The sequence below is a fragment of the Camelus bactrianus genome, chromosome 9, assembly GCF_048773025.1.
Source record: "Camelus bactrianus isolate YW-2024 breed Bactrian camel chromosome 9, ASM4877302v1, whole genome shotgun sequence".
In the NCBI taxonomy this organism is placed as follows: Eukaryota; Metazoa; Chordata; class Mammalia; order Artiodactyla; family Camelidae; genus Camelus; species Camelus bactrianus.
In genome coordinates, this window is record NC_133547.1 from 76,879,580 (window position 1) to 77,023,758 (window position 144,179).

At 45.9% G+C, this 144,179-nt stretch overlaps 1 protein-coding gene across 3 annotated transcripts; it reads left to right on the plus strand.

Annotated features, from left to right (window-relative positions):
• The first annotated feature begins 15,444 nt into the window (after positions 1–15,444).
• ABCC12 (ATP binding cassette subfamily C member 12) lies at positions 15,445–72,588 on the plus strand. Of its 3 annotated transcripts, none has more exons than XM_045512987.2 (29): positions 15,445–15,563; positions 16,061–16,216; positions 18,419–18,566; positions 18,857–19,090; positions 21,414–21,587; positions 22,023–22,170; positions 26,290–26,438; positions 28,850–28,957; positions 31,855–32,130; positions 36,000–36,071; positions 38,466–38,590; positions 41,607–41,679; positions 43,350–43,553; positions 46,894–47,028; positions 47,134–47,209; positions 47,293–47,364; positions 50,096–50,185; positions 50,874–50,992; positions 52,775–52,966; positions 53,594–53,820; positions 55,444–55,581; positions 58,720–58,906; positions 64,063–64,152; positions 65,875–66,064; positions 66,463–66,622; positions 67,604–67,682; positions 68,689–68,802; positions 70,920–71,084; positions 71,188–72,588. In XM_045512987.2, the coding sequence occupies exons 1-29, from the start codon at positions 15,445–15,447 to the stop codon at positions 71,278–71,280; spliced, it is 4,113 nt and encodes a 1,370-aa protein (XP_045368943.2). In that variant the 3' UTR covers positions 71,281–72,588. The 3 variants fall into 3 exon arrangements, with proteins under 3 accessions (XP_045368943.2, XP_010948502.2, XP_074226902.1); XM_010950200.3 differs by having other exon boundaries at positions 50,874–50,977; XM_074370801.1 differs by lacking the exon at positions 18,857–19,090.
• The last annotated feature ends 71,591 nt before the right edge of the window (positions 72,589–144,179 follow it).

Genomic DNA, 144,179 nt, shown 5'->3' on the forward strand with positions numbered 1-144,179 from the left:
AATGTCAAGGATATTATTAGCTGTGATTTGCATTTATGAAGGAAGGAATGGAGGCAAATAAAACGGCCCCTTAGACTCGCAGAAAGAAAGACTCTGCTGGACCAGCCCACCCCCGAGGACAGGGAAGCTTCCTTGAAGGAAGGTATTCCTACAGGCAGCTGTCTACAGACCGCCCCCACCCCCTTCCCCACCTCCCTTTTGGGCTGGAAGAGTGAGGGCAGCCTCCTCTGTGAATTACATCCAGGAGGAGCCAGGAACAGCCAGCAGGGGGAGGAATTGACCAGCAGAAGAGGAGGAAGTCTTGGCAAGCTTGAAATACTACAGTGAAATTTGTCATAAAATCCATGTAAATCAGGAGGAGAAGGTGTTCTAAAGTGTGTAAGGAGTTCATAAAAATGAATCCGGATTTGCTATTTCTGAGTTCAGCGATGCTCCTCCCTCCCAGCCATTCACTGGCCGCTGTGGAATCCTTCAGCTGCCTCTGAGCTTGGCCCGCGCTCTGAGCAAGACACGGAGGCCAGGCGCCTACAGGGACTCAAGACAACGGAAAAGACCCATGTTCCAGTGTTTGAAGTGAAATAAACAGGAAACTTTGATATGTAAAAGTTAGCTGTTTGCGTCGGTTTCATTTAATTCAAGGGGGGAAGAAAAGCTCAAATTGACTTTTACTTTTGATTCAGTGAATGGGGAATAAGTGGATAAGATTTTCTCTGTTTTGAAAATTGGATGTTCCTCCATCCCCTGACCTCAGAGTTGCCTCACCTTTGCAGGAATGTAGAGGGGGACATGCGAGCTGTCTGGGAGGCAGGTCCCTGGGCTGGTCTGAGCCTTGCCTGGAGCCAGTCGTGGAAAGCCCTCTGACCCTCAGCCTTGTCTGTAAAATGGGGTTTAGGGGGGAGTTTCCCCTCTTACATGAGGCAGTGATGTGACAGGTTGGGGAGGGGGTGGCTGTGCAAAGCACATGATGTGAGCTGTCACTGATGGAGGGGGACCATGCCCAGGCCCAACTGGGAGGGGGCAGTGCCCTTTAATGGGGGCAGAGGGAATGTTGGTCCGCCAGGGTTCCCTCTGCAGGCGCGGTGGGAGCGGCAGTTGAATGGGGCAGTTGGAGAGGCGGGCTCCAGGCAGGAGGGACAGGGCAGTGAATCTGGGTCCCTGGAGAGAAGGAGACCCAAGCAACCACAGGCAACCCTCTCTGAGCCCCATGACTTCTGGCCCCTCCTCCTCTCCCTCCCGCCCTAAGGACGAGAGCATTTCCTGCGCAGGTAAACTCCTCTCTGTAGCGATCATTCCCTGGTTTGTCCCAGGACAGGCTGTGATGGGCAACACCACATCAAGTGTGGCTGCCCGTGAGGGAGGAAGCAGAGACCTGGGGCCCCAGAGCCCAGGGGAGGCTGGGCATGGCCATTTTGGGAGCCCCCTGCTCCATGTTGTTAAAAACTGTAATGTCAAGACAGGATTTCCAAATCTGATATACAAAAGCCTAAGTAAATGAATGAATGCCCTGTCAGACACACACACACACAGAGTACTGTTCACGATTTAATCACACGATTAATTTTTTTAAAGAGCTTGAATTCATGGTGCACTCCTGTGTGGTACACACAGGTGTAAAATGGGAGTTCTCATCTTTCTTCAATCTCGTCGGAGAATCCCTGTAACTGAGCAGGCGCCCTCTCTTGGAGACTCCATCACAGATCACTGTTTGGGGCCCCCTCCCCTTTCTGCACCCCAGGTCACGTGTGCTCTCACCTGCACCTGCTTACTTCTGCCCTCTCTCCCCTCCCTTCTCCCTCTCCCACACCAGCTCTATATCACTCATGGGACCATCGCCCTGGTCTGGCTGCCCACCGGGGTGTGGGGACAGCTGGACTGGACAGACAGGAGAGGTGAGGGGCAGGGGCTGAGAAATGCTTCCCATAGCTTCTCCTCCAAGCAGAGGCCAGACAGAGCCTGGAGGAAGGGGCCGTGGGAGGGCGGGGGAGGGCATGAGTCCTGCAGATATTGGGTGGCCTTAAATTAAGAATGGATTTGTTAAGAGAGGAACAGTGGCCATAATCTCTTATCCTAGAAGGATTTCATGCTTAGGAGTGCAACTGCATTTGGTTGATGCAGGGGAGTCCTAGGGACGGATTTCCATTGTGGGCACCAAGGGAAATGGAGAATCTGATTCTCAAACAAGATATGGTTAATAGGTACTTTTCTGGGTTAGAGAAGCAGGCATGGATCAGAGTTGAGTGAAGTGGGTAGATATGGAAAATGTTTCTTCTTGAAATGCCCTCAAGGTAGCTTTCGTCCTCCCTTTTTGGAGACAGAAAAGATAGAGAAAAATGAAACTACCGTAAGGAAAACAGCAGTGCAGGTGTGATGATAAACACTAAGTCACCCAGAGCCCAGAGTCAGGGAGACAGTAAGGATTGGTGGGGATTGTGGCAAACGAAACCACGCTGTGCCCTGCCAAAGAAGCCTTGACGCACTCTGTGTGAGCTGATTGTAGCTCGTGGGCCTACAGAGCTCCCGATTTTTGACAAAAGCCAGAGGATTTTTTTTCTTTTAACGTGATTATCTTCTAATTTTTAAATGTTTTCCACAAATTCAAAAAATTAAAAAAAAAAACAAACTGAGCAGGCCAAATACAATGGACCTGCAAGGTATGTATAGTCCATGATCTATCAGTTCGTATCCTCTGCTCTAAAATGAGAGCTTCCCGCTTCTGCCTTTTCTGGTCTATTGAGGTCAGGTGAGGACCACCCTGCCCGCCAGCAGAGGGATGCGTCAGAGGCTTGCTTCCACCTCCTGCCAACCCTCAGCTGCTCTCAGTGGAACCAGGCAGGCCAGGAGCAGAGTCAGGACTCTGACCTGTCAGGTCCTCACATTTTTCCAGCTCTCATCAGCGGTCCCCCACCTCCAGCCCGTGACTGCCAGCAACCAGATTTCTCACTCCAGGCAGCTCCTCACTCCTGGCAGAGGATGGCATGACAGACGGGATAGAGATGTTAGCCAAAGCAGACTTCCTGATTTAAAAATTCTCGTTCTCCCCCTCGGGGGCTGCCAAATTTAGCAAAGTGCCATTCCAGCTGCAGCGTTTCCAAGTGGTCTTAGGTAATCAAAATTCTGCGTTCCCTGTGGCGTGCCCCAGGAAATCACCCTTCTGCACTCTGATTACCCGAACCTGGCCAGGGAGGCCTGGTGTCCTGTGCTTGGCATTTTGGAGTCCATACCCCTTAAGACAAGCTGATGACAGCTCGCCACCAGGACTCTTTGCCATTAGAGGAGTGAGGAAAATTCTAGAAGTCATAGGAGGATTCTCTAGGGACGGGAGGCCTGTCCTCTCAGAAGGAGGCAGCACTCGGGACGTTTAGCCTGAACAAGAGAGGCATCGCAAACAGGTGGCTGGGGATGAGCAGAGGGACATGGCAGTTGTCTGCACGTGAAGAGAGCATGCATGCTGTCTGCCTGGCCCCGGATACCAGAGCGACTGTGGCCAGCACATGGCTCTCAGTTTCACAGTAGAACAATTCATCCCCTTTAGGGCTGTTTCTTTTTAAAAAAAAGTTTTAACTTTTTATTTTGAAATGATTTCAAGCCTCTGGAAAAGGAACCAGAATGACACTCAGAAATCCTAACTACCCTTCATTCTGATTTATAAATTGGCATTTTTTGCCACGCTTGCTTTAACATTCTCTCTCTAAGCAAACTTATTTTTCTGGCAAATCTGGGAGTGAATGGCAGACATTTTCCTCCATTACCTCTAAATACTGCAGTATGTATCTCCTAAAGATAAGTATGTTCTCTTATATAATCATAATAATCAAAATTATAAAGGCTCAAATTGTACAAGGATCAAAATCAGGAAATTTTACTTTGATACAATGCTCTTCCATAACCTACAGTCCACATTCAGATTTCCTCACTCATCCCAGTAACACCCTTATTTTACCCCTCGCCCAGGATTCAATGCAGGCTGTATATTGCTTTCAGCTGTCAGTCTCTTTAGTTGCCTTTAACCTAGAATGTCTCTTTGCCTTTCTGTGTCTTTCATGATGCTAACATTTTTGAAAAGCACAGCTAGTGGTTTTGTAGGATGTTCCTCTGGCTTTGTCTGATATTTCCTCGTGACACGGTTCAGGTTGTCCATTGGCTGCAGAAATACTGCATGAGGGCTGTCTTGACGAGAAGGACTGGGGTCTGTGGCCAAACTTGTTGAACCACAGTCTGTTTGGCCAGAAGGAAATTCTCACCCAAGACACTGAGTTTGCCACTTCTGGTGTCTTCTTGGATTCTCTGGTTCTGTCTCCCCAAAATAGTTTCGGTTGAGTTTCAGAATCGTAGTGAGCTCTTTCATAATAGTCTTTCCAATAATCTGCCCTCCCCGCTCTGCTTTACTCAGACTAATCTCCTGTGCAGCCCTCAGGGCACTGCAGGCAGGGAAGTGGCCCCGAGGCTGCGGAAGCCGAGGGCAGCTGTGTGGGGATCAGAGCGTGGCTGTCGGCCCATGCTGTGGCAGTACCAGGGAGGATGGGGACAGGCTCTGCGTCCAAGGCTGTGCTTGCGTCTAGGTTTCCCTCCTCCTGCCTCTCTGGCCAGAGCTGGATTGCATATATTCAGGGAGCTAACGACCCATCCAAGGGTGAGAGGCCAATTTCTTTAATTTTCTCGGTCCAAGCATCCCTGCAGCGGCTATCGGCCCACCACTGCCCTCTTGCAGCAAATCCCAAGAAGTCAGGAGGGCATGGTGCTTTGGGGAGAGGAAGCCGCGAAGGGCATTCTGGTAAACGGACATTGGAGGTCTTGTGGGGAAGGCTCTCTGGGGCTCTTTTGCCCAGGGTTGGGCCTGTGTGGGGGCCAGCAGGCTGCTGTCTACATCAGCAGGAGCAGATCTAAAGCCCTTCACCACCTTTCCCATGCTTGTGGCTCTTGACTCTCCTGCCCAAGCCTCATGCGCATGGTTCCCTTAAGAGCCTCACTATGCAGGTATCACCACACCCAGCCTCAGCTGAGCATCCCCCCTGGGCTTTCAAATTCTCCTCCTCTCCTCTTCCAACCATATAGCTCTGACCTCACTTCTCATAACAAGTCCTCCCTAACCCCATCCTCTTCCCAGACCGCCCTGATCTGTCCCTCCTTAGAACTTGGGTAGCACAGGAGATCTGCAGTACGCTGACATGCTGAGCACACACAGCCCGGGCCCAGGGTTTACATTCTCAAATACATGATTCCATGTCATAATGGCCGGGGGCGATCCCCGGGTAACTTCCAGATTCCATTCCTCCACCCGCCAGAGGTAACCATCATCTTGAAATTGGCCTATATCTTTCCAATTCATTTTTTAAAAATAAACTTTACTTTTAAAAAGTTTTAGATTTACAGGAAAGGTGTGGAAAGAGTACAGAGGGGTTCCTCTGTTATTAACATATCAGTGTGGTGTAGGTGTCACAATTAATGAGTAAATTATGATACGTCATTATTACCTAACATCCGTATTTTATCCAGCTTTCCTTAGTTTTCACCTAATGTCCCCTTTTCTGTTGCAGGTTCCCATCCGAGATACCACATTACATTTAGTCGTCAAAGTCTCCTAGGGCTTCTCTTGGCTGTGACACTCTCTCAGACTTTCCTTGTTTTTGTTTGTATTGTTTGTTTGCTGAGGGGGAGGTAATTAGGTTTCTTCATTGATTTCCGCTTGGAGCAGTTACCGGGGATTGAACCCGGGACCTCTCGGATGCTGAGCATGCACTCTGCCACTTGAGCTATACACTTCCCCCTTGACTTTCCTTGTTTTTGATGACCTTGACAGTTTTGGGGAGGACTGGTCAAGTGGTTTGTAGAATGTAGCTCCGCTGGGATTTGTCTGATGTTTTTCTCATGATCAGACTGGGGTTAATGAGTTTTGGGGAGGGAGGACCACAGAGGTGAAGTGCCCATCTCATCCCATCACCTCAAGGGTACATCCTATCAACAAGACTCACTGCTGATGCTGACCTTGGTCCCCTGGCCGAGGTAACGTCCGTCAGGCCTCTCCACTGTAGTTGTTCCTTTCCCCGCTTCCATCTTGTGCTGTGCTCCTGGAAGCACTGTGTTCTGGCTGATGGTGTTATTTCCCACAGGGCTACGTGTCAGTTTGATGCTGTGATGTACATATATTGGGATCAAATTAAGTAACTGGCTGGTGGATGCTGAAAACTAGGTTTCTCACTTTCGGGGTGGGAGTTTACAGATAAGCAAGGGGAGGAGGCCAGAATTATGATAATCACAGCAGTGGATTACAGTTGGAGAATCAGTGGGAACTCATGTTTAGTTCAAAATAGATTCAGATGCCTCCATAAAGAAAAACATGTAGGTATGTCTCTGTATACTAGCTGCTCTGTCAGCTGAGAGGGCTGGAAGCCACAACATCCCCATAACAGAACACACCCAGTGTCCAGAGCTTGGTTTCTAATATCATTCCCCAATCAAAGGAATCAGGGCTACTTGGAGAAATGAGACGTTACTACAAATATATTGATCGACAAATGAATATATTACTGTTTTGCAAGATGTGAACTTTATACATATGGTTATCAGAGTGAATACAATTTCCTACAACTTTTTTTTGTCTCAATTTACAATGTTCACATAGGTTGATGTGTGGATTTAATTCGTTCTTTTTAACTGTTGAATAGTAATATGCTGTATTCAGATTATACAATTGGTCCATTTTCCTATTGATGGATGTTTAAGATGTTGCAAACAGAGCTGCTACACATATTCCTGTGGAGGGGGCTGAATGATATTTTGTGCATGAGAGTCTATCCTCTGTGGATTGGTTGCTTGAGTTTTTCTATATGGTATTTTTATTGAAGTATAGTCAGTTTACAATGTGTCAATTTCTGGTTACAGTGTAATTTTTCAGTTATACATGTACATACATGTGTATATTTCTTTTCATATTCTTCTTCATTATAGGTTACCACAAGATACTGAATACAGTTCTCTGTGCTACACAGAAGAAACTTGTACTATAACTCAATAAACAAATGTTAAAAAGAAAATGAGATGATAAAAAGCATGACCCATGAATGAAATGTTAGTAAGTAGGAATTAACATTAAAGTTTTGTGCTGTCAAGAGGATGGAGATAAAGCCATAGTTTGAACTAAAAAAAAAAAGAAGAAGAAGAAACTTGTTGTTTATCTATTTTATATACAGTGTTAGTATCTGCAAATCTCGAACTCCCAACTTATCCCTTCCGACCTCGTTTCCCCAACTCTGGTAACGATAAGTTTGTTTTCCATGTCTGTGAGTCTGTTTCTGTTTTGTAAATAAGTCTTTTTTTTTTAGATTCCACATAGGAGTGATATTATATGGTATTTTTTCTTTCTCTTTCTGGCTTACTTCACTTAGTATGACAATCTCCAGGTCCATCCATGTTGCTGCAAATGGCATTATTTTATTCTGAGTAGTATTCCATTGTATAAATAAACCACAACTTCTTTATCCTGTCATCTGTTGATGGACATTTAGGTTGTTTCCATGTCTTGGCTGTTGTAAATAGTGCTGCTATGAACATTGGGGTTTGTGTATCTTTTCGAATAGAGTTCCCTCCCAACATACACCCAGGAGTGGGATTGCTGGATTGTATGGTAAGTCTATTTTCAGTCTTTTGAGGAATCTCCTTACTGTGCTTGAGTTTTTCTAGATCTAGATCTAGAACTTCAGCGTTGCCATGAGTGAGTATGGGAGAGGAGAGGCTAGGAGATGTAGGGGAGAGTTTGTGAGGACAATGAGAGGAAGCATGCAAAATTAGGGGGTGTGTGTGACTCTGTGTGTGACTCCTTGAACAGGTGGAATTTGTTCAGAGCGTGTATATACCTTAGGGAGAGAATGACTGACCGTGGCAGTAAGATAATCTTCAACTTAATCACAGAACAGCAAATTGTTTATAAAGTAGTTGTCTAAATTACACTTCTGCCAACAGGGTTTAAATCTACTGTGCTCCATGTATATGCCAAGACTTACAATTTCCAGGCTTTTTAATATTGCCAATCTGAAGAATGAGAAATAGCTCTTTTTGTGATCGTGGTTTTAATTCACACGTCCTTGATACTCAAAGGTTGAGCATGTTTGTGAGTTCATTTGGCTCATCTGTGAATTATATCTTTTGTCCACTTTTCTAATTGATTGTCTATACTTTTGTTATTGGTGTATTGAACATTCTTTGTAAATTTTGTATACTAATTCTTTATAGTTAAATGACTCACATTTATACCAGCATGTTGCTTCTCTTCTTAATGTAAAAAATTTTTTTTTTGAGTTTCCACAACTTATTGATAAGTGAGAAAAGTAAGATGCATGTGATATCATCCAATTTTATAAGAAGTGATAAGTCAAAATACGCATGAAAAAAAATTCAAAACAAGATAAGCAAAGAAATTAAAGTATCCGATATCTAACAGCTTCTAACCACCTCCAGTCCCTCCACTGTGGCATGGAGCTCTCCATGTCTTCCCTTGGTTCTTTTTCAGGGGAAGGTAATTAGGTTTATTTCTTTACTTATTTATTGGAGGTACTGGGGCTTGAACCCAGGACCTCTTGCATGCTAAGTACACGCTCTGCCACTAAGCTATACCCTCCCCCTTCCCTTGGTTTCGATAATGGCCTCCTGACTGATGTCACATTCCTTCCCTCCTCTCCCGGGCCCTCACCTTACTCCAAGTCTGATCTTTTATTTTTTCTTTATTTTTAATGACATTTATCGTTTTCTTTCTAACTTTACATGCACTACATATTCATTGACGACGACTAGAAATGCACCAAAACGAAGTAAAAAATAACAATCACCCATAATCCCCACCAGTCTGATGCATTTCCTCCCAGTGTTTACATTTTTTTTTAATTGAAGCACAATTGACCTTCAGAGATAAAGAGGAATATTGCCAAGGACAGTGTCAGAGGGCATGCTCTGCCTTTGTGCATATGCAGTTGACCCTTGAACAAAGCAGGGGTTAGTGGCACTGACCTCCCCCCACAGTCTAAATTCACATCCAGTTGTCCCTTGGTGTCTAAGGGGGATTTGTTCCATGACTTGTGAGATGGTTCTGCATCAGTGGATTCAACCAACCCTGGATCATGTAGAATTTTAGTATTGAAAAAAATCTCTGTATAAGTGGACCCACACAGTTCAAACTGGTGTTGTTCAAGGGCAAACTGTATATACACCATATCTTCTTTCTCCATTCATCCATAGACAGACACTTCGGTTGTTTCCATATTTTGGTTATTGTAAATAAAGCCGCCTCGAACATGAGGGTGCAGATATTTCTTTGAAATTCTGATTTCACTTCCCTTGGATATATACCCAGAAGCAGGATTGCTGAATTATATCGTAGTTCTATTTTTAATTTATTGAGGAAACTCCATATTGTTTCTATAGTAGCTGTACCAATTTACATTCCACTAACAGTGTACAAGGGTTTTCTTTTCTCAATATCCTTGCCAACACTTGTTATGTCTTGTCTTTTTGATGATAGCCATTCTCACAGGTGTGAGGTGATATGAATTCCCCTGATGATTAGCAATATTAGCACCTTTTCATGTACCTTTTAGCCGTTTGTGTATCTTCTTTGGAAAAATATCTATTCAGGTCCTCTGCTCATTTTTTAATTGGATTGTTTTTTATTTCTATTGAGTTGTATGAGTTCCTTATATATTTTGCCTATTAACCACTTATCAAATACACGATTTTCAAATATTTTCTCCTATTCCTCAGGTTACCTTTTAATTTTATTGATTGTTTATTTTGCTGTGCAGAAGATTTTTAGTTTGATGTAGTTCCACTTAATTATTTTCACTTCTTATTTGCTTTTTGATGTCATGTTTAAAAAATAGGTGCTAAGATCAATGTTGAGGAGTTTTTCCTTATGTTTTCTTCTAGGAGTTTTACGGTTTCCGTTCTTAGGATTTAAGTCTTTAATCCATTTTGAGTTAATTTTGTGAGTGGTATAAGATAGGAGTCCAATTTTATTCTTCTGCATGTGATTATCCAGTTCTTCCAACACCATTTTTGAAGAGACTATCCTTTCCCCATTGAGTATTCTTGACTCCTTTGTCAAATATTAGTTGACTGTGTAAGTGAGGATTTATATCTTGGTTCTCAATTATGTTTTTGGTCTATGTTTTAATTACTATAGCTTTGTAGTATACTTTGAAATCAGGAAGTGCCTCCAGTTTTGTTCCTCTTTCTCAGAATTGCTCTGTCTATTCAGGGTCTTTTGTGGTTTCATATAAATTTTAGGATTTTTTTCTATTTCTGTGAAAAATTCCACTGGAATTCTGAAAGGGATTGCACTGAATCTATAGACGGCTTTGGGTAGTATGGACATTTTTAACAATATTAATTTTTCTGATTAATGAACACAGGATATCTTTTCATTTGTTTGCATCTTCTTAAGTTTCTTTCCTCCAAGACTTATAGTTTTCAGTGTACAGAACTTTTACCTCCTTTGTTAAATTTTTCATAAGTATTTTTATTGTTTTTGATGCTACCATGAATAGATTGTTTTCTTTCTTTTTCAAATATCTTGTTTTAGTGTATGGAAACACAGCTGATTTCTATATGTTGATTTTTTATTTTACAGCATTACTAAATTCATTGATTAGTGCTAATAGTTCTTTTGGCAGAGCCTTCAGGATTTTCTATATGTAAGGTCATATCATCTACAGAGACAATTTTACTTATTCCTTTCTAATTTGGGTGCCTTTATTTCCTTTTCTTGCCTAATTGCTATGGCTAAGACTTCCAGTACCATGTTGAACAAAAGTGGTGAGAGTGAGCATCCTTGTCTTCCTGATGTTAGATGAGACTCTTTCAATCTTTCATCACTGAGTGTGAATTTTACGTGTGGGTTTGTCATGTATGGCCTTTATTATGTTGAGGTATATTCCTTCTATACTTAATTTGTTGAGCTTATTTATTTTTTTAACATGAATGGGTGTTGTATTTGGTTAAATTTTTTTGCTACATCTATCAAGATGATCGTATGACTTTATTTCTCATTCTGTTAATGTGATGTATTAATTTATTGATTTGTGTATGTCAAACCATCCTTGCATCCCAGGGATAAATCCTTCTTGATCATGGCATATGATCCTTTTAATGTGCTGTTGAATTCAGCTTGCTAGTATTTTCTTGATATTATTTGCACCTATATTTATTAAGGATCCTGATCTGTAGTTTTCTTTTCTTGAAGCATCTTTGTCTGGCTTTGATATCAGGGTAATGCTGGCCTCATAAAATGAGTTTGGGAGGTGTTCCTCCTCTTTAATTTTTTGGAAGGGTCTGAGAAAAACTGTCACTAACTCTCCTTTAAATATTTGGTAGAATTCACTAAGGAAACCATCTGGTTTGGGGATTTTCTTTCTTGAGAAACTTTTGATTACTGATTTAATCTCCTTACTCATAATTGGTTTCTTCAGATTTCCTATTTCTTTATGATTCAGTCCTAGTAAGTTGTATGTTTCTCTGAATTTATCCATTTCTTCTTTGTTATCCAATTTTTTGGTGTACAGTTGTTCCCAGTAGACTGTTATGATCCTTTGTATTTCTGCAGTGTCAGTTGTAATGCCTACCCTTTCTTTTCTCATTTTATTTATTGGAGTATTCTTTCTTGTTTTCTTAGATTAAATAAAGATTTGTCAACTTTGTTTATCTTTTAAAAAAACAGCTCTTACTTTCATTGTCCCTTTCTATCATTTTTCAATATTGTATTTCATTTATTTCTGGTCTGATATTTGTTAGTCCTTTCCTTCTGCTAACTTTATTAGGCTTAGTTTGTTTTTCTTTCTTTCTTTCTTTCTTTTTTTTTTTTTTAGTTATTTGATGTGTGAAGTTAGGTTGTTTATTTGAGCTCTTTTTTTTTCCCCTAATATAGGCACTTATCACTATAAACTTTTATCTTGGAACTATTTTTGCTGCATCCCATAGGTTTTGGTATGTTTTGTTTCCATTTTTATTTCTTTAAAGATTTTTTAAAATTTCTCTTTAGATTTCTTCCTTGACCCATTGGTTGTTCAGAAGTGTGTTGTTTAATTTCCACATATTTGTGATTTTTTCATCTTTCCTCTTGCTATTTATTTCCAGTTTCATTCCATTGTGGTCAGAGATACTTGAGATGATGTTAATCTTAAATTTGTTAAGACTTGTTTTGTGGCCTATCATGATACATCCTGGGGAATGTTCCATGTGCATTTGAGGAGAATGTGTATTCTACTGCTGTTAGATGCAATGTTCTGTATATGTTTGTTAGGTCCATTTGGCCTAAAGTAGGACAAATATTTCCTTATTGATGTTTTTGTCTGTATGATCTATCTCATGTTGAAAGTGGGGTATTGAAGTCCTCTACTAGTATTGTATTATCTTTTTCTTCATATCTGTTAGTATTTGCTTAATATATTTTGGTGCTCCAATATTGGGAATATAATCATTATATCTTCTTGAAAAATTGACACCTTTATTGTTATGTAATAACCTTTATCTCCTCTTATAGTTTTGACTTAAGTCTGTTTTCTCTGATATAACAACCCATGCTCTTTTGGTTTCCATTTGCATGGAATATCTTTACATTCCTGCACTTTGAGCCTATATATGTTCACAAGGGTGAAATGAATCTCTTGTAAGTGGCATATAATTGAGTCTTATTTTCAAATCCATCCAGCCACTCTATGCTTTTTGATTGGAGAATTTAATCCATTTACATCTAGGCTAGTTATTGATACAAAAGGACTTACTAATGCCATCTTACTGTCTTCTGACTGTTTTGTAGTTCCTTTATTCCTTTCTTCCTCTCTCGCTGCCTTCTTTCGTGAATTGATTTTCTGTAGTTGTATGCTTTGATTTCCTTCTCTTTATCTTTTGTGAATCTACTGTAGTTTTTGCTCTGTGGTTACCATAAGTTTACATAAAACATCTTATAATAGTCTGCTTTATGCTGATAACAACCTAACTTTTTACATACAAAACCATACCATTTTACTCCTTCCTTTTGTATTTTGATATAATAATTTACCTCCTTTATATTGTGTATTCATTAACAAATTATTTTAGCTATAGTTATTTTTAGTAATCTTGTCCTTTGCCTTTATACTAGAATTGAATGGTTAACATACTATCATATTATAGAATTAGCATATTCTGAATTTGACTATATACTTACCTTTAACAGTACTTTGTGTATTTTCATATGTTTTCAGATTACTAATTAGTATCTTTTACTTTCAGCCTGAAGAACTGCTTTTAGCATTTGTAAGGCAGGTCTAGTGGTGATAAAGTTCCTCAGCTTTTGTCAGGAAACTCTTTATCTCTTCTGCATTTCTGATTAGTATCTTTGCCAGATAGTGTATTCTTGGTTGGCAGTTTTTCCTTAATACTTTGAATATATCATCCCACTCTCCCCTGGCCTGTAAGATTTCTGCTGATAAATCTGCTCTTAGTCTAACAGGGATGCCCTCATAAATATCTAGCTTCTTTTCTCTTGTTGTTTTTAAGATTCTCTCTTTATTTGATTTTTGACAGTTTTATTCAAATATATTTTGGAGAGGCTCTCTTTAAGTTCCATTTGTTTGGTGACCTATGAACTTCATAAATTGGGATATCCAAATCTCTACTCAGATTTGGGAATTCCTCAGTCATTATTTCTTTAAATAAGTTTTCTACCCCATTCTCTCTCTCTTCTCCTTCTGGAACTCCAGTAATTTCAAAATTGTTTCTTTTGATGGTATTCCATAGATTACATAAGCTTTCTTCACTCCTTTTCATTCTTTTTCCTTTGTTCTCCTCTGTCTGGATAATTTCAAAGTTTTTGTTTTCCAACTCACAAATTCTTTCTCCTGTTGATACTCTCTATTACATCTTTCATTTCATTTGTTGTGTTCTTTAGATCCAGCATGTTTGTTTGGGCCTATTTAATGATTTCTGTCTCTTTGTTGAACTTCTCATTTTGTTTATGTATTGTTTTTCCTGATTTAATTGACTCTTCTTCCTGTTTTTTCTTGTAGCTCATTGAGTTTCCTCAAAACAGCTATTTTGAATTCTTTATCTTTTGTCTTTACCTTTTGCAGATCTCTATGTCTTTGGAAATGGTTACTGGAAAATTACTGTTGTCTTCAGTGGTTTCATGGTGTCATGTTTCCTTGATTTCTCATATTCTTTGAAGTTTTGTGTTGCTATCTTCACATTTGAAGTAGGAGTCACCTCCTCCAGTCTTTACTAACTGCCATTGGGAGAGAAATATCTTCTGTCAGCCTTGCTAGGGGTTCTGAGGTTTTCTCAGATCTTCTATGGATTCACCTGCAAAATTGTTATTGTTGGACAGGAGGTAGGTAGGCAAAAATGAGGGATGCATTAGCCATGAAGTTGATGTCACTACTACATATATTCTTGAGTAAGTCTCTTCCCCTCTCTGGGCCTCTCTTCTGTACAATGAGGAGTTTGTAAAAGGTTACATCTGAGGATACTTCCAACCCTGCCATGCCATAGGTTTATTGGCCATTAAAACCTCAATGGGAATTGGTTTATTTTTTGTTTCTAGCTGTAAAAAAATCCAGAGAGAAACCATAGGATGGGAACTCATGTAATTATAATAGTGAGACTTCTCATTGCAAGTGACAGAAACCAACCCAGGATAGTTTAGTTTAAAAAGGAGAATTTATTTACAGGATATAGCAAGCAGAATGTCTTGGAACCCTAGGGCATAAAGCTATGTCTCAGGGAAGAACTGGAACTAGAATAGAAAATCTTTAGGAATTGTTCTCTATTTTTTGGGTTTAGTTTGAATGTAATGGTTGGTTTGTGGACTAGACAGGCACTTCAAAGAGTGTCCTCTCCACCTGGATTATTGGTTTCCCTTTGGGGCAGTGGTCACAGAAGTGGGTGTGGGTTTGTTCAGATGTGTATGGTCCTGAGAGGTGGCCTCATTGAAGTCCTCTGATCCTTGGGTGTGAAGATAGGGGAATGTGGATACACAAACTCCTGGGTATCTGAAAGGATCAAGGAGGAAAAGGGGATATATATGTGTGACAAACTTCATGCTGGGTCACACTAAGACAGATAATTGACCTTCTTGAGGTTCTTTTGCTAGGGCTAGGACTCAGATGTGGCCACGGGCTAGCTCCTGATAGAAAACCTGCAATAGGCTTTTCTGCTCCCAGTAAACCCAAAATGGGAAAGAAAAGGAACAGAATGTCCTTGCTAGTAAGAAAGGCTCATGGTGGAGTTGACAGATGCATAGGGCTTCTGGCCATACTCCCCTATAAATGTGGAAGGTAATTGGTGAAACCAGGTCTGAGTGGTTGGAGAAAGGGAGCTGGGTGAAGTAGGGGCTGCTTGATCCCATTCCAGAGTATCCTCATCTTTCTGCTGCAGAGTGAAGGTCCTTAAGCCAAGAGCCCAGGGTTCTAAACTGCCATCAAGATGGTGGGCGATGTCCCCTACCTTATCTCAGATCTGGATCGGCGAGGCCAGCGGAGATCCTTTGTAGAGAGATATGACCCCAGCCTGAAGACCATGATCCCAGTGAGACCCTATGCAAGGTAAACCATGAAAAGGATTGGAGGGAAGGAGGTAAATTCTTCTATCATGGCTGACTTCAAACTACCAGTGTGATGTCACTGAATGCAAAGTCAGGAAGAGATGCACAATAACAGAGTCTTACTCTATGTGGTATTTCTACCACATAGACTTACAGAATCTACAGATCATAGAAATTAGTAAAATCTAACAAAATAATCTAGCAAGCTATGAGTTTTGAGTGTTTAATGCTTTTATGTTTAACATAATTTATTTACATGTAATTTAATTTTTAATATTGGCTGTGTTCAAGAACTGACCTACAGAATTCCTAAAAATCTAACAGTCAGCTTTCTCAAGCTGGTAGGAGCTGGCCCAGCACACCACTGCTCATGGGACTGATGGATGTGAGTCACGGTCTGGAGGTGGCTGTGGTTGTTGCTGTATTCAAGAATTCCAGTCAGAGACTCGAGGCCATGACCCCAGCATCCTGGGACACTGAGCATCTCATTTGTCTCAGGTTGGCAACCAACCCCGTGGATGATGCAGGGCTGCTCTCCTTTGCCACATTCTCCTGGCTCACGCCAGTGATGGTGAGAGGCTACAAGCACACGCTGACTGTGGACAGCCTGCCCCCATTGTCACCGTATGACTCATCTGACGTCAACACCAAAAGGTACCAGTGTTTGTATGGGTCATGTCTAGAGAGGAGCCTACCTTGGGAAGGGTCCTGCGATCCCTTTCGTGTGCTTCCATTTCCCCGTGCGAAAATGGATGCCCCCGGGTCCTGGTGGCTCTTCTCAGTGGTTTATATCTCAGATGTGGGCTGGGCTGAACTTCCTGGCCCAATGTCTGTGGAGGTGAGGACTGGGGAGAGTTGGTGGGGAGAAAGAGCTGCTTGAGGGCTATGACTGGCGGCTTCAGGACCATTCTGGGCAGGGCTTTGTTTGTAGGAGCACTCCATCAGGACAGGAGTGGCCAGGATCTTACTCTGCTCTGTGCTGGTTGGACCCCACGGGGGCTGCTGCATGCAGTTCCAAGCATTGTGTTTTGTGTCACTTTAAACATTGTCCTTGGGCTTTCATATTAACAAGATGTTTAGGTTGAACTGAATGACAACTGCCGATATTTGACAATTTTGACTTGCAAAAACATAAATTTCATTGGTTCAACCTAATTCATATTCATGATAAAAAGGGAAAAGTGACAGAAGTGGAAGCAGTGGAAATATCCCTACCCTACTGCATCTCGACGCCCCAGAGATCAGCACTGTGACATGTTGGTGTGCATCTGGCCAGAATTTCCTCTTCTCTGATTAAACCCTCTGCTACCATCTTCTGCACATCAATGTTTCTTCCTCCTCCTCCCTACTGACAGGTCATGTTTTTTTCTCTGAAGAAAAAAATAAAGCACACTAACTATTGATTACCATTTTGCTATTTTCAGTTTACAAAGATTTTTCCCACAGCACAAACCCAGCAACTTCATTCTTTCTAACAGCTGCATTGAACTTTGAGGTTCTTGTCCTCAACAACAGGGAAGTGCTCCAAGCCCCTCTCTGTTTGTTCCTTCTGGAGCTCTCCTTCTCTTTGGCCTCATAAGCTTTAAGGGCTGGAAGTGCTAATCATGGCCTTGCAATTGCTTCTGCAATTGTGCGTCCCTTCATCTATGCCCTGCAGAAATCTCAGGCAGTGGGGTTTTCCAAAATCTACAGTCTGGAGACAGTTTCCAGGAAGCACAGGGAGCTCAGGGCTGGACCAGTTCTTGTGGAGTGCTGAGTTTTCCTTCTACCTCTGTCTGTTTTTAATGTTTCCTCCATCTACCCCACATCATCTTAGATCCCCGTTCCTTTCACACTACGTTCTTCTCCCAGGTGATCGTATCCACTCCGAAGGCTTACACACCAAACACACACTGACAACCTTAATAACACGCTACCTTCAGCCCATGCCTCTGAGTTCATACACCAAACATCCAACTGGACAGCTGAACTGGGATGAGTCACAAGCATCTTATATCTAAAGCTGCACTTGATCCTCAGCCCACAGGGTGACGTTTCCTCTTCCTCTTCTCCCATCTCTGCAAACTCCATTCCCACAGTTGGCCAAGCCAGAAAACTCGGATCCTTAATCCCCCTTCTCCTTTTCTCCCACAGCTAATTCATTAGTAAGTCCTGTGGTCTCCCCCTGTCCACCTTTCCTTAAACCCAGTGTCAAGTCACTGACACTTCCCACCTGGATGGTGACCATCTCCTGCTGTGTCCTCCTTGCTTTGTCTTGCTCCCCACCCCCAGAATCCACTGCTCTCATAGCAGCCAGATGTCCTTTTAGATGTATACAATGATCTTGCTACATCGGCTGAAAAACCTGCAGTGGCTTCCTTTGCACTCGGAATGAAATCTCAACTCCTTCCCGAGGACTGTGAGGTCCCATGGGGTCTGACCCTGCCTCGCCTTCTGGTGTCAGGCCAGCCCCTCTCTTGGGTTACCACATTCTTGTCGCACTGGCCTCCTTTCAGACCTCTGAAATTGACAAACTCCTCCCTGCCTTGGGGAAGATTTTTCTCTTGGTTCTTCTGTTGCCTCCATCTTTTTATCACAACTGGTATTCTGGGCAGGAGGAGGAGGAAATGAGGGCCTGGAACGTGCCTGGTGCCAGATACCAGCTGGTGCTGTGTCCAGGCTTTGCCTGCTGCTTCTCCCATGTCCCATCCACCCTGCAGAAGAAGAAGCGAGAACCCATGCTGTTCATCTGAAGCCACCACTCCTAGGCATGGGGGCTGTGCTAAGCATTCTTGCAAAGGTTTGTCCATCAGAGTAGATTCAAATAGCACGTAGAAATGTTAAGTCCCTTTCCTTCTTCCTGTTCTTCCATCACAGACTTCAAATCCTTTGGGATGAAGAGGTAGAAAAGGTGGGTCCTGAGAAAGCCTCTCTGGGCCGTGTGGTCTGGAAATTCCAGAGGACGCGTGTTTTGATGGATATCGTGGCCAACATCCTCTGCATTATCATGGCGGCCATAGGGCCGGTGAGTGGGGCGGCCCTTCCTCTGCCTTGTCTCCTGGGTCCCCAGACTGGCAAAGAATGTCATTAGTTACTTTCTCTACGAGCTGGTGGGTTTAGTACATTGTCATTATCCTTGAGTTCCTTAGGGGCGAATTTTCATAAAGCTAATCTTTGCCAAGCACAGCGGCAGCCCCTGAAATTAATTAAAAAGTTTGCCTCATAAAGTCAGCTTGCTGACATTATCCGAGACCACCTACACCAACCTCAGCCCCCAGTGGCCCTCTCCTCTCTCTCCATGACGCTGTTTTACAGACGGTTCTCATTCACCAAATCCTCCAGCAGACTGAGAGCATCTCCAGGAAGGTCTGGGTTGGCGTCGGCCTGTGCATGGCCCTTTTCACCACTGAGTTTACCAAAGTCCTCTTTTGGGCCCTTGCCTGGGCCATCAATTATCGCACGGCGATCCGGTTGAAGGTGGCTGTCTCCACCCTGGTTTTCGAAAACCTGGTGTCCTTCAAGACGCTGACGCACGTGTCTGTTGGTGAGGTAAGCTGGGCCAGAAGGAGCCCAATTTTAGAAAACTAAGCCCCAGGTTTCCTGAATATGCATGAGATGTGCTTCCTGAATGGAGCACCTGCCTCCCTTTTGTCTGTCAATGTCCTGCCCATCACGCCCCACCTCACTGCTAAAGGAGGTGGCGGGAGACTCAAAGCACCAGAAGAATTCAGAGAAAGGAGGGCTCCATTTAAGCTGGAGCAGTACGGAGCACACGCAGGCATTTAAGATTGATTGACTAATGGGTCTGATCACTCCAATTGTGTAGTGTTTGGGATGCCAAGGTCATAATAAAGACCACGCCATTTGGACTTCAGAGCTGACATTTTCTTAAGCCCTTAACCTTTAGCAGTAAATTCTTCACCCTTTACATGAGAACACTTCCCTGGCCAAGGGAACCCTAGGTGGTGTGAGATAAGGAAGAAGGCTTGCTTTTTTCTCACAGCTGGTCCTCCAGTTTGTTCAAAGCATCTGTATCAATTACGGTTAGGTTCAGTTGCATGCAGCAGAAAACCCCAAATAACAGTGGGTTAAACCAGATGCAGTTATTTCACTCTATAAAAGGAGTCTGGAAGAGGGAGATCCAGGGCTGAAGTGCGTGTTGCCGAAAGATCGGCCCCGTCCCTGATGAGCCATGTAACTCAGAGACCGGGTCTTGGAGCTTAGAAGAAAAGAGGCAGCTTTATTACTTTGCCAGGCAAAGGGGACTCATAGCAGGCTAGTGCCTTCAAAACTGGGAACTCACCTTGGGATTGGGGTGGGGTGGTTATGCAGCCATAGCCCAAACAATAAAGCTTCAGTAACAATCAACAGGATCATTTTCTCATCAGAAGACTTAGAATGGCATCACGATCCCTCCAGGCCACCAATTGTGTAGAGGCTAGCGGTTAGATCTCTTTACCTTGTAAGCACTCAAGGCGTGGTCTTGTCAGTAATTCAGGCTATTTTGTAAGGTTACAGTCCTGTGACCTCCTTGGAGAACTGACTCAGAGACCGAGCATGATTATTACTTTCAATTACTGGAATAAAGTAGAAACAGTTAGATCAATAGCTTTAGTTTTAGCATTAGGCTTGGAGCTGTAAGTAGCAACTGGTGGGTCAGGTTTGTTGACCGTTCTAAAGGCAAGCATAAGAATAAGCAATCTGTTAGCCTAAATGTGGCCATTTTATTATTCCTCCTACATGAGGACTTCCAGAACTTTCTCTCTTTCTTCTTCACTACCCTAGCACACGCTCCCATAATGGTTCAGGATGGAGGCTGGGGGTCTAGTGTTCCCACCCATGTTTCAGATAGCTGGGAGGAGGAAGGAGAGAAGAACAAAAAAAAGGGCTATGTCTTCCTCATTGAGTGGGTTCCCTTTAAGAATTCATCCCCAAAGTTCCAGTCAACACCTTGGCTTCTATCTCATTGCCCTTCACGTAGTCACGTGGCCACAGTCCTTCCACAAAGGAGGCTGGGAAATGTGGTCTTTTTTTAGCAGGGCACACAGCTGCCCTGATTAAGCAGAGTTGAGCTAATAAGGAGAAAGGAGAGAGAGATACAGGGTGAGCTGCTGTCAACCTCGCCAGCATGGTCCTAAGGTGGTAATATTGCTCTTTAAGCCTTCCCTCATCTGGATTCTCAGTTCTAAAAGACCGGCCTCTCCAAAGTCATCCCAGAATGAGGCCCCGCAAAACTCACCATGTTGGTTCTTAGATGACCCCTGTGAATGAAAAATACCGCTAGCCACGTCAGTAGACAAAAAATGCTGAAGGCATCAAGTTATCAGCTGCTGCCGCCAGCCCCCAGTGAGGACAAGCCTGCAGCCCAGCCCAGCTTCTGCAGCCACTCACAATGGTGCCCTCTGACGGGACTCAGAACAAGAAAGGACAGGATACTGGCCCTAGATAGTAGGTGCTTGTCAAAGGAATGAATTCAATGAGCCCAATTATTTGCTCCCTCCTACACACAGAAGAGTGCTAAATTCTTTAACTAGAGATGTCTGGTTATCTTCAGTTAACAAGTAATCTTTTAATGTTCCAACTACTTGGTCTTTGTTGTAAAGCTCCTATATATCCCAGCTCCTCCCCTACCTCTTGGGAGCAGTTTCTCAGAGTGATCTGAGAGGCTGTCATCCCTGCTCGAGTCCTCCCACCAAATAAGACATAACTCTCAACTTTCAGGCTGTGCATTTATTTCACTTGACACCCCCGTCCCCCTTGAAGGCAGTTTTTCTCTTCCTTCCTCAGACCCCTCAGCCACTCTGAAAGCCTTCAGTTGAGGAAATGCTTGGGTGGCCCTTCCAAAGCCTGAACCCATGTGCTTTCTTTCCAGGTGCTCAATGTGCTATCAAGTGACAGTTATTCCTTGTTTGAAGCTGCCTTGTTCTGTCCCCTGCCAGCCACCATCCCTATCCTAATGGCAGTCTGCGCCGTCTATGCCTTCTTCATCCTGGGGCCCACAGCTCTCATTGGGATAGCCGTGTATGTGATATTCATCCCCATCCAGGTAATGGCCCGCCTTTGCAATTGACGCCTGTGTGTCACACACGCTCTCACCAAAGCGGACAGAAGGCTTCGTTCCCGGGGCTAGCCCGGAAGCCTTTGTGCTCACAGACTTGCTTTCTTTGTTGGCCCAGCATAGATTTTTTTTAAAAAACTTGAATTGGAATGCCCTGGGGGAGGGGGGCCATGCTTCTTCAATTTGTCAAAGTCCCCAGCACTTCCTTGCCTCCTGGTGATACATGCATTTGTATCACCTGCCCAGTCCCCAGGGGGTGTCCCCCAGAGCACCCTGGCCATGACTCAGGGGAAAGATTTGGCTAAGAATCTCGGGCCAACTCCCTTTAGAACTTTTCCTGGCACTTGTACACCAATCCCTGGATTTTTAGGCCAAATGCAACTCAGCAGTTCTCTCTGAACAGTGTTTGTACCTTGATTTCAGATGTTTATGGCTAAGCTCAATTCAGCTTTCCGAAGATCAGCAATTTTGGTGACAGACAAGCGAGTTCAGACAATGAATGAGTTTCTGACCTGCATCAAACTGATTAAAATGTACGCCTGGGAGAAATCTTTTACCAACACCATTCGAGGTAGGCTGAGCAGGTGCTTAAAGAACCACTTACCTCGTAGAATGTGCTTTCTAAGCGGTTCTTAAGGTTCCTGGGACCAGGCATTCTAGAAGTGGGCTGAAGGGACCCCAGAACTGGTCTGCAGGATTTTCAAAGGATTACAGAGATTTTATAATAGACCCAGACATCTGCTCTGGTGAACCCAGCAGGTGAGTGACATATGATTTCGCCTTACTGAAGCTGATGAATGCTTGTACTGTCCAGTTACCATCACAAAAATAACCCACTGAAGCATTATGAGCAGGAAAAGAGCCGTCTCAAGCTATTTCCTTGACTAGGCAGATGTCTGTGTGGACACGCGCATACGCTCACACTCACACATAAATCCCCTTCTGGCCTGCAGCAGCCTCGTCATGATGGGATGTCCCACTGACTTGACATGCTTTGGGCAGATAGAGAATGCGTATATAGCTGTTTTTTTTCTTTTTTTAAAGATGATATTAAAGCTATTTCAATCAAATAAAAATGCAAATCTAATTGCAGGAGCATTTACATAATTGCTGACATAGACTCAGGTGGTTGGCCGGTTAATGATCTGAACCACTGTTACAACTCACTCTCTGGATCTACAATTACACTTTCAGACCAGCATGTAATTGGGTCCGAAGCTGTGCACCCACGTTGGAGGAAATGGCTTTAGAGCTTCTCCTTCTGAGCTTGCCAAAGGAAGTGGCCTAGGTTGGGACACTGGCAGCCCTCTTTGGAGACCCAGAAATACTTCCTCACGGAGTGAAGTCACCTCAGTACAATTGATTTGATGGGATTACATTTGATTATATTTGACTTAATTCAATTTAACTCAACTCAGTTGAATTCAAGCCAGTTTAATTCAATAAGTGTGTACCGAGTTCCTACTATGCGCAAGAGATGCAGGAAAAACAGATGTGGGGCGTGAGGAGGGCCGTGTCTCAGGCTTTGTTTGAGCCCCTGGGACAGGTCCCACCAAGTGTGGGTCCTTGGCTTCGCACAGGAAAGAATTCAAGAGTGAGCCACAGTTGAGTAAAGGTAGATTTATTTAGAGAGATACATCAAAAGGCAAGAGAAAGGGCATGAAGTGAGGGGGCTGGGTGCTCAGATTAGAGTAAAAGTAGGTACACACTCCACAGACAAAGTGTGGGACTTCTCTGAAGAAGTGGGAGAGAGAGAGGTGTTGCCAGTTTTTATGGGCTTGGGGGCTTCATATGCTAATAAGTGGAAGGACCAGTCTAACTAGCCTGGGGAAGGGGCTGGGATTCCCAGGAAGTTGGCCATTTCCCACTTTGACCTCTTGTGGCTAGCCTTGGGACTGCCGTGGGCATGTTATTTACCATGTTAATATATTACAATGGGCATATAAGGAAGCTCAAGCTCTGCTAAAGTCAAATCTTGAGACTCAAGGTCTACTGGGGGTTGAATCTTCCACCATTTTGATGTTGATTGCTTTATCATTCCTTGAATGGCTGTGCCCTGCCCACTTCCTGTCTCACAAGGAAATGGGAACCACACAAAATAATGAGTAAAAGGGTCCCAATTTTTAAAAGTAAGGGACGCTGAGTTAACTAAGCTCAAAAATAGCTATAAGTTTGTTGGCGCTCCTTCTAAAATACATCTGAAATCTGTCTGCTTCCCTTCATTCCACCGCCACCCAGTCCAAGCCAGTATTGTCTCCCTGCTGGACCACGGCGAGAACTTCTACGTGCAACCCATGCTTTCCCACTTCCCCCTAAAATCCACCATGCACTCAGCAGCCAGAATGACTTTTTAAAAACGTCCATCAGATCCTTTCCCTCCCCCTGGCTTCTTGTCACACTTACATTATTCAAATTTAGGACTTGTGAATGAAATCCAGATTCCTCCCTATGGCCTCTTAGATCTACGCAGTGTGACCCCTGCTGTCCTTGCCGACCCCGTCACCTCCTGTCCTCACCCCTGAGCCCTACAGACCTGCTTTTTGAACAGCATCCATGCTCATTCACGCCCTGGGATCTGTGCACTGGCTGGTCCCTCTGGCCGGAATGTCTTCTGCTAGATGCTCATGGTGACTTTGTCTTCACTTCAGGTCTCCTAAAGCCAATGTCACTGACTCAGGAGGCCTTCTTGACCACAGTCCCAGGCAGGTCCACGCCCCACTCCTAATCACTTCACCCTGTTCATTTCTGTCCTATCACCCAGCACAACTTGTAATGATCTTATTTACTGGTTTGTCCATTTCTTTATTGTCTAGCTCCCCTACTGGACGAGCTGAGACCCTGTTTATACTTGTATTCCCCGGCCCCAAGCAGAGCACCTGAAGTACACTAGGCATCAGATTAAGATGGAGTGAGTGAGTGAACACATGAACTAATTATAGGATAAAGTGGAGAAACTGACCCAGGAGAAACTGAGAGGCACTCCTCAGGGGTGAGAAATCAGGAACAGCCTCCTGGCAGAGGTGGCATTTTAGACAGGCCCTGGAGGATAGCAGGGACGTGGACCCAGAGCTGGGGAAGCCCCCAAGGGGCAGGAGCCAAGGCCTAGAGGTGAAGATGTGGGCTGTGCTGGGGGAGTAGGGGGTGACCAATGTTCTCGAGGGGAAGGGCATCTGGAGAGCAAGCTCTGGATCCCAGTAGAACCGGGTTCTAATTCTGCCTCAACCACCTAAGAGGCAAGTCACTTAACCCGGTAAGACCTTCCTCCGCTGTCAAAAGGGCATAGTGATAGCTTCTCCCTTGTCATGCAGTGGTGAGAGCAGTCTGATGAGAGAGTGCAGTTCTCAGCGGGACACCTGGGCGAAGTCAGCACTCAGTGAGAATGGCTATGGTGCCGTTTTGCTAATGTGGCAGGGTTTTTGTGGAGGAGGCTGGAATTGCCGTTGAGCACTTTAAACACCAGGGGAGGGAAGCCTGAATTTTATTTGTGAACGGTGCAGAGTCAGGGGCCTCATATGGACTTACGGGTTTTTGTCTCTGTTCCTGAGATGCAGGACAGGGGCCTCAATCTGGCAGCATTCAGGCTGCCATATGTGTTTTGTTTGACCCCTACAGTACTTTAACTTTTCCAATTAGTTCCCAATGTTTAAAAGTAGGGAGATGGCTCACAAAATTCCAGATCTCAGACTTGAGAACCGTTGAGGCCCTAGGACATCCTCACTCTGGTCTTGCTCTCTGCCCCGTCCCTTCATTTACATGACTTGTTTGACCCCTGTGGGCATCTGAGAGTATGACTCTGGACACAGAGAATCAGATCAGAAGGCACCTTGGAAACCACCCAGCCACGGCAGTTGATGTGCCCTGAGCCCCCAGTACATGCTGACATACTGCTCGGGGCTGTCTGTGCATCCTCTCATTTAAACTTCACAACAGGGGCCCTTAGCACTCATTTGAAGGAGGATCTGGCAGGAGTAATATGTTTCTTGTGTTTTTAATTGAAGTTCAGTTGATTTACAATATTGTGTTAGTTTTAGATGTATAGCAAAGTGATTCATATATATATTCTTTTCAGATTCTTTTCCATTATAGTTTATTATGAGATATTGAACATAGTTCCCTGTGTTATATAGTAAATCTTTGTTGCTTATCTACTTTTCTAATCAAGATTTTTTTTAATTGAAGTGTAGTTGATATACAATGGTAGTTTCAGGTACAGCAAAGTGATTCAGTTATACATATACATACTTTTTTTCCAAATTCTTTTCCATTAAATGTTATTATAAGAAATTGAATATAGTTCCCTGTGCTATACAGTAAGTCCTTGTTGTTTATCTATTTTATTACTATATATAATATAATAGTGTGTATTTGTAATCCCAAACTCCTAATTTGTCCTTCCCTCGCCTTCCCCTTTGTTAAGCATAAGTTTGTTTTCTATGTTCATGGGTCTGTTTCTGTTTTGTGTATAGATTAATTTGTACTATTTTTTAGATTCCATATATAAGTGATATAATATTTGTCTTTCTCTGTCTGACTTACTTCACTTAGTAATCTCTAGGTCCAGCCATGTTGCTGCAAATATTTCATTCTTTTTTATGGCTGAGTAATATTCCATTGAAAATACTTTTTTTTTTTTTAATGTTGGTACTTGCCATGCAAAATAAGACCAATGTGGGCTGTTTCTATTTCATAGGTATAAGGAAGAGGGAAAGGAAATTACTGGAAAAAGCTGGATTTGTCCAAAGTGGAAACTCAGCGCTGGCCCCCATTGCATCCACCATAGCCATTGTGCTGACATTCACCTGCCACATCCTCCTAAGACGCAAGCTAACCGCTCCAGTGGTAAGCACCTCTCCAGCACTCGCCTGCCCTGCACCCAGCTCTGGCCGTACCAGGTGGGAAGCTCCTCCCCTCCTCTGCCCAGCACTGGCCTCAGAACACCTGTGCACAGTAGGCCGGGCAATGCCTGAGTTCCACCCCAACTTTTAGAACCAGTACTTGGGATTACAGGGAGCCAAGGAGAGCTTGGCACCACTTCCTATCCCATCTACAGCAGGGCCGGGGTGGTAGTGAACGTTGGAACACAATTTAAATTTGGCAAACCAAACTGATACCAAAGGAGCTCTTGGCTATTTTATTCATGTTTATTCATATAGAGGAGAGCCTGTGGACATTCTCTGGGTGGGAGGAGTTGTCAGCACTGGGAGAGGCAGTGTGGTGCCTGGATCAGAGTCCCCCTTGTTTAAGTCCTGACTCCACTACTGGCTAGTGATGACTTATGGCAAATTCAGTGAACCTCTCTTGCCTAGGTTTTATTATCTGTAAATGGGGTGATGACAGTCCCTGTGGTTGTGGGGACTGAAGGTCTTTTACACAAAGTACATGGGACAGCGCCTGGTACACAGTAAGTGCTGCGTAAGTGTTTGCTGTTTTCATTAGCCTGATGCTCACCCAGGCCAGGCATATTGGGGCTGAAAGACTCAGAGGGAGACTTGGGAGGAACATGAGGTGCTCAGGTTTTTTACAGAAACCTGAGTTAGAGGGGGAATGGCCCCTGACTGAAATAAAGCAAACAGCTCGGATATTAAGCCAGTGTCTGAGGGTAAGTGGTTGGAGGAAAGACAACAAAGGCAAGAAAAAAATGAGACAGAGAGAGGATGAAACAAACAAGGGGAGAAGTAAGCTCACAGGAGAGGAATTACACCAAATATCAGGGACCTGGAGGGGAGTGGGGAGAAGTTTGAGAAGGCAGGATGTTCTTCTGGGGCATCCTTTGTGGGGCTGTCAATCCTGTTACTGCCCCGTGTTTCTTTGCGAGGTACTATTATTTTCTTAGTTTCTTCATACACAGTTTACTCTCTCACACTCTAGGGGCTTCAACCAAGCCACAAACCCAAAGCCAGAATGGATGGTAATGATCGAGGCACTGAAACCTGAACAGATGCTCCCCAATTTCCATGACTGCCGTCCATGATCCCAAACCCAAAACAAAAATTTTTCCCCAGAACACACCAAGCAAGTTAATTTGAAACCAAACTGAATGCACATGGTTAATATTTTCTAAAATGATGATTTAGAAGAAATCTAGACCAAGAACAAATTCCCTGACTGCAAGGCTTGTGTTTCATTAGCCTCAGCATCACTTGCGGTCTCCTCTTCTGCCAGAGCCATGTCAGTAGGAGGTCAGCCTTGAGGCACTGTCCCTTCAGGCAGCCCCAGGTGTTCTGCCAACCAAGGCCTGGGTTTCCTGAGCCAGGATAGTGCTTTGGGGGCTGGAGGAGCTGAGGTCTCTTTGGGAATCTGTTTAGGACCAGAGTGATGAAAGGAGCATCCTTCATCATCCTCTTAATGAACTAACTTGGATTAGTTGAAGCCTGGGGCCCTGTCCATGGGGCCCATTCAACAGCAGGAAGGGTCACTCTGGATTTGTCGATGGAAATTGTGTTATTAATTTCTCACATAGGTAATTAGGGAGAGGCCGCTAATTAAAAGTTGGACAGATAAGAAGATAAAATTTGAGAGACGAGATCATCCCCCCCTGGGGTATCCACAGAATGAGGAAACTTGTCTTCATTGAGGCTACATGATATTAGCCACCCATCAGGCCTGGCTCAGTGGGGCAGGCCCTAGGGAACGTGTGGGGGTGGGGTGTGATTTTTTGGAAATGGCAGTGGGACAAAGGCTCTCAAATCAGTCCCTTGTGTGTGTGTGGAGGCAGGGCATGGAGGCCAGACCCTGGGGGCAGGAGAACCAGCAGCCAGCCTGGGCCAGGCATGTCCTTCCTGGGAGCTTCCATCTGTAACCCTGGGCTGTGTGTGTTGTGGAGAAGGATACTCTGTCTCTGAAGGATCAGATGCCTCTGAAACAATGGAGGGAAAAGGATGATTTAGGGTAATCTACACAGGCTTTTGAGCAAATGATCTCAACCAAATAAGGATGTGGTATGGATGGAGATTTCCAAATGCACTCAATTTGAGGCCTTCTTCGGACCTTATCCCCTCTTGATTGACAGAACAGGGGGCTAAATTTCCTACCATTTTGGTGAAAGTCCAAAGGCAAAATAGATTAAGATGTTGATATCTTTAATTTGCCAACCCATGATTTCTGAGCCATGAAATGAGAAAATTGTTCCTCAGAGAATCCCAACTGTGCTACTGTTTCTCATCTCAGCAAGTTTAATCCCCATGGATTTAATGGTTCAAAGTTAAGACAACATCCCATCCTAAACTCTATACCTTTCTTTTGTTCTTCAGGCATTTAGTGTGATTGCCATGTTTAATGTAATGAAGTTTTCGATTGCAATCCTGCCTTTCTCGGTCAAAGCAGCGGCCGAAGCCAATGTTTCTCTAATGAGGATGAAGGTATAACTAACACTGGGTGAGTAGGGAAGAGAGATCTCCTTTTGGGGTGGGAAAATTCTCAGATAAGGGGAGGCTGTGCCAACCTATCGGAGGTCTGGGTCACTGGTTTGGTGAATGTTGGGAGCAGGCCCTCTGTTCAGTGTTGCTTACATAAAGCAGGATACAGGCAGAGTGTTATTAGGTGGTCTGCTCTATTAGTAAAAATGAGATGGAGTCTCCACTCGGGAAGAGGATGTTCCTGATTCTCAACCGTTTCTCCAATCTTAAGTTGGTCCAGGAGTGGGGTTTGGTTTGGTCTGCACGGAGCCATCCCCCCTTTGCTTACCTAGTTTATCCCAGGATGGGTGTGGTGATAGAAGGGATGGGTGTGGTGATAGAAGTGATGAGGAATATGGTGGGGGCGCCACGTTTATACACTCATTTAGTCACTTTATTCATTTATTCATTCATCAAAGATTTATTGTATGAGTCCCAAACAGGATCATCTGGAGGACTGCACCAAGGCACAATGTAATTAAAATGGCAAAAATTAAAGACAAAGAGAGAATATCAAAAACAACAAGTTACATACGAGGGAACTCCCATAAGGCTATCAGCTGACTTTTCAGCAGAAACTCCTCAGGCTAAAGGGAGTGGCACAATATATTTAGAGTGATGAAAGGGAAAAATCTATAAGCAGGAATACTCTATACAGCAAGGCTCTAATTCAGACTTGATGGAGAGATAAAAAGTTTTACAAGGGGAGAGGGTATAGCTCAAGTGGTAGAGCACATGCTTAGCATGCATGAAGTCCTGGGTTCATGCATTACCTAATTACCTCCCCTGCTTAAAAAATTTTTTTAAAAAGTTTTATAGACAAACAAAAGCTAAAACCATCAAACCAGCTTAACAAAAAAGGTTAAAGGTACTTCTCTAAGTGAAAAAGAAAAGGCCACAACTAGAAACATGAAAATTACAAAAGGAAAAAAACTCATTGGCAAGGGCAAATATACAGTAAAGGGTAAAGGTAGTAAATCAACCATGTACAAAGTTAGTAGGAAGATTAAAAAAGACAAAAGTCATAAAATCATCTATATCCACAATAAACAGTTAAAGGATACACAGAACAAATAGATGCAAGATGTATTTTCAAGAATCATGAAGGGAGGAGAGTAAAACTGCAGGGTTGTTAAGATGCATTTGAAATTAAGACATCAGCAACTTAAAATAATCACATATAAATATATAGATTGCTATATATAAACCTCATGGTAACCACAAACCAAACATCTGTAATAGATACATACACAAAGTGAAAGGAGTCCATACATAACACTAAAGAGAGTCATCAAATCACAAAGGAAGAGAGTAAAAGAAGAAAGGAACAAAAAAGAATTGCAAAACCAATCCCCAAACAATTTACAAAATGGCAATAAGTACATAACTACTCATAGTTACTTTAAATGTAAATGGACTAAATGCTCCAACCAAAAGACATTGGAGCAAATAAATGAATACAAAAACAAGACCCACATATATGCAGCCTACAAGAGACTCACTTCAGATCTAAAGACACACAAGACTAAAAGTGAGGTCATGGAAAAAGCCATCCTATGCAAATGAAAATCAAAAAAAGGGTGGGGTAGCAATACTTATATCAGACAAAACAGACTTTAAAACAAAACTGTTATAAGAGACAAAGGGCATTACAGAGTGATCAAGGTATCAATCGAAGAAGATATAACAACTATAAATACATATACACCCAACATAGAAGCATTTAAATACATAAAGCAAATATTAACAGGTTTAAAGGGAGAAATTGTCAGTAACACAATAACAGTAGGGGATGTTAACATCCCACTTACATCAATGGACCGACCACCCAGACAGAAAGTGAATAAGGAAACACAGGCCTTAAATGTCACATTAAACCAGATGATTTTATGTATGTGTGTGTGTGTGTGTGTGTGTGTATAAACATATAATGTTCCATCCAAAAGCAGCAGAATATACCTTCTTTCCAAGTGTGCGTGGAACAATCTCCATGATAGATCACATAGTAGGCTACAAAACAAACCTCAATAAATTTTTAAAAATTGAAATCATATCATCTTTTTTGACCACAAGGGTATGAGATTAGAAATCAACTACAAGATAAAAACTGTAAAAAACTCAAACACATGGAGGCTGAGCAGTACGCTACTGAGTAACAATGGATCACTGAAGAAATCAAAGAAGAAATTTAAAAATACCTGGAGATAAGTGAGAATGAAAACACAGTGATCCAAAATGTATGGCGCACAGCAAAAGTAAAAGCAGTTTGAAGAGGGAAGTTTATAGTGATACAAGCTTGCCCCAGGAAACAAACAAACAAACAAACAAATTGCAAACAAACAACCTAACTTGACACCTGAAAGAACTAGAAAAAGAACAGACAAAACCCAAAGTTAATAGGAGGAAAAAAATCATAAAGATCAGAGCAGAAGTAAATGAAATAGAGACTAAGAAAGAAAACAATAGAAAAGGTCAATGAAACTAAGAGCCGATGTTTGGAAAGGTAAACAAAATTAATAAGCCTTTAGCCAGATTCCTCAAGAAAAAAAAGAGAGAATCAATAATCAGAAATGAAAAAGGAGAAGTTACAACTGACACCACAGCACATGAGGGTAAAATGTAGCCGGGACCCGCATTCTCCGATGCGGGTGACCCAGATGGATCCTGTGGTTAAGGAGGCACCTGCCCTAGACAGTATAAGCAAGTACACTATTTTTGCTACAGCTTCTCCTGGGGGAGTATCTTCGGGATATCTTTCCTAGACGTCTCGGTAAATTTGCCGAGAGTTTGATTTGGGGTCACTGGAGGATTCTTGCAAATGGACGATGTCTGCCCAGTTAATTTTGTTTCTTTAATCTTAGAAAATTCTCATTGCTGAAAGCCCCCCATCTTACCTCACCCAACCAGAAGACCCAGATACTGTCTTGCTTTTAGCAAATGCCACCTTGACATGGGAGCAAGAAGTCAGCAGGAAAAGTGATCTAAACAAAGTGCAGAATCAGAAAAAGAATTTTCTCCAGAAACAAAGGCCAGAAGCATACAGTTTGAGTCCATCAGCCCAGGGAGTCACTGACCCAGAGGAGCAACATGGCAGCCCCAGATCGGTTCTGCACAATATAAGCTTTGTGGTGAGAAAGGTGGGTACGTGTCCTGAAGGTGTGGCCTCCATCCTTCCTCCTTGTGTCCCCTGGCCACAGCTTTCTCAAGGCTGAATGTTACTCAGTTTGAGCAGGAGGTGGTGGTGGGTTGTCTCTCACCAGGCTGCTTTTCTCTCCAAATCGTAAAACCCTGTGCATGAGCAATGGAGACCTGTCTTCAAGCTGAGAGAATGTGGTTGTCTCAGGGGTTGTACTCGTGCTGATCTTCAAATTCCAGGGGAGCTGAGAGCCAGGTGTGGTGCTGCATGGACAATCCGTTTCAGGTGGCTAAACCCAAACTGGGTAGCATTCATACATCTTCTCAGATTGGGTCTTAGTTTCACATCAGAGTCCTGTGATGGATTATAATAGCTGACAACGATGAACACTTTCCATTTTCCAGGCCCCTAATTAATTCATCTAACCACCCCGATAACTGTATGGGGGCATACTATAGTTATCCCACCTTATGCTTGAGGAAACTGGAGGTTAAATAACTCACCCAAGTCGCACAGCTCGCAAGTGGCAGAAGAGGGTTTCACACCCAGGGCGCCCGGCCCCAGACTCTGTGCTCCTAACTGCCATGCAACATTGCTCTTATAAACAGCAAAATAGGAGCAACAAGCAGCCCAGCAAAGGAAGCCAGCAGAGTCTGCTGAATGCTCCCCTCCCCTCGGGATCGGGGATCAGAGGACAGAGTCTTAGAGAAGCCCTGCCTTTGGGGAACGTTTGACCCTCTCTTGCATGTGGTTTTCTTGCCCTGGGAACTCGGCAGCAGCTTTCCGGGGGTGGCGGTGTTGATTTTGTTGCAGAGGGTTCAGCATTCATCTTGTGCCTAATATTTTAATCTCCCATCTTGTTGACTCACCCTTTCCCCATGTGAGTGAGCACTACAGGAGGAGAGGTGCTTGTGTGTTAATGTGATGCTAAGCTCAAGAGCTGGTGTAGAGCGATGCCTCTTGTAGCTAACAAGGCTGTCTGCACATATTCACTGGAAATGACATTCAGTTGGCTGAGTGCAGTTGAGCTCGGCTCTCGGTTCAGCCCCACTGCATGCAGCCAGCTTGCTTTCTCAACACTTTCCCCTGCCTGTGAGAAACAGAACCCGGGTTACTGCAACCATGCCTTCAGAGATGCTTCAGAGGGGCCTCAGTGAATGACTCTTGTGTTGTAAAGAAGCTGCCTGTTAGCCCTGCAATTGCCTTCCGCCTTTTCAGTACATTGGTGACTCCTGATTTATCATTAAGGACATGATCAATGTTCTGTAAAATAAGGTGAAGACATTGGGGACAGCATAGTGTCATGGGGATTAAGGCTCTGCCTCTGGAGCCTGGGGGACCTGGGTTCTGGTCCCAGCCACCCACTAGCTGCGTGACCTTGACAGTATTGTTTAACTTCTTGAATCTTGTTTCTTCACCTGCTCCATGGATACTTTAATAATAGTGCCCATTTCACAAGGTGGGTGTGAGGACTGAAAGAGACATCACACACAAATGCTAAGCCGTCGATAAGTCCCCGTGGAGGTGAGCTACTGTTGTGGCCTTTCCCTCTAACAGTCATGTCCAGCTTAAGTGCTGCCCTTAAATGTCCTGAATTCAAGGCATCCACGTTTTTCCAAATTGAGTACATGATTCCATTAGACTACAGCTTCCTTGAAGTCAGGGCACATATCCCTCTGGTTCACAGTTGTGGCTTTACATTAAGCCCAGAACCAGGCACAGAGTAGGTTCCCAGTAATGTTTTTGGAATGAGCAAATGAACAATGAGAAACTCAGAGGGGCACGCCTTGTGGATTTCCGGCTGAAGACAAGGATGAATCTGGAAGGCTCAGATCCGGCCACAAGTAGTAGACAGGACGCAACAAAGTCCAAAGCCTTTCCCTGTATGGAAATAGGCTTGTTCTCCAAACACAAAAACTGTGTGTTCCCAACAAGTCGGATGAAGGAAATCTTCCACACACATTCAGACCCCAGAATGGAACATGTGCAGGAGGTTTCACTCAGCGAGGCTCAAGCTGAAGGGACTCTCTAACAACAATTTCCCCACATTTCACGGCATGTTTCCGAGAGCCAGTTTTAAGTTAAAGGCAGTTTGCGTTGTAAAACCAAGTTTGGGCTGTGGCCTTTCCCTATATGGAGACGGGCTTGTTCCCGAACACAGAAACTCTGCTCCCAGCAAGGCAGATGAGGCTGAGTCCATCCCTGTGGGTTCTTTGTCCCAAAGTCTCCATAATGCCCCTTTCCTTGTGGTCCTTTAGGTGGAGTTAAAATGGGTCAGCTTCACTTTCCCGCAGCTCCAGTGACAGTAAGGCAGGGACTGTGTCTGCCTTGATCACTGCTTTATCCCCAGGGCCCAGTGTGGCACCTGGTGTTCAGTAATGACTTATCCCAGGGACAGGCTGCAACCCTCATATGCTGGTGGTGGCAGGCAGGTGATGGGCCCTTCCGGCCTAGCTCATGGTGGGAAAGGAGCCATATTTGGCCCCATGCTGGGCATCTTTGCTCTAAGGGATCACTGGGAGCAGATCTTAATGAGAATGTTCTTAGATGTTCCAACAGCAGCATTGCAATATCTGCTTGAACACAAGAGTGGGCAGGTGGCCACCTCACAGTCAGCATGGACTGCTGGTCTGCTTGCAGTGGCTCCCCTACACGGCTCATTCCCTTGCCTCCTCCAGGGCTTACTTGAACATAACCTGTAGCAGATCTTGTTGGTGACCCATCCGTGTGTCCTGACCATCTTCCAACTGCCACATGAGCATCTATGTGCCCAAGGGTCCTTCCCCACTGTCCTCAAAGGGCTAAGATGTCAACAGCTGAGGGAACCACTCTCCAACACTGACTGTTGGCTATTTACCCCAACTCCTTTAGCCACTGGGAGGATAAAGGCACACTCAGTTTCCCAGATCCCTTGAATTTCCCAGGAGGGTCGAGCTTGCTTTGCCTCCTGCGGAAGCTGAGCTAACAGCACACCCGTGACGGGCTGCCTTCCCTGCCCTGTACCATCCCCCTCTCCCCAGCCAGCATCTCCTGCACCTCCCAAACATCTCTTCTCACTCAGTTCCTTGCTTCGGAGCCTCTTGCGGGAGAACTCAAGCTAAGGCATCCACTCTTCCAGTGAGACTCTTCATCCCCATCTCCTCTCTGCTTTATTTCCTGGCGTGCATCTGACATACTTTGTATTTTACTCACTTATCTTGTTTACTGTCTCCCCAAGTGAAACATAAGCCCCATGAGGACAGATCCAGTCTTGTGTCTGCCGTGCTCCTTGCTGGGTCGTGCTGTGGTTGGTGTTGAGAACAGCACCTGGCACAGAGCAGGCTCTAACGACGATTCGTTAGAATGTTAGAATGTCATTCACTCGTTAGAATGAACGAATACACCTGCCGCTGTAGAATAATCCGTGAACCCAACGTGGCGGAGCAGCATAGCTACTCAGTCATTTCAGACCGAGCTGCTATGGCGGAAGGATGCTTTTAAAGTGACTTTTAAAAAGCACCCTGCCTCTGTTCTTCGAGGCTGTCATTATCCTCATTGTCCCTCTGGGTTGTGTGGCCTTTAACTTCCATTAGATTTGCTTTCCTGGAGTCCGGGCACAGACAGGACAAGCCTCATGTTCAGGGCCTGTGTGTCCCAGACCAGCTCAAGGCAGCTTCACGCCAGTGCTCAGACATGATTCCTAGAAGCCCTCCAGATGCTCCGCTGTGCTGCACAGGGGAAGGCACTTAATTAAGACTTGGGCTCCTGCATCCACCCGGGCTGTGTTTCGGGGCTGGGATCCGGTCCCTGCCTGGCTGGGCCAGCACAGTGTGGGGGCGACCCTCTAAGAACTGGGAGAACGACAGTGTCTTTTTTCTGTTTCCCTGGTAGGGGAAGGTCTTGGGAATCTGCGGGAACGTTGGCAGTGGGAAGAGCTCCCTCATTGCCGCTCTCCTAGGACAGGTAAGCTGTGAAGATGGAACCCGAACGTGACAATGGAGTGGCTCCCTGCCTGCCGTGTCTGGGGCCCTGGGCTCAGCCGCACTGGACGCTGTGCACACAGTTCACAGTGATTTCCAGGTCAGTGCGCTTGGCAGCTCCAGGCCCCTGGGCAGGCGGGGCTGGGCCTTTCACGCACCTCGGGTTTGCCTGCTGATGATGTGAGTTAAGTGGCGACAGCTCCCTTGCCCGGAGCTCCATCCTGGTCAAAGGAAAAGACGGGTCATTAAGTCCATGGCTTTCCCATGACATGCTTGGGCTGTGCTGATTAGAAGAGCCAGCCAGGCACCTTGATGGAGAAGGACCCAGGAGCCTGCAACTCGCAGTGACTTTAGATCCATCTCCTCATCCCCAGCGTCTGCCCACAGCAGCTGCTCAGGCAAGGCTTCCTCGAAGGAGGAGGGGCTGACTGAATGCATGAACCACAGCACACCTTGCAGTAGGAAGAGGGGAGACCTTGGGGTTCTCGTCCCTTGTCTGCTGCTTCTAGCCGCGTGCCCCCAGGAAAGTGGCCAAGCCGTTCACTGCATCCTCAGTAAATGAATTGTTCCCAGTTCACACGTCTTCTCATCCCAAATGAGTGAGAAATATTCTGGGAAAAAAACATTAAGTCCTCCTTCTCCCCACTCTATGTTCCCAAAGAGAGGGTTGGGCACCTGGGATCGCCTTTGCCTGCAGTAGAGAGAGGGGGATGCCAGGCTGAGAAGAGCCCCACCAGACCCAGGTGACTTCTGGCCTCAGTTGACTCATTTGTAGAAGGGGTGACAACTCCTTCTTTGTTTGAAGGCGGAGGTGGGGGCTGAGTCAGGTGAGCTGCTGGGATCCCTCATGCTCTAAGGGTGCCTCTGTGACAACCCTAGAGGCAGCAGGTGTGTTACAGGTGACCCAGCCCAATTCTCCACTCAGTAACGTGAATCTGCTCCACCGCATCCTGTAAGAGATGAGCCAACGTCTGCTCAGATACCTCCAGTGATGGGAACTCATTATCTCATACCGGTTCCCTCTTTGGAGAGTTTTGATGTATATGGGAGCAAAATTTGTCTCTGTTTAACTTCTCCCCTTTGGCCTGCTCCTTTGGAACGTGCCCCAGCAAAAATAGAATTCATTTCCTATGTCAGGTGGTGGGATCGGGCCCCTCACGTGGTCACTGGGGAGGCAGGGTGGCAGGATGGGTAGGTGAGTGGGCTGTGGATTGCCTGGGCTCACCACCCGTCTCTGCCTCCTGCTCACTGTTTAACCTTGGACAAGTAACTTAACCTCTCTGAGCCCTGGCTTGCTCATCTGTAAAGTGGGGCTAAGGATGCTCGTGCTGAGGAATAAATGAGATAACGTATATAATGGTGGTTATAGGACAATTCCCGGCACCGGCCACAGTGACCAACATTTTATGTGCACTTAACCCAGTGCCTGACGCAGACCCGTTCATTTTAGCCGTCATCATTAGTATTACCGTTATTGTTAGGACTGTTCTCCCTTCTCCGAGTCTAATGCTCTCTGTCCCTTGGACCATTCCTGAAAAGAAATGGAGTCACATCTCTTGGCCACCGTGGCTATCCTCCTTCCCTGTCCCCAGCACACTGCCACTGCCTGATGAGCAGTCTCCCTGAGCACCACGGCCAGCCTCACACCGCCCCCCTCCCGTTAGCTACACACACAGCATCACTGCTAGCGTCTCCTGTTATCTGTTGAGGCTCACCGCGAAGGCCATCTGAAATGAACCTGTGTACTCCCGGTCACAGACTGGTGCCCGTGCATGTCTCCTAATCATATTCCTTGATGTTCTGAAAGTTCAGAAGTTCTGCAAGAAAGGAAATTTTCCACTCCTCTTGAAAAGTTAGAAACTCTGGCTGCATCAGGCCTGCATCCCTGCCTGGCACCAACTGTGCAATGAAATCAAGGTTGCTTCTTTAGGATGGGGCACGCTGGGGCCACCATCCCTGGGAAGGTGGAGGTGCCCCCTCCCGGGGGCCCAGCTGCAGAGGGCGGGGTCCAGCCACTGCACCTGGAGGCCTGGAGGGAAGGGAAGCTTTGTGACAGGTCCCCTCAGTGGACATCTTGTTCTAGCTGCACAAAGGCATGTGGGCCAGTAGCAGCCCTGCAGACTGGGCCCTCCGGCAAGCAGGGCTCACCGTGGCCCCTTCTGTAATGTTCCTGCCCCACCTCTCACAGATATCTGACTTTGAGACCCCCAGGCTGCACAGCTGGTCTTTGCAGTAGGTGGACAAGACATCTCATCACCCTCTCACACCTTCACAATTAGTGCTCTTGGAATAAGTGGGTGGCAAGTGTGCAGTGGGCCCTCAAGGAGAAGCTGGTGGCGGTCTGGCTCCTGAAAGTTCTCTGGTGTCATTGCTTCAGATGCAGTTACAACAAGGGATTGTGGCCGTCCGCGGGACTCTGGCCTATGTTTCCCAGCAAGCGTGGATCTTTCATGGAAATGTGCGAGAAAACATATTATTTGGAGAAAAGTATGATCACCAAAGGTAATATTAACTTTGAAAGCGTGAGGCACTTTAGTATTTGGTACACTCTGCTACAGAGGCTGATGCCATTGGTCATGATAGCTCAGTGGGTTTCGTTAATGAGTCCTGAGGAAACATTCATCAGATCCAAACGGGTGTTGGTTTTCCCTGATCCAAGAGTTCAGGAGAGGTGCCTCCTGCAGACCTGCAATCACACTTGAAGAAATGAGTGGAATCGGCATTCAGCCCGAGTGCAGAGCTGCGTATGTTGTGAGCTTCTCTGTTATGGGGCATATGTTGTCTGAAAAGATGAATCAGGCAATTTTACTTTAGACCAAGTAACCAGAACTTTTGCTTGAAATCGTGAGCAGCAGGTATGCAATTAATCAGCCCTGAAAATTATTCATTGACGTCAGAGCTATCAGGATGTATCACTGCTGATGTCCCCAACATTATCTCATGGAATATAAACAAAGTTTGTTCTAATTTTTAAATACATTTGGATTGGTATCTCTATGTCTAGGCTGTAACAGCTTCCCATGGTTCTTTGCTGAATTTGGTGTGCTGCCATGTAGGTTTTCTCATTAGAATCTTGTAACCACCCATTTAGGGAGATCTTGGCCTCATGTTCCCATTTTACAGATGAAGAGGCTGAGGCCTAGAGGAGAGTCGACCTGCCCAAGGTCAAAGCTATTAAATGACTCCAGGTCAGCATCACTTGTTCCCTCAGGAACTACCTGACAGCTGAGTAACCCTGAAGACCCCCACCAAGTGCCACGATGCTAAAGCAAAGACCAATGAGTTGGTTTTACAAATCTGGCTGTCAGCTCTGGGCTTTCACATCTTATTGTCTGAGCCCACAGACTCTGTCCTTACTGGCTGGCATCAGACAGTGCATGGATTCCCAGCAGGCCTTTTACTCCCCCTCCTCGTCCCCGGCCACGACATCCTGTCCTCAGGAGGCTCAGGCAGGGAGTCCCTGGCACCAGCTGAACTGCTCTGTTCAGCATCTCCTGGCTTGCCTTTGCCTGGGCCTCCTCCCAGCCCTGCCTGGAACGGCTTCTCTTTCTGCAGAAGCAGACTAGAGGGAGGACATCAGAGAGCAAATATTTACCAAATAGCTGCAATACACAGGACTCTGCAGGACCACGGGGGACCCCAGGGTGGCTCGGATAGATCTTTGCCTTTGAGATGCTCAAGTCTGGAAGGGGTTGTAAGAGATGCACAGAAATGACCATGGGCCAAGGAGGAATGTGCCCAGGGTAAGAGGCTGTGCTAGAATGTCAGAGGCAGCAGAGATCACGAGAGGGAGTCGGGGTGGTGCTTGAACTGGGTCTTGAAGTATGGACTCATCACCCTTCATAAGTGGCATCTTGAGCAGAGGTGCCACTCCTAGGGTGGACACTGTGGCTCTTAAGGACACAGGAGGGTGGGAAGGAAGTTTAAGATGGGGGTGGAGGGCAAAGGGATGAAGACGTGCTGAGCATAGTGAAAGACTGGCAAAGGTAATAACATTAATTGTAACTACCACTGATGGAGAATTCGCATGCACCCAACCTTGTGCTCATGGCTTTGTGTATGTGTTCCCACTTCCTTCTCACAACCCAATGAGAGCGATCAGCTTCATTGTATAGAGTGGAGAGTGAGGATCAGGGAGGTACAGTTCCTTGTCCAAGGTTACCCAGCTGGTTTCAAACCCAGGTTGTTCTGATTCCAAAGCTGTTGGCCTTCACCACCAGGCACACCGACCCTAAAGCCCATACAGGGGCACGATGCTCAGGGCATCTGCTGCCAGGACCTGGAGTGCCACCTGCAGGGCAGCTCCCCGTGATCCATCTGCTCACCCTCTTGCTGGTGCCCTCTTGGGAAGGTGTGTCTTGCAAAGCCTGAGGGGTGAGCCCGGCCCATTGTCATGCATCAAGGAGACAGGATCCCAGTGATGGCGATGATGGTGACCAGATCAGTTACTCTATCAGTCAGTCAACTATCAACCTGGTGAAGGCAGGCAGCCTGTCAAGGAAGATGGAAACCTGGGCCCCCAAGGCTGCTTGGCTGTGGCACAAGTTCAAACTGCTACCAGGTGCCCCAGGGAGTACAGAGCAGAAGCCAGTTCCTGAGGCGGCGGTGTGGGGAACCGCGATGACCTGTTTGTAGCGGAGGCTGTCTGAGTGGGATCGAGGTGCAGGGAAAACCAAGGAGGAGGGTGTGGGAGCCTCTCCTGTTCATCTCCCAGTTCCTACCCACTACTTATTGACTTCCTGGCTCCCTTGGTGTCATAAGTCCCCAAGGAGTGGCACTGGGGTCATGGCCAGTGCATCAGGGGACCCCCAGCTCTGCTGTCCTTTGCAGGACCCAGCAGCATAGCTGCTGAGAGTTGGTTGGGGCTTTGTCCGTCAGACTCCCCACAAACTGGCCTCCAGAGCTACACAGTGGGTGACGCTGAGGGGCAATACCGGGAGGCCGGGAGGTCCAAGGAGCTGAGATCCTGTTCCCGCTTGGTGTCTCCGCCCCTTAGGCGGCATGCACAGTGCCTTAGTGTCCTCAGCTGTCCCAGGGGAGAGAACCCTGTCCTCTCCAGCCTGATGGGAGGGACCAGAGGACAGAGGAGCACCCTGGAGCACATGCCAGAGTCACCATTCACAAGCACCAGCCCTCACCTGGTCCCTCCACCCACACACGTCTTCTCGTCCATTCATGGTGTGGCGTCTTCCAGGAAGCCTCCCCCAGTGACCCCGGCCCTCAGTGGTGACTTCCTGCTCTGACCCCTATGAGCAGTGGTAGCAGTTGGTGCCCCAGTTTTCCCTTCAGGGCTTTCATCTTTCTTGAATGGTGGGCAGCCTGTGAAGGGAGGGGCTGTCCGAGTCAACTCTGCATTAGGTGGGCAGAGGTCAAGGGGAAGCTGCCCTTGGACATCAAAGACGAAGCAATCAGCCACCTCCCTGCCTGCCCATGACACCAGAGAGCCTTTTGGACCACCCAGGGCCGCATGGTTGTGGGGTCTTTCTTGCCGTGCTGACTTCTAGCTTTGTGCCCACAGGTATCAGCACACAGTTCGTGTCTGTGCCCTCCAGGAGGACCTGAGGAGCCTCCCTTATGGAGACCTGACTGAGGTGAGCGGAGCCAGGAGCTCAGCCCCACTGCCGTGGATGGCAGCCCCACCGCCAGGTCCAACAGGCTGAAGCTCGGCAGGTCCCCGCTCCATCCACATCCAGGTGCCCCGGAGGACAGAAATTTCCCAGGAAATGTGGGAAAAGTCAGGCTCTACCACTCTGAATTCTCTACGTGGGTCCTTTCTTGGGTGGACATCATAATGGATGGGGCACTAATTCTACTTGTGTTGGGTTCAGCCTGGTGACTCCTGGGGTCACTCCCAATTTGCCTGTCATCTCGGAGAAGGTTTCTGGTGAGACCTGCTTCCTCACCTCGCTGGCCGGCTCTGTCTTCCCAAGACAGAGGTCAGGGGTGCAGCACTGTGGCTGGAGGCTCAGGAGCCCCTCTTGCCTCACTGGCTCTGCCTGCCCAGCAGTGTATGAGTCATCTGCAAACACTGCCCCTGGAGTGTTCTTTTAAAGAGCTGGCTGGGTCCTGGGCTGAGCTGGCCAGCTCAGGTGGCCCAGGGGAGTCACCAGGCCACCTTCTGTAGCTGCAGTCCAGGGCACCCTCTACAGTCTTCCCACCCTGCCCAGGACCCAGAGGAGCCCAGACAGCACAGGCCAGTTCAGAGCACTGTTGTTCTTTGCTGGTGCCTCAATGTGTCTGTGTCAAGGGAATGGCCACCACAGCCATGGCAGCCCTGGTCACCCTGCCAGGGTTTGCTTTCCCCACCCCTACCCACCTGCCGAGGTGTGCACTCACCCTCCAGGCTCTAGACCTCTGCTCTTGCCAGTTACCACACTTCAGGTTCCAACTGTAAATCCACCCCCTTGAGGAAGACCTTCCTGAGTCCCACAGTCCTCAGTAATGTGCCCCAAAGTACTTGGTTTATGCTTCTCCATTGGCACTTGTTAAATTCTGCCTTGTGCCATTACTAGCTGTATATCTAACCACACACGCTCTGCTCACACGTGAGCTCCCAGTAGACAGGGATCTTTCTTGTCCAGCTTCGTGTGTCCTGCCCAGCGCTCAGCCCAACACCTGGCAGAACACAACGGAGGCTCACTCTGGGCTCAGCTGGATAGACTCACTTGAAGGAGGCAACCTAGGCTTTTCATCCTGTCAATAAATGCTTACTGAGCACCTGCTCTGGGCCAGGTGTGGTGACATGGCTTAGGGATGTGACGATGAACAAGGTAGATCTGTCTCTCATCTTCATGGAGCTTAGAGTTGCCTAGTGGGGGTGGGGAGTGGGTCCACAGGTCAATAAATAGAGAGCTCCCTTGCCCATCTGCTCCCAGCCACCTCTCCCTCCTGTTCCCTGTCCTCTCACCCAGTGCTTTCTGCTCAACAATGCCCTTTGGTGTTAGTGGTCAAGACGGAGCCCCTCCCTATGGGACTGCACTGGGATGGGGCTGTTGTGAGCCAGGTACCCCTCACTCAGCATTGGAAGGAGCTTTTCCCTAGTTGCCACCGCCCACCAAGCTTCCTGCAGAGGTGGAATCTTCCACTTTCCAGGGTACCTGGTGCGGCCAGGGGCGTCCAGCAAGGGGTGGAGGAGCTGGGATGTGGTAAAGAGCGGTCTTCAGAAGAATCTTGAGAAGCTTCAGGAAGTCCCTGTTCCCCAAGGGCTGCGGGGTGGGGGATGGGGCCTGGTGATGGACAGTAGCCCTGCCCCTTTCTGCAGATTGGGGAGCGGGGCCTCAACCTGTCTGGGGGGCAGAGGCAGAGGATCAGCCTGGCCCGAGCCGTCTACTCGAACCATGAGATCTACCTGCTGGATGACCCCTTGTCGGCCGTGGACGCCCACGTGGGGAAGCACGTCTTTGAGGAGTGCATTAAGAAGGCGCTCAGGGGGAAGACCGTCGTCCTGGTGACCCACCAGCTGCAGGTGACTGGGACCAGCAGGACCCATGAGGTCGTTGGTGTGGCAACTGATGCTCACAGAGTCTTCTGTCTAAACCTGCTGTCCTCACCTGGACCAGGTCAGAGAAGGAGGAGGGTGTGCAGGAGACACAGTGATTGTCCCCCGCCACCCTGGCTTGCACGTAGCCCTGACTGCTCCTCTGTGTGCACAGCCCCCACTGTCCTACCTTTGGGCTCAGTGGGGCCAAGATGTTTCCTCCATCAGAGTGTAAATTCTCCAGAAGCAACTGACCCCTACTTGTAGGGTGGACACGAGGCACATCCTCCAGCTCTGGACCACTGATGGCCATGAGATGGGAAATCAGGTAGAAACATTCAACCCTTCCAACAGCAAGTGCTGGGCAGGTCTGAGACCAGGGGTGCCTGAGTGGGGGATGGCTGGGGATGACAGACCCTTTGATGAGGGGCCCAGATGCCCCTGGCATCACTCCCCAGGGAGAAGGGGCTGGAGGCCAGGACTTTGGGGCTAAGGCAAGAAGCTTCTCCCTGCTGAGAGCCAATCTCTCGGGCTTCGGAACACGAATCCTGCCCTGGAAAGGGACTGACTGAGCTTGCCCTGAATGAGCTTGAGAATCTGGCAGGGTGAGGACAGTTCTCACTGCATCAGTCTCACATAAATGGTGCTGAATGCCTGGTCGGAATCCAAGTCTCTGATCCATCTTGAGATAAGCCAGGGTACCCCCATCCTATACAGTGAGTCCCAGAGGTGTGCATGTGTGTGTGAACATGCATGTGCACCTCCCGCCGGAGGAGACAGCCCACAGGGCTCACCTGTAATGAGAAGTCAGATAGAGCAGAGAGAGCAGAAGTCCTGTCTTCCCGCCTCTCCTGCCACCTGTGGGGAAAATGTTAAACAAGGGGTAAGAAGCAGGTCTCATGGTCTTGCAAAGGGTAAGTCAGTCTCGGGGAGGCAGGGAAGCCGGCAGCAAATGAAGTTGCCATGGCTACAGGATGCTGTAGCCAGCATTGTTAGGATCCTCTGTCAGTGCCAGAAGGACCAGCTTAAAGAGGGAAAAGTTTCATCATGACTCAGGAAAATCAGGCTTTCCCATCGCTGTGGCTCTGTCCTCAGCCTCTGCCCCTCTTAGCTGAGGGCTTGAGTTCTCAGAATAAGCTCCAAGCATCTGGATTTCACATGCGGGGATTGCTTGGGTTTCCTCTGAGTGGGCACCATCACCTTGAGAAAGCATCAGATGGGCTGGTGCAGACAAGGGCTCCTGGTTCCTCAGCTGGTCAGGGGCCAGGGTGGAGGAGGAGGTTGGATTTCTTCTGGGCCCCCACGAGGTGACAGGGAACGGGCTCTCACCCAGCCAGGCCGCTAGATGTGATGGCCACAGCTCTGCATCGCCTGGGGTCCAGTCCCTGGAGACCACGTGCAGGGGGGAGGCCTGTCCTCCTGGAGTCCTGTAGATGCAGAGGGAGACTCCTGGCACCTGACGGATGTGGGTCAGAGCTGTTCCATGCAGGAGTCCTCAAGGGGGAAAATGTGGTCTTGGCCCTGGTCCAACCTTTGAACCCTGCTCACCAGCAGTGTGACCTCAGGCAAGAACCCAGGAGGCCTCAGTCTCCTCAAAGACTACTTTTCACCAAGGTCATTTTATCTTACTTTTAGCATGTTGAAAAATGCAGGCAGCCACCAGATGGCGCTAGAATCTTAGTCCGGTTGTCCACTGTTGAGGAGGAGGGGCTCAGAGCCCCAGACCTGGAGCCCCTGGGCTTTTCCAGAGCATTTTTCTGGCTGCTTGTACTCCAGGGCCCACAGGCCATCTGAATGCTTCCCAGCGCTTGGGCTGGACGGCTGCTCTTCTATTACTGGAGGAAACAAATGCAATGAGGCTGGTAGCCGGCTGCTGAAATCCAATCCAGGGTCAGATTTTGTGAGTTTGCAGAACGAAGCTTCTCAGATCACACCTAGTCTCACTGGAGAGAACCGGGGCCTCCTCGGGAGCTTCTGGGGCTGGAATGCGAGCCCCCACACCCATGCCTCAGTTTCCCCAACTGGGAAATGGGCCGATGATAATGCTGCCTCCTTTCTTGACTGGCTTGTGGGAGATTGAGAAACAGGAGATGAGATCAGGCTTTAAAAGTTAGAAGATGCTGGGCAGAGGTGAGAGACGATTTTCAGGAAAAAGGCTCTCAGAAAGTGTCTCAACTGCACATAAAAGCCAGGCTGCTCCTGCATCGGCTGTTCAGGAAAGTGGACAGGAAACTGGGCAGCTTGGTCCAAAGGAGGCAGAAAGGCTGGAGCTGTCCAAAGCCAAGCAAGACTGCTAACATTTGGCTTTTGGGGCACCACCCTCTCCCTACCCAACACCCTACCAGATGCACAATGACCAAATGTAGCTACTTCTTTCCGGCTTTTAATCAAGAGCGTCAAAGGTGGATTTGACCTTGGGTGGACCCCAAAGCACAGGGGAAGACCTCTCAACTGTATTGCAAGGGTCAAGGCTGTCTAGGCTGAACTGTCTTAAATCTCAGAACAGCTTGTCCACCTCTAGGAAGGGCTTCCTGCCCTTAGATGGGCTGATCCTGTGGGGAGAGCTCAGTCTCATTCCAAAATGAAAGGAGATTCTTCTTAACAGCTCTTTGATCACAGGCGTGATATGGAAATGAAGGGAATTCAAATCAGAAAAACAGAAGTGCTTTGGGCAGAACGCAGGGTGCTATGGTTAAATGCAGCGATATTTTTATCATACAGACAAAGCTGGTGTGAACTCTTCAGGCCAGGTGGGGTGGCCTGGTGGCCGGGGAGCGTACCACGGGCTGGGTCTCCTGGGCTAGATGAGGATGACGAGGTGGGCTGGTAACGTCGTAACAGAGGGAGGCCGTCCCTGAGATCATACGTCCCCTCTCCGCCAAATCTCAGCTGCGGCGACTTGGTCAATTTCATCCTCCAAACCTCTGTGACCCGATTTCTCCACGAGGCAGCGCGTGCAGGGAGCAATAGCAGAGGAAGAGTCAGTGTGGTTCATAGTGGCAACCAAAGACCCCTTTGGTACTCATGAGACCTGTGGGCACTTCTCAGCTGGGGGCCGTGTGGCCTCCTGGAGGGCACTGGGCAATGTCTGGGGACACTTTTGCTTGTCACAACCTGGTGGGTGGAAGTGAGGGAGGCTGCTAAATATCCCACAGTGCACAGGCCAGCCCCCCACCGCCCCCCAACAAAGAATCATCTGGCCCTCAATGTCAACTGAAAACCCCTGGTCTAGATGAGCCTGGGACGCCACTGGATGGGGGGCTGGCATGGTGCTTCTCCCTCTTACCAGGGCAGAAGTTCATGGTGGATGGTTTTACTCTCTCTGCAGTTTTTGGAGTCTTGTGATGAAGTCATCTTGTTGGAAGACGGAGGGATTTGTGAAAAGGGAACCCACAAAGAGTTAATGGAGGAGAGAGGACGCTATGCAAAACTGATTCACAGCCTGCGAGGGTTGCAATTCAGGGTAACTCTTCCTACCTGGGTGCAGGACACTGGGAGACTTCCCCCATGATTTCTGGCCTGAAGTTCAGTCACCTGGCTTTCAGAAGAAATTTCATTTTGTCTCCAGGATCCTGAGCACATTTACAATGCAGCCATGGTGGAAGCCCTCAAGGAGAGCCCTGCCGAGAGAGAGGAAGATGCTGGTACAATCAGAGTTCGAATCACACCTCTCTTATTACCCATGGCTCACGTGTGGACACAGATCTCTCTTTATTTCTCACTCTAGTTGTGGCGCCAGGAGATGAGGAAAAGGAAGGAAAAGAACCTGAAACGGAATCAGAATTCGTAGACACAGAAGGTATTTACCGTTCATGCCTTCAATTACATACTTTTAAATATGTATTGAGCACCTACTTTTAGGGATAAAGAAGTGTAGGCATAGTTGTGTGTCCTTTCGGGCAGCTAGCATTATCTGGTTTCCTGTAATGTGAGCTTTGGGGTTCAACTCCCTGAGTCCAAATTCTGTTTCAACCACCAGTTTTATGACTTCAAAGCAAGATATTTGGCCACTCTGAACCTTATATTCTTAATCCATAAAATGGGGAAATAATAGTACCAATCTCATAGGTTCTTGCAATGATTTCGTGAGAAACTGTACATACAATGAATAGCACAATGCTTGACATACAGCAACCCTCGGTAGTCATCACTGTCATCATTAGTTGCAAAGATCAAGGCAATGCACAGAGATTAATCAGAGGCAAAAGCACACAGAAGAGATGTTCCCCACTCTTTCTGGGGGAGCACTGAGAAAGAATTGAGCAGTCGTGGGATAAGGTGGGATAAGTTCATTCATTCCTTCCACAAGTAAGGACTCAGCATTCTACTATGTGCCAGGCACGAAGCTGGGCTGGGGAGACTGGGGAGAGAAAGAAAATATGCCCCGTCCTCAGGATTTTTTCATCTGGTGGGGTCCATAGGCAAGTGGCTAATCATGGGAAACTAATAAGGCTAATGGGGAGCTGGGGTGGGAGTAACAAGGCAGGGAGGTCTTCACTGAGGAGGTGACCTTTGGACTGATCCTTTAAGTATATGTAAGAGTTTGCCAGAGACACTGTGGTGGAAAGATGGGGAAAGGAGAGGATATTGGGCCTGGAGCAAAGAGGATAGATGTGAGAGATGAGCCTAGCAAGGGTCAGACTAGTCAAGCTGCCTCTTCTCTGTATACACTGTTGCCTTCTGTCCCTTCATTCATTCAACATTTGTCGAGAGCCTACTGGGTGCACTGCCCCGCACTGGGCACTGAGAGGGCAGGGCTCAAAATTCACCTTCCTCCAAGTCCCCATAGCAAGGTCCCTCAGTCATGTGTAGCTGCAAAAACACCTTAGTATATTTCAACAACTTTAAGATGCCATCCATTTTAAGATCAGCATTATTTCATGTACTGCTTAGAAAGAATAGCCTCTGCCAATCAGACAATATGGCGTACTACCGAATGGGGCGCATCCTGATTTCAGAGATGTTAAAATGTGGAAAAAAAAAAAGTGAGTCTTCCCATAGATGAAAGTTGGCACCATTAACGGTGCTTGTGACAAACGCATTTGGAAAGACAACATATTTTTATTGCTCTGGAGGTAGCCAAGGCTGGAGTGGGGAACCCAGCCGTCTCTTCCATGCTTTCTCAGGAAAGCTCCAGGCTGCCCAGAATTTGGGGCCCTGTGGAGAGAGTAAATCCTACTTGTCTGGAGAGAAGAGGGAACCTGGGAAATTAAATGCTTTGAGAGCTGTAGGAAAGGGAGGGTTGAAGGTGGCACTGCCCACAGGCCTGGCACCAGGGCACTTTCTAAAGTGGCTCAAGGGTGAACAGAGCATCAGCAGCACAACTGGCTGGGCTGGGCCCCAAGGCGGCCTGACAGTTCCTGTTGTGCCCCAGGGTGCCACTCTGCCCGCCTGAGGAGTCCTGTCGTGCTGCAGCCTGAGGGAGACACAATGAGTGACAGTCAGGCTGAACGTTTGCAAAGAAGCGCGTAGGTTCCCAGGCAGAGGGGCTAATGGCAGCTCTCTTCACCGAGGCACCTTTAAGGTCTGACAGCTTTCTCTGCCGGGGCAGGGTGCAGAGAGCCCGTGCACAGGGGTGCCTCTTTGTCTGGCTCTATTTATCTCTGTTTACAAGAGCCAGGTATAACCACAGCATGCTTCTCCAGGGAGGGGAGGGAAGAGATGTGCATTTGATCCTGGCTGCTGGGAGCTCCTAGCCAGCATCGCTGCACCTCCGAATGTGTTTCAATGAGAACTTGATGGCCATTGCCCCTTCCCCTTTGGAAAGTGGAGAGGACGGGGGACAGCCTTGTGGAGGGAATCAGGAGTCCACGCAGCAGCTGACTTGGGAGGATGCCCTGGGTTTCTTCTCACGGTGTGAGATCCCTAGTAGACGCCTTCTGGCTGGCCCCAGACTAGATGCTGTGGGTGCCCTTAGCACGTCTGCCCACATAGCCCAACTCCCAGCTTCCACACCTGTGTCTCTGGTAGCTGCCAGCCCTGGGTCAAGCTGGAAGTGCTGGGGAATTAACCACCCCGCCGCCCCGGGTGGAGCCCTCACCCAATGGCCAATGGGAGTTGGTGCAGAAATGTCCCAGATCCCACTGCATGTGAGAAAAACCTCTGATGTGTAGTCCTGCCCTGGCTGGAGATTTCTCTGTGCTGGGTTAGTCTCCTGTCGCCCAGTAGGGGGCGCTGCCTTGGTGAGCCACCTTTACTTTTAGTTCTGGCATAAACTTCATGTGTTCACACCCACCTTTTAGGATCTGCTTTTGGAGAACTAGACCAAGACAACTCCTGTCTCCCCAGGGATGAACACCTAGTAGGGCTTAATAAATATTTCTCAAAAGACTGAATGCCACCTGCCCCACAGGGCTGTAATGAGGACCAAAATAAATAAATAAATAAAATGAGCAAAAGTGTGTTGGGAATTTGAAAACATAGGGCGAGTGCAAGGAAGGATGGTAACTGCCCTGAGCGGGGGCAGGGGGTGTGCTGGAGGGGCTCCCGCCCCACCAGGGCTGCCTCAGGACTTCTGTTTGTCTCCACAGCTCCTCTGCACCAGCTCATCCAGACGGAGTCCCCCCGGGAAGGGACTGTGACCTGGAAAACGTATCACACGTACATTAAGGCTTCTGGAGGTTCGGTATAAAACAACGAGTTTCTTGATTTAATTTATGTTAAAAAATTCTTTTTTAAACAGTTGGGTTCACGTTTTATGGTTTCTGTAACAATTTCTCTATGCGAGGGTCCTTTCTTACAGCTTTTATTTTTTTTCCCCCTAAAAATCTAAAGTCTGATAATACAGCCTTTTAAATGGAATCATCCTTTATCTCCATTAAAGCTGCCAGACTCTTATTTATTGAAACTGAGCGAGCAGCAGCACGACCCAGCTCTGGTTCTGGTGAGACCTCGCACTCTAACCTCTGAGCACACAGCCTTCAGCTCGTTCCCCGCCTTCAACGCAAGAGTCCTGTCTCCCCGTGTGAAGCATACCTTGTAGTTTCATTCCCTGTCTCTCCCCAGCAAGGCTGGGTTTTTAGTTGCTTTTAAAGAACACCGAGTCACTTCTATTAAGTGCGTAACAGTGGTTCTTCTAATAGGTTGACAATTTGGACCCATTTCCCAAGCATGTGGAACAGACGTCCCTGTTAGGGGTTCAGGGATCCAACACCCAGATTTGTCGTGTCAGCCTCGAAGGTGGTTCCCAGGGGTGGGGGTCCTTTTCCTGCAGGCTTTGAGTTTCCCATCAGGGTTAGAGCCTGAGGAAGGAGAGCCCACTGCAGCCCCCTCGCCTCTGTAACCCCTGGACCTCTCCGTCCTCTGCAGGGTACCTCCTCTCTCTCTTCGTGGTGTCCCTTTTCCTCCTGATGATTGGCAGCTCCGCTTTCAGCAACTGGTGGCTGGGGCTCTGGCTGGACCAGGGCTCACAGGTGAGTTCCCCTTTGGCACTGGGAAATGTTGAGTCAGTCGCTGACGGAGAGTCTGAACATGCCCGACACCCCATGATGAGCCTCCCACAGCCCCCTTCCACAAGGCTGAGGTCAGCTGCTTACACTACACAGCTCAACTCCTGAAATCTCCTTTGATTTTGCAAGACAAGCAGGGCATGGGAATTTTTATGTGCCACCTTCAGATTTTAAAGAGTTGGCTAAACAGATTGTGCCAGGCAATCCGAGCGTGTCTGGAGTCACGCACGTGCAGGATAGGGTCAGTTTTGCAGCCTCTCTCTCTGAGGAGGAGCTGGGGAGGGAGAGGGCCAGGGAAGCCTAACACAGATTTCTGTCTTCTTGCCTCTGAAACTGGTATCTTGTCACAGACACTGTGTGGTGTCAGGGGGTTCCACCCAGCTCTGCTCCCCAGAGTCCCTCTGCAGGAACAGGATATGCAAAAGTCAGACTCAGTCCCTGGATGTGCTGCAGGGCCCTTCGGGGTCTTCTCTGCCTCCTAAGCTCTCATCTAGGCCAGGGCCGTCCTGAGAAGGACTGATAAGTCTTCTCTTGCACAAGCTGGCTGGAAGCTCTCCCAGCTTTTGGCCCATGGTTTCAAAGCTTTCCTGGAGCCCCGGGAAATGCTGTGGGGTTGCCTGCCCGTCCTCCAGGATTACATTTTGGCACAGTTCTGTTGCTATGACAACCAAAGCAAGGAGGCCCTGGGAAGACACAGGCAGGGGAGAGGCAGCTATAGCCCTCCTGGAGTTTGGCACACTTTCCCGAGGCCAGTCCCAAGGGGGGAGTCCAATAGGTGGTCTGCTCTGTGCAGAGAGAGAGCCATCTCTGGAAGGTCCCCCCCCCCCAGACCTGTGTTTGCTCATGAAGAGCCCTTTCCTTGGAGAGGCCAAGGTTTGAGCCAGAGGGGGGCCTCCCCCTACATATGGTGCTTCCCCAGAAGGCCCGTGCCTGGGGCAGCAGCAATGACAGCTGACCCATGCGCTTGCCCCACCCCCAGACACTGGGGGCGCAGCCCACAGCACAGCGATGCCTCCTCTTCAAGCTGGTCCTTTGGTCGATTAGCTCCCCAGGGATGCTTTTGCTTTTAGGAATGTTCATCCATCAGCCGCTGCCTCTGGTTTACATTTCCGCTATTGCTGTAATCAGCAAAATGGCATTTAGACGGAAGATGCTTGTTTGCTCCCCAAAGGCAATCTTGACTTTTAGCACACAGCTCAGGGAAACATGAAACTGCCAATGAAAACTCCCAGAGCCCTTGGTTCCCCAGGCTCCCTCCTCCCTGCAGGGGCTCCAGGCCTCTGCAAGGGGGCCCTGGGGCTGAGCCATTGTGCAGAAGAGCCCCCAAGTCTCCCCAAAGGCCCGGTGGCTTCTGCCAGCAGGTCCCTGATTCCCTGGCCTGTCTGGGCCGCCTGAGGGCTGCTCAGCCCACCTTTGGAATCCAGACTTTGTCGCTTCTGTGATGTTTCTGGCCCAGCATCACCTCTGGGCTCCCCAGCGGCTGCTCCACACAGGCCTGGCTTGTCTGCTTTGCTTCCCCCACTGACTGTGCAGAGCCTTGTGAGCTAGGGGCCCCTCGGGGCCACAGCTGCCCAGCAGGAGGACCCAGGCACAGCTCAGAAGCCCTCACAGAGACGTGATTTGGTTTTACCACCCAACTCACTCTTAACAATTATGCACCTGTTTTTAGTTTCTTCTCCCCGGAAAGACTCTCTGGAAAGTTTCCATTCTTTGGACAGTTGATCAACTCTTGGTTCTTCTTGTTTTCCTCCCAAAATGAAGTGTGGGCCTCAGGGCAACACAGGAACGTGCGAGGTCGGCACGGTGCCGGTGGACACCGGGCCGCGGGGGCACCAGTGGGTGTACATGGGGAGCATGGTGTCCGTGCTGCTGTTTGGTGTCACCAAAGGCTTCGCCTTCACCAAGACCACGCTGACGGCATCCTCCTCACTGCACGACCGAGTGTTTGACAAGGTACAGTCTCCCCCACCCCCACCCGCACTCTGGGGGCTGCCTGCACAGCCCGTTCATCAGTCAGTGGGGGTTACTGAGCACCTGCGATGCCTCAGACCCTGAGCTGGGCTAGCGGACAGACAGTGCTCATGGAGCTCACAGTCGAGTCTGGGAAAAGTCTTCCAGTAGCTAATTATCAACTATGAAGGCAAACTTCTGGGAGCTGTGGGGGTGTCATGGGCCCAGGCAGAGCTGGGAGTGAAGGTGAGGGTGGACAGGAAGGTCTCCCCGAGGACACTGCCCTGGAGCAGGCGTGTGCAGCCCCAGAGGGCTTCTCCTGCTCCAGAGAGCCCTGAGCACCTCAGGCCCCCTCTTCATTCTGCTGCTGCGTGCACACAGGTGCAGCCCACAAAGACACAGTGGAACTTGGCTTTTTATTGCCCTGGGGCACAAAATCTCTCCATCCTCCACGGAGGCTGAATCCCTCCCGCAGTCACTGGCATTCACGGAGGCCATGAGAGACGAGAGCATCCTCACTTCCCAGGGTCGCCCGGCACAAGTTGTTGGGCTCAGGATCCCAGCCCCACAGAGCGCTGCCTGCGGTCACTCAACACGCACTCAACCCTGATTCTCTGCTGTCGCCCGCAGGTCCTGGAGAGCCCGATGAGCTTCTTTGACAGGACTCCCACCGGCAGGCTAATGAACCGCTTTTCCAAGGACATGGACGAGCTAGACGTGAGGCTGCCGTTTCACGCCGAGAACTTTCTGCAGCAGTTTTTCATGGTGCTGTTTATTCTCGTGATATTGGCTGCTGTGTTTCCTGCTGTCCTTTTAGTCCTGGCCGGCCTTGCTGTAGGCTTCTTCATTCTTTTACGGTAGGTCCATGCACTATTTAAAAAGGAGCCCATGAAACCTATGCATATTTGGTTTTCCCTGCACAGTGACCGGGTCGTATCAGGTGGTACTGAGTGCTATGCTAAGTGGCAGACATCTGGCATTTCAGTCTCAACACAATGCTGAGTGGTGGCTAGGATTGGGAGATCCACTGGTCCCAGGCTGGGACACTTGCAACCACAGTTGCTGTCTGGCTGCTGTTACGTTCTTAACCATGGGGCTCCATCATTCCCGCTGCAGGAGGAGAGAGGAGGCCAGTGTCAGTCTCTCTGACCTTTGGGAAATAGCCCCATCTGACCACTGATGCACTGAAAAGCCTCGGCTGCATGGCACCAGGCAGTCCCCATGCCTGCTCCGCATGGGGAGAAGCAGAAGGGCAGCGTCGGTTCCAGGTTTCCAGGGAACCCGGCTCCTCCCTGTGCCTGGGTGGGCTGGGGTTCTCAGCAGGCAGCTGGGTGGACGACCTGGGTGATGTCAGAGAAATGCTGCAAGCTACAGTTTACTCGTCTCTAAAATGGAGATCATAGAAATATAGACTTCACATGTACCGGGGGGGTTCTTGTTAGGACCAATGAGGCTAGGCGACTGTAAGTGTCTTGTAAATGAACAATGGGACACAGTGTTATACAAGCTTTGAGCTTCCATAAAGCTCAGCAAAATGCTTATCATGCTCCCAGATGTTTCGAGCCCTGGTCTGGACACTGAGAGTCTTGAAGGAGGACCCCCATATTGCAAGGATTCAGCCAACAAATCCTGGACCCACCTCCACCTGTAAACCAGGTTGTTTTCACCCACTCAGAGCCGAGTTTTAGAAATATTGCTTTGGCCATAGTGTGGAGGGTGGATAGAGCCACAGAAAGATCAGGATGGAACTACAGGACAGGAGAATCTTAAAATGTAGAGTCTGAGTGAGAGATGAGAAATAGGCATAGCAGTCAGGGCAGCAAAGAGAGGTGGCTTTGGGAGCCATTTCCAAGATGGTCCACTGGGGCTAGGGGGGTGGGAGAGGCCAAGGATGAGTCCAAGATTGGGAGTGATGCGAAGACAGATGCGAGTGATCCAGGAGGAGGTGCAGTTGGGGTAATCAAGATGACAGGTTTGGTTTTGGTTGTTTCCAGTTTGTGGATCAAGTCTGTGGCTGATGCCAGCAGACAGTGGGACTGGTGGGCATAGGGACCCATGGGCAGAGAGGCAGACTCCGCATCCTTGGCTGAGGTTGGAGTCACCTTGGGAACACGCATGTGTGCCCTGGGAGCTGGGGGGCTGGGCTGTCACTCCAGGCTCCCATTTTCCCTTCGGTTGGACGCGTAAACATGGTTGGCTTATATTTAGGGCCAGCACTGTGGAGAGTCACTTCTCACGCGGTGAGGCACTCATGCCATGAGAAGCACTCAGAACTGAGACCACAGGGAGGAATGGCTCATACGAGACCCCATATCCAGAGGAGAGTGGTGCGCCAACCCCTCCTCCCTAGTGAGATGAGTTAGATGGCACCGTCCACCTTAGATTTTGTCTTGAGTGTGTCATTGGATCTGCATGTGCCGAGGGGAGCCCTGGGAGACCCCCCTTTGGGGCCCTCCTGGCCGCTCTTGGTTTCCCTGCAGCATTTTCCACCGAGGAGTCCAAGAGCTCAAGAAGGTGGAGAACATCAGCCGGTCGCCCTGGTTCTCCCACGTCACCTCCACCATGCAGGGCCTGGGAACCATCCATGCCTATGACAAGAGGGAAGACTGCGTCGACAAGTGAGTCCTGGGTGGGGCCTGCCCCGGGGCTTCCACTCCCTGCTGGCCCCCAGCGGGAGGTGCCGACTGAGGAGGGGAGTCTGGGCCTCCGATGGACTGTGGAAGGAGAGCTGGCAGAACCGAGGTGGAGCCCCCTTAGACACGAGGCCTTTCTCCTCAGTGTCTGCGGCTCCCAAAGGTTCCAGCTCATCCAATGACAACCTCACAATGGGGTTTTATTCATTTTGTTTTTTCGCTCTAAAAGTAAAATGTATTCAATTCAGGAAAATAGGGAAAAAAAAAGTTACCCACAGGACCCCAACCCAAATCCTGTTAAGGTTTTCATATGTTTGCCTTCCAGTCATTTCTTTTTTTTTTTTCTATTTCTGAAATACTTATAATCATTTTTGTCTTGTTTTATTTTTAAATAGCATTTTCACATTATTATATATTCCTTGTATGGATAATTTTTAAAGGCCACATTACATCTCACTTCGTGGGTGGACCAGTTTTCTTCTCTTTAAAATGTGGGGACTAGATAAATACATTTCTCTGGCATCCTCCAGCTCCAAACTTCTGAAATACCACATAATCACGTACAATCACTGTGTATCAATCACAGGAGGCTCACAGTGGTAACAAACAGCTCCAGATTTTAGGGACTTAACACAATACACGTTTATTCTTCCTCAAGTCCCAACTGAATGAGGACCCACGGGGCAGGGGTAGAGGGTTCTGTGCCACACTCAGGTACACGGCCTTTCTCCATCTCGAGCTTCTCCATCCTGGCTTCTCCAGGATCCACTGGTCTAATTGGGAGATAAATGGAACGATGTGGGTGGAGGACCTCAACCCTAGTGAAGTGACTCATCATTTCTGCACACTCATTGGCCAGATTTTGGTCATGTGGGCTCACCTAACTGCAAAGGAGCCTGGGAAATGTAGTCCAGCTGTGTCCAGAGGAGGAAAGGAAAATGGATTGTGGTGAATCTAAAGCAGTCTCTGCCACATTGATGTTCTTTTTCCACCCCCATTCTTTCCTTCCTTAAAAACCTAATACACACTTCAAAGTGCATCTCTCTCTCTCTCTCTCTCCCCGGCCCCTGCCACCCAGTCTCAGTGTGGACCAGGCATCCCAGCCTGTCTTCAGCTAGTCCTGCTACTGGTTTAACCCGAACGGCATCTGTCAAGAGTCCTGCATCGCACGTGACCCCCCAGGGTCCTGGTCAGGAGTCATTCATCGACTCACAACAAGCAGAACTGAGTCAAGCCTTGTCTTCCCGCAGATTCTCCCCCAAGGTTTCCATGAGGATCTTATAGGAGAGCTGAGCCTTACATGACTGATGAGCTCTACCCTCTTTTAACACTTTTTTTTCCTGTCATGAACTTTCTGGAGGGCTTGGGCTTCTGACATATATTGCTTTTGCAACCAAAAATACTACAGGACTCAAAAAAAAAAAGGTTGGAGGTCAAATTCCAATGTGATCCCAGCCAGTGACTCTGTTTCTGCACAACCTCACCAACCGCACAGATAAGACCGCAGATGACTTCTAAGTCGCTTAAGCTGTCAGTTGAATTTGTAGGCTTTAGAGGTACATGATAGTGACACCACGGTATCTGGAAGAGTATTTTAACTAAGCTCTGGGGAAACTAAGTTAGAGTGGAAACAGAAAGGAAGAGGGTGCTGCAGGGCCCACCAGGGTGTCCAGAGGTGCTTCCAGACAGAATCTTTTGAGTTTTAGAAGAGTTGGAGCAGCAGTGGCCGAGGGCGAGCCAGGGGAGGAATCTCAACTCCTTAAGGGTTTAAACATCAAAAGGTTTTCATTATTTTCTAATAATTTCTACCAGTTGATCTGAGGAAGCCCCTTTCCCAGCAGGTTAGAGGAACCTTCTGTGGCAACTGTGTTTGATATCTCTTCTGGTCAATGGTTAGCTGAGTTCAGTTAAAATTTCAATCTTGAATGTATCTAAGCCATAGCCTCGCCGCCCCCATCCCCTCAAGACTTGGAGAGCTCATGCTAGGCTGTGTGTATGTATTGTAGGGGCAGGATCACTGTTGGGAAGCCCCTGGTCTGTTCTCTTAAACACCCTCTCCCTTTTCTCTGAGCTTGGGAGCCTGGTTCTCAGAGGCTGGTGCAGGGGGATGGAGGTGGGAAAGGACACACCCTCAGTGACCAGTCTGTCTGGGGTCACTCTCCTCTCTGCTGTTCATTTCTGCCAATCCAGCTCTTCGTGCGTGGCAGGGGAGAGCCCCCAACAGGATCCAAATCCCTAGCAGCTCTGCCAGGCCCTCCCAAAGGACAAGCTGTGCCTGGGTCGTGCAGTGAGCTCTGTCTGGCAGCCTCATACTGCGTTCCCGTGATGTGGAGCCTCTTACCTCACACCGATCAGTGTCACATCAAGACCGCAGCCCCACACGCCAAATTCCATGTGCGCCCCCAACTCTAGGAACTGTAGTAATGGGCAGGACCCACCTTCCATGCATCTGGGGAATGAGGGACTCCAGGGATGGGTCTTGCCCTCATCCCTTGGTGGTGTCATCTCTGTCACTCTGCCCTGTGCTCCGTCTCCTCTTTGGCTTGGTGGACACGTAGCAGGGATACAAGATGCCAGCTTCCTCTTCTTGAAGAGACCTACAGCTTTAAAAGCAATTGCCTTGATTCTTCTTTCTCTGAATTGGGGAGGAGAACCAATCCAGCACCCTCCCTTCCTTCCTCTATCAGCACAAACATTGATTCTCCTTAAAGGCAATCTCCTCCACCCCCTACTCTCTTTATAGATCAAAGGAGCCAACGGTCATTTCCACAGGACCTTTGGGGGGTGGCTGACTCCAAGGCAAGGATCCTTTGAAGGTAGAGTGTGAGGTACTTAGCCTTGTTTGTCCTCAGCTGTGGGTTCCAGTTGCCAGTTTCTGGGAAAGACAGAAAGAGCCCACTCAGCACCATACTCGACTGCCATGTGGGATTTTGCAAAATACATGCAAATCGGAGATGCCTATGGTGGCCGATGTTGAAGATTATGGATACATGCTCATCTTTGTAAGGCAATCCTATGTAGGAGTGCACTGGCCCTTGATTAAAAGCTCCCCTTGCCCTGTTTCTCCAGTAGTCCTGAGTCTATGGAAGCTGATCTCCTATTTTGTTGATTTATTCATTTTAGGTTTAAGATGCTAAATGACGAAAACTGCAGCCACCTCCTGTACTTCAACTGTGCTCTCAGGTGGTTTGCTCTAAGAATGGATGTCCTCATGAACATCGTCACTTTCATTGTGGCCTTGTTGGTGACCCTGAGTTTTTCCTCAATCAGTGCTTCATCCAAAGGCTTGTCATTGTCTTACATCATCCAGGTAACACCTAGTGCAAGGTTGGGCTGGGCCTGGAGGCTCTGGCATAGAGTGTATCCAGGAGGGTGGACAGAACAAAAAACCCAACTCAAATGGGTTTACACAAGAAAGAGAGCTTAGTGGCTCATATCACTAAAAGGTCTGGGGGCTGTGTGGGCTTCAGGCACAATTGGATCATGGCCCCTCTTTGTCCTCCTCCTGTGATGACTTCCTTCATAATTGTACAGTGGTAACTGGCAGCCTCTGGGGGCTATAGCAGGAAGAAAGCTTTTCCTGCCCCAGCCACTGAACAAAAGCCCTGTGCTTTACTCTTGCTGGATTAATTTAGGCATCCCAGAACTAACTGGTGGCTTGATGTGATTGGGATGATTGGCTTAGGCTGAAAGATGGAGCCACACCCATCGCACCCCAAAGTCACACAGAGAGAGCAAAAGGAATGCTGGAGAGGCAGCCACAGTGTCCATGGTGAATAATTACTGACTTTTCTTCTTTGTGGCTTGGGTGTTTTTCTTTCAAAAAATAACAAAAATAGGGAAATAATAATAGGGAAATACATGACATTTTAGTCACAGTTATAAATCCGTTACATACATTAACTCATTTATCCGCCACAACAACCCTATGAGGTAGGGATACCATAATCTCCATTCTACAGGTGAGGAGACTGAGGCCCAGAAAGACATGCCAGGACCACACACCTGCATGTGTGAGCATCAGGATTTGAACCACGTCATCTGGGTCTGATACCCACCTAAGACTGCCTCTGCTTCTTGATACAGGCGTCACGTTTCTCTCTTTGGAAGCTTTTCCAATGCAGTCTTTATCCTCAGGGCTCTGACACCCCAGGACAGTGTTTCTGAGTGTGGGTCTGTTTCCATTAGTTCTGTTCAAGGCTGGGAACAGAATAATCTCTCTTCAAGTTGGAAACATTTTTCCTTTCCCTCCACGGTTCCTTTTTCTCGTCTTGATAATTTCCTAGTCTCCTTTCCCTTTGTTTTCTTTTTCTGTGACTCCTATGGGTTGAATATTGGACTTCCTGCATCAATCTTCTATGTTTCCTTCCTTTCATCTCAAGGTTTCTATATTTTATCTTTATTCTGGGAGTTTTTCTTCACTTGGTCGTTCAGCCGCTATTTTGAATTTAAAGTTTGTCAGTCACATATTCTTACACTTAATTTCCACAAATTATTCCTTAGTCTCTGAGTTTTTAAAAGGCTCATTTTTAGATAGATGCAACATATTTTAAAATGTCTCTGAGAACATTAATTAGAGGTTCATGCCCCGCCACTTTCTTAAACTCTCCTCTCTTCTTTGACTGGTATCTGTTTTTTTCCAGGCTCTTTGTTTGCTTATTTATCTGTTTGTTTATCTGGTTCTTGCTCTTTTCACACCATTGGTTTTGTTCATATGTCTCTTGGTCCATTTGTATTTAAGGCTGAGGAACTAGATTGGGTTTTCAGGGTTTCCTTTGCCTTTGTCTATGTCCTGCCAGGTGTCTCCTGATGGGGGAGGTCTTATAACTACGAGTTGGGGAGGGGATTGGACTTTTCCACAGGCTGGCTTCACTTCAGGAGAGAGCCAGGGAGCTGGCCTTCAGGCACCCAAGTGCTAGGTTTAAAGGGATTTTATCTAGGATACTATCCTGGGAGCCCTATTTGTGTGTGTGTGTGTGTGTGTATGTGTGTGTGTGTGTGTGTGTGTGTGTGTGTGTGTGTGTGTGTGTGTTGGCTAGGGAGAGTGTCCAGCTACCTCTGGTTGGGAGAAAGGAAGGGAGCAGAGGATATGGGTCCAACAGGAGGAGACGGCTAAAGATGGCCTATCAGTTGATCTCTCTGTGGCCCCTTCTCACCCCGGAACCTCTCTGAGTCCTGTGTGGCAGAAGGCTCTGGAAGCCCCCACAGCACACTCTCCCTCCATTCTACTGAAAGAGACTTCCATCCTCTTTCCATCTTCCAGAATGTGTAACCCTCTCATTCAATGCTATCTCTCCCCCAGCCCCTTGCTGTCTCTTCCCAAGGCTATTCCTTTTTGAAATCTCTCTACTGGCATTTTAATGGTATTTTGGAAAGGAGGAGGAAAAAAAATATATGACTAGGACCATATCTTAACTGAGAGAAATGAGTTTTCCTTGGATAGGCAGTTTCCCTCATTGATGGATGGTTTTATTTGCTGTCGCCTAGTCACATATATGATGTTAAATAGATCCCCTTGGGCCCCTATACTTAGTCCCAGTGAAACAGCTTTCCTCAACTGAGGTCATGCCCTTGGGGGATGTCACCAGCCTTCTGTGAGACTGTTTTCGAACATTCCTGTAAGGCTGGGAAGCTGGCACACACTGAGGTCTAGGGGACGCTTCTCCTCCAGCTGGTTTTGGGGCTTTCTTGAGCGTTAACCCCCTTTGGAGAACACAGAATCCAAGTGACAGAGCTTCCCTTGAGAACAGAGGTGACCCCCTAGGTCGAGGAGAAATTTGTCTGAAGTCCCACAGAGCAGAAAGTGAGCACAAAGTAACATCACATAACGTCACGGAGGAGAATGAGCACTTCTGGGGTCAGCAGTGTGCTGACGAGGGAATTCTAAGCCGCTGGAGCTGATACCCTTGAACTTAACAAAACACGCACATGCCCTTCTCAAGGGCAGGGGTTCATTCATTCATTCACCAGATGTCCACTGAGCACCTCCCAGAGCCAGAATCTCGCTAGCTGCTGCGGGTTCAGCAGTGAACAAGACAGACAGGTCCCTGCCCTCACGGAACTTACACTCTAGTGGGATAGTGAGGGATAGACAGTGGGATGGAAGAAAGAAGTGCACAAGTAAACAAATAAGATGACTTCAGAAATCACTGAAGCGTGATGAAGATAATGAGGCAGGGTAACTGACTGTCAGCGGGGAAGCCACATTAGACCTGATAGTCAGGGGAGGCCTCTGTTGGGAGGTGACTTCCAAGGTGATACCTGAATGATAAAGAACGAGCCAGGGAAGGAGGGGCCAAGGGAGGCTGGGGCAGGCAGGAGCTTGGTACTGGCGGGGGACTCAAGCTCCTGTGGCCTGAGCAGAGTGGTGGAGAGTAAGCTCTGAGGACTTGGCAGGGCTCTGTCAGCCGTGGGCAGGGGTGTAGCCTGTATCCTAAGAAAGGCTTTCTCACCTGCAGTGCTGTGGACACTTGGGCAGGATCATCCTTTTGGGGAGGGGCTGTTCTGTGTGTTCTGGGAAGTTAGCAGCCTCCCTGATCTCTAACCAGGAGTCGCCAGTAAAACTTCCTGCCTCCAAGGTCATGACAAATTAGACATTGCCCAGTGTCCCCGGGGGGCATAATCACGCCAGCCGTGAGCCACTGCTCAAAGAGAAATGTGTGTGAAGCTGGAGGGCAGTAAGGGAGGCCTGCTGAAGGGGGCTCTCGGAGGGTCTGCACCCACACGGTTCTCCACCTTGTCCACCTTCTCTGCCCAGCCTGCCTCCTTCCTGTTAAGGCCACTTGCTGCTACCCAGAGCTTTCTGAACCTGAGTTTGCCTGGCAGACTTCTTATCATAAATGCTTTGACACACACAGTTTTCCTGAACCACTGACCCCCCTGCCCCACAAGGCAGGTAACTCCCCAGCTCAGCCACAGCCTTGCTTTCACAACATCCTGGGTAATTGACATTCTTATCATTCCTTGAAACTGCCTGTGTCTCGTCCTGCTGGCCCACTCGTAGGTAAGCCCCTTGAGTGTGGGGTCTTGGGTATCACATTTACCCTGGGAAACCAGCCCCTGAACAGTGCCAGCTCACAGTCACTGCTCAGCTAGTGAGGAAGACCTGGTCCGGCCTCTAGCCCACTAGCCCGGCTTGTGTCAAGGCAGGTGCTGTTGGTGCCCACCCTCCTCCCCCAGGGCAGGCCAGTTGGCCCCTCACAGCTGCGGGCAGATGCTCAGTTCCAGCCCGAGGTGGGCGGCAGGCGCGGGGAGTCCTCTCAGCAGGACCACCCCAGCAGTGATGCCTGCAGGGAGTTAGTGGCGATGGAGTCCAGCATCCTCGGGACAACTCAGGTGTGCTCCATGCGGATACTCAGGGCCCCCGACAGAGTCGAGCTTTGGTTGCCCGCAGTGAAGCCTCTCCGGACACCCCTTCTCTTCTGTGCCTCACTTCTCCCAGCCCCTCCTGGGACTTTTTGGGTCCTCCTGGAGTAGGTTCCCAGGGCTGCTGTAATAAATGGTCATAAACGACTGGCTTAAAACCAGAGAAATGTATTCTCTTGCAGTTCTGGGGTCCCGAAGTCTAGAATCAAGGTGTCGGTAGGGCCATGTTCCCTCTGGAGGACCAAGGGGAGAATCTGTTCCTTGTCTCTCCAGCTTCTGGTGGCTGTGGGCTTTCTGGGGCGTTCCTGGGCTTGGAGCTGCATCCCTTGGACCTCTGTCCCCACCTTCATGTCTCCTCCTCCTCTTCTCTGTATCTCCTCCTCCTCTGTCTCTTACAGGGGTACTTGTTGGATTTAAGGCCCACCCAGGTAATCCAGGTTGGACTCAAGATCCTTAACTGCACCCGCAAAGATCCCTTTTCCAGTGAAGTAACATTCACAGGTCCCAGGGATTTGGCCATTCAACCTGCCCTAATACACTGCTTGCATCCCAACCTCAGAATTGGCCGCTGGGGGAGCCTGGCCTCAGGTGGGCAACCTCCACAAGCCCCAGTCTAAGCCTGGATTTTCTTATGTCCCAAGCGAGCAGATGGACTGGATGGTTTTTTTCCGTCCTGACGATCTGCGGTGATGATGATTGGATTTAACTGCTTCCGGGCTGCAGGTGGGGTAAAGCGGGGAGGGCATAGAGGGGCGGGACCCCTCCAGGTGGCTGCAAAGGATGAACACCATGCAGTTCTGGGGCCCCAGGAGAATTCCTGCTCCACAGCGGCGCCCCACCTCTCCAGCCAGGAAGCCAGTGCTGTGGCGGATGACTCTCACCATCTGGAGTGCCAGGCAAAATATAATTACCATTTGTTTCCAAATACAAAGGAAGTGTTTAAAGGCAGAAACACCCCAACAGGAGTGTCTTTACATCCGGGCGCTTGGCTGGGAATGCAGGCCTCCTTTCTGTGTGGTCCCGAGTCAGCGGGAAGGGGACTTCACAGGGGCCCCTGGAGGCGGGAAGGGCTCTAACCGCGGCGCTTGCCCTCCTGCGCAGCTGAGCGGACTGCTCCAGGTGTGCGTGCTCACCGGCGCCGAGACCCAGGCCAAGTTCATCTCCGTGGAGCTGCTCCGGCAGTACATTTCGGTAAGAAATCAGTGCCTGCGAAAGGAGGAACCAGCTAACCCTGGCAGAACTTACGCCAGCGTTTTATTTTTTTACACGTGAAAGGGATCTTTTTTAAAAACAAAACAAAACAAAACAAAACTGAAATTGGACTATAATCTCTTTTCTTAAAACCCGTATTTACAATACAGTCTGAAGTCCTTGATGTTGAGGGAGGGGTTCCGTTTTAGCAGAATTTCCTCAAGGGTAACTTCTGGACACAGAAAAGAGAATTCAGTGGCTTACTTTAGTTTCTCGAAAGTAATATTTGATGGACTAAAATTGCGAATTGAAAAAATAAAAAAGCCTATTTCTTTTTTAAAAGCTTTATTTTCAACCTATAGATCCTGCTGTTCTTTGAAGAGAAGTTGAGTCAATTCACTCTTAAGGGCCTTTGAATAGTATCTGGCCCCATTTACAAACTTCATTAAACACTTTAAAAGGTTTTAAACTGCATTTTAAAATTTAATGCATTCCATTTCCTTTTTAAGTACCTTGATCATCTGAGTTAACAAACTTTCCTGAGGTTATATAAATCTAATAAATTAAACTTCTATATGTGAGCATTAAGTTCTCGTAACAATACCAGTGCTGTATACAAACAGGAAGTTTTTAACTTAAAATCACATTTAAATAAGTTATCCAATTATACACTTTAAATTAGAAGCACAAGCCTGAATGTTATTAACTTTATGAATACTTAAAACACCAAATATGCAGATTCCATAAACTAAAAATATTACTGTTATAATTTTGCTTCTCTTAAATACTGTTATCATTAATTCTAAATCTTCTAGGGGTTAAAAATACTATCTAGGAATACAGTTATTTTCTCAACTAATCGTGGTTGACTATTGACCAGAGATTTGGGCTGGTCAGCCTCCCTAATGGGGAACACGGCAGCGCTATTTCCCCTTGTTAACAGGGACTTTATAATTCAGAGGAGGAGTTAGTCCCGAAATGCAGTCGAGTTGCTCTACTCCTTAATTAGACTTTGCATTTCCTGGGCTCTTTGGAAACTTAATTCCTTTTCCATGTAACTCTGAATTTGACATCCTGCACTATTGTCATCTCCCTACTTCTAACACCATAGCAACTCTTGTAGATGATGAAATTGTATCTAATTGAATTCTGCAAATCTCAAATCTTGGTCTGGATTTGTCACACAGCTTCAAGGTCACATGACTGATGCTTGTCCAGGCTCACAAGGCCCAGTATGAGGTACTCCTTATAGTTATCTGTCCCACTACTCACTATGCCAGAGCCACATGAATTTCTTTCTATTCCTCAAAGTCTCTAAGCTTATTCTGGCCTCAGGGCCTTTGCACTAGCTGTCTGTTCTGCCTGGAACAAATCTTCTTGTCGCTGGCATCTTTGCAGCATTCCAGGTCACAGCTTGAATGGCACATCCTTATAGATGCCTTCCTCAACCCTTCAGTTATTTTTACTCCCTCTGCCCCTTCCACCACACATGTTCCATATTCCATTACAATACTGTTTTTACTGTCCTCATTTCTCATTTCTTCTCCTGTTTATTATCTGACTTCCCCACTGCGATGCGAACTTCTTGAGTGCAGTGTCCTTGTTGGTCTAGTTCACTGCCAAGAATGCGAGTACCTAGAACTATGAATAAATGAATGAATGAATTACATGAATGGAACAGCAAATGGCTATTAGCCTGCCGTTTGTTATTCTGTTTTTCAGACCTGTGTTCCTGAATGCACTCTCCCTCTCAAAGTGGGGACCTGTCCCCACGACTGGCCCAGCCATGGGGAGATAACGTTCAAAGACTATCAGATGCGATACAGAGACAATACCCCTCTTGTTCTCGACGGGCTGAACTTGAACATCCAAAGTGGGCAGACGGTTGGGATTGTCGGCAGAACGGGTTCTGGTGAGGACGAGCTCTGACTGTTTCTTTCAGGTTGTTTTCTTTGTATTTCCACTGGGTGTGCTAGCTAAACCACAACAGAGGGTGATGTGTAAGTGTGGCAGATTGGCTGTTTTCCCCCTGAAATCTCTTTACTGTAATTTTTTGAATTGATTAAATGAGACTCACTCTGGTGAAACGAGGCCCAGAGGATGAGTCAGGTGCCAACAGCCCCTGCAGGGATGGGCAGGTTGACAGTGTGAGGGCAGCCGATTGCCTCTGCAGAGTGAGGGGTTTCTGTCTGCACAGTCACTGCCACAGAGCCATTTTCATTGCACTAAAAATTCCCTTGATTAGGTACTCAGATATGATGAAATACAAACTTAATTTTGATTTGCTGTTTTCACATTTATTGCCCCCAGGAAAGTCGTCATTGGGAATGGCTTTGTTTCGTCTGGTGGAGCCCACCAGTGGCACGATCATCATTGATGGCGTGGATATCTGCACCGTCGGTTTGGAAGACCTCAGAACCAAGCTGACCGTGATACCCCAGGATCCTGCCCTGTTTGTAGGTACAGTAAGGTAGCTGTTTTTGATCATTGTGCACTCCTATTTTTGGATAATGAAATCAAACCAACAACAGCTTTGTGAAGCTCCCACATCATGGCTGGTCCTTTATTAACTACGCTACAGATAAACAAGAAGCTATGCACAGGGGAAGCAGACATCCCAGTTGGCCCCAGAGAGCCCTGGTTTGTGCCTGTGTCCCAGCATCCTATCAGGTTTAGCAATGGCTGATCCCCAAAATACCCCAGTTTGCACATTAAAACAGATAGTTATTCCATGTATGTAGCCATCCTTTGGGAAGTATGTCAATTCATTCCCATTAAGGAGTGAACAGAAGCTGCTCAAGTCCAAGACCAGTAGGGTTGCCACTCCTACAGGGCTCAAGATCTGATGTTAAGGTGCAAGGAGAAAACCACAGTGTCTCACTTGGTGCAGTGCGGCGCCTGCCCCTCTAACAAGAGGGACATTTCCTGCATTGAGCACCGGATGAAGTTGGGGGCTGTATTTAGAGTTGTGTGAAAAGCCCACTCCGTGTCTGGGAATGCTAGACTCACACCCTGCACATGAGGTGCTCGCCCTCTGCAAGGCCCCAAAGCTGCCGATGGAGCTCTTGCCTCTGAAGGCAGAGTGAACGCACCAGCGGATGGAACTGCTCACTCCCTCTCTCTCTGCTAAGAAGTTGCACAAGGTCAGATCTGCTCTGCTGCACATGGCCCCCAGAGGACCAAATGTGTCTCCTGAGTGCGTTGTTCCATGCTATCTCTTGGCAGGATTGGTGGTCTGCCCGCCTTGGTCTCTGCTCCATCCCACTGTGGAGTGGTGGGTCCTCAGTCTCTTGGCCTGAGGTTGATATTTCGTGGACTGTCGTCCTGGGCTCAGCACTGCTCTTGTTCCCGTGGCGTCATCGCACACTTCTCCCCAACATGCTGTGGAAAATGTGCTCTGCCATCCTCTTGTCCTCAGAAATTCAGCCCCCTCTCTTTTCCTTCACTGCAGGTACAACCTGGATCCCTTTGAGAGTCACAGTGATGAGATGCTCTGGCAGGTTCTGGAGAGAACATTCATGAGAGACACAGTAGGTCTCTGGGGCTGTCCAGGATGAGTTCGTTTCCCAGCCCCAGTGCCCCAGATACCTGGCCCAGGTTTAAATTTGGCCAGCGGTTTATTGGCACCATGCATATCAGTAGAATGTAATCCTAACTTACCCCTTATTAAAAGCAACAATGGAGAATATTCCTTAGGCCACTGCCATGATTCAGTTGAGAGCTCTACATGCATTCTCTCAGTTGGTCCTGATTACAACCCTCTGAGGTGCGTACTCCTACCTCCACTTTTAGAGATGCAGAAATTAAGACTCAGAGATGTAACACGTGAGTAACAGAATGGAGGCTTGACCCCAAGTCCATCTGACTCTAGAGCAGATGAAGTGCCCTACTGCTCCGCCAACAGCCTCATTTACTTACTGAAACAGTCAAGCCCTGAGGAGGTGAGGGGACGTGGCATGCTCCAGGGATGGCAGGTGTGGCTGGTTTGAGTGGACTGAACCAGCTGTGAGATGGGACCCTGTCCTATGAGAGTTGCAGCTGGGGTCAGCAAGTGAGCGTGGCCACCTCTACAACCCAGGGGGGATTTTTTCCCCCAGGACTTGGTACTAAGATGAGCATCTCCCAAAGCCACTTGGACTTGTCGTGCTGGACAAATCAGACCCTGACTTACCTTTCCTTGTTGACCAGAAAACTCTTTCATCTCATTTCTATTTTGTCCATGGAAATAGGAATCCTGAAAGCCACGTACACATGTTTGTGATTCTCTCCAGCCATACGCACATCATTTGTACTCTTTTGGCAAGGTGTCTGCGGGGTTCTATGAATCACTGTGATTTAAAATTATTAATGACTGCCTGCTCCTTGGTCTCTCCCTGGTGGCTGTTGGCGATATTGAAATGACTGTTGTTCTGCACTTTCTTTTCCATATTAAAATATAGCCAGCTGATAAATGCAAGAGGAGGGGGCAATCAATACAGACGACGCAGGACAACTTTATAGATCGTCAGCGCGAATACGGCATTCTCTGTTTTATAGATAATGAAGCTCCCGGAAAAATTACAGGCAGAAGTCACAGAAAATGGAGAAAACTTCTCAGTAGGGGAGCGCCAGCTGCTTTGTATGGCCCGAGCGCTTCTCCGTAATTCAAAAGTAAGGAAACAGCACGAAAAAGTGGATTGGTCGAATTTTGGATATTTCCTGCAGCACCACTCAATCTGGGAGCTAGAGCCAGGCGTTTGTCTTTCAGCAAACAGAGAGCAATTGAGCCGTTTAAAAACTGAACACTTTCTCTTAAGACAAAGTTGTGAAGGGTAAAAATTGAAAAATAACAGCCATTTACAGCAACAGCACCTGCCTCCTCTGGGCCTTTCCCCGGGAGGTCTTGTTTAGGTATTCTCTGTCCTGCTAAGTGGTCTGGGTTTGAGAAATCTGCTTCTTAACTTTTTCCCTTTGTCCTGAACAATTCTGAGGCCTGATAAACAGTACCCAGGATCTCAGAGAAGGCCTTCAGAATGCCAGGACGTGGGGACTGTAAAATTTATACTCATTTTTCTTAGTGACTTAGCCATCCTTGCTTACTGATTTCAAGGAAGAGGTTGCTGTTGCTTTAGAAATCCCATTCTATGAACCCTGATCAAAATGTAACCCATCGTATGGTGTTGCCAAAAAACTGGCCTCTATACCTCAATAGCCAAATTGAGACTTGGAGACAGAGTTTTGGGAGAATTAGGAGAGAACAGCTTTACTGCTTTGCCAAGCAGAGGGGAGTCACAGCAGGCTAATGCCTTAGAGACTGCATCCAGCTTGGGGTTGGTATCCCAAGGTCTTATGGAAAAACCACATGGAACTGAAAGGCGACAATAATCAGGGCATTTTCCGGGGCACTGTGTTCTTCTTAATCTTGATGAACCCACCTGGCATCACAGAGAAACTCTAGAGGGTCTGTTCTTCTGATGCTTTCAGCCTGTGACCACCTTCCTGGAACACACCTTCTGGGTTAAAGGATAAGCTATTCTGGGTAGAGAATGTATACTGAGTGGAGAGTGTCACGGAAAGGTTGGGGGCTGTTTAGCACAGATGCAAGTAGGCAAGTGAAGCAGAGGTCGGGGTTTGTCAGAGGAAAGAGAAAAGCAAGGGGCAAGAATTTTCAGTTAGAATGACTCAGCAGACAGCTTTAGCATCAGGGAAGCCATTTTGTTAGTTTCTACTCTTGCAGCGCGTTCTCTGGATGCGCTAACGGCAGGGAAGGGAGCCAGCATGCATTTAGTGCTGACTGTGGCGCCCCACACTGCTAAGTGGTCTATGTGCTGCCCTTGCATTTCATACTCATAGTAAGATATAACCTTCTTTTACAGATGAGGAAACAGCCTTGGAGAAGTTAAGTAATTTAGCCAAGGGCAAGCAGAGTTAGAGCTGAGCTCAAGCCCTCTGACTGGCAAACCGGCACCGCAGCAGAAGGAATAATATCCCCCTCCCACCCCCATCCCGCAAAGATGCCCACGTCCTCATATCTGGAATCTCGAATGTGTTACTTTACTTGGGAAAAGGGGGCTTTGCACATGTGATTAGGTTATGGATCTTGAGATGGGGAGGTTATCCTGGATAATCTTGGTAGGTCCAGTGTAACCACAAGTCTTTATAAGAGGGAGGCAAGAGGGTCAGAAAGAGAGAAGATGTGATGATGGAAGTAGAAGTTAGAGTGATGCCAGGAAGGGGCCATGAGCCAAGGAAGGCAGGCAGCCTCTAGAAGCTGGAAAAGGCAAGAAAATCATTTCTTCTCTTGAGCCTTCAAAAGGAGTGCAGTCCTGACAATGCCATGCCTTTAGGACTACTGCCCTCCAGAACTGCAAGGTGATAAGTTTGTGTTGTTTTGAGCCTCTAAGTTGTACTAATTTGTTACAGCAGCAATAGGAAACTAACACAAGTGCTGTTATTGTACCTCATGCTGACTCATGTCAGCACATGATAGCACTAGATAAAGCCCATGAGGTGTGTCTTCCTACTAGTTTGTAGGATTAGAATAAACCACTTATAAAAAGAAGAGTAAAGAACACACAACCTTGTTTCTCCAGCAAGTCCCTCTGCAGAAGATGAAGACGGTGTGATGTGACTTTCATTCTGTTGTTCTTTTTCTAACTTTTTGAGGTGGATACTTAGCTCATTACTTTTCAGCCCTTCTTCTTTAATGAATAGAGCTAAGACTATAAGTTTCCCTCTAGGTACAGCTTTGGTTTAGTGTGGCTTTCACAGTGTTCTTTCCTCCACAGATCATTCTCCTTGATGAAGCCACTGCCTCCATGGACTCTAAGACTGACACCCTTGTTCAGAGCACCATCAAAGACGCCTTCAAAGACTGCACAGTGTTGACCATCGCCCACCGCCTCAACACAGTCCTCAACTGTGACCTCGTCCTGGTCATGGAAAACGGGAAGGTGCAGGACGTTGGTGTCACCTCTCCAGAGGCTTCAGGGGTTTTGGGCTCTATGGTGGGTGCATATTGTCTGGCAATTTCAGTTCTTCTTCTCTGACTTTCAGGTGGTCGAGTTTGACAAGCCTGAAGTCCTTGCTGAGAAGCCAGATTCTGCATTTGCTATGTTACTGGCAGCAGAAAATAAACTCCGACTGTAAACATCCCCGCTGGGGCCACGTCAGCTGCTTTTAGAAGAGGAGGAGGCTATGTGAGATGGGTCAGTGCGCCTGCAGTGGGGAGGCCGTCATCTGGGCAGGGTGGAGGGCAGCCCTGGTCCACCATCCCTCCCATGCCAGGAGCACGGGCTGAGCCTGGGCGGAGCTGCTTCCCTGCCTTGCCCAGCGCACGCCTCCTGACCTCACTTGGAGGGCTTGGCTTTGTTCTGGGTGATAAACAGAGGCAGGTGAAGCTAGTAGATTAAAAAACTGCCCCCACGTCCTAAAACCCCAAAGGTCCCTCATACGTTCTCAAGAATACCACTTTAGTGCATGGGAGTGAAAACATTATAACTTTCAGTTAAAAACTGGTTAAACAGAATGGGAAAATTCCTAAGGTTGGCCTTTATAAAGGTTCCCTGCCTTGTTATCAAAAGGGAAGAGAATAGAGTTTTCTTCCCTCTTAACTCCTGTTCTTGTGTATTTGGAGTGTGTGACAAGCCCTAACTACAGAGATCTGTAGCATGAAAGATTGATTACAGTGTCTGGTGAAAATTTTTTTTAAAAAATCATATTGTATGTCCCATTTGATCTATTAGAATAACCAGGAAAACAAAATGTTGGAGTTTCTCTATAAATGACATTTTTATATCTTCTATATTGGTCATTAAAATGCAGTAGGAAATTAAACTACCCTGAAATGTTGCCTTGCAATTATTTTGCTGAAGATACTCTAATTTCTGTACTGTTTTCTGTCACAGAGCCTTGTTGCTTTCGCCATTGACTCAGTAATAAACCCCTACAGCGTTTCCCAAATATAAGTCTTTCTTTCCCACCTCAAGGTTTACTATGACGGAGGCAGTAAACACACAGTCCCAGCAGCTGAGGGGTGAGTGCTGCTGATTCATGGTGACATTTGGGAAAAAAAAAAAAAAAAAGAAAATTCAAAGGGCTTTTGTTCAGTGGTTGCCACAATCTGGCTGTTTCTCATTCCTTGGGATTGGAAGCACTACTGATGTTTCAATGAGGTGTCCTAGACCCGCCTCCAGGCTGAGCTCCGGACGTGGCTCAGGGCAGTGATGGCCAGTGAACCTTCCCCCCCTTCCCCTCCTTAGTCTTGGTCCCATGCCATCCTTCCAACCTTCCAAACATGGAGGAAGGCAAGCCTGGCACACAGCACTCAAGAATGAGCGACATGAGTGCAATGAGTGCATGACACCCTGACACCCTGATGAACTCATCTGGCAGGTCCCCCTCCATCCTCCTACCCCCAAGATAGATTTGCATGTTAAGGGTTTAATCTGGAAAGGCTGAAATTGAGGGCAGACATGCCATTGGCTAGCATCTCAAAGACTGGGCTCGTGGACTTTGCCTCCAACAAATCATTCTCCAGCCCTCCTCTGGCCAGGCCCTGGCAGGTGTGTCCTGGACCAGAGGGGAAGCAGGAACAGCTGGCTGCAGGTAGGTCTCCCATCTGATGAGCGTTAAGGCCCTGGCTAAGGCAATTCGACCATCAGCAGAGCACAGCAAGAAGGATGTGGTTGAAATGCCACGAGTGAGAGGGCTCCTTTCACGGGCGGCTCCCTGCCATGTTCAGATCTCTCCATGAAGGGACGCAGTGCGTCTTTGAACCGTCCACTGTCCTGACCTCCCGACTTGAGCCTTCTCCTATCACAGGGTATGACCCTGATCTGAAGTCACTGGGCTCCAGAACAGCTGCCCAGGCTGAGTGTGGCCTTCACCTTGATGGATATCCAGTGACTCACCCATGGGGCAAGCAGACCAGGCGCTCTGTGCTGGCCGTGGGAATCCACACGAGCTGTGTGTTCGGCTGCCAGCTCAGCACCAGCCAGCCAATCAGTCTATGATTTCAGGAAGGTGTTTCCATGAAGGCAGTGGGGAGCCAAGGCTACACAGATCCCTGTGGCTCATTCACATGCACTGAAAGATGACTCACCTTCTGATAATTGTTTCTGCCCGTGCTGCCATTGGCCTGTCCTGTGCAGAAGAGAAGACCGACCCTGACACCTGGTGAGCCCCTGCACTGTGCCTGGCACCGTGATGAGCACTTTTACATGAATAAGTTCATTGAATCTTCACCTCACCCCATGAAATGGGCACTTTTATTATTCCCATCTTCCAGAGGGGGAAACTGAGGCTCAAAGTGTTTAGTAACTTAGCTATAGATGTATAAGAAGGAAGGAACAGAGGTGGGATTTGAATTCTAAGCAGTCTGACTCTTACGCCTCTCATGCTCCTCCCCCTCAGCCTGTAGCAAGGACAGGGACAGTGATGGTTGTCAGCATGGCTCACTGCAGAGTGGCTTTTGGAGGGACGTTGATTGTTTGCATGTGCTAGGACATGGAATAGTCTCCCTAACCCTACCCCTAACTGTAACCCTAACCCTCAGTGAGCCCTCACCTCCCTCCTCTTACTGTAGCTGAAATGTCAGCCAGGGAGAGAGTATGTTGAATATAATAACCAGTGTTGAGCTGCTGTAGGCAGACCTCGGAGATATCGCAGGTTTGGTTCCAGACCACAGCAATAAAGAAACAATGCAATAAAGTGAGTCATGCAATATTTTTTGATTTCCCAGTGCACATTAAAGTTGTATTTGCACGATACTGTAGTCCACGAAGTGTGCAATAGCATTCTGTCTAAAAAAAACAATGTACATGTCTTAATAAAAAAATACTTTATTGCTAAAAAATGCTAATCATCCTCTGAGCCTCTTCAGTGAATCTTAGTAGTAACATCAAAGTCCACTGATCACCATAACAAATACAATAATAAAGAAAAATTTGAAATATTGTAAGAATTGCCAAAATGTGACAAAGAGACACAAAATGAGCATATGCAGTTGGACAAATGGTGCCAATAGGCGTGCTCGGTGCAGGGTTGCTACAAACCTCCGATTTGTAATTGCTTGTGAAATCCAAACCCAGGCAGGCTGACACTACAATGCGTGCTCCTCAGTCCCATGCAGCCCTGCTGAGACTATCTAGGTGAGAAAGATCCCGGTGCTCAGAGTTATAAAGCCTATGCATTGGTCAGGATCAGGCTCAGTTATGCTGTGGTAACAAACAGCCTCGCATCTCAGTGGTTTATTTCCTGCTAACATGACACGTCCATCATAGGTCAGCTGTGCCATTGCTGCTTCTCTCCTTCACTCTGCAGCCCGGGGTTGGCAAAACAATCAGAAGTGCCACATGCCACTTCACCACATTTCCTGGGTAACAAATCACCTGGCTACCCCCAAGTTCAACAGGGAGGTAGGGTATGTACTCCACCTTCAGAGACAGGCACTGTGAGGCCCATGGTTCCTGCGGGGAGTTGTATAATCCACTTCTTGGGAGGGGCAGCAGATACTTTGAACCACATTACAACCTACCACAGCCTGGGTTTGGGTCTTAATTTTGGCACTGAGTGGCTATGTGATCTGGGGAAAGTAGTTTGCCCTCTCTGAGCCTCCATTCACTCATCTGTAAAATTTAGGGGTTTGGACTGAGTGCTAAGGTTCTTTTTAGTCTTGACTTTCAAGAGAGGAGAAATAAAAAGGAGATATGAATATAGTTTCAAAAGAGTGGGATTTGGAGCTTCAAGGGGAGTATAGTGAACTCTAACTAAACATTTTTGTAACGTTCAGTTTGTAAAGTAAGTCGAACAAGATTTAACCAAGTTCTGTGTCTTCCCTTAGTGTCTACTCTGATGCTCATTAGGACACAAAAACTTCTTTGCAATTTTCTACTCATTTTATTTGGTGTCCCAGTTTTGCTGTGTTCTGTCAATCTGCCTGTCTCTTGGGTGATCATATGTTCAATGCTGCGAGTCAGAAACCTTCGAAGATCCTTGTTAGATGCCAGCAGAGAGTAGAATATGCCACTCACAAGCACTGTTATTATAAATTACAAATTATCGGTGGCGTGTTTCAGGACAGCTGATCTAGAGCAGGGATGGGCCAAATCCAGCCTGCCTGTTTTTTTTTTTTTTTTTTAAATAAAGTTTTACTGGAATGTGGCCACTCTCGTTTGTTAGTACATTACCTCTGGCTGCTTCTTGGCAAAAGCTGAGTAGTTGCAATGAAACGTATGTCCTCAAAGCCAAAACGATTTACTGTCCTGGCCCTTTACAGAAAAAGCTTGCTGACTCCTGGTTTGGCATTGGTATGCAAAGCAATTCAGGTCAATGAGATGGGAGAGGGAACTTGGCTGAGGGTTGAGGGGTGGGTTCTGGAAAGCATTCTCTCCCATGGCCTGTGTGTGGCCTTTTGACCGCGCGCAGGAAGTGGAGAGATGGATGGAGCACAAGGCCTTGCTTATGACATTGAACTGCCGACCCTGCAGTCACCCCACCTCTTGTCATGTGAGAGGATGCATTTTCCTTATTGTTCAGACCAGCTGGAGGTGATCTGCTGTTATTTGCAGCCAAACACATCACAAATGATGCAGAAGACAATGACGTCCTCCCTCCTGGGAAGATGCCGACCCTGACCTGAGGAAAAGTGGTCCCTGCTCTGGACTTACACCCATCTTCCTCTACCTTAGAAGTGATAAGAATTGGAAATTCTTATCTCCTGACAAAGATTGGTGCCACTTATGAATATTTCCTTCACCTTCCCTCCCTGCTGCCTGAGATCAGAAGGACCCAAAAAGAACTCACAGACTTTATTCTTGCTATTCAAGTGAACAGATCTGAAATTGGCCCAGAATTGTTGGTAGAAATGTGAAATATTCTCTGCTAGGAGTTAGAATCACTTTGGCCAGAACAGCATGATTTAAAATGAATTGAAAAGCACAAGCGGTCAGTTTGGGGTCAGATGGACGATCAAAGATTTCACTTTTCTTTTGGCCCTGTGAAGAAGGTCACCTCTGGGTGAAGCTAAATCGGGCACTAAAACCTTCAAATAAATGCTGATTTCCACAGAGAGGGTCTGCCTGACTCCACGATGTGCACGTTCACCGCTCCCGCCCAAGCACTTTCCCTCTGGTGGGACTGGCATTAAAGGGCCAGAGCCGGGCTGTTTCTACAGTTTCAGCACAAAGCAGGGCGACACCCAGGTTGATGTTTATCTGCAGCTCTAGGAGCCTCTGGCAAAAACCACACCCAAAGAAACCTAAATTTAAATTGGTCTATGGCAATTGTTTTACATTTCTTAAAAAACATTTTATTATGTTAAAATATGCATAACATAAAATTTTACCATTTTAACCATTTTCAAGTGTACAGCTCAGTGCCATTAAGTACATTCATGTTGTTGAGCACCCATCACCATCACCCATGGCCAAAAGCTTTTCATTACCCCAAACTGACTACTCTGAGTCCCTCATATAAGTGGAATTATACACTGTTTGTCTTTTAGTGACTGCGTCATTTCTCTTACCTTAATGTCTTCAAGGTATGTGTCAGAAATTCCTCCTTTTTCACAACTATCCTAATAAGTGTGAAGCCGTATCTCATTGTAGTTTTGATTTGTCCCTGTTGTTTAGTGACATAGAGCATCTTTTCATGTGCTGATTGGCCTTGCATTTCTTTTAAAGAGAAATTTGCACAGCATGTAAGAATCTTAACAGAAGAAACAGTGTTCCACTGCCTTGCAAATTCCTTCTCTGATACAGTGCCTTGAACATTCTCACTGTGTCAGAATGCAGACAGGAATTTAGAGACTACAATTATTAGCTATGGACTAAGCACCTGACGTGACCTACGGCGTGTTATGAAGTCTTTAAAACAACCCATGAATTAGAAATGGTCCTTCCTGTTTGTCCAAGGAGGTGATGGAATCTGCCCAAGTTTACCCAGATGGTAGGTAGAGGAAACTGGATTTGTACCCCAAAGCCCACCCTCTCAGTCCAATCACTTCACTTTAAAGTTGAGGGAGCTGAAGCTGGAAAGTCTAAAACTGGTCCAGGTTTATCCAAAGAGTGATGGGGGAAGACTAGGTCCTGAATTCCAACTTGGTGCTACATCCGAGATGCCACACTGACTGATGCACAGACTGTTCTAGAAAAGATGGACAGTGGCCCAGTTCTGCGACCCGATCCATAAAACAAATAAAAAAATAATAGTTCTTTCTTTCAGGAAGCTTATGATATTGCTGGGGAAATTGACTTAAAAGTGCCAAAGAACATACATTAAAATGCAGGAGGATGGAGCGGAAAGTTAGATGTGAGCTCATTCATTCATTCTTTCATTCATTGATACATTCACTCATTCAGTATTTTACCTGATCATTCACTCTTTTAATCCTTCCTCCCATTTGAAAAAAAAGAAGAGGTGAATGAATTTTGGAAGAGGTGAGAATGATTCTGGAAAAAACCAACAGTCCCTGTTGGAGAAGTGGGGGCCACAAAGGCGGGGGCCTGGGAAGGGGAATCATCCGAAGACCTGAGGTGAGGAGGACCTGGTGGAGAGAGGCAGCAGGTCACAGCCTAACTCGGGCTGAGCTCTGTTTGGAAGATTGTCAGCTACTTCACTGTCTGCGTCTCCAAGCACAGTTGGAGACCACCAACAGCTTGGACAGAATTGGTGACAGAACAGTTTGTTGTGGAAAAATTAGGGCAGGTGCTGGGAAGAGCCCACGAGCAATCAAGGGAGTCTGGCCAAGGAGAGCAGGGCCTCCGACAGTCCCACTGCCAACAAGCTCCAGGGGACAGAAACGGGTTGGTTCTGCCACATCATATCCCCCTCATCCCCAGCGCAGGCAGAATGGTGTCCTGAGGACAAACTGCCAGAGACATGCAAGGGTCACGCTCGCTACCCTGTAAGGAGCACACTGCCCACCAGCAGGAAGCTCTCTCCTGGGCACGCAGATGAAGGGAAGCCTGGTTCCCTCTGGGGCATCTGTTTCAACGGTGCGCCTCTTTGCTTCTGCAACGGGTAAGACTGAGATTATCTGCGCAGCAATCACCCCTGGCTCATTTAAGATCATTTAGGAAATGACAAGGCCACTCTGTGCAGAGAGCACATTTGGCTTGACAACCCGAGGGCTTCTTTGCTAAGTGGTCGTAATGGTGCTACAACACTAATCAGATTCTTCCGGCTTCTCCGACTTGGGGATTTCTGAGCCAAGTGTTCTCACTCTAAGCAACGGCAACCTGTTAATATCCACACTGACAAACTAGAGGACAGAGACATGTGTTGTGGAGGAACTAGCCTGGCCCTGGGGTACTGGGAAACGCTGTGGCGCTCTGTCCAGATCCCTGTGGTCATGGGATGTTTCCGCTTCCTCCTGTTCCCAGAGATCTCTCTCTACCTGGACCCCTTCTTCCCAGGACCACCTTGGGCTACAGGAGCTGCTCAGTGCACACACGAAAAGACAGAAGAGCCTAGAAGTTTACATTCCTCCAGGGCAGCTCTGAGCTGAGAGGCCCAGCTCCCTGGTCTCAGGGTGGGACTGTTTGGAAGTGTAACTCGCACTTGCAGGTTCTCATGTGGGATCAGGCTGGAGGGAGCCCATTGAGGATTTGGCCAAAATGTGGACCTCTCCCCTTCCTCATCTTGCTCTCCCCTGGTCCTTGTAGATTTCCTTGATAAATTACTAGCATATAAATCCCTGTGTCTGGGTCTATTTCTAGGAAAGCCTACTTAAGGCAGAAGTTCAAAGAAATCTCAGCTCAAACCCAAACCCATCATTTCCAAGATCTCAGTGCCTCTTGGGGGACCAGTACCCACTCTCTTCTTAGCCCAGGACCCAAGCATTTCAGATGATGTTGACCCACCAACTGTCCCTGGGGGTGGGCCTGGGAAAGAGACGGGGCCTATCAGAGAGTCACACCTCTGTGGTGTTGTGAGAGGTTTGGGATGGGCATGTACCCAAGTCAGAGCCAAACTCAGAGCTTTAGCTGGAACTAAGGGGGAAACGGGGAATTCTCCTCCTTGGATGGGGAGGGGGGAACCACAGACCTCTTTAGCTTCACGCTTTCAGGTGCCGTTTTTGATACTCTGAGGAGAGCGTCTGCCTGAGAAGGGAGACAGCACAAAAGAACGCAGATCCGAGAGATGGGCAAGATGTTACCGTGTGTCCTGGGCATTCCTCATCTGTGAGATAGCGTGGTCCCTGCTGGTGGATTTGCTGCTGACTCCTGGTGACCTCAGAGCTTCCTAATCCTCAGAGTACCCACGTGTCCCCACCATGCCAGAGCCACAAGGTGCTGTGCCCTGGATGGGAAGGAGGACCCTCACCAGAAGCCCACGCAGCCCACCGGGCCAGACTGGGAACCGGGCGCTCTCTCAGGCCCAGGCATCCCTGCGCAGAATCTCCTGCTACAGATCAGCCCCGGGGGGCCCCGTGCTGTTACACTGTCCTACCAGCAACTTGAAGCCCAGAAAGAATAACCCATTTATTCAGTGCGTGCCCCGTGCCACACACTGTTTTACGAGCTTTGCAGGATGACCTCATTCGCTTCTTGCAAGAGCGTGGTTGGGATCCGCGTCTCACTTGCTCAAGGACCTGAATTTTAAAAGTACTGTTAAGCTTTTTCAGTGATTTTACATCTTTAATCTCCTTTTATCATCACAACAGTTTCCTGAACACGGATTATTAGCCCTCGTTCAGAATTTAAAAAAAAAAAGCCCAAAGCATAAAAAGTTGAAATAAATTACCTATGGTCAGGCAAGGGCTCTCAAGTCAGCATTCATTCACAAAAGCACGGAAGCTCAGAGTTGGAGGGAACATTGGAAACCATGCAGTTCCAATTGCTTATCAAACTAGGGGGAGGTGGAAGCGCAAAGGAGAGAAGGGTCTGCCTAAAAGCAAGTTGGGGTCTGGAGTCTTAATCTTCTCAGATCTTTTATTCTACCGTGTTCCTCGGAGAGATGTGACTGTCTCTCTCTGCCTTTGTCTCTCTGCATCTCTCTCTCTCACAAACAGACACACACTCACACCACACCTGCCCACTGTCTCAGAAACTGCTCATCTCCACCCTCACCCTCCAACCCCCACCCCAGGATGGTCTTCCTGTAAGTTCAGAAGGAGCAGAGGGTCTGTGCTAGCCATGGTCCCTTTGATGAGCTAGGTAATGTTTCAGCTCAAACCTAGATGACTTTATTTCCCCCCAGGAAGTGTCCTCAGTGTCCAAGGGAGTTTAAATTTTTTCTCTGAACTGTTTCTGAGCTGAGGGGAAGGCAAGCTCATGATGAAGGGATCAGCATCCCAGGGGATGGTCAGAGCTCCCCTGTGGGACAGGGCTGCTGTGAGGACTCTGCCTTCCTCCACCCCATAGAGTGTGAGCGTCTGGGAAAGCAAACGGGAGGAAGATGGGCGTGGAGTGCTGGACCACCCGGACACTAGCGCAGAGACGACACGCAAGGTGGCTGCAGCCAAGGGAGTCCCTAATCAGAAAGAGAAACTCACACAAATGAAAACTGTCACCTGCACATGGGAGGTAATAAAGAAAGCAAATCAGCAGAGGTAATGCAGACTCCAACCAAGAATTTCCCCTCTCTCTTCTGAAGAGCTATCCTGTGCGGATTGCTGTCTATCTCCTCTGAGTCGAAGTCGGCAGCGCGGGTAGAATTAATGAGGGCAATTGCATGGAAATGTATTGTATTAATAGACCCAAGCAGAAAACAAATTAAAATGACTTTCATAAATAAGTCCAAGCTAGGAACAGAAAGAAGATGCAGAGGCCAATAGGATATGGTGTTGGGAGAAAGGGGTGTGGGGAACCAGTGGGAAGACATTAAAAATGATTGCCAAAAGTTATCTGTTGAAAGTCCTTGGTGACAGCAGCCCAAGAGATGAGCTATCTGATTAAACTGAAGCAGGAAAACATGGCAGTAGTCAAGGGATTGGCACCAGAGGGGAGAATGAGGATGAGAACAGAGGAAAAGCTGAACATTGAGACAGTAAAGAACATGATGCTACAAAATTGCATTTTGCAACTGTGTGCAAAGTGGGGTCCCTGGGGGCAGAGATCCACTGGAAGAAGATGTGGGACACTGATGGATGCAGCGTCAGAAGCACTGCTCAGTGGGCTCCTGGCACCTGCCTGAAGATGGAGCTCTCCTGGTGGTAAGTGCAACAGGGAAGGAGCCCGGGGACCAGTGAGATCTGGGCAATGGGTAGCATTTCCAAGGAAAGATGGACATAACATGAATATTTCCTAAGGCTTCCGGCTTCACAACTTCCCATGCATTAATTGGAGCCAGGGCAAGGGGATCTCAGGCTGGGCAGTGTGAGTTGGTGACTTTTCCCCAGTGGCGCCTATTTTCCTCATCTGGTGATGAAACGGCAGTGGGAATTTTAGCTTCTACCTGCAGCAGAGTCTCACCAAACATTCCATCTTCTCCTCCCGCATCCCCACCATTCCCAGTCCCCTCGCTGTGAGGGGAGGGATTTTTGCAATTCTCTTGTAATTTTGGTTAATAGGCTTGGAAGGAAGGGACACATATCAACACAGACTCATGCATGGAAAAACCAGTGCACCTGCCATTGTCTCTTCCACTGTTTTGGCCCCATCCTGGATGCCATTCCAAATGGTGGAGCCGCCATCATCGCGGGTTCCTGAATGAGTACGTGAAGAAGAATCCCCCTTCCCTGCCCTACTCTTATCACCAGCTGACCTGAACAGAACACATGGTATGAGTGAGAAATAGACTTCTGGCACGTTAAGCAAAAGATAAATCTTTGTTCGGTTGAGATTTTGTTACGGTCACATGGCCTAGAATCCTCTGACTAATACGCTACTTACTAAGCCACCATCCAAACTGACACTTGCAAAATCACTTTGACATCGATAAGCTGTCTAAGTTTCCATCATATAAATTCAACAAGCATTTAATCAGGTACCTATTAAGTTCCAGGCATTGTGCTAAGCCCCGTGGCTGCTGAGATGAACAAGACCCAGGGTCTTTCCATCTATCTGAGGGTTCATGGGTACATACGAATGATGCAATGGAAGACGTTTTTATTATACTGGGTTCAAAAGAACCAGGGGGAAACCAAAGAGCTGAGTCCCAGAAGCTCAGGTGGGATGGGGAAAGTCAGGAAGACCCTACAGAGATGGTGTCGTTTGTACTAGGCTTTACCAGATGTACCGGGTAAAGAAGGTTTCAAGGGCAGGTAAGTCTAAGAATTGAGGGAGATTGGAACACCTGCCTTTGGTTTCTCTATTGGACTAACTTACCTGCTACATATCCTCTAAAATCTCAGACATTGCCCCCTCCTGAAAGCCTTTCTCACCTCTACCATCCTCCATCCTCACCCTCCACCCCACACAGAACTCCAGCCCCAGGGTGGCCTTCCTCTCTGCCTCTGCAACACACCAGCCCTGTCACAACAGCATTTTGCAATTCTCCACTGTCTTGCCTGTCTTCCCCATTGTGTTGGAACCCCTTAATGTCAGGACTGTCACTGTGTTCCCAGAGCACTTGATCCATAGTAGATACTCAAACAATTTTGCAAGAAGTAAGTAAAAACAGGAAAACATTCAGAACATCAAGATTTCATCACAGACCTATAGAAATCTGGGTTCTATCTGGTTCCAGACTCTAGGTGTAATGAGGATGCGAAGGAGGGAGGGGAGAGTTATATAGGGCAGGAGTCTAGGGGCCTAGAGAAAGTGCTGTGCACCTGGGAAAATCAGCTGAGCCAGGAAAGGACCGACCTTTAAAAGCAGATAGACCTAACCCTGGGTAATGAACTCAAGTGTACCCATTCTTGAAATAATGCCATTTGCAGCAACATGGATGAACCTAGAGATGATCATACTAAGTGAAGTAACGCAGACAGAGAAAGATAAATATATGATATCACTTAGACATGGATCAAAAACAATGATACAAACATACTTATTTACAAAAACAGACACAGACTCACAGACATAGAAAATAAACTTATGGTTACCAAAAGGGGAGGCGGAAGGAGGGATAAATAAGGAATTTGGGATAGACAGATACACACTACTGTATCTAGAATAGATAAACAACAAGGACCTACTGTTTAGCACAGGAAAGTATATTCAATATTTTATAATAACTTATAATGGAAAAGAATCTGAAAGAGTATATATATATATGTATGTATAAGTGTACACTTTGTACAACCTGAAACACTGTAAATCAACTATACTTCAATAAAATAAAATTAATTTAAAATTAAAAAACAAAAATGTAAATCTCACTGTTTTAACAGTGTCAGTTCTCTCTTTAAGTAATAGATAATTTCAATGAAATCTTAATGGATTTTTTTTTCAATGGATTATTTTGATATTTAAAAAAAAAAAAAGCAAATGGAGGTCAATTCAATGTGGGGAGGTCATGAAGGGGCCATGAGCTACTGATTTTGTTAAATCAGTAATGGTTGGCTATTGGCCAGAAAATAGTATCTCTCTTTCCTAATGATTTCTAATTTATCCAGGAGCCTCTCTGGCATTCTGGAATTTCTGTTAACTCATATAAGTTTCTTCACAGTAAATTCCAAGTGTCGCTGTTCTTGTTGACATTTCTCCCAGGCTGAGACCTACAGGCGATCCTGTGTCTGGGAATCAGCAAACACTTGCTGAGCCCTTGCTTTGGACGAGATGCAGGGCTGGCAGTGGGGAGGACACCACAGTAGACAGGATATCACTGGGTTCAGGGTGGGTGGGGGACAGACATTCTACACCATCCAATGACCCCTCAAGGTGGTGGTAGGGTGCAGAGCCAGCCCAGCTAACACCAGGCATCGGGGTGGTCCAGGGACTGGAGGCAGCCTGGGCTGGTGCTCATGCTGGAGGTTTACGATAGGAGAGAGCCAGAAGGAGGAAAAAGCTGTTTTCTAAGGACAGCAAGGATCAATATCAGGGCTGTCAATGTCTGTGCTCAAGTTCAAGGAGCAAGCACAGGGCCAAAAAATGGGAGAGCTATCGAGAAGTCAGAAGTCAAGAAAAGACTGGAGTGAACAGTAAGGAACAGGGTGGAAGGAAAGAGACGATCCCAGATACTTGGCTGTGGGCTGGAGGTCCCAATGCCCATTTATATTGATTATTAGCCATATCTTTGGTGGGTGGGTGGATTTGTTTAAAGGCTCAGGGTCTGGATGTGCATTTGTGTCGTGCTGTAAGCCATGACCCACAGACCCCAGTCCCAAGGTGAGTTTGAGGTCAAGAGGATCAGCAATCAAGAGTCATTTCAAGGAAGGCACTCCTGTCCTTGGTTTATATTTTTCAGACACCCAGGAGGGCACATGTCGACCTCAGTCATTCTTCACACATTCCTGTTTTCTCTCTCATCCACTTTGCTCATGTGCTGCAGTCGCTCTGAATTTACTTTTCCCAAACCTCCCTGAAGAACTTCACAATCTAAGCCCTGCCTCCCAGACCTCTTGTTTCCCTTTCCCTCTTCCTTTCTCCAGATTCTCTGCTACCAAGTCTAAGGAGCTGCTCTGCTGAGCAGTGCCCGTCTCTCTGGGTGGAGAGCAGTGCCAGCCAGAGTGTCCACTAGTGTGTAGAGGATCAAGAAAGATGGGGAACACTCATCTTCTAAACACCATATCCTATCACATATACAACAGACCACCAATGAATGTGGGGTAAACGCCAAGTGAAGACCTGAGGATCTGTGTGCAGGCTCAGATAGAATTTTGTCTGCTGCAGAACATTACAGAGATTTCCTGGGACAGTGCTGTGGGGTGTCCCAGGGAGAACATTCCATGTCCTTCTGGGGCAAGATAAAATTTCCCAGTCTATAATGAAATTTGGAGGATGGAATGTGTCTCTGTGATGGTCTGGACTCCGAACATAGGTTTGACCCAGCATTTCATGGTTGGTCTCCCTCCTCACTGCTTCCACATCCTTGACCAACATTATTAAATGCCTGTGTTTTGATGGTAGGGCACACCTTAGATTTTCCAACTATAAAATGATCCTATTTTATAACACTGCAGGCGCTGCATCGCTTGAATGCTTCTCAGTCCCAGAATCAATCCTGCTCAAGCCAAGTTGTTGAGGGAAAAAAACCTCCCCAGCCATTTTCCATTCATCTTAAATGTTGAGTTTCCTGACATAATTGCCCAGTCCTGGGGTGCCTCTGCCTCTTCGTCTCACAGCTGGAGGAGATTGGTACCATTTCCTTACAGCTAGAAGCAGAGCACGATAGTTATTTCCCTCACAGGCAGCAAAAATATTCTTTTTTTGTGAAGTGTGAATCCTTTAGGAATTAGCCTAATCCACACACTGCACTTGAAATGTGCGAACGGGAAATGAAAGCAGGTCCTATACCAGCAGACGGACCAGTTTAACACGCAGGTCAGCCCTTCCTGGCAGCCGGCGCCTTTGAAAAGGCTCTGTCCCTGACGAGTCCTAACCCCAGGTATTTCTAGGTGGCTGAATATTCCCTAGCCAGCATCCTTCCTGCCTCACATCCTGATCATCCCTCCCAACCCTGACTTCTTCCTTCGCCACATCTCTGAGACAGGTGTGCATCTGACCTGGGAGTTAGCATAGTGCTTCCCAAAGAAGCACTTCAATAGTCCTTCAATAGGAACTGCGAGAGAAGGGCTCCCCCACCAGATACACCTGGGGAAGGCTTCAGACTATGGCCCTTACTTGGAGATTTACAGTGCAAGTTGGCTGTGTCTTAGTTTCCCAAGAGCATTTACTGAGATAGTTTCCTGATTGCTGACGGTGGGGTATGAGTGGGGCAGTGAGACAGGGAAGGATGAATTATAGGGCCAGTTCCCCCCTGTGAACTGAGGCATGATCCCCCGGGGAACTCTGCAAGGACACCAGCCTGCCGTCCCACCAGAGGGCAGTGTTGGGGAGCTGGGTAGTCACACACCACCTCACCTTGGCCACTCTTTGGTTGAGGACTGCTCTCCAGGAATGTTCATGCCTTGGCCCTTCTTGCTTGTCTTGGGTGGGCGGAATGGGCTCCAAGGGTCAAAGAAAGCCCCCAGAAACAGAAATGCATGAGCTGACCGTGGAAGCAGAGCCGCGTGTGCTGAAGAGGGAGGAGCCAGGGTGTGGGGGGATGCTGACAGCGACTGCCCAACTTTATTCGCCAGCATTTTCAAAACATACTTGACCACAGAACATTTCTTTTTTTTTTTTTTTTTTCTGTTTTCTCCAAGGAATATCAATTCATACGCTGTGACACATTCTGGATAAACCCGGCTCAGATTGTTAGGCGGCAGACATATAAAATCCAAAGCTGAATGTGGCGCTTCTGTTATGAGAATAATGGGCTTTCTGTTGGGGTGGATATAGCTGAGTGGTACAGTGCGTGCCTAGCATGCACAAGGTCCCAGGTTCAATCCCCAGTACCTCCATCAAAATAAATAAATGAATCTAATTACCTCCCCCAAAACAAAACAAAAAGAATAATGGGCTTTTTAGCCAAGAGAGAAGATATCTGAGAGATAGGAGGAGGGCTGAGGGGTCAGCTGGGGGCAGACTGAGCCTTTCCCCCGTTGGGAGCCAGTGGCAGGAAGAAGTGTAGCCCTTGGGCCAGCGGCTAAGGGGACGGAAGAACAGTGAGCTCCCCGGCACTGGGTCCTGTGTGTGTGTGTGTGTGTGAGTGTGTGTGTTGTGGATGGGTATTTAGGGAGGGGACATTTGTTAGAAGGCAGACGTTCTGACTCTGAGACTGTCATTTCAATGTCTTCATTTGGATGCTTGCTCCAGGATCAGAGGGCAGGAAGAGGGGAAAAGCCAGGGTGTTCCTCTTCAATCTCTCTGCTTAACTGGGATCTCTTAGCACTAGCTGGGTCTCTCAGCGCCCCCTGGGCAGCCTCTGCCATGATTTAGTTTCTGCCAGAAGCCCCAGCTTGTGAACTTTGGACAAAGGATGGAAGACTTCTGCTCACAGCAGAAGCCTCTCCCAATTACACATTTACCCACGGGCTGAGGGGAAATCTGCCCTTTTCACACAACTGGCGTGGGAGGAAGGTAAGGGAGAGCGATGCCCAAGGTCCTAAAGTCCTCACCCAGTGTAGCAAAAGCAGTCCTCTTTCTTCCTTCCTTTTCTTCTGGGTTAACAATCTACTAAGAAACTCAGCCTGCGCTTAGATCCCCAGACAAGCCTCAAACCTCCAGATTGCCAGGGAGGCAGGGAACTTCTCAGGCTTTTACCTCAAACAGCTGTGCTTTTCTGTAGATAAGAAATAATAGTTCTCCTTTGTTCAAAGAGTCAGAAAAATGGATTAGCCCCTTGGGAACCTACAGATTTGGTTTAAATTAATCTTCCAAAGATGTATGGAGAACATGAAAGAAAAATTCCAGATTAATAATAAAAAGAACTGAGGCACTTGCCAGAAAATAAATTAGAGAAAACAAGCAAGTGTAACTGCTCCCAATCCCGGCAGCATTTCCCTCTCTGCTCTCTTCAGTATTCCGCGTCCCAGCAGGGCAGCCCCGGGTGTGCAGTGTGGTTTCAGGACCCTTCTAACATGTACCCAGTGCCTTCTGATACTTCCCAGATGACAAATGCCCCTTTGCATTTTGATTCACTCAAGACACAAAATTCTGTGCTGCCCCCAAGGGAGACAACGCATTAGAACTGGGAAAGGAGGCTATGCCTGTCGACTAACTGGTATCTCTTAGATCCATCGCCTGCATTCTCCATCCCACTTGGTATCATAGGAAACTACATTTCCCAGACGCCCTTGCTCACTGGATGGGATGGGAGGAGGAGAAAAGCTAGGGTATTTCTTCCAGTCTCCCTCTGCTTACTATGGTGTCTCTGGCAGTGGCTGTCCCCTCCATGGCTTCAGCTTCCATCAGATAGTCCCTCCCTCCATTGTCCCAGGTACTTCTCAGCAGCCCCTTATGGTTTTAGCTCCTACCCAGAAGCCTGGCTTCTGTACCCAAGACCCACATTTTCCCATTGTCTTTCCAGCCTTCAGATGATAGTGATTTCTTGCCATTGCTCATTTTGGGCTCACCTAACTGTCCTTTGCTTGGCTTCTTGGCTCTTGGCATTACCTGTGTTACCAGTTCCCCATATTAAACGGCTTCTGTTTGGAAGACTTGGAGTGATTTCTGCTTTTCTGGCTGGGTCCTGGTTAAAATCTGGTCCATCCTAGGGGTTGGGGATCAAAAAGACTTCCATTGGCCATTGAGATGAGAAGCTGATTCCCCAGATTGAGGAGTGAGAAGCCAGGCTGCACGGAGCAGGGATTTGGGTCAACCTCATTATCACACAATAGCCACGGAGGCCCCTCAGTGCTTTACTTCCCACGATTTCCTTCTGCCCTGACCCAGAACATTCCAGGGTTGTTACCATTACTTACTATAATTATCCTGTTTTATGAATAGAGAAACCGAAGCCTAGAGAGGTAAAGTCAATTACCAAAGGTCAGTGTGGGGTTTGAACCCAGGTAGGCTGATTCCGGGGCTTGCTTCTGACCACGATACTTCTCTGATCCCCTGACCAGCTCTCCACATGTGCCCTAAATAAGCAGTGCCCTCTGTTTCAGACATGCTCAAGCTGTCTTAGTTTCTTTGGCTTTAAATGGAAGCTGGACTAAGGAAGAAGAAAATGTATGCCTAATTTTTGCATCTTAGATCTCATTTGACTTCTAAACAAGGTAAGTCCTTAATCAGTTAAGCTATGAAATGGCATGAATGGCCCCCAGGTCCTGAATGCTTAGCTATATCTGTAGGGGCTGCCTCATGGATAAAGATGTTGTCTCCAACCCAGCAGTAATGAGCCATCCTCCACACCCACTTCCCACCGATTTGAATGCTCTGAGGACATTTGTAAGATGCTGGGTGAAGTTAAGGGTGTGCTCCACTCACAGGACAAGCAAAGCTCATTACGCCATGTGGGGATGGAGCCCTGACCCTAGCCTCGTTAGCAAAGGTCTCTAATCAACTGGCGACGACCATTGACACAAACTCCTTTTCTGCCAAGAACATTTTAGTCCACAGGCTAAAAGGCTGTGTCCCTGCCCATTCCCTGGGAACCAGGCCTTATTAAGAAAAGAACTTAGTTGTGTTCCTCAGAATGACAAATTAACTAAGCTTTTTCTAAACTGTGGCCTTGGGGACGAGGATGAACTAGGTTAGTCCCAGTGAGTCTGCTCCGCTGAAGCAGGAAGCCTGTCGTCTTGCAAAGAGTCCAGTATGGAGTGGCCAGGGAAGGCACAGAAGAAAAGAATTTGCAGAGATCAAACTGGGGCTGACCTGATTTCTTACTGGGGAACCGTTGTCTGGTGCTGAGACTAGAAACACAAGAGTGAATATGTTTCGGGTTTTTATCACCACCACCATTATCATTGTCATCATCAACATTACCATTCTCAACCCCAGACAATATTTATTAAGGGTGCTGGGCTAGGCACCTTGCGATGATAGCCAAACAAAGCTGGAGTAACTAATTATGAAATCTGGGTCCCCGTCTGGACTCAAGTCAATCGGGCAAATATCCATTGATCGTTTTCTGGGTATCTGTGATGTGCTGAACCACCACTTCTCAAGCCTGGCGGTGGAGTAGAATCACCTGGAAAGCTTTACAGTGAAACCTGGGCTTGGGCTCACATATTAGTTAAATCCAAATCTCTGGTCATGGGATGCAGCATTTGTATTTTTTACAAAGCTTCACTGGAGACTCTAAAGTAAAGCCAACACTGAGAAGAGCTGTAATTAGAAATGTGCTAGGAACTGTGGAGAGGTTAAAAGAAAACAAGAACTCTGACTTCTAGATATTTACTGCCTAGTTAGAGAAATAAGACTCAGTTTAAAAATGATCTATGTGTTAACTTATAAAATAAGACAAGACTCAAAAGATGTTTCAAAGTAGCATGTAACCGAGAGAGAAAGAAAGAACTTTCCAGATGAGTGGAAGGAAAAAAACAGTTCAGGAGATGTGGAGATGATAGTAAGTTCAAGTATTCAGGAGTGCTTCATGGAAGAATTGGAGATTGAAAAGGGACTTAGGGAGAGTCAGATAGCAGTTGGATCATGCCAAGCTGAAGTGGTCTCAATAGTTCAAGAAAAGCAGATTAAATTTGTTATTTTCTGGAAGAAGTCACTAAACCAAGACTGTATTAAATTATGGGTCAGTAAGAGAGAGAAGATGAAAAAAGGAGGTCATGGGCTGGATTAAAGATGGCCTTAGAAAATAAATTTATGGTTACCAAAGGGGAAGGGGGCGTAGGGATAAATTGAGAGTGTGAGATTAACAGATGCACACTACCATAAAAAAAAAAAAAGGTGGCCTTGACTAAGTTGCACAGCACATTTCTAGAGCTTATTCACCTTGTATAACTGAAACTATATACCCATTGGATGTAGTGGCTATAGTTAACAGCACTGTGCTGTGCACTTAAATTTTTAAAATTTGTTCAGAGGGTACCTCTAATGTTAAATATTTTTACCCCACACATACCAAAGGACACAAGGAAACTTTTGGAGGTGACGGATATGTCTGTTACCTTGATTGGGGTGATGCTTTCTTGTGTGTATGCATTAAACGAGTATGGGTTTTTGTTTTTGTTTTTGTTTTTGTTTTTTTGTATACCAATTATATCTCAATAAAGCTGTTAAAAAAAAGAATGAAAAGAAAATGGCCTTGACTGCAAGCTAAGGCGTTTGACTTTCATCCTATAGGTAATGGAGGAATTGTTGTTTTCTGGACAGAGAAGTGTCAAGATGCAGTTTTAAAAATTTTTATTCTCTGGAGTTTTGGCTTTATAAAATGAAATGTAGTATGGACTGGAGTGGAAGGGAAGGACCTGGGGAAAGAGGGCATTCAGAAGGCTGACTTTGACCAAGGCAAATGCTGAGTGTAGAGAGGAAGATGGCAGAGATGCTCTGGAAGAAGAGTCAGTGGGCCCTAGGGACCAATAGGCTATTGGAGTTGCTCGCTTAGGTGACTGATTGGATGGGGATGCTCTTAACCGAACAGGAAGGCATCCAGCGTGGCATAGCAGAGTCAAAGGCAGCCAGCAAGGATTGGGGACAGCTGGCCTGAAGTTAAACTGTGGCTCAGTCACTTACTAATCAAATGAGCGTAGACGCTTTGAGATTCAGTTTCTTCAGCCGTATGGTGAGGCTTATAGTGTCTGCCTTGCATGTTAGTCGGGAAGATTGCAAATAACATGTGTATATTGCCTACTATAGTGCTTTGCACAGAGTAATCGCTCCTTTGGTGTTATTACTTGTAGTAGTATTAAGAAACAGGAGATGTTTGGAGGGATAAGTTTCCATAACAAGCTGAGTTTTAGACACAGGATATCGCAAGTAGAAGCATAGGTAATATGCATCCAGTGTTAAAGGTAAGGCCTGAAATAAAGATGTCACCTGTGTAGAGGTGACAGCAGAAACTCATGGAGGTAGATGAGATGCCAGGGAAAGTATGCAGAGTAAAGAGAAAGAGGGTTCAAGAATGGGTTTGAGTTTTGTATCAGTCAGTCAGGACTCTGGTTACAAGTGACAGAACCCCAACTCAATTGGATTAAGGAAAAAAATAGTGAAGGCAGGAATGTTTATCGGCTCCAGTAACCAAAGGTACAAGGGGAGGTATATATGGCTTCCCACATGGTTGCATGGTTGAATCTAAGTGCTCAAAGATGCCGTTGGTGTCGTGAGGATCCTTCCTTCTGCCCTCCTTCAGGATAGCTTCATTCTCAGGCATGATCTCTCTGTGTTATGGCAAAGATGACCCTGAGGCTTTCCTCTGTTTGCTTAGAAATCCCAATAGTAAGGGAATATGTATTTTCCAGCATTTACAGAGAAAGAACCAAGGCTGCATCTCATCAGCCCATTGGTCTTGGGCCCATCCCTGAGCTCTCTATGACTCTGTCCGAGCCTGCATCACATGACCACCCTTAGGCCTGAGGAGTGGGCTCAGACCCAGTCAAACATGAGCTGAAAGTCAAGAAGGGTGTCTGCCCAGAGAACAACTGGAGGTGCTGTCACTCCACTAAAACTGGGGTCCACGGACCAAATCCCTCCCTTCTACAACCCACTTTGTAAATAAATTTTACTGGAACATAGCCACGTGTGTTGGTTGAGGCATTGCCTTGTAGCTGCTTTTGAACTATAGTAACAGAGCTGAGGAGTGATTCCAGAGATTATCTGTCCTGCAAAACCTGAAATATTTACTCTCTGGTCCTTTATAGAAAAAGTGTGCCAGCCCCTGTACGAGAATCCAAGTCCCAGGGACTTTGTCTCTTGCAGTCACTGTTGTACCCCCATTGTTGGAAGAGTGCCTGACAGATGGTCGGCACTGAGTGAATATGGAGGGATGAATGGATGAAGGGGAAGCGGGGTCTGGGTTGGTGTAAAGACTGGATGTCCACTATCAAATCACAGGGAGCATTACCAAGGTCGGCCAGAGGGGCGCGAGGAAGGACAGGGCAGGAGAGGAGACCCCCGTGGGAGCCTGTCTTGGGGGCCCCATGAGGTGAACAGCCCAGAGAGGCAGGCCAGCTGCAGGAAGGCTGGGAGGAGGCCCGTGGATGTGGACGGGAAGCGGGCACTCGACATGGTGGGCTTCCCCAAAGCCCTTTCAGTGACGCAGCCTGTTGAAGGCTGGGTGGCCAGGTAGGAACAGTTCTTGTGTGCCACATCTGGCGCTTGGGAGAGGCAAACAGATGGTCAGCCACCACATGTCACCTGCAGGTGGGGTGAGGACAGGTTCCTTTGATGAGGAGGAGGCTCAGGTTCTTAAAATGCCTGGGTCCCTTGGGAAGGTCTCCTTCTCTCCTGGTCTTGGCTTAGAAGTCAGCCCCTGCATGCCCAGTAAGCCTGCTCTGACATCCATCCTTCCATCAGTCAAGAAGCAGGCCACACCAAGTCCAAGATTACACACGGCTGAAAGGATCTTCTGTCCCCTGACTCTCATTTCTCTCCAAGATCCAGAGCTCTGGGCTTTGCTCGTGGGTTTAACATCTTCTGAGACTTTGAAATAAGCCCTGGGGAAATTGCCCTGTATGCACTATTTTCATTTCAAGCAGGAAGTATAAGGGCTGTTTTTTTTTTTTCTTTTTTCTTCTTCTGTTTTTTTTTTTTTTTTCTTGAGCTTAATTCAAAGACCCCCTCTGCCAGCTTTATATTATATTAATTGATGTCAAACTCACCAACTCAGTTTCAGTTGTATTTTAATCCATTTAAACACGTGCAGGGTCCATGAAAGGCAGCATCACGGGGTACAGTTCTGTTGCTCCGAGTGTCATTTCCCTCCCGGAGGAATTCTTCACATGCTGATTTCTCTGCGCAGTCTGAGGTGAGCTAAGGTCGTGAAGGAAGCATCCAGCAGAGTCTCAGCGCTAGCAGGCGTCCATAAACCCATCTCCTCCCTTCCTGGCCCCTCCAAAATGGGCCTGGGAGGAGCCTGGTGCTTCCCGGTAATCTCTGATTCCAGGAAGGGGGGGATTGTGGAGGGACTTTAGTATTTAGACTCTCTTAAGGGGAAGCAGTCTTTGCATCAATTCATCTCCTGGGCTAAGTATCCAAGGACTCCCTTGGGACGCTGTTTCAAATAAACTTTTTCATGTAGGTTTTCTTTAAGAAAAGTTGTTTAGGCTGTCATCCAAGGTAGAAGTTGGAGGTTTTATTAAGTCATTCCCCGGGAAGAGAGAAGACATTCTGCTGCTTAATGAAGAGCTCCTTCTCTAGGGTTCCATTCTGCTTTTCTCACCTTGCCTGGCGGGAGCTGCTTGTCGGGGTGTGAGGACAAGTGAAGGATAGTGAGCCCCTGCGGGAGGCTTGGACTGCCCACCCCCAACTCTTTGACAGCTGATTCTTCTGAACAAATGTCAAGTCAGAGCCAGGCCCCAGTTTCCTGGGACACGCTGGACGGGTGAACACGGGAGTTGGTTGAGACGCCCTCCCTCTCCTCACCAGTCTCCAGCTGGGCACCCACTCCCGACTCCCAAGGCTCCTTGACCCTGGTGCCTCCAGCCCCGACAGAATCAGTGCGAGTGAACACTTTGTGTGCCTTTGTCTGTATGGAAAACCCAAAAGGCTAACCTCAGCCCCTAAAATATAAAAAATAGATCAATGAAGATGAGGAGGTGGGGTGGGGTCTGGAGACAAATTTGGAAGTTTGGGGTCCTTCGGCAGTGCCGCTTGCTGCCACTAGGGGCTGCTGTGGTCAGGGAGCAGAACGAGAACAGAGCGCTGTTTACGAAGAGGGCCGAAGAGGAAAAAGACAAAGCCGTGATTATTTCAGCTCGTGAATATCCTTGCGATATCCGAGCATTTGGGTAGAGTGCGTCCCCCCTGCCCCCAGTTTGCAAGTATGTGACTCCTTTCTGACAGAGCGGTCCCCTGCCGCTGATCCGTGGACCTGTGTTGGCAGGTGCAGGCTTCGGTGGCTGACACGACATGGGCTGGGCTCCGGCCTTGATGTCCAACACACTCCTGGGGGAGTAAGAGCTCCTCCCAGGGTGCAGAGCGGAGTTGGACTCTCAGTGTCAAACGGCGAGTAAAGAAAACGGAAGAGAGCAAACTAGACTGGGGAGGCAAGGTGCCTTTCCCCTGGGTTCTGTAATTCTCCATCGGGTTGAGAGCCTGATAAGGAACTATCAGGGCTTTAGTTTAATCCAGCGCAGCATCTATTGAGCACCTACTACGTGCAAAATACCTTACTCTTATTTAACAGTATTTATATAATATGCTCTTTTTGGAGAAGCTGAGTTAGAAATTTGAAGGGAGAGGTAGGGGAAGAGTTGAGAAGCTTTTGAAAACAGAGCTCACAGGAACAAGGAAATAAGAAAAGCCTGTAAATTGCCTCTATTTAATTTACCAGGAACTAGAAACTGGACAGGGGAAACAGTGAATTAAAGGGTAGGGTGTGGTGCTTTCTTTATCTCCTGTGGCTAAAAAAACCAAAACCCATGAAAGCTGGAAAAGTGATTCCCTGCTGAAGAATGATTTCCTTCATGTGCTCAAAGGTCAAGGTGGCTTTGTTATTATTGTTGTCATTCTTATAGGACATTTTTTTTTGCCAGTGTGAGCAATTGTCCATAAAGGACACCCATCGTTGCTTATCAGTTTAGCCCTTTTCAATCTGGAAAAAACAAAAACAAAAAACAAAAACAAAAGGCAAACTCATTCTTCCCCTATTAGAAATAGACCTGAAAGCAGCAGCCTTGAAAATGAGGTGTTCTCGCCACAGCATTTTGGTCTGGGCTCTCTGCACACTCTAGTTTGGCACTTTAGGCTCCAGGAAAGGATCTGGAATTTTTGTGAGGGCAGAATCTGGGCAAGACTTCTGCATTTGCTATCTGCAGCCTCCCCTGGGAGCAGACAACATGGTGGGGAAATAACAACAGCTTGGAGCCATCATCACCAGATGCTTCTTGTGCAGCCAGGCAGCCTTGATCTGGGCATGATTTGGTAGCTGTCCTGGCCCCCTAGAGACAGTGGGAGATTTCTGGACGTAGTCAAATTTGGGAGCTGTGTGTGGAGGGACAGGAGAGCAGTCTTGGAGATGTTGACTCATTGGTGATGCCCATGCATAATTGGGAAATTTCTTCTCTCTGTCCCTCCATTGCCCTCTAATGATGGTGCCGTGAGCATTCAGGAAAATGTGTGGAGTGAGGTGATCCCTCCTGCACAACAGTGTGATTCTCCCCTCCTTTTCTGCCTTCCCTATTGACTTGCCACCCCTCTCCAAGCAGAAGCTGTCAACCCAGTGATCTCTGGTGAGGAAGGAGTGGTCAGTGGTTCAGGATTGGCCAGTGTGGTCAGCTAAGGGGGAAATTTCCTTGTGTTCTCCAAGCTCAAGTGGAGAAGCAGCATCAGAGTGAAAATCTGGATAAAAAGCTGATAACTCACAGAAACAGTCTCAGTGGAGACACTGTGGGAGTATGAGAGACCTCATTTTGCTGAGAGTAACAGCAAGGGGCTTTAACTGTTCTATGGGTTCTGTATGAGTTATGTATTTTCTGCTTCTAAAGCATTTGACAGGTTTTAAATGCATCAAACCAAGCAGATTTGTTGTGAAGTGCGGCACACATATGCTGAGTATTTTAGTAGAATCATTGCCACCAGGAATGCTTTTCTTCTGATGTGAAAATATAAAGACAAATACCTCTTCCTTCCTTTCATCACAGTCCCCAGCACAGAGATATCTGGATTCACATAAATAAAAAGATGAATTTGTGCATCTGGCAATCTCACCATACCAGATTTCTCAACTTGGTCTTTTGTATGTGTGTGTGTGGCAGGCTCAGAACTCAGGGACTCTTAGAGATGAAGTGACCTAAAACGATGATTCCCACTAACCACTCTGAGGAGTTTCATCTATATCCTTCCTGCCCAAATGGTGGTCCATGAACGGCAGCATCACGTGGAAGCTTGTTGACAATGCAGGATCTCAGCTCCACCCCACATCCAACCAATCAGTATCTGCATTTTAATAAGACCACCAGGTGAGTCAGGAGCACACTGACGTTTGAGAAACTATTCTTCAGCTCTGTCAGATGCCACCCACTTCCCCCAAAGGCAGACAGCTCCTCGAAACTTTTCAATTCACTAGCTGTCTTTGAGCTTTCTGAAGCAACATGTAGTAAGTCAGCCTCTTCAAAAGCTATTTACTGAATCGCTCTTAAAATTTGGCACTTATACAAGATCATATATTTCTTTTTTTCTTTTCTTCTTATTCTTAAACCAGATGATCCAGCAATACCAATTCTGGGTCTTTACCCAAAGGAATTGAAATCATGATCTTGAAGAGATACTAACCCTCTAATGTTCATTGCAGCACTATTCACAACAGCCAAGACGTGGAAACAACCTAAATATCCATTAGCAGATGAACGGATAAAGAAAACGTTGTATATACATACATAGAACACATAGAATATTATTCAGCCTTAAAAAAGGAGGGAAGTTCTACAACATGCAAAGACATGGATGAACCTTGAGCACATTATGCTACGTGAAATAAGCCAGTCTCAGCAGGACAAATGCTATGTGACTCAACTTACATAAAGTATCTAAAACAGTCAAATTCATAGAATCAAAGAGTAGAATGGTGTTTTCCAGGGCCTGGGGTGGGGGGAAGGGAAATGGGGAGTTACTGATCAACAGGCATAAAGTTTCAGTTATGCAAGATGAGTAAGTTCTAGAGATCTGCTGTACAACATAGTGCCTGTTGCTAACAGTACTGCGTTGTACATTTACCAGTTTGTTAAGAGGCGAGATATCATGTTCAATGTTCTTATCACAATACAACTAAATTTTAAAAATCACATATTTCTAATGTAGCCTGAAAAAAATAGTAATTTAGGGGGACATCTAGTTCTGTGGTATGGACAGAACTGCCTGGAGGTCTCTGGTTTGAGTTTGGCCCCTGCCACTAACTAGCTGTGTGACTCTGTGGGTGGGGAGAGGGGCAAATTCTTTTACTTCTTTGGGCATCTTCATCTAAAATGAGGCCATTGGAGTACATCGCTAAGGTCCCTGCATGTTCTGCATTTTATTTCAGATGCTATGGAAGGAAGGAAAAGGATGCCCCACCACACAGCACCACTGGTGTCCCCCCACTTCCTTTCCACCAGGCCCCTGGGTGTCAGGCTCATTCGAAGCCTCAGTGTAGGCCCTGGATTGCAGCAGAGACTAGAGAGCAAAGAGCCTCTGCCTTCATGGAGCTTCCACTCTAGGAAGGAAAGACTGGAAACGGAGGGGTCCTGACATGAGGTCTAGCAGGTCTCTGGTCCACCTTCTGCAGCTCAGACGGGGGAGTCAGGAGAGAGGGATTTGCTGCTTCAGTCTATCAGTCGTTTTGCATCTAGGTTTTGCAAGCAGCTTCTTAAGAATGAGGGGATGAATAAAATGAAAGAAAAGCTTTTGTTTGGAGCCAAGCCCACTCGTTCATTTAACACCAACCCCCCAAATGAGCAACTATGTTGCTTTTCCTGGGCAGCAAGAGGAGGAAAGAGGAGAGAAGCTGAGGACCTGCAGCACCAGGGAAGCAGCGGCTTCCACCCTGCGGACAGCAGGAAGGAGCCTGAGGGAAGTGCGATTTACAGAGGTTCTGGCACCTTTTCACTCCATGAACACCCTGGAAACCAAGCTCTGCTCTAAATGGAAAATGTATGTTTAAGGGCAACTGGGGGAGTGGACGCTGCCCTGGTGCAGGGTCAGGGTGAGGGCTCCAGGCGTGACTCACTGATGTTTCCTGAGCAGGCTCTTTCAAGCATCTCTGCCACAACCAGCAGCCAGAATCAGAGGATATCTTTTCCGTAGGATGCCTGCCGTTCTGCTGGTGCAGGAAGCCAGCTGCAGGAGGAAATGACACTTTGTGCAAGCTCTGTGATGGAGAGGCACCCCTGGAATATTTCTGTGGAAAGCCTGTGTCCTTTCTTTCAGGCAACCCCAGCTTAATGCAGCCTTTAGTCCCAGGGTCCCCCTTGGAACAAAAACTCCTCTGTTTGGCCAGGAATCCAACCATCCTGGAGGTTCCAGGAGCTTCTCACTGTGACTCAACGATGCTGCTGACTGTCCGCCAAGCTCAGGACCTCCTCACTTGTAGCTGCCTGGCCCAAGGAGGGTCTAGTCCTCTATGCTCCCTTCCCAGTGTCTTGGCTGTCCACCTAGGTCCTCAGTGACCAAGGAGGAGGCTGGAGCTTTGGAAAGATTTTAAGCCTGCCAACCCTTTGCATCAGCTAGGGTTCTGGGCTGCCTGCAATAGCAAGCAACTTTGGTCTCTTTGTACAGAAGGAGATTTATGGGAAAGATACAAGATGGCAGGAGCTGTTCTGTCTGAAGCATGGATGCCATCGCCTCCACCATGGCCACAATGAATGACCTCCAACCATTTGTACTTTTTTCAACACTTCTCAAGATTCAAGATCTAGGGAGAGAGCATGCCCTCACTATCCCAGGGTGGGATTTGGCTCCCTTAGTTTTTGCGATGAAAAGTGATCACCTGGAATTATTTTTCACTAGGACTGTCTCCAGTTGGGAGGGGCAGAAGGTGGTTGCCCTTTATGAAAGTGGTGGACCTTAAGGAAAAGGGATGGATGGCAGGTAGCCAAAACTGATGGATGTCCTCCTAGCCTCCATCTTGCAAAAGACTATCCAAAAAATTACGATGAGAGGGGTCTAACGCTGCCAGTTTATTCCTCTTTGTCTTTTTTGTCTTGTTGCCTTTATATACCAGATAGAGGAGCTCCCCAACCTGGATTAGCACGTAGGGACCACTCCCAGCCCTGCCATCTCCCAGCTCAGTGTCCTTGCTGTCAAGTGGGCCTACTCCTGTCAACCTTGCAGGGTTGCTGTGAGCACTGGGTGAGGAAATGAGTGTGAACATCCTTGAAGAGCAGAGCTCACCCGGTAATTGAGATATTCAGCTTGCTCTGAATGGGCCAGCTGTGCCTGATCAGCAGCTTTTCATCCCCTCCTGTCCTCCCTCCCCTTTCACTTGCTTTTGCTCTGATGTAGTTAGTTTCACTCCGCTTTATTCCTCTGAGGGAGGGTTGGACTTTCAGGTGGCAGAATTTCCTCCTTCGTTCCCTGGCAGGCTCACATCTGGTCCTCTGTGTTTTCCTGGGGGCTTCTGCCTTCTTCATTTGGATTCCATGTGCAGCTGTGGGGGAAAACAGGATGAGGGTGGGGGGTCACCCTCTGATGGTGGTCTTCTCTTGGCACCTACAGAGGACCAGGTTATCTTCCCCTCATCCAGCTTGAGCAGAATCAATTCAACCCACTGTCACCCCAGCAAATTTCCCTCTTCCCCCTCCTTTTCCTCCTTCTTCTAAGCGTGACTGTGTTGGAACCACTGAGACCCAAGGGATGGAATGCAATGTTGCCTGCATCTCTGTCCAAGGCTTTGGATGTGACACACCTTTCTAGTCTATTCATCCTACTCTGACAAGATGTCCAAGATGTCATTCAGCTGTAATGGTAGCAGACTGAGATTTTCATTGGAAAGAACCATGTGAAAATCATACCTTAAGTCCTCAAAAAGAACACCCAACAACAAAATATTATTAAAAATTGATATAGATAGCTACAAATGACTTAAGCATTTTCCAGTTTTAATTATTGCTATGATTTTAATCTAAGAAGGTTCTTTTAGGAATAATAGCTCTAGTGGTATAGTAGTTTTTACTTGAAATTCATAAATTCTTTGAGTTTAATTCATTTTTTCCTACTAAATTCAAGTAAAATTAAAATTAAAAAAATAGCATGTGTTCATTTACTTCACAGAAATGTAGTGCAATTGATTAATCTGTATATATGCAAAAGAGAAGGAGGCATTTGGAATGACATTCTTGTAATTTTAAACATATTCACATTAGTTTGATGATATCTTTGGGGGTTAGATTTGGGATAATTCTTTTACTTTCTTCTCTGTAGATTTGTCATTGCTTACATTCTTTACAATAAACACAAACTGTTAAAAATAAAACAGGCCAATATAATCGTTGCTCTCAAAAACAGTGTCTTGAGGAAAAGGACTCTGGGTTAATTGGAGAATCCACTGTAGAGATGAATAATTTAATGTGGACTCTTCAGATAACATACATGATTATTGATGTTTACCTTGACTATCTGAGTATGTCTATAAATCCTACTGGTTTATAACTCAGATACATATTTTTTAAGCTTAGAGCCTTCCAATTTGGAAATTTCTCTGTATGTTAACATATGGCTATGTTGTCATTGAAGTATGACACCGTGATTTCTTTATCCATGTTGGGGCGCAGAGCTGGTGATAAGGTTGGGGCAGAGGGTGAGCTCTGGTGTTAAAGGCAAATGAATTTATTATGCTCAGTCCTACCAGAGCGAAGCAAAAAGTGAATATACAGTAAAGCAGTGATGTGTAGGAGAAGCTGAAAGTCTCCAATCTGTGGCACCAAGCTTAACCCTGGGACTTAAGGCTCTGTTTCTATGCCTCGACCACCTCCAGTTTTGGGCTTGATATCATGACAGCCCCATACTTTCAGATTCTCTCTTCTTCAAGTTATTTGGGGGGAAGGCATGGTGGCAGTTTTTTTACTCTCAATCGGGGAGTGTGGGCTAAGAGCAAGTGGGTTGTTGGGAGAGGCAAGCCTGGAAAAACAGCAGGGTAATAGGCTGCTCTTCCTAATCCCAGCCCCTGCGACCGAAATGCCCTGAGCAACATTGAGAAAGTAGTGCCCTCTATAAAAGTGGGTGGTTTTAAAATTTAATTGATTTGGGCAAATTACATTTCTCCAAATTTATGACTGCATTCTGACCCAAACCCAGACATTGCTGCCACCCAAAACACCAATGTTTAACCAGAGCTTTCTAAACTTATGCCAAAAAACAAAGAATAAATGACTCAAGTCCATTTCTACTGAAACTATGGGAAATCTTTGAAATTGCTTGCCATAAAGAAATCAAGGAATGCATGTCTTTTTTCTTTATTTTTTTAAGTTGAAGTATAGTTGATTTACAATGTTGTGTTAGTTTCTAGTGTGCAGCATGGTCTTTGTCATTATATGTTATTACAAGGTATTGAATATAGTTTCTTGTGCTATACAGTAGGACCTTGTTGTTAATCTATTTTATGCATAGTAATTCGTATCTGCAAATCCCAAACTCCCAATTTGTCCCTCCACACCCTTTCCCTCCCTGGTAAGTTTGTTTTCTGTATTTGTGAGTCTGTTTCTGTTTTATAAATAAGTTCATTTGTGTCATTTTTTAAAGATTCCACATATGAGTTATATCATATGGTATTTTTCTTTCTCTTTCTGGCTTACTTCACTTAGTATGACAATCTTCAGGTTCATCCATGTAGCTACAGATGGCATTATTTCATTCTTTTTTATGGCTGAGTAGTATTCCATTGTATATATACACCACATCTTCTTATCCAGTCATCTGCAGATGGACATTTAGGCTGCTTCCATGACTTGACTATTGTAAATAGTGCTGCTATGAACATTGGGGTGCATGTATCTTTTTGAACTAGAGTTTCCTCCAGATATATGCCCAGGAGTGGGATTCCTGGATCATAGAGTAAGTCTATTTTAAGTTTTTTATGGAATCTCCATACTGTTTTCCATAATGGCTGCACCAAACTACAGGAATGCATTTATTTTTATTTATACATATGTGTACATTTATGAGAATATTATGTATACATATGTGTATTTATTTCTCTTATTCATATGAGAAATATGTGGCATTTTTTGTGCATTTTAATATAAATTGTATACTACTGTATAGTTACAGAAATGCATCTAAAAAGGTCTGCAAATCTCATCTTATAACAATGGTGGCCTTCAGGGAGAAGGGAGGGGACCAAGGTTGAGCGTGGGGAGCAAAGGGACATCTGTGATGTTCTCTTCTCTCTTCCTCTCCCTCCTTTCTTTCCCTTTGTTTTTCCTTTTAAGAAGTAGGGTCATACTTTACTTCCAAAACTAAAAATTACTTCTAAAGATTTGGGAATAATACTCTCCTGAAAGACCAGTTATATACTTAATGATTACTTAGTCAGATTGCTTCTTTGGTTGTTTGAAAAACTGATATATGCAAAGTACCTATGCTTTTTGATGCAGCTGATTCCATAAGGTCACTAGGAGGAATTAAAATGTAAAAAGATGGTTTGTTGATCTGGTGCTTTTATCTGAATAAATATTATTTGCAGCTAGGAAGAACAATGAACCTGATCATGAGTGGCACACAGTATTCACTCAACAAAATGCTCTTTAAGTGGCAGGCTGGCTAGATGAGCTGAAGGATGAGTGGATGGATGGCTGACTAATTCGGTGTGAGAGATAATTGCTTGTTAGATTAAGGATAGCCTTGAGCAAAAGTTATAAATTATAAATTAAAAAATGAAGTTAAAACACATTCTCATTTACTTTTGGTCAAGAGCTGAATTTGATAAAGGCAGTATTTCTTGACTTAAAAAAATCAGCAAAATGAGAGGCTGGACAAGACAATCTAGGTCTAATAGCAGCTGAGGCTGAGACTTACTGGTATGCAACCAGGGAGAAATAAACTGTTTCTTCTCTCTCAGTGAAATGAGAGGAAAATGTACAAAGGAACACCAAAATCATTTAGGAACGTAGCAGAGTGATTACACAAGTTGCAGGGAGGACGGTAGTGCCCAGAGGTGCTGCAAAGCCGTCAGGAAAACCAAATTCACTGCACAAATATGGATTTTATTCCAAAAGGGACAACAGAAGGAGACAGTCACTGGCAGCTGAGTTTGCTGTCTACTCCATATATGATAATGGAACCAGTAATCCCAAAGGAAGCAAGAGTTGCATCTTCTCATGGACACTCAGTGAGAGGGGACTAGGAAGAGCCATTTTTGTCTGGCCAGTGTGATGTGATGCCTTTTCCTTAATGATCACCTCCTACTCCCTCACGTTCCACTCTCTAGCTCAGGGCTACTGCCCTCTCCTCCTCATATTTTTAGGGGAAAATGAAAACTGAGTATAAGGTATAAAACTTTCATCCTATGTTCCCACTATTAGCCATTTCTGCCCCAGCCCATCAGGGAAAACAAAATCTTTTCTCTCAACTCTAGAAGGCTTTCAGCAGGCATCTTGCCAGAAAATACCTCTTGGTTTATGCAGCAAAGAATCTCCGGTACCATAGTTTGAAAAGCGTAGTGCTGTACGATGCCTTAAGCTCTGTAGATTTCTAGGAGCTGCTAGCATCATCAAAAAGGGAGTGCTAAGCCAGAGCATGCCTTGGAAATTAGTGGAAACAAGAGGGAAATGGGTTTGCCTATTTCACACAACCATCTAAAGAGGGCACACTGAGGCTCTGAGTGAAGGAAAGAAAGGAGAGAGAAATGAAGTCCCCCTCCCTCCTGCCTCCCACCCCACACACAGGCTGGCAGTGATTGACTTTGGAAGTGCCACATACACATCTCTGCTTAAAGCACATGCTGTCAAACTTGTTTTTCTGTGCCTTGAAAAATTCCGTCAAATGCCATAAGCCATTCTGTCAAGAAAACTCTTGTTTTAAACTGCCAGATCCTTTGCCTTGCCTCTTTCTTCTTCAGAGCGTTAACCTTCTGCATGGGCTGTTGGCCAAAGATGTTGGAGGAAATGGATGCTCTAGTCAGTTAGCACTGTGAATGAATGTGCTATTTGGTGATACACTAAGTCACCTGTCTCAAATTCCAGTGCCTGCAGGGGGCCAGGCAGGCCACATAAATGAGCAAAGCAGGCTTGATGGCAGCTTTGGTGAAGTGAACTGTCCTCATCCCACCTGAGAGCCTGGTCCTCAGTTCCAGATGACTGTTGACCTGCAAGTCTGCTGTTGCCAGACCGGCTGATCAGTTCCATCCAACTCAGGAACAACAACAAAGCTCAGAGAAACATAAAGGTTAAGATGCCTGTTCCTGAAGCTGTTCAACTTGCAGTAATTATTCCAGTAGCCAAGCTGTGCTTTCTCCATCTTTTAGGGAATTGTTTTGTTTTTCCTTCCTATTCTGTGACTCTAAAATGTGATTTACCAGAAGGTGCTTTATCTTCCCTTACACAATAACTTCTCCAAGGACGGGCACCTAACCCAGCCTGAATGATCCTGGTGGATGAATGACCCACCCTACTGGCCACAGTGATTGGTCCAGGGCATGGGCATGTGACCCAAGTTGGCCAATCATTATCCTTTCCTGTTTCTTCTCTCTTTATTTATTTATTTATTTACTTATTACAGTTGGAGCTTAGGGGCAAGAAACTTCTTTTCATCGTGAATCTAGAAGGATGTCAGCTAAGAAATAATTGGTGGCCCTGACTCCAGCCTTGGGGAAGAAGCCAGCCTGAAGGAATGGAGTCCTGAGGGCAGTCAAATTGCCAGTCCCAGTTGTATCAGAGAGCAGCTCCATTCCTGTTCAGGGATTGGTTTTATGAGGAAGCAAACTCTCTTTTGCCTAGCTACTTTGAGTTGAGCTTCTGTCATTTGTAACTTGCAAGAAACCTGACAGATATGTGACCTCTGGGGCTAGACTACTTGGGTTCAGTCTGCATCTGACACTTGTTAGCTGTGTGATCTTGAGAAAGTTTATAAAGCTCTTTGCCTCAGTTTCCCCATCTGTAAAATAGGAGCACAGGGTTGTGGGAAGGATTAAAATGGTCAATAGATAGAAAGCATCCAGAACATGTGTTGTCATCAAGATGTGATTAAGTGGCAAAAAATGGTTGAAAACCCCAGAGGGAGGGACCCAATCTGTCTGCAGTCAGACCCAAGCTGTCTCTACGTCTTCTCTAAGAAAAATTTGAAAGCAGAAAAGTGACTCTTCTTTTATCAGGTTCTCACTCTTTGGAGAATAATAACAACACAAGAAAAATGTTTCTCTTTCCTTTTCACAAAGAGGAGGAAAAAACAACTTTATAAAATCAAATTCATGTTGCATCAAGAAATGAGAAGACACACTAGACAGGAACTCTAGAACAAGGTGGAATTCATTAACATTCCGAGAGGGGTGGAAAGTTGAAGAGATAGTACAGTCATTAGAAGACATTTAAACACCCACCACAGAGAGAAGTTACTAATGGGTGAGTGTAAGTATAATTTAATGCTTGCATTTATGAGAAAATCCAGGAAATGACAGGCCTGTAATTTTGACTTCAGTAGAGGAGGTAATGGAAGTGCCGTTCAGGCTTAGAGCAGCAGAGTGCTATGAAAGTTATTATTTGATTAGGAACTGTAAGTGCAGATTCAAACAAGGAACGCACTCTCGTTTTGCAGGCAGTGGGTTCACTGGCATCCTGAAGGAATGAAGCAGAGAAGGGAGCTATCAACTTCTCCAAGAGGGCTTATCTGAAATGCAGCCCAGAGTCAGAATCCAGGGCCATGGGTCCGAGAAACCTTTCCTGCGAGCTGCCTTTACCTTTGACAGCCCTTGGCGCCGGTCTCAGCAGAAACTCATCTGGAAGCATATGAAGGAGAAGAACAAAGTTGAGCAGTAATTTTCATGTTTTAGGCATCAAGAAAGGAATTGATTAAACATTTTTGGTGGGGGGAGAGGGAGGAAATTAGGTTTATTTATTTATTTAAAAAATTTTTATTCATTCCTTTTTTTTTTTCTTTCTTCTTCTTTTTTTTTTTTTTTTTTTGAGGGGAGGAGATTGATATTTATTTATTTATTTATTTATTTATTTATTTATTTATTTATTTTTGGAGGAGGTACTGGGGTTTGAACCAAGGACCTCGCACATGCTAAGCACGCACTCTACCACTGAGCTATCCCGTCCCCCATGAAAGGGCTGCAGTTTTGATCGGGGAATCAGCTTTGTGAAAGTCTAATGATAAAACATCAGGTTGAGGCTACAGGGTCAGGGCATGGGGCTGTCTTTTCTTGGAGACTTTCAGGAAGGCGTGTGGCTGCTATCTGAAGACAATGCCAGAAGAGTGAGTGAGGCGGGTCCATTTAGGGTGATTTTATGGCTGTTATGCTCACCTCCAGTGCCTCCACAACACAACATATCACCGTGAGTTATACTGACATTGACAGACTGTCATGGAAAGTTCCAGCATTAAATCTCCTTTAAAGACAAATGAAGATTTCATGCAGAGTTCATAACGCCTGGGGAGCCCTCTCTGTTAAAATGATGGGAGAAGGCAGGTTAGAAGACGAGGGAAGCTAATGGCTCTGCTTGACATCACTATTCTTCCAAGGGTAGATAGCGGCCTTAAAACTATGGAAGATCAGAAAAAGAATGGCTAGTCAGTCCCAACATTTATGTCATTCTCTCTTATTTGAAAAGATTGGAAAAAGAAAGTAAATCAGACACTGGCTTGAAGACTCCGTGGAGAGTGCACTCCAAGGTCAGTCTAATAATTGGCTCCAAGACAACTCGATCTGGTCACAAACCCCGGGGACCCATGACCAAAATCTATTTCTAGATTGTCTCAGGGGACACAGTCTCAATTCAGGGAGCATTGGGTCTCTTTTTAGTATCTGAAAGCTCATACTTTGTCAGTGTGATCCCCAGGTTACACCCTCAGGGGTAGCCAAGTGCAGAGAAGTAGACTTATTTGAGCCAGGCGACCACAGATTCTTGTCCCAACTCCAGCTCTCATTCAGGTGACCTTAATATTGACCAAGTTGGTGGCCAAGTCACCTTTTCCTGCCTAATCCAGTTTCCTTTACTATAAATTTGAGAGAATGAAGAGTGGTTGGCTTCTAACATCCCCTTCAGCATTAACATTCTATAAAATAAGTTCTTTCTATGATAAAAAGAGAAGCTGCAGTATGAATTATTTGCAAATGTGTTTTGGGAGAGGCAAATTTAATAATGAACGAGATGCTGACTGAGAAGGCCAGCCAGAGCAGGGCCAGCCTCAGAGTTGCTAGAAACCAGAAAGGAGAGCTAGAACATGTTTTAGGGGACATGGTGGCAGAGAGAAGTGAGGATCCTTGAAAAGCAACGTGACAAAGAGGAATTAAGGAAAACTGGGAGCAGAGTCAGTGTGGAGAGCATGTAGCTTCTACACCAAGCTCTGCTCTGAGGTTCAGTCTTCAAAGTCAGCTTTTAGATTCACCTCCTTGGAGCTTTCCCAGGCTGGTAAGTCCTCTGGACAGGTCATGCCTCTCTCATAAACCATCAGTGGTTCTTCACAGCCTAGAAAGTAGAGCTTAAAATTCACATCCCATCTCCAAAGTTTTTTTCCCACCTAACTTTCCAGACCACCATCTAACTTGTCTCTAGCTAAATGCTTTCCAGAATATTCCTGAACATTCTTTCACTGTTTCCCTGAAGGGAAAGCCCTTCAGCCCCCTCTCTGCTGGTAGAAATACCCTCTTCTTTCAAGATCTATGACATCATTCCTGACCCCGGGAGTATTTTATCCATCAGGCCCTAAAGGATTTTCATGAGTCTGTGACAATATTTGAGATCCGCAGTGGGGGTTCATGTCAGAAAGAAATAACAATGTTCAAGATATGAAAGCTGAAGAATCAAAATAATATTTAAAAACAAATTTTGACAGCAAAATATTATATTTAATATGGGAACTGAGTGCATTTTAATATGATTGCCATGTCTTGGTTGGGGTCTTCAAAGGAAAGAGTGCTTGGATCTCCTAGATGTCTCATGGGGAGGACTCCTGAAACCCACACTCGGAGTGTGTTTCTCCTCCTCCTCCTCTTCTCACCCAGCACAGGGTCCTGCATAGTGCTGGGGTTTAATATGTATTTGCTGAGCAAATAAGTGATCACAAGGCTTGGGACTCGATGTCATTGTTAAAATCAGACTTTGGATTGCACAAAATAAACTTTATCCATTTGCTAATAATGTGACACTATTTCCCCTCTTCCAGCTGGTCGAGGGAGGGAATCTAATAATCAGCTATGCAGAGAATAATGGGATCATTTTACTGAAAGTGATCACAGCAGTAGCAAATTATATCTGTGTGGTAGATCTCTGGCATTACTGAATTTTTTTTTGTCAAATTTGCCAGCAAATTATTGCCTTAACTCCAAAATGATGTATCCAACTATTTGTTAATGCAAGAGTGTCAGATGCAATGGAAATTCGTAATGAAACATCAACTGAAAGCAAGATGAATGCCTACTATCTCGTGCTTTTATTTTTCCTTTATCAAATAAAGTTAGTGTTCTCCCATAAATTGATTAAAAAAATACCCTTTACAAGATGAGAAATTCAGCCAAAAGGGATGCCAGAGAACCCTAAGCATTGCTGATCAGAGATTTAAAACCATCATTACAGAAAAAGGAAATTTTTTTTTTGAAAATTTCAAATTTGCTTCAGAGATCCAAGCTACAAAGGTCAGGTTTGAGAAATGTGTTCAAAAGCATGCTATCCCATGGGCTCAGCTGTGGAATTTAAGGTGATATTGTCAGTGACATTTTGACCTGACCCACACGTACACTGCAGTACTGGCATGGCTGGCCTGTGTCAATACAGAGAACATGTCATCGTTACAAGCAGACCCTAAGCTTCTTGAGGGTAGGGACTGTCTCTTTCCACTCAGTCTGTCTTTACTCCCTCGCACAACTGGTGCCTACATATTTATGACTACTTGGCTAATAAACACACACGACCCATCTGCCATTAAAAAAACACCAAACCTGCATGCAGTGCTCTTAGAAAAGTAGCAAGCTATAAAATCTGGGAAGGCCGTGGAAAAGTGAGTAGATTTATAAAGTAGCCTTTGTCTTTAGTAATTCATGCAGGCAGAAAACTACAGTTGGAGGGTAGTGCTCACTCCCAGTGCTCTGGGTAAGTTTCTCTATTATTGCAGTGGAAATGTTATCACCTTGGTAATGGAAAGTGGGATTTATGTATTGGCCGATTACATCAAATCAGATATAGCTGTTCAGCTTCAGAGATGGGATCTGACCTGTGGAATATTCACATCAAAGAAATGATGAGCCAGCATGTAATAGAAATCTGTTACATTATTTCACAAATCAAGAATATATCCAGCATTATCCTTGAAGCACAATGCATTTCTATTCCTTGACCAAATAGTCATTGAAACCAATAGTCGTTGAAGCCCAGATTGATGATGGGACACAGTAGATTAGATTATTCTTAAAAAATACTTTCACCCACCCACCTCAGCAGAGCTCCATGGGAGGAGTGAATAACCCTGTCCCTCGGCTTTGAGCTGGGCCATGTGACTTGCCTTGGCCCATGAGACATTACCAGATGGGATGACTTAGCAGAGGCTTGAAGTCTGTTTGCATGATTGGTATTACCCACTCATCTTCTGCTGTTGACATGAGAAGAACTTGCCCTGGGTGGTCAATGGCCCTTCGGTCTGGGCCCTGACTTGAGATCTGAGAAGCAGAAGGGCCCCGGAGATCTGCATACATTTCAGTGATTGCCCGTTTAGAGGAATTCTGTGACGCAGCAATAACTGACTGTGCAGGTTCTCCACGGGTCCAAGGTCAAACAGCCTGTGGCTGGTGGTTTATGTGTGTGCACCAGGAAGTGTGAAGATTCACAGCATCTCAGCTCTCCATCTCACAGAGGGAGGAGGGGCACGGGGAAGTGGGCAGTATTGCCCTCAAGGACTCAGAACGCCAGTGGTTGGATAGAGAAAGGAGTAGCTATGGGTGTTGATTCTAGAATTCTAGAGCTGGGCTCCTGTCCCGTAGCCGTGCTCTGAAGGAGAGGCCACCTATACTGTTTTGAATTCTATTATCAAAGAGCTACAGGAACTAACCAATGAATTACAGACTCTGTCTCCTTCCCCATCTCTTTTTCCCTCTTTCCCTCTCTTTCAATTTAGGGGTGGAGGCAGTGGGATGCAGTTGACAGTACACCAGAAAAAGAGTCAAGAAAGCTACACTCCAGGGCTGGGTCTGCCATTGGCTCTCTGAGGCTTTGGCTAAGTGACTTCACCTCTTGCAGCTTTTCCTCATCAGTAAAGCAGAGCTGGTAACACTACCTGCCTCACAGAGGCACTGTGAAGGGATTTATGAAATAACAATTCTAAAGTGCTCCCAACAGCGTGTGGCTCAAGCTCTGGCTCCGGGGAGAGGCAGATATCTCTTCCTTTTACAACCTCCTGCGGCAGAAAAGGTTACACATTTCCCACTTCGGCCAGATGAAAATGTGCAGAGCCAGCACACACGAGCTTCTTCCTGTCAAGAAAATTGACACTTAACAACCTCCCTGTGGTTGAGCAGAGCAGGTCATCAGGTCCTGCACTCCTCCTGTAAGCGTCCCACACTCTCTGGAACCCTTCAGGGAGTGATTCTTAGTGGAGAGGTAACACCACATGTTCTCCATCAGATCTTCTGACTTTGCTTCCTGTTTCACACGTCAGGCTCCACTGGGTTTTGCCCTTGGAGCTTAAGTCAGGTTTGAGCCTCCTTAATCACCTTTGCTGTAGGAAACACTCGGTCTATATGAGATATGCCCATCCTCACTACCTGCAAGGCAGACAGAAGGGCCCCCGCCTCACCCTCCAGAAGCTTGTGATCTTTTTGGGGAACAGACCTCTAGTGGGAAGTGTGCCTGTATCCAACAAGCATTTATTGAGCCCCTACTATGTGCCTCACTCTGTGCAAGCCCTGGAAATGCTGCGGCAAATGAAATACAGCTCTGTCCAAAGAAACATAATGTGAGCCATGCAGGTAACTTCAAACTTCCTAGTAGCTAGATTTAAAAAATAACAACGGACTGGTGAAATTAATTTTAGTAATGTATTTATTTTATTTAACCCAATATACCCCAAATCTTATCATTTCAACCTGTCATTGAGATTTTTACATTCTTTTATTCACACTAACTCTTGCAAATCTGGTGTGTACTCTACACTTAGCACATCTCAGTTTGGATGTTCACAGTTCAAGTGCTAGGTAGCCATGTGGGGCTAGTGGCTCCTACCAAGGACGGCACAAGTCTAGAGAAATCAGAGAGCAGTGGGAGGTGATGGGCACATGTCTTTGAAGAGGAATGATGAGGACAGGAAGGCCACGGACATCAGCGATCCCCCAGGAGGAGGCAGGTAGAGCTGGGCCTCAGGGACGGGAGGATGAGAGAGATGGCAGAGGCACCAGCAGCAGAAGTCAGCTCAGCCATGTGGATGGGGGAATATGGGAGGAGAGGGTAGATCAGAGGTGCTGGAGGAATTGTGACTCTGGAGCCACACAAATCATGCCAGCCACAGAAGCATTCTGAAGGGAGTAAACACAGTTGGGAATACCATAGGCCCAAATATATGGTTTGGCCTTTGACTGTGGATTCACTTTTTGTTCATGGACAAATATTTATTGAACACCTACTATGTGCCAGGGACTGTGAATACAGTGGTGAATAAGATGGTCCTTTCTGCATGGAAATCACATTATATTGGTGTGGAGGTAAACAAACAAACAAACAAATGAATGAATAAATAAATAAAATTATAAATTAAAAAATTAATAAAATAGACAATAAACAGGTAAATGAAGAAGACAGTTTCAGACAATGATAAATGCATGATGGGATGGGGAAGTAACGAGGTGAAATGATGGGCAGAGTTCAGGTGGGTGGTGAGCAGGACATTCTCCATTGGCCTGTGCAGACCCATTCTCCACCCTGCCCTGTGTGCCAAGAGGCTGACCTCTGTGAAGTGCAGCAGTGGGCACATCCTCTGGCTCCCTGTTGTTTCTGGACAATGGAGAACACCAACAGGACACTGAAGAGTGGGAGGAGAGGTTAATACACCCAGGGCCCACCTCTGTCCCAGCTGGGACCATGGCTTGGGCATTGGTTGAGTTCCTGTATCCCTGGCCCCAGCTCTTGCCAAGCACTGTTAACACCATTTCCTCCTCTTGGCCCTCTGAGTTGGGGATTGGTAATGGCTAGTCCCCAGGGCTTCCTCTTCCTGCTTGGTTCCCACAAGCCCATATGCACCTCTGTAAAATGCTTCTTCATCAAATTCTCTTCAGCCGCCCCTCCAAGTGGTCCCACCACTTCATATGTGGTCAGGGAGTGCTCTTTGAGCTTCGGCTTGAAGGACAAGGAGTCAGCCAAGGTGACATCTGGGCAAGGATGCTCCAGGCAGAGGGGACCCAGGAGCAAAGGGCTTACAGAGAATAAACTGGGTGTGTCACAGGAACAAGAAAAAAGCCAGAGGGAGCCGACATCAGCAAGAGACAAGAGAGTGGGAAAAAGGTCAGATCACACAGGGGCTCCTGTGCTGGCAGAGAATACTGATTTATTCTAAGTCCAGTGGGAACCATTGGAGGGTCTAGAGCTGAAGACTAACAAGTCTAATTGATACTTTTAAAATACATGGCCTGTGCCAAAAAGAAGAAACCAAACAGCAAAGCCAAACCAAAACCAAACCCCAAAAGGATGGGGACATATTAAGTCACAGAAGCCCACTTGAAAGAGCTCCCAATCGATGAACTAAAACATTTTCAGGGACATAATAAATAATAATGGTGTTAGATTTTAACCCAAAGAGGAAAATACATATTCATGAGTCCATACTGATGTAAATAAATGATGGCATAAATAAATAAATGGAGGGGAAAAGCTAACTCTTCCTTACAAAAGAATCCCAAATAATAAATGGAGAAGGAATGCAGGAAATAGAAAATTACCATTAGAGCACCACAATAATCATTGCTACAGGCAAAATCCACTGGTGAATGCTAAAATTAGTGGGGAAAATTTTAGGTGAAATGAGATATTTGCACAGCCCCGAAGTATCTCCCTTCAAATATTAATTACTGTGGTGGACTTCCTCCAAGAGGACAAGCTTATCTCCCATCCTCTTGAGTGTAGCCTGTATTCTGTGACTCACTTTTTTTTTTTTAATTGAAGTATAGTCAGTTACAATGTGTCAATTTCTGGTGTACAGCATCATGTCCCAGTCATGCCTATACATACATATATTCATTTTCATATTCTTTTTTATTAAAGGCTATTATAAGATATTGAATATAGTTCCCTGCACTGTTACAGCAGAGTGTTACAGCAACCAGGATCCTGGTGAGAGACCAAGGGGCACTTGGAGGGTTGGAGTACTCAGGTTTATTATGCCGGTAGGATCAGAGGAGTTAATACTCCAAGCTCTGGACCCCGTTTGTAGATTTACACAGGTTTTTATAGGTTACTAGTCAAGATTTTGCAAGATGAGGTGTTAGAATTGGACCAATCAGGAGTGAGCTTTATGCAAATGAGGTATTAGAAATGGACCAATCAGGAGTGAGTTTTGGGAACCAATAGACTCTTAGGAGTAAGTTCTGTTCTCCTAGAAGGAAGCCGTTTTACAAAAGCACAAAAGCAAAATAATGTCACCAGGCCAGGAAACTGGATGACACCAGGGGGAAGGCAGTGGCCCTGCCTGGAGGTCCTGCCAGTCTTTTCATGGGGCTTCCCACCTCAGCACTATACAGAAGAAATTTATCTGTTTTCATATATAGTGGTTAACATCTGCAAATTTCAAACACCCAAATTTATCCCTTCCCACCCTCTTTCTCCCGGTAACCATAAGATTGTTTACTATATTCTGTGAGTCTATTTCTGTTTTGTAGATGAGTTCATTAGTGTCCTCTTTTTTCTTTTTCTTTTTCTTAAGATAACACATATGAATGGTATCAGATGGTATTTTTCTTTCTCTTTCTGATTTACTTCACTTAGAATGACAATCTCCAGGCCCATTCATCTTGCTGCAAATGGCGTTATTTTTTTATTGCTGAGTAGTATTCCATTGTATAAATATACCACAACTCACACCAGTCAGGATGGCCATCATTAAAACGTCCACAAATGATAAATCCTGGAGAGGGTGTGGAGAAAAGGGAACCCTCCTACACTGTTCGTAGGAATGCAGTTTGGTGCAGCCATTATGGAAAACAGTATGGAGATTCCTTAAAAAACTAGAAATAGACTTACCATATAATCCAGCAATCCCACTCCTGGGCGTATATCTGGAGGAAACTCTAATTCAAAAAGATACATGTACCCAATGTTCATAGCAGCACTATTTACAATAGCCAAGACATGGAAAGAACCTAAATGTCCATCAACATATGACTGAATAAAGAAGTTGTGACTTACTTCTAATACATAGAATATGGAAAGGGATAAACAGTAACTTTAGGGTGGAGAAACACAACTGACATGACGTTAACCAAGTGATGAAAGTTAGCATCACCAGCAAGGCTGGTCTCACGTACCCCCCTGAGATGATGAGGTTAGAAGGGCTCCTTGTCTTTGTGGTGCACTCCCTCAAATCTGTGACCTCAATACAGCACAAGAAATCATCAGCCAAATTCAAACAGCCTGCAAAATAACTGGCCCGTACTCTTCAAAAATGACACGGTCATGCAGGACAAGAAAAGGCTGAGGAACTGTCACAGATTACAGAGAAGCTGGAGGAGACATGGTGAGTATACGCCATGGGATGGTCCTGGACTGGACTCTGGAACAGAGAAAGGAAGTCTGTAGTTTAGTTAATAGTATTACATCCATGTTAATTGATTAGTTTTTGTTTATTTGTTTGTTTTTGTTTTGTTTTTTGCAAAAAGCTTTATTGTTTCCATTTGGTCCAAAGCTTGGGAGAGGGTTCCAGGACGGTTAAAAATCTGTCTAGTGACAGCAGGGAGAGGCTTCAGGCAAAAGTCCTAACACCAGGGGGGCTCCACAAAGTCCGCTGGGTTGCAGAGGCTCCTAGTTGTGCTTGAGGGTGGGCCTTTCCAAGAGGTACTCGCCCAGCCCAGCCTGGGGACCATCCAGCCTGCGGAGGTGAGTCAGGTGATTGCCCATCTTTATGATGAGTTTCACCTCCTCATCCAGAGAGTGGTTCTCCAGGAAGTCACAGAGATGTGAGTCTGCGTGGGCAGAGCCCAGGGTATGCAGATCCAAAAGGGCCTGGTTTAGGTTCTTCTCCATGACAGTGGCAGCTTCCATAGCATCCTGGTTTTTACCCGACTCATCTCGAGATGGCACCTGCATGTCCTGGAAGAGAGCACAGCCGCTGCGCTGGTTTCACATTTTCAAGAGACGCTAGGTGTCCTCAAGCTTCTCCAAGCGCTCCAGAGCCACATTGTCGCGGTGGAAATAGAAGCCCAGAGACAGGTAGGTGTCAGAATCCTGCAGAAGTATGTTGACATGCAGTTGACGGTGGTGGAATAATTCTGACAAATCTGGGAGCTCACGGCAGGTGGGTAATAAGGAGTTAAGCTCAAAAAATCGTGTTGGCTGGTCCCAGAGGCTGAGGATAGCAGAGTGGCTGGTTCTGAAGGCTGCAATTAGAAAAAAGTTGAGGGTGGTCAGAGGCTGGAGCAAGGGGCGTCCCTGGGTCTGTTCCAGCCAAACAGTGTTGAAGCAACAGACAGATCCACGGGATCGCCGAACACACTGCCAGTTTCTTAGTTTTGATTACTGTACTGTGGTTATGTAAGACATTAATATTAGTTGAGGCTGGATGAAAGGTATATGAAAACTTTGTGCTATCTTTGAATTCTTCTCTAAATCTAAAATTATTTAAAATTAAAAAAATTAAATGCATGGTTGTGTATATACACATGGTTATACATATGTGTGTATATACATACATCATTTATACCACAAGTTATAGTAGAAATCAAGTTAGCACATCCTCAGTGCTTTCCTTTCTACCCACACTTCAGCACAGGAGCAGAGGAATGACTGTCTACACGCACCTTCCTCACTCTCTATATTCTCAGGTTTGGCCTCTCTGGGCCTCAGTGACTCCATCTGTAAAGTGGGAGGTTAGGTTGTGGATCTGTAAGTCCTTCTCAGATTGAGATATCAAACTCTGAGGATGCTGTCCTCATTTGTTGGATGATAATCGTATCTCAAGCCACTGAGGCCAACTAAACACTTGTTCTGCTTCCTGCATGGTAGGATCGCAGAGTAGGAGACAGTCCTAACAACTATAAAAACAGCTAACTCTTTGCTGTGTGCTGGGCACTATTCTGAGCCCTGACTAAACCCTCAGCACAACTATCGGTATCAGCATCCCCTCTTTACAGATGAGAAAGCTGAGGCCCTGAGAGGTGAAGGGTGCTGCTCGGGGGTATGCTGCTCAGGAGGGGCACAGCACTTGAGCTCTGTATGATCCTACAAGTGGTCCCATGCTGGAAGGAGCAGGATGGAGGCCCTGGAGATGTTGATGAAGCCCGGATAAAGGCAGGGACAGAGCCTGCCTCCTCTCCCCAATTGGGAACAGTGCTGCTGGCTGGTGCCTGCCCCTCTGTACCCAGGCCCCCCCCCAGGGGCCACGTTCTCAGCCCCAGGCCCAGGTCCTGGCACAGGAAATTGGGGGAGGGAACACTTTAGTGACTTGCTGACTCCAGAATCGATTTCCTTTCAGCTGCCTCCCCGGGAACAAGGGGACTATCTCTCTCTCTACCTCCTCTCTAACTCCTCCCAGCCCGGCTCTTTATGGATGGTGTGGGCTCACGGGTGCCTGTATTTCACTTATTTTGTTTCCTCTATTGGTTTTACAAAATTTACCAAGTGGTAAATACTCATCATAAAAATATTCAAAGAGCACAGACATATAATGGAAGAAGTGAAGCACCCCCTTCCTCCTTCCCCCAGGCCTCCGTAGCCTTCCCCTAATCCCACTCCCTGGGGGCAGTTGCCATGAGCTGGCATTTTCTGAAGATGTGGCACTAAACTTTGTTTACACTAAAAATAGGCCCCATGAGAACCAGGACTGTGTCTGTCTTGCTCCTTGTTGTTCTGTGGACTTAAAGCCGACTGTCTGATACTTCTCCAGCGAAGATGGGTTTTACTCGGGATCAGCAAAGCATTGCAATTCAGGGTCTGCAACCATGGTGAGTCATGCACAGGTCCTCGAGTGGCAAGGGAACGTGCACACTTTTATAGAGAGGAAAGGAAGCTGGGAGGGCTAAACAAAGAGTCCATGGCTTTTCATTGGTGGAGTCCTTGCCAAGAAAGAAAAAGAGTCTTCCTTCTTCCTACTGGACTCTGCCATGGCTGCAAGGCATCAGAGCTCCCCTCTTTGGTCTCCCAACTCTATTTAAATGGAGTTTCTGTCTATTAATTTTTTTACAGTTCCCAGAAGAGGGCTTGGGCAGGTGGCCAGTCATATTTGTTGAATGCTAGGTGAATAAATGATTGGTTTCATAACTTTTTCCCCCTAAGAAACAGAGCTATTGACCTACTTCATTCTTCTTTAGGGATCACTGGGCAGTCCATGATCCATAAGTACCATAAGGTATTTAACCATCTCCTTATTAATAAACACTTGCGTATTTTTGTAGCGTTCCTCTTACAAACATGATGCAGTGAGCCCTCTTTGACAGGTATCTTATTAGGCACGAGTGGCTACTTCATAAGGGAGATTCTCTGGTGTGGAAGTGCTGCATCAAAGGGTATGTTTAAAATCTGCCCTAGAGATATGAAAGGGTCTGTGGGAGCTGGACAGAGGGTGTGGGGCTGTTGCTGGGGGAGAGTAGCCACAGGTTCTGTGAGGCCACAAGTGCTTTCTGATGGGATTAAATTGGCATCTCCTGCTCAGGCTTTGGTTGGGCTTATAAGGAGAGCAATTTCCTTTTTTAGGGTCTTGACCAATGAAACTCACTCTGGCGACCTGCAGGTGGCTTGAGGTGGCAGACAAGGGTGTCTCTACCCGGGCATTTAGGACTCTTTATTGGAACTCTTACTTTAAGTGCTTGGTTTTCAAAATACCTTTACTAGATCGGCTTCTCTGGACCTTCCAATTCCCATGATGCAGTCTGGAAAGCTAACTCTACCCTCATTTCACAGAAGAGGTAAATGACAGCCTGAGTCACATGCTCCCCAGCAGGAGTAAAGGCAACTGTGTTTACCGACTACTGAGAGGACAATCGGAAATTATTGTTTTCCTGGGGTGATTTTTTAAAGGGGGAGGATGTCCTTAAGTATTTAGTAGGTGCCTTGTCTTGGGAGGAAAATAGAGTGAAACCAATCTGGTGTCAAATCTGTAATGAGGTCTGTTGGCCCCCAAATGAGAATCTCCAAATAGCTCCTCTGAAGAGAGCACACAGATGGAGAAGAGATTTCAGAAAATAGAAACCAGGCTGCAGAGATACCAGTAAGAAATGAATGTCCTCTGAGTCTTTTCAGCTTGGATCTTAGGGCAGTTAAAGTATTGTCTCATGTAAAGAGATGGCTGATGATTTTTAAAGTATTTAATTTTGTCAGGGTTGGTTCACAGTTCAGTTAACTGTCCTCATCAGAGGGTTTGATAACAAGGTCAACATCAATGGCAACAAAACGGCCTGAAATGGACACCATTTTTGACTGAAGTCCCTGGGGAGCCCCTCCCACTCCTTTCATTCAAGAGGAACTCCTCAGAGTTGACCAGGGCTTTTACAGGAGTGATCAGCAAAGATCACCGCTCGCTGAGCTGGTAGCTGCTTAGTCTGGAGCTGCTGACAGCCTTCTAGCCACTGTACAGGGACAGGCTCCTTGAGGATGAAGTCAGTGTGCTAAGAAACTGGCTGAGAGATGAAGGAACATAGCCCCTGGATCCAGCTGTTCCTGAAGCAAATCAGTCTTGGACTTTCCAACTAACAGAGTGAATAATTCCCCTTTTTGTTCTATCTAGTTTGGTCTCCATCACTGAAGGACTCATTAAGATTTATCTTAGGACACAAACTGTTAAGCACAAGTATTATAATAATTACTAATTATTATTTTACCAATAATTTTTAAATGAGGGTGTAATTTATACACAGTAAAATTCAAGTCCTAAGTTCCTGGGTCATTGAGTGTTGACAAATGCGTGCACACCCCTATTAAGACATAGAACAATTTCATCACCCCTGGAAGATCCCTTGCGTCCCTTCCTGGTCCATCCGTCTTCATCTCCCACCTCAGGGACAACAGCTATTTGGAAGTCTTTCACTGTAGATTCATCCTGCCCGTTTTAGACCTTCCTCTCAATGAAATCAGCAGTATGTGCTCGTTCGTGTCTGGCTTCTCACTCAACGTGAAGCTTTCAGATTCATCTACAATCTTGCAAATAACACCCAAAGTATTTGCACCCTCCTGCTATGCCAAGCTCTGTGTTCAGCGCTTTCTGTTCTTTATCATAATATCTTTGCATAATCTCACAGTGTGTGTTTATCATCCCCATTTTGCAGCTGAGGAAACTGAGGCTTAGGTTCAGTTACGTGCTCGGATCTTAATGTGGGTCAGCAGATCAGTCACAATTTGATCTCTGGTGCCTGGCTGCAGAGCAGGAGGCGCAGAGATCCTGGCGCTGTGTCTCCTGCCCAAGGCCGGTCACATGCCGCTGGAAACAGGTCATTAACCATCTCGCCCACGTCCCTCTTTGGCCTCCCAGCTGCTCCTTCCCATTCTGTGCTTGCTCTCCTTGGCCTTGGCTGAGACCTCATCTTCTGCTCCACTCGCGGGGGAGGGGTCACCTTCACCCACCCTGATGTGAGTGAGCTTTGGGGAGGGAGAGCCCAGGGTGCGGAGGGCTCTGCTGTCCCGGTGAATTACTGCGCCGTCTGCGTCCTCTGAGTGATGAGTGTGTGCGAAGCCTGACCCATAAATACGGTTACATTTCTGGGCCTGTCCACGGAAAGATTATCTACGGCTATAAAAAGGGGAAGGTGAAGTTGGAAAGAAACAACTGCCACCCAGATAACCCAAATTAAACAAAAGCCTTTCCATCTAAGGTGACACCCGATTCAGAATGGAATTTTTTGGAAGTGTGCAGAGCTGTTAGTCATGACTCACAGAAACGCCCCAGAGCTGTGAGGGCTACTTCCGGGGCCCCGCGCACCAGCCGAGCATCCCTCCGAGCCGCCAAGGGTTTGCTGGGAGGCCGGGTGTTACTCAGCCCGCACAACTGCAACAAAACCGCGGCTCCTGGTCCTGCCCGCTTCCTGCCACCCTCTCCAGACCCTTCAGCCTAGACTCCTTGAGATCAGGGACCTGAAAGGATCATTCGGGTTCTCTGGGAAGGGGGTGGGTTAGAGAAGAGAGCAGGCAGCTGTGGGCAGGTTGACCACCTGGCTCTGAGGGCACGTGGATTGGCTATCCTGTGGGGCGAGGGCAGAGACAAGGAACTGGCATGCAGCTTCCGGTCTGCACGTAACGATTTGCAGGACCAACTGGGCTATTTCTGCAGGTTCACCGGCAATTTCGGTTGCTCAGTAAACACAGCCTGTGAGTCAGGAGTCAGTGAACCATGGGCTCAGACCCGTATTAAGATCATGCTTGGACAGTAGCTGGCAGTCAGGAAACCAACTGTATCACTTTTGATTAGCACACCACAAAGCTTCCAAGTTTGCCGGGGCCACTGCATTCTTTTCCAGAATTCATGCTGCAACTGATTGTGGTCTAAAAACAAATAAGCCCTGGGCTTTTGCAAAGAAAGAAAAATATTCTGTATTTGAGGATATCCCCCACCCCAACACACACACCCAGCCCAGCCTTGGATCCCCCTTCCAATCCATATGAAGGTCTCCCCACCTTGCTCCCTGCCCTCTGCCCTCCCCTTTTCTTGCTTCACTAGGGCTCATCCTCCTCTTTCTGAGCCTGGCTTCATTTCCACAGCCGCTTTCTCCAGGCTTGAACTCCCAAGTGCCGACACCGGTGCACACGCTTCCTTCTACATTCTTTAAAAGCAGCAACAACCATGATAGTAGCAACAATAATAACGATGATACTTACCATTCAGCAGCCACTTGCTACACCATGTTAAGCACTGTGTTAAGTACCTTATAAGCACGATTTCACGTAATTCCAAACCAGTTCTTGGGGTCTGGTGCTACAAACATTACTCCCACCTTGCTAGTAAGGAAATGAGGATTTGAGAAGCACACTCACTTGGCTGAATTCTCCACGGCAGTGACTGGTAATCTTGAGCTTGGACCGAGGGTATCTGGCTCCAGAATCCAGGTTCTTTACATCTGTGCATTACTGTTTTAAAGAGTAACATGTGATCTTCAACAGCATTTTTCAAATCTTGGCTTGTGACCCAGAAAGTCATTTTAGTGAGTCATACACTCTTAAAAACAGTCAACACTAGTCTCCAGTTGGGAACCTCAAAATACGTCATCCATATTAAGGACAAGTATGACTTCTTGACACTTTATTTCAATTCCACACGAACATGTATGCACATACCTGTTTACAGTGTAAATTGTACTTAAGTTTGGTCACAACTGAAAACAGTCTGGGCTATGAGGTCCCTCTGGGAACACGCTGGTTGGGTTTTGTCCTCTCTTTTTCCTATTTTTCCTAATTATAATCATTTTTAACGGTAGTGATTTCTCCTGACTCTGATGGATGCGAAATTGCTTAGCAAATTCTAAAATGCAACACATCAGCAACATCCAGGTTAATTTTTACTCTTGCTGAGTGGTTTTGTTCACGTATCCAGGGGCAGGGGGAGGGGGAGGGGTCATGGGACCGTCATCACAGGCTCCGAGGGAGTTTCTCATCTCACTGCCTGTGGCTGCTGCCACCTGTCAGCCCTCAGGGCACCATTTCCTCCAATGAGAAGCTCCATGCCCAGAGGTTAGTGCTTAGGTGACAGGGATAGAAAAGCTCCTGGTCCTTTGGGAAGCGTTTCCAGGAGGATTTGGCCCTGTCAGCCTTTTCCCAGACATCCGAGGGCTAGCCTGGGCTGGAGCAAAGGTGCCCATCCCAGCAGCTGGCTCTCAGCTCCCTGGGGAGACTGGGGCAGAGTCCGCTGGCTCACCACCCCTCCAAGTTCCCTTTCCACTGCCCCTCAGGCCAGGCCTTTGCTCAGCTGTCCTTTCACAGGTCAGAGAAGAGATTTGGGACTTGATTCCCCACAGCAATCTCTACCATCAGTGCAAGAGTCACAACAATCCTATAGGTTTACGTGGGGTCTTGCTTCTAACAAGCTCAAAGCAATTTCTTGAATGTTGGGCTCATTTCTTCCAAGGTCTTTGTGGAAGGTGTGGTTTCCCTGCCAGCTTTTGACACCTGGGTAACATGAAAGGACGATGATTTGGAAGTTCCGGCCTTGATAACCAGTTGGAGAGTGTGGGCTGGGGTTGGATTTGGCTCAGTTTAGTTTCCCAAACCTTCCCATCTCTGATTTCTGATTCTGATTTCTCAACCGTGTTCCATTATCACCTTCCTAAAAGTCCCTTTTAGACATTTTTCCCTCTTTGCCTTCAACCCACCTGTGAAATGTCAGTACCACAGATAAACACACTGCATGTCTGTTTATGTACTGTATGTAACTCTGCTTACACATAAAAAGAGTAAGTTTTTTTCACCCCCCACTCACCCAGGAGCCAATTTTTACCCCCTTGGGTATGCTTCTGCTCCATAGAGAATGCAGGCTCTAGAGAGATGGAGAGGACAGGCTTGGCCTCGCAAGGCCTGGGCTCCGGGTCTGTGCACTAGTGCAGGGTAGCAACATCACCCTCTCTGGGGTTACTGTAAGGACTAAAGGCCATTCTGCAAGTAAAGCACTTAGCACATGCTTCGCACCAGTGAAACCCTCATAGGTACTATGGCATCATTACTAGTGATGATCATAAGAGTGAATGTGTCCTGGGGAATTATTGTCTGATGGCATTTAGAGCTCTTCATAAACTCGGTGACTTAGCTCTCATGGCAACCCTGTGAGGCAGGGACTGCCATTATCATCTTACAGAGAAGAAAACTGAGGTGCAGACATGTTGATTTATCCAAGGTCACATAGCTGGTGAGTGACAGAGCCAGCATTTGATTCCAGAGCATCTGGACCCTGAGCCTACTCTTAACTGTGAGACCATGTACATTAGTCATGTAAGTACAATGCTAGTGGAAACGTTAGGATGAATACTTTAACTTCTTCAACAATGGCAAGTGGCCTCACCGGTGCGTTGGCTTCAAATGGTTCTGGCCCCTATGGTCCTCTCAGGACTTGAAATGAACTTTCCTGATTCTATCTTTGCAAGCAGAGCTGCCTAAATTTGCTGATAAGGATTAGTTATTTGAGTTCCCACTTGGCAGCCAACTCAGGGGAACCACTCAGGCATCCCCTCTGACCACTCTTCCCACTTTGGAATGAAGATGGCACCGAGTGTGGGCCGCTGCTGTGGAGATGTGTGTTGCTATGGCAGCAGCTCCTGCCTCCTTCCTACCCTCTCAGAGGTGCTCTGACACAGGCAGCAGTTTCCATGGTAACAAGCTGAGTGGAGGGTCCATGAAGAAAGGACTGTGTGTTCTGACATGAGGGGATGGAAAATGAATCCTGGGCATTTGGAAGGCTACCCTGCCACATGGCCAAGGCAAATGGCATCATCACTGCAGGAATGGTCCCAGCAAGTGGAGTATTAGAGACATCAGAGTTTCTTAGCTTATTCTCCCCCAAAAGTTCACCTTTTGTCTTTTGTCTTTTGTCTTTTTTTTTGTAAGGACAATTTAAGACTTCAGAAAATAAAATGAAGAGGAGGCAACTTTAGTTAGAGTGTATAATTCAGGGGTGTATAATTCAATTACTATGCATGCAATAGATTCAGAAATAAACTTTTAAACATGGTTCCAAGCCCCTGGGAGAAGTTTCAGAGGATGAAAGGACCGATGCTCTGTCCTATTTGAAACTGTTCAATGTCCAGTTGAAAACCCTTCCTGCAGACTGCCAGCCCACAGCTGTTATGCCCCTTCAGAGCCCACGCTTTTTCTGCTGCCAGGAAGGCTGGGCTGCTCTGCTCTCCTCCCCAGGGCCATGGCTGGCTGCACCCTGGGATCTGGTCCCACACATCAACACTCTGCCCTTTGCAGGCTTTCAAGGTAACAGGAGGTGTGGGAGGAAAGTCCAGTATTGTAAGCAGAGGCTCAGCAAGGAGAGACCACGTGACAGTGGCAAAGGATTTGCATCTCTTGCTGTGTCAGCCTATGGGATAAGGGAGGGGATGAGCTGGCTACTGCTGATTGAGAGCTTACTACGTGCTAGGCTTCATTCTAAACAATTGACACCTATTGACGCATTTAATTTTGTCAGCAACCTGATGAGACAAATACTATTATCCCCATTTTACAGATGAGGAAGTAAGCACTGAGAGCTTGAGAAGATTACTCAGGGTCTCACACATAGTAAATAGTAGAGCTGGCATTCAGATCACACATCAGGATGCTAGATTTGGGCTGTAGCTGTCTAAAGAAGCCAAATGAGTGTAATCAGAGAAGGCTGGGGAGAAGGTGAGCTTGCTGCCAGAAGAGGTTTGTTAGTGTGATTGTCCAGTTTGGGTCCGATGTCAACACCCAAACTGATTATTGAATCATAATGTTTTATTCACATTGGCCAAATCTGGCTCATGTGCCCAAATTTGGCACCATGTAATGGTGGGAAGAAGCTAAGCGTTGGTAAGGAAAGTCCCCAAATGAAACCCAGGGGCCATGAGCAGAAGAGGGGGTGGGTGCTGGAGAGGAAAAACGCCGCTATTCTTAACCCTCCCCTCTGGGATATGCAGAGAAACAGCGACCAGCCACTCACAGCCAAATCCTGCACCACTTCGAGAGCCCAGCTTTATAAGGCATGGATGTGACTCAGTCTCTCCTCTCCCCAACGGGGAAGCAGCCAGCCAGTGGCAGCTGTGCCAAACTGGTCGCAGCCGGGTCCCCATCTGCACCACTGGGTGGGACACATGGCTGTTTTGATACCTGCTTTCCTCCTGACCCGCCCTCGCACTGCCGCATTCCCTCCGCTCTCCGTGTCTCTTGTCCACTTCTCCTCACAGTCGCCTTACTCAGGCTCTTTCATCAGAAGGGCTTCAAATCTTTCATCTTCCCGGTCTGCCCACCCTTCTCCCGGCATTTTCCCACCGTCACTAAAAACCAAAGCCCCGCATCTCCACCACTTTCTGTGCTCTCCTTACGGCCCCAGCCCAGGTAGGTAAGAGCCCAGAGGCTTTTCTGGGCAGGTCTTTGAGCATCTTGAAGCATGTGATTCAGGGAACTGAGAGTCAGGGAGGCAAAGCATATCTCATTCAGTTTTTTTGTCGCAGAGGGATGGCAGCTTCAGAGAGGTCTCTGATGCCAGACCTCTTTCCTCTCACACCTCTGACTCTAAGCCTAGAGGAAGAGCTCAGTGCTTCCCTCCATAGGTATTTACTTCATCCCTCATGGACCCACCCTTTTCTGAATTTCCATGTAATCTCATGGGTACTTTGGCTCCTAGGACCTATCTCCCTCTGTGGCTCCTAGAGTCCTAAGGAAATAGAAATTCAGGCACATTTGCTTGGCTGCAGAATTTTTAGAGATTTCATTGCCTACAGTATCCTACATTTCAGGGGAATTAGAGAGCGTTCAGATAGAAAGATGGCTCTGAAAAGCCACATGACAGGCAGGGACTATGACGGACTCATGTCTCCCCTTCAGATTCTCATGTTGAAGCCCTGACCCTCAATGGGATGGTATTTGGAGGCTGTGCCTTTAAGAGGCCATTAGGTTTAGATGAGTGCGTGAGGGTGGTGCTGTCACGATGTGATTATCTCCTCTTACAAGAAGACTAGGAGACAGAGCTCCTTCTCTCTCCATGAGCACTTACCGAGGAAAGGCCATGTGAGCACATAGCCAGAATGCGGCCGTCTACAAACCAGGACCTTGAACTTCCCGGCCTCCAGGACCGGAAGAAATAAGTTTCTGGTGTTTACACCTCCCAGTGTGTGGTAGTCTGTGACAGCAGCCTGAGCAGGCTGAGACAGGGATGCTAATAGCAGAAGCCAGCTTTGCTCCTTTGTTCAGAGAGCTCGAGGACACCCTGCCAAACTTCCTGGCGCTCACTGACCAACTTCCAAAGCTTAAATTCTTGATTTCATGTATCAGGTAAGGGAGAAATGTAAATTCACTACTTTTCCACATGAGGTGGTCATTAGTACTGTTCAGAAAACATTTCTGTTCTCCTGACACAATGCAGGATTGCATGGCACTGCCCCCTTAGAGTTAGGTGTGCACCTGAGACACTCTTTGGGCAACAAAATGTGTCTGGCCTCTTCAGGGGAAGGCTGTGAGGGCCAGTGTGTGATTGATCACGTTCCCTCCTCCTCTCTTGCCCTCTGCCATGAGAACCAGCATTAAGAAGCAGGCTACTCCATCAGCCTCAGTCCTGGGGTCAGGAAACATGACCAGACCACCTCCCCTCCTATCTGCTATGGATGTGTGCCAGGAGTACCGTGTAAGTCTCTGCTCTGACGGAGCAGCCCGCTCCAGTCCATCCTGACTGATGGTCAAGTCCTTTTATGGAGGGGCTGTAAGTGGATCAAGGCCTGAAGGCACATTTGTTTAATGGATATTTCCCACTCCATTAGCCTAAAAGATTCTCTCCTCCACCCACCAACCCTTCCTATGGCTCCATCCTTACCTTCCAGGTCTCAGCTCAAACATCACCAGGGGACTTCCTTGTCACCAAGCTTCTCCCAGTCACGTCACGCCTTCATCCTTCATCCATCATATCACTTGTCAAAGGCTGATATAATCCTGGTTATTTGCTTCCCCACCAGAATAAAAGCTCCCAGAAGGCAAGGACTTTTTCTTGTGTACCACTGTATCCTCGGTCCTTAGAACCCTGCCTGGCACCTCCCACTTCAATATAGCTCTTTGAATGAAAGAGTAATTGGATGGGAAAGGAAGCAACAAAGAAAAACCTTCATGTATACACATGTCCTTCAGAGTCATTTCAGCTTACGATGCATCTTAGAAGCGAATGGGGGCTTGGCAAAGTTTGAAGCTCTTCTCCATCCTTCAGACTCACTCTTAGTACTAACATGTGTGCTAATTAGAACACCTCATGAGAATATCTCAGTAGCAGCTCATTGCCCCAGCTCTTCCCTGGGGAACTCACGCCTCCCACATCATCCTCTCTGAACCACTGCCTCGTCCTCCAGTTGCCTTGTCATTTGCTTCACTTGGGCAACCACGACTCTCCACTGCTTCAGCTTACCTGTCATGTGGAGAAGCCCTCAGACCAGGAGCCCCCAAGGACAGGGGCTGATACTTTATACCCGTGTTTCCCGGGGCTCCAGCAGCTCCAGTCATACGGGAGGAGTTTAGGAAATGCTGACAGAGAGGATGAACTGTCTTCAGTTGTCTGTGATTATATCCCACATGTTAGTCTGGTCACTCCGGGAAGACAAGAGCAAGGAGGCTGGAGGTCACGACTTTGTTTCTCCTTGTGTCTTTTTTGTGTCAAGCATGTAGTAAATGTTCAATAAATATTGACTGATTTTTTTTCCTTTCTCAGGACCCACTGTGTTTTGTCTTTCTCCCTCTACATGGAGACAGATGTTCACAGAAATAGCTGGTAAGCTTGCTGTAAACTCCATCATCAGGGTCTCTGGGCTTCTAGAGGAAGATTAAGTTGGGGAGGGAGGCCACTGCCACAGGTGAATAAATACAGTGGCTTTATTTCCAAAACGTCTAAACCCCACCTTACAACACTCTGTCTGCGTAAAGAGTTTTGTGTCGCGTTCAGGCACATGAGGTAATTTTGGAGTGGCAGTCCAGGCGCCCAATAAACATTAGCCAGATGAGTAAAGGAATGAATGGCAAAAACTAAGATGAGCTGCAAAATTAAAAGCTTCTGTCTCAGATGTAAATAACATAAGAAAATCAATTCTACCTGGAAAGAAATCTCATTTTCTAAAACTCTTCTGTAACATCAAAACTATTCTTTTTTTTTAATGACTCTTCAAAAGCAGTCTAGTTTTATTTTTTGGGGGGTGGGGGGGAAGTGGTAAGTAATTAGGCTTATTTATCTATCTATCTATCTATCTATCTATCTATCTATCTATCTATCTATTTAATGGTGGTACTAGGGATTGAACCCAGGACCTTACGCATACTAGGCATGTGCTCTACCACTGAGCTCTACCCTAAAAATTATTCTTCAAAGGAACTCTGAAACAATCCGAGATTGATCTGAGATCTTGCTGGGAAGCCCTTAGAAGTTTCCATAAGATGCCAGAAAGGTCCCGGCCACTTCTATCATGATAGTACAGTCATGCCCTCAACGGTGACCCACAGATGGGTGCCTGGGGTCAGTAGCCACCCTGCGTCAGAGCTTTCCTCACAGGTGAGTGCCTCCATGCTCTGCACAGTGTGGACCCGGGGCCACAAGAGCATCTCTTGTCCGGTATAATCCCTGCTCTAATTGAGTTGGGAAGAGAAACCTGTAAATAAATAGCAGTTGTGAAGTTTGACGTTCTATCATAGGGGAATGCAAAGTAGAGTGGACACCATGGGGGAAATGGCTAACTGCCTGTTTACAGTCAAGGAAGGCTTTGTAAGGGATGCTTAACCTTGAGTGACGACTAGAAGAGGACAGTCCAGCTCATGGAGACATGGCTGCAAAAATGGAGGTGTGTGGAACAGCGTGGTGCCTTGGAGCCTTTCTGGGAACAGCAGGTGTTCAGCACTGCTGGGAAATGGGGTAATTCCATGCTGCCTTCAATCTGCTTTTCATCAAGTTTTTATAGTCTCTCCAGCACACACATACACACAGAAATGAGCACAAAAGCACACACATGCACAGATGTGAGTGCACAAGCACACTTGTTGGCATTGATGTATAACACACTTTGTGTGCTTCTCATTGCCCACCAACGTCTGTTCTGAAGGCTTGGACTCACCTACAAATGTGGGCACACACAAGGCTGGCGTGTGTTCCTCCAGTAACTGTGTAACCAAAGGAAACAGAGTTGGATCTTGGTCCGGAGAAATATTGGGGAATATCTCAACAAATAGAGCAGACATATAATTCCTTGAATAATTTGGGGGGTTTTGTTGTTGTTGTGTTAAATTTAACAATCTGCTCTCCTCCGCATCTTTGTGTTGTATCAAGTATTGTAGCAACGTCAGCTGCCGATCTCAGACCTTCCCAGCTACCTAGAAGACAGACAGGAGCCAACTCCATCATCCCCTTCTTGGATCTAGTGATTATAAGAACCGTCATAGCACCCACTTTACCTGACCAATGATCAGGGGTCATTTTGAATGACAGCTTTACATTTTTCATATAAACTCACACCCTTGAAAATGGTATCGATTGTCAATATAACAGAATCTATCTGTATGTCACCTCAGTATCAAAATGCATAGTCAGAACTTCTTTTCCTCAGCCTCATTCTGGTAGGCTAGCTCCACGCTGGCAAAATCTAGACACAGTAAGTGGGGAGATGGCAGGGGGACCCCACCAGCTGGGAGCCCTCTCGGTTGATAGGCCCTTTGTTCCTGCTCTCTGCTATCATTTTAGAGGTAATAATGCTTGCCTTGTTTAAATACCAGGCAATTACTTTTGTTTTCAGCAAACTCATGAGCAGAAAAGAGAATCACCATGGCCTGGAGAGAAGGCAGCAAGTCAAACATCAGGACTTAAGCCTAGTGGCAGGCCACAAACAGAGACAGTGCCACACCACCAGCGGCCTCCCAACTGCCCCCGGTCACTGGACACCTGCTGTGTTCTCCATCCCCTCTAAGATGCCCAACTGGACTGCAAGGACCTACTGAAAATTTATGTTCTAACTAAATTACAGACTTCTTCCCTTGAAAGTTAACTGAGTAGGGTTTGTTATCTGGTGACTAAACCATTATCACCTGTTACTCCCTAGAAATGAGAGGCCTCTGAGGGATGGAGAGAAGGTCCAGGGGTCAGAGAGTGCCTGGATGGGCTGCAGGGAAGTAAACTAGGATGGTCATAGGAGGGCAATGCCAACGGAATTATGGGCTGAAGTGCCTGAGACATTCCTTGTCCATTTCATAACTTTGCTCATTTCCAGGATTTTATTAAAAAGCAGAAGATGGATTTCTGTCAATTTTTCTGAGCCTTCAGAAACTTCTTCCAGAGCAATTGGCTCGTTTGAAAAGGTGAATCACATTCTCCCAGAAGTAGTTACAGATGAACTCCAATGTATGTAGGTGTCCTTGAAATAGAAAAAAAAAAAAGAAAAAGAAAAAGAAGAGGAGGAGCAAGGCTGGGGTAGGGGCTGGTCACAGCACCGAGAGGAGTGCCAAGCAAACTTGACACCAGCGGGACAGTTGGTTCCGGCAGAGAGAGCCGGTGGTTCTACCACAGCATCCCAGCCCGGATGCTCAAAGGGAACTGCTGGCATTTTTTTTCACGCCGCACGCTCAAGATTCTCGCCTTCCCTCGAAGTCCAGCAGCCAGCGTTTGCAGGATGGTGATTTATTTCAATGCTGCTTTTTTTAATAGCATCTCGTATTTGGTCAAATCAAATCATCTTGCTGCTGCCCAGAATGTTAAGAAACAGCACAGGCAGTGAGCTACCTCATCAGGACATTCACACACGCACACGTGCGTAGATTTAAAGCCAACGGACTTTAAAAATTTTACTTTGCACTTTAAAACTCCTTCTGCATTTCACTCAGAAATGTGTTTCAGTAGGCAGGTCTATTACCCCCACCCCCATTGCGTCTTCTATGTTTCTTAAGACTCAAAGTCACCTTCTCCACAATATATTTTATAAAAATCGTTTTCACCTCTTGGTGGGGGCAGGGTAGGCGTGGTTTTTCATCTCTACAAGTCAATTCCCTTTCAATGTTTTGAAGATTTTTATATCTTTAATAGCATATTTTGAAGAAGAAAGGGATCTCTCAGTTTGTGGATAAGAACATTATACACACAAATACACACCAAATATTTTGGTGTCTGGAAGACAAAGCTATGTATTTGTGATTGACAGGTCTTTTCAACACAGCAAAGGGAAATCAGCTCGAGTTTTCTGTATTGAAATCCTGTCTTTGTGGATTGCTTCACCTCCGGCTAAGCCCTTGGAGAGAAGCTCCCCAAAGTGAGACGATGCACTGGCCTATCTCCCTTACCACCCTCGCTCAGCTGACTTGTTCAGGAGACTGTGGCTGGACAGGGGACTAGAGTGTGTCGGTTAGAAGTCACTCCCCGCATCCAAACAAAAGGATTTTAAAATTGAGCTGTGATCAAAGCCTCCTTTTCTTGCTCTTTGTGAGACCCAGGTCCAGACTGAAGCGCCCCCCCCCCCCCCGCCACATGTGTGCACCTTATTAGGTGACTGTTGGTTATCTGTGCTCGTGGACGGTGGCAGCAAGGCTGCGGGAGGACCCCCTGTGGTTTCTACACGGCTTTGGAAGAAATAGAATGAACGTGGTTCTGAGCGAGCCAAGGTATTTTCCAAATTACTTGTTCGAGCTTGGCCTAATAAGACCTCATGTTGTTAAAATGAGGTCACACAAAGCAGGGGTGACCAGCGATGGGACCTAGAGTCAGACTGGGGTGAAGAGTTTCAAGCTCAACCACAAAGCTGATATCAAGAAAAGAACTGATTTTGAGGAGATGTGTTCTGTTCTTCTCAAGGCCATAAAAAAAATGGTGGTAAGAGACACACAGCAAAATGTACCTTTCCAGCCATTTTTAAGTGCAGACTTCAGTAGTAATAAGTACATTCACATGGTCGTGCAACCAATCTCCAGAACTCTTTTCATCTTGTAAAGCTGAAACTCTGTACCATTAGCCTTTTAGCCATAAGAAACAGGAGCCACTGGCACCTGCCAAAGCAATGAAGGAAATTTATAGGCTCGAAGGAATCCAAGGAAAGGTTGGGCAGTCAGCCACAGAAAGTCAGGGATGGACCTCGGGACCAGATGGAGGCCAGGCCTCAAATGCAACCAAACTCGTGCATCCCTGCTCCCTTCTACACCTCAGCTTCACTCCCGCTCTTTGCAAAGGGGAGACAGGTAAATGGCTGAGAAAGAGGCTACCAGCAGCTCCACATCAAGTTCACCCACCAGAGAGACACTGGACTTCTGTGGTTCTAATGTACATTCCTAGGGAAGAGGCTTATTGAATCAGGGACCAAAGACTCATTCCTGGACCAATCAGCCGTGGCCAGGAAGGTAGGGACACTATCATTGGCCCAGCTTAGTTCAGTTGCCCTCCTCTGACCAATCAGCTCTGGCTAGAGGAGGGGCATGTAAGATCAAGACAGAGCCCATGGGTAAAGAGCTCAAGGAGTCCCCTGCAGAAAGGGCCAGTGATGCTGGGCAGGTAGAGCAGAGGTATTTACCAGCATGCCGTTTGCTTCCTCTTCCTCCACCAGATGTCCACGTAGCCAGTGAGGCACTGTTTTGCTCCCACCCACTCACTGCGACGAGTCTTTCCAGGAAGCACCCCCTTCTCTAGAGCTTCCTTTTTCACTAGCGACAAGAGATAATGACATAACCATCTGCACGGTATCAGGCACACGTATCCTCTCTCCGTCTCACTCTCTCTCTCACTTTCCAACAAAAGATTATTCAAGTGTGATTCTTCCCAATGGTGTTTTTATATTAAAAAAAAAAAAAAAAAAGCTAAAGACCAAAATCTTTTAAAGGCCCGCCACCCCAGATTCACCCCTGATGGAGGAATCCAAGGCACCTGGTCACCTGCTCCCCTGCCCTGAGCAGGCCAGCTCAGCTGACTGCCTATCTGGAACAGCCTTGGAGCTGCTGGCAAGGAGACGGAGGTTTTCTCCTCATTCTTGTTCTTATCCTAATTCCCCAGTTTCGTGACATTTAACCAGGCGGGCTCCATCTGTGTTATTATATTGGTCAGATTATCTTGCCTTTAAAGAATTGTCTCGGCATTTGGGCTGAGCAGATTTACAGGCAGGCAAACACTTCTTTTCCACAGCATATTATCTGAAGAGCAAAACTCAACTATGTCCTGAGAGGTTTACACCCCAGGTTGGCCAGGGCCATAAATCCACTGCAGCAGTGTCCTCACAGGGGTCCCCAGAGAAATTTACATGGTGTCCACATAAAGCTCTATTTAAACTAACAGCACTGGGCCAGTTCTGTCTCCCATGTATTTAAAAGCTCTATCTGGATTTCCAAAGACATCTTGGGGTCTGCTGCTCAAAGTCTGAGTCTAAGGCTACTGAACACCATTCACAACTTTGAATAAAGTCAGAGAAAGGTTTTTAAGTGCTTATGCTATATTTCTGATCATAAGATATTTCTGCCTTGAATCATAACATTGAGAATCAGAGTTTTCTTTATTAATCAGGCTTGCTAATAGCCAGGATAAAGGGAAAGTTACTTATTGAGCACCTTCTGTGTGCTCACAGTGCATAAGATTGTGCTTAGAAATGCATGATCTGTGATCTCCAACCTCAGGAGACTCACAGTCCACCACAGGGGAGCTGTGTCCATTTTCCTTTATGCTACTCAAGGAAACTTGATTTCCTTTGAAGAACAACCCTTCCTCCACTCTCAGATTGTGTTGATTCTTAGCACTGCCCCTTCTTAAAGCTCATAGATGGTCACCTGACTCAAGGCCAAACATTCAGACTGTTTCATTCCTCTGACTGATTCATAAAAGGGCATATGACTCCAGAATGGCCCATCACACTCATTTCTGAGACTTTTATTCAAATTATGGGGGAAAAGCCTTTCTGTTTGTTCTTTAGCTGGTAAGATGGTGGTCTAGAGCATCTGGTGGTTATAGGCATCCCCATTTTACAGATGAGGGAACCAGACCACAGAGAAGGTAAGAAAATTGTGTAAGGTTATAGAGTCAGTTTGAGGACAAGCTGGAATCCAAATTCAGACAGCCTGCTTCTAGAATCCATGCTCTGCAAGGGTGCCTCGCATACAGTCCAGATGGCTCTCATTCCCTGCCAACAAGGAACTCCTTACACTCCCCATGGTTCCTTCTTCCAGGAGCAGGCCCCTTCCAGAACATTCTTCCATAAGCAATGATCCCTGGCTTTGTTTCATACTGTGGGTTTGTAGGGCTGATCTCTGGGTGAAGAACCCAAGGACCAAAAACACAGGAGCAAGATAAGGCAAATAGCCCACCAGAGTCTAGAAAAGGGATCCCTAACCTGCCTTGGGCCTCTGGCCCTTTGAGAAATGTGATTCCCCAAAATAGTTTGTATACATTTGAAGGGTTGTACGTGACAATGTTCTGATTGCAAGTGACAGAGTCATCCTGGTTCAGAAGAGGGGAGTACTGGTTCATGCTGCTCTGTTAAGAGCAAGGGAGTGGCCAGGTTAAGGGACAACTGGAACCAAGGATAAGACTTTTGTTTTTTGTTTTTTATCTTTTTTCTTGGCCTCCTTCTCTGTGTTAGTTTCATTCTTTCTGATCTGTGGTAAACAACATGGTTGAAATTGAGTCCCCTTTCATATTGAAAAGCCACATTTTTACTTCAGCTCCAGTTCAAAATTATCCCAGGGAAGAACTCCAAATGGCCCTGGGGTGTGGACCCACCCCTGTAGCCATGGAAGCAGAGAACTGGGGTCAGCCTTGGTTATTAATGCAGGATAAAGGGCAATATACTCAGAAAGAGGATGTGGGGCAGACAGAACGAAGATGACCTCAATAAAGAACCCAGTGGAGCATTGGGTCTAAAGCTATGTCTGAAAAATAGAGAACTGAGGATCTTATATGAGTAATTCAGAGAAACACTTACCCCAGGTCCAGTTATCTAAATCATTCAAGGGAAATTCTTTGACCAAGATTACCCAGAATGTGGCCTCCAAATTTTTCCTTCTTTGCCAAAGAACTTATAGCACAGTGAAAATTACTTTAGAAAACAAAAAGAAGATATAGATTTCCTACTGGAAAACATAGTGTTCTGTGAGCTTGAAGCTTCTTGTTTCTGCATCTTAAAAGAGAAATAAGATACATTAGATCAGATTGGTCTTGTCTAGGATGTCTGTATCCAATATTAATTGTGCAAAATCCTTAGGAAATACTCAAGTGGGCTTTTAATTTTTTTAATTTAATTTAATTTTATTATATTATTTGCAGGTGTACAGCACAGTCATTCAATGTTTTTTATAGATTATACTTCATTTAAAGTTATTATAAAATATTGGCTACATTGCCTGTGCTGTATAATATATCCTTGTTCCTTATTTATTTTATATGTAGTAGTTTGTAACTCTTAATCCCCTGTCCCTATCTTACTCCTCCCCACTTCTGTCTCCCCAGTGGTAACCAGTAGTTTGTTCTCTATATCTGAAAGTCTGCTTCTTTTTAGTTATATTAGTTTGTTTCTTTTATTTTTAGATTTCACATATAAGTGATAATATATAGTATCTGGCTTTCTCTGTCTGACTTATTTCACTAAGCATAATACCCTCAAGGTCTATCCATGTTGTTGCCAATGGCAAAATTTCATTCTTTTTTATGGCTGAGTAATATTCCGTCATGTATATATACTACATCTTCTTTATCCATTAATCTGCTGCCCAACTTCTATCTTGACTATGGTAAATAATGCTGCTATGAACATTGGGGTGCATGTATCTTTTTCAATTGATGTTTTTGTTTTCTTCAGATATATACCCAGGAGTCGAAATGCTGGATCATATGGTGGTTCTATTTTTAGTTTTTTGAGGAACCTTCATACTGTTTTCCATTGTTGGTTGTTCTCACAAATGGTGTACTAGGGTTCCCTTTCTCCACATTCTTGTCAAAATTAGCCATTTGTGGTCTTTTTGATGATAGCCATTCTGACAGGTGTGAAGTGATGTCCCACTGTGGTTTTGAATTGCATTTCTCTGATGATTAGTGATGTTGAGCATCTTTTCATGTGACTGTTGGCTATCTGTGTATCTCCTTTGGAAAAATGTCTATTCAGGTCCTGTGCTCATTTTTGTCAGGTTGTTTGTTTTTTTGTTATTGAGTTGTATGAGCTGTTTACATATTTTGGATATTAACCACTTATTGGTCATATCATTTGCAAATATTTTCTCTCATTCTGTATGCTATCTTTTAATTTTGTCAGTGGTTTCCTTTGCTGTGCAAAAGCTTTTAAGTTTAATTGGGTCCCATTTGTTTATTTTTGCTTTAGTTATTTTGCCTTAGGAGAGAGATCCATGCTATGATTTATGCCAAAGAATGTTCTGCTTATATTCTTTTCTAGGAGTTTTATTTTTTCAGGTCTTATATTTAGGTCTTTAACCATTTTTGGGTTTATTTTTGTATATGGTGTGAAGAAATGTTCTAATCTCATTGTTTTACATGTTACTGTCCAGTTTTCTTAGCACTGTTTTTTGAAGAGACTGACTTTACTGCCATTGTATATTCTTGCCTCCTTTGCTGTAGAATGACTGTAGATACATGGGCTTATTTCTGAGATGTTCATCCTTTTCCATTGATCTATGTGTTTGTTTTTGTGCCAGTACCATCCTGTTTTGATTACTGTGCCTTTGTACTATAGTCTGAAGTCAGAGAGCATGATACTTCCAGCTTTGTTCTTTTTTTCAAGATTATTTTGGCTATGTGGAGCCTTTTGTAGTTCCACATAAGTTTTATATCGTTTTTTATAGTTCTGTGAACAACGTCACAGGTATTTTGATAGGGATTGCATTTAACCTGTTGATTGATTTGGATAGTATGGACACTTTACCAATATTAATTCTTCCAATCCATGAACATAGAACATCTTTCCATTTGTTTGCATTTTTTTTTCATTTTTTTAATCTGCATCTTGTAGTTTTCCAAGTATATGTCTTTTACCTCCTTACTCAGATTTATTTCTGGGTTTTTTTTTTTTTTGATGAGATTGTAAAGGGGATAGTTTCCTTAATTACTCTTTATGACAGTTTGTTATTAGTGTTTACAAATGCAACAGAATTCTGTGTATTGATTTAATATCCTGCAACTTTACCAAATTCATTTATGAGCTCTAGTAGTTTTTTGGTGGTGTCTTTAAGATTTTATATGTATAGTATGTTGTCATCTGAAAACAGTGACAATTTTACTTCTTCCTTTCCTATTTGAATTCCTTATATTATTTCATTCTCTTGTCTGATTGCTGTGGCTAGAACTTCCAATACTATGTTGAATAAAAGTGGCAAGAGTGGGCATCCTTGTCTTATTCCTGATGTTACAGGAAATGCTTTCAGCTTCTCACCATTGAGTATAAAATTATTATAAATGCCCTTTATTATGTTGAGATATGTCCTCTCTATACCCAGTTTGTGCCTATAAATAGATGTTGAGAACTTTGTGAAAAGCTTTTTCTGAGTCTATTAAGATGATCACATGATTTTTATTCTTCAGTTTGTTACAATGGAGTATCACACTGATTGCTTTGTGGATATTGAACTAGCCTTGCATTTCTGGGATAAATCCCACTTGATCAGGGTGTATGATACTTTTATTATATTGTTGAATTCAGTTTGCTAATATTTTGTTAAGAAGTTCTGCATCTATGTTCATCAGTGACATTGATTGGCTCATAATTTCTTTTTTTGCGATATCTTTTTCTGGTTTTGGTAGGTGATGCTGGCCTTGTAGCATTCTGTCTCTGCAATTTTTTGGAACAGTTTGAGAAGGGTAAGTGTCAACTCTTCTTTAAATGTTTGGTAGAATTCATCTGTGAAGCCATCAGGACCTCAACTTTTGTTTCTTGGGAGGTTTTTTGTTGTTGTTACTAATTTAATTTCATTTGGTATATTCATATTTTTTATTTGTTCCTGATTTAGTCTTGGGAGAAAGAATCTATGTTTCTAGGAATTTGTCCATTTCTTCTAGGTTGTCAATTTTATTGGCATATGATTGTTCATAGTAATTTCTTATGATCCTTTCTATTTCTGTGGTGTTGGTTGTAAGTTCTCTTTTTTCATTTCTGATTTTATTGATTTGGGCATTCTGTTTTTTTCTTCAGATTGGATAAAGATTTATCCATTATTTAAAATATATTCAAAGAACTAGTTCTTAATTCCATCAATCTTTCTATGTTTGTTTTAGTCTCTACTTCATTATTTCTGAACTTTATAATTTTATCCTTCTACTAATTTTGGATTTTGTTTGTTTTTTCTTTTCTAGTTGCTTTAGGTGTAAGATAGGTTGTTTATTTCTGATTTTTATTGTTTTCTGAAGTATGCTTATATTGCTATAAACCTCTCCCTTAGAACTGCAGTTGCTGCATCCCATAGATTTTGAATTGTTGTGTTTTTATTTTTATTTGTCTCCAAGTTTTTTTTTTAATTTCTTAGTTGATTTTTTCAGTGACCCCCTGGTTGTAGCATATTGTTTAGCCTCATGTGTTTGTGTTTTTGTGGGGTTTCTTTTTTCTTGTAGTTGATTTATTGTCTCGTTTTGTTGTGTTTGGAAAAGATACTTGATATAATTTCAATTTTCTTAAATATACTAAGACTTGTTTTATGGCCTAGCATGTAATCTATCCTGGAAAATGTTCTTTGTGTACTTGAAAAGAATGTGTATTCTGCTGCTTTAGGATGAAATGTTCTATGTATATTCATTAAGTCAATCTGATCTGATGTGTCATTTAAGGCCAGTATTTCCTTACTGACTTTCTGTCTGGGTGATCTATCCATTGATGTAAGTAACATATATAATTATTTTAAGTTGCTAATCTCAAGCTCAAATGCATTTTAGCAAGCCTGCATATTTACTCCATCCCCCCTCCATGTTTTTGACATCATATTTCATATCTTATTTCAATACTTATTATGGATATAGGTGATTTTACTACTTTGTCTTTTAACCTTTCCACTAGCTTCACATGTGGTTGATTTACTACCTTTACTGTATATTTGCCTTTACCAATGAGATTTTTCCTTTTGTAATGTTTGTGTTTCTAACTGTGGCCTCAAGAGGGCTTTTAAAGATATGCTCATCTCCAGTTTAAGCCCCTTTCAATCTGCCCTCTGCACGGATGCCAAGCTAATTTGCCTAAAACACTCCTGTATTATGATTCTCCATAAATTACTATTGCTTAAAGCTACACAAATGGAGTGTAAACCAATCACATCTCCAACAATTCCATCTTGGGTTGCCTTCTTAATCCTGCAAAGCTAATTTTCACTCCTGATGTCCTCATCTCCTCCTTTCAACTTATCCCAAACCTCCCTCATTCTTTAAAGTTTAGTTTGATTTCCACTTTTGTAGAGAAGTGTACCAAGTATTATAGGATGTACCAGTCAAATGTGTGCCTTTTGTTATTTAATTCATTGCTAACTTTTCCCTGTTCTGCTCTGCATGCAGGGAGCTGAGCCCCCCTGCAAACTCTGTTTCTAAAGCTCCTTTGTCAATGGCTTCTAGGTAGACTCATCCAATAGGAGGTGAGACATTGTTGAGGAGTGGTATCTCTGGTAGTGACTAGCCTCCTCCATGGTCAGCCCTGGCTTCTGCTATTTCTAATCTCTGGGCTGCCTCACCAACCCTGTTTGATTAAACACCTTTGTACCTTTTTAATGAGTCCTCCATATTAAAGACTCTTCGTTTGGACACCTGGTATGGATATATTTTTCCTGACTAGATCTTTTCTAAAACATAGTACCATCTCTTTAATCTCTCTTCTTTGATTTCACAAATAGATACTCTATATATTGCTTGTTTCAATAATATTCTTAATCTTCAAAAAGTAGTATAGTTTGAACTATTTCAAGTAGCACAAAATAATAAACAGGGAAGAGTTGATTTTTCATTCTAGATTTCTAGTCCTTTGTTTAAAGTACACCATAGTTAGAGCATTATGGCAGTCTAGGATGTTCCAGGCCCCCCATCCCCCACAGAAACAGTGAATTAACAACAAACATGGACCATAATACCTTTGTGAGAACTCTAAAGACAACTGAGAATCTACAGCACCCAGGCCAATGTAAAACCAAGAAAGAATTCCAGAGAAAGAGGTACAAAAATGTATGGAATTTTGCATAACCATTCTTTCCCTTTCCTCTACACAGCTTAGCAAGGCACCCTCCCCTGCCCCCAGTACCAGGGGTTTTTCTTTGGGTCTGAAACAAAAGACAGGACTGTGCATCCAACATTCTGATTTGCCTGGGGGCTGCCTGAGAGACTAGTTTCTATTTGGCCTGTATTGGGATACTGATGAGACTGGTGCCAGAGTTTGGAAGCTGCTGAAAAAATAAGCAAGTATTATAGGGCATTATAGCTGCAGTTCTTCAGGCAGACATCAAGAGGAACAAAAGATTACAAAAGGCTTGAAAGGTCCTATAGCCTGTAGCCAGGCTGATTGTGAAGTTCTTTCCCTAAAGAAAGCCAGTCCATAAAGACTGGGAGAGGTGGCTGCATATTCAAATGCCCAAATCTCAAGAAAGGTCACAAGGCATACAAAGAAACAGAGAGATACAGCTCAAACAAAAGAAACAAATAAAACTCCAGAAACAGACCCTAAAGAAATGAAGATCCATAAGCTGCCTGTCACAGAATTTAAAATGACTGTTGTAAAGATGCTCAATGAACTGAAAAATAAAACAAATATATACCTAAATGAAATAAGAAAACCAATGTATAAATAAAATGAGAATATCAGCAAAGAGATAGAAACTATTAAGAAGAACCAAATAGAAATTATGGAGCTGAAAATTACAATAACTGAATTGAAATTTTTACTAGAGAGGTTCAATAACACACTTGGTAAGCAGAAGAAAGAATCTGCAAACTTGAAGACAGGTCACTGAAAATCAAAAAGAACGAAGAAAAGTGAAGAGAGCCTAAGGGATTTATGAGATACTAGAAAGTACAAAATATATATTCATTATGCCATAAAGTAGATCAATGTATACATTATGGAATCTCAGAAGCAGAAGAGAGAAAAGGGCAGAAAGCTTGTTTGAAGAAACAATGGCTGAAAACTCCTCAAGTATGTGGAAAGAAATGACATACATTTTCAAGAAGCTTAAAGAACTCCAACTAGGTTGAAATAAAAAAGACCCAGTTAATGTGTTACATTATAACCAAACTGTCAATAGTCAACAACAAAGAGAGAATCTTTTTAAATTGGAGTATAGTTGATTTACAATATTGTGTTAGATTCAAGTGTGCAATGAAGTGATTCATATATATATACAGATATATATATATATCTGTATATATCTGTATATATATATATATATACACCAAACAAATCTGGTATATACACCAATCTGGTATATATACCAGATCATTTCCATTTTAGGTTATTACAAAATGTTGAATACAGTTCCCTGTGCTGTACAGTAAATGCTTGTTGTTTATTTTATATATAATAGTGTTTATCTGTTAATTCCACACTCTAATTTATGCCTCCCCCTCCTTTCCCCTTTGGTAATCATAAATTCATTTTCTATGTCTGTGATTCAGTTTCTGTTTTGTAAATAAATTTATTTGTATTTTTTTTTAGATTCCATATGCAAGTGACCATATAGTTGTCTTTCCCTGTCTGACTTACTTCACTTAGTATGATAATCCCTAGGTCCATCCATGCTGCTGCAAATGGCATTATTTCATCCTTTTTTTATGGCCAAGTTATTTATATATATATATATATATATATATATATATATATATATATATATATATTCCACATCTTATTTATTAATTCTTCTGTTGATGGACACTTAGGTTGCTACCATGTCATGGCTATTGTAAATAATGCTGCTATGAACATTGAGTTGCATGCATCTTTTCAAATTAGAGCTTATGTCTTTTCTGGGTATATGACCAAGAGCGGGATTGCTGGATCATATGATAACTCTATTTTTAGTTTTTTAAGTAACCTCCATACTGTTCTCCACAGTGGCTGTGCCAAGTTACATTCTCACCAATGGAGAGTTCCCTTTTCTCAACACCCTCTCCAGCATCTATTGTTTGTAGACTTTGGATGATGGCTATTCTGACAGGTGTGAGTTGATACCTTATTGTTGTTTTGATTTGCATTTCTCTAATAATTAGTAATGTTGAGGATCTTTTCATTTGCCTGTTGGCCATCTATATATCTTCTTTGGATAAATGTCTATTTAGGCCTTCTGCTCATTTTTTATTGGATTATTTTTGGTTTTTGATATTGAGTTGTATGAGCTGTTTTTATACTTTGGAAATTAAGCCCTTGTCAATTGCATTATTTGCAAATATTTTCTCCCATTCCATGGGTTGTCTTCTTCTGTCCCTTTTAATGCTTTTGGCCCACTCTCTAATGACTGCATATTCACAGTATAGGCTACTATATTTGTTTAGTCAATTCTCTATGGGTAGATATTTGAATTGTTTCCAATATTTGCTATCTTCAACAATGCTCTTTATCTTAAATCTGTTGAGGCATATTACTTTCAACTCTGTTTTATTGATGGAGGTTAAGAAAAAACATAAACTGATGTGTTTTTAAGACATTATGAGATTTTTTATTAGTCAAGACCCTAAGGGATGTGTGTTATGCTTTTTAAAATCAAACTTTCTCCACTGTTGAACTAACTCTACAATTCTTGACACTTGGGAATCAATTTTACTACCATATTATTAAAACTAGAGGCAGCAAAATAAATTTTGTTGAACAGCTTTCTTTAAGTTAAAATTTTAATACTAGTGATAAGTGTACAGAATGATTCACCAGATAACTGAGAGCAAACTAAGAGTATTCGGAATAGAAGAAATCTTGCAGATGGTACAAAGACAATTTTGACATTTAATCCAACAGCATAAAACTGAATGAGATCAGAGGGACTTTGAAATTACATTTCCATATGGCTGCTGTTATAGAAAGTCACCAGGGAATGTTATCAAGTTTGCTGAACACTACTTATAATAAAAAATTACTGTCATCCAAGGAAGGAAGAAAAATCATTGATTGCAAAGATTGATACTCCACTGGTGTAATTCAAATGAAATCACTGGCATATTTGTCACACTGTGGAGAATACCATCTCCAGCCTTTTCCCAACAAATTATTAATGGGGGATTGGAGATTATTTGATAAAGGCCTGAAAGAGAGCTACTCTGAGCAAAACAAATTTCAGTGACACTCCGAGAAGCAGGTGTGGATGAATAAAACATCGAGGTGGTGGCATACAATGAGGTGTATAGATGATTTTGGACATGCAGCTTGTGTGGACTGATTTCAGTGACACAGCCCATTCTGGGTGAAGAAAAATAAAACAATCATAGATATTTAAAAAAGAGATTTCTTGCTAGGGAATCTCTAAATGATTTTTTTTTTTTTTTGAAATACGGCATTTCTCTTACAGTGATTCCTGCCTTTGAGATGCAAGCCAGGTCAACGAAGAATTCAAGATAAGAATAGAAATGGTCCTGGTGAAAGTATATTCCACACTTATCTTCTGGGATAAAATTCAATTAGACTCTCCCCTTGGATCAGAAATCACTCTAGGTCTTTATGCTGAGATCCTATCACACCGTAGAATGCCTATCAGGTGGAGGAGCAATCTCAAAGAACTATTAGAAAAACACACTAAAACTCATTTACCAACCAAATTTTTCAATGTCCAGTGCCTTTGGTGGGAGGATTTCTCTGGCTTTTTGAAATCCATGTCATTTTGTCCTTAGTGGATATAAGTTGCCTCTTTTTCTTGCAAAGTTGAATTAGCAGTAATTTATTGGCAGTGTTAATGTGGTTGTGGTACACCTTTAAATTATGGGCCATCACAATGCAGGTACCACCCCAACACTAAGGCAGTCCCATCATCCTCTGTGGCCAAAGTTCCCCACTGTGTAAAGGATGGGTGAGATGGGTGGAATCTAAGGGCTCTTGTGGATTTTATAGTCAACACAAATAAGAGGCTGCATACTGTATAAACATCCACATCCTCTTAAACCCTGAACATGTGAGTAACAAGCTCATTCTTCTGTGTTCACTCTCAGCATTGAAAAAAATCTTAAGATATTTTGGTCAAAAGGCCTTAG

Coding starts and splice junctions, on each gene's coding strand:
- ABCC12 (XM_045512987.2), top strand. CDS start 15,445: ATGGTGGGCGATGTCCCCTACCTTATCTCAGATCTGGATCGGCGAGGC. Junction 22,171..26,289: donor TTTTACCAACACCATTCGAG/GTAGGCTGAGCA, acceptor TCTATTTCATAG/GTATAAGGAAGAGGGAAAGG. Junction 66,065..66,462: donor TGTCGGCAGAACGGGTTCTG/GTGAGGACGAGC, acceptor TATTGCCCCCAG/GAAAGTCGTCATTGGGAATG.